At 44.2% G+C, this 137,953-nt stretch overlaps 1 protein-coding gene across 4 annotated transcripts; it reads left to right on the forward strand.

Annotated features, from left to right (window-relative positions):
* The first annotated feature begins 12,316 nt into the window (after positions 1-12,316).
* micu1 (mitochondrial calcium uptake 1) lies at positions 12,317-119,128 on the forward strand. 4 transcript variants are annotated; one of them, XM_085970642.1, is made up of 15 exons: positions 12,317-12,434; positions 16,486-16,577; positions 27,525-27,607; positions 36,829-36,981; positions 56,873-57,032; positions 62,365-62,527; positions 66,697-66,740; positions 71,395-71,433; positions 80,181-80,295; positions 93,865-93,947; positions 97,435-97,632; positions 103,473-103,610; positions 109,340-109,448; positions 110,904-110,993; positions 117,114-119,128. In XM_085970642.1, the coding sequence occupies exons 4-15, from the start codon at positions 36,830-36,832 to the stop codon at positions 117,272-117,274; spliced, it is 1,452 nt and encodes a 483-aa protein (XP_085826768.1). In that variant the 5' UTR covers positions 12,317-12,434; positions 16,486-16,577; positions 27,525-27,607; position 36,829; the 3' UTR covers positions 117,275-119,128. The 4 variants fall into 4 exon arrangements, with proteins under 4 accessions (XP_085826768.1, XP_085826766.1, XP_085826769.1 ...); XM_085970640.1 differs by lacking the exon at positions 16,486-16,577; XM_085970643.1 differs by lacking the exons at positions 16,486-16,577; positions 71,395-71,433 and adding an exon at positions 79,823-79,852.
* Positions 119,129-137,953: the final 18,825 nt, after the last annotated feature.

Below are 137,953 nucleotides of genomic sequence, written 5' to 3' on the forward strand. Positions count from 1 at the left end.
TGACCACCGGTATATAAGTACCGTGTAGTGATATTGCTGTTAGTATAGCCCTGACCTCCAACTAGTAAAGACCTGTTGAAACGTTATTCTTGTAGTCTGTGTCAGTAATTAATCTTAAATACAACTAGAACACACAGACTTAACAGTGGCGACGAGTCCGATTCTTACCCTGCGGCAGTTTATATCCACGGCGGCTTCGTCCACAGAACGGGCGTCGAAGAGAGGCATCCACCCTCATCACCCTGCTGGAAGACACGTCGCGCGGCAGGCATCGAGAACCCGGAGTGCAGAAGATATCCTGAACTCGAAGCCTCCATCAGCGGCAGTCAGCTATCTTCCTTCTACCTCGGTGGTGGGTAAGCCGGTCAGCGACGCGAGCAGAAAGTCGGCCGCGTTGGCTGTACAGACGGGGAGGGAAGACGGAGGAATAAGGGCGGTGAGATCGATCGCGACCGGAGATAAGGGCCGGGCCGCATTCGGGCCAAAAGGCGCAGCGCGGGGACATCGATCGCGGCTGGTGATAAGGGCTGGGCTGCATTCGGGCCAAAAAGGCGCAGCGTCTGGGGCGACTGAAGGCGCGAGAGCCGCGGTGAAGGCGAACGCAGCCGGTGCTAATAACCGGGCTGCAAGAAGGGCTGCGAGGCGCGACATCGGGGAAGCGCGAATGCCCGAGGGAGCCGCGGTGAAGCGGAGACAGCGTCGGGGGAGTTACTAACCGCTGGGAAAGGGAAACGCCATTGCAGCCAGCGGGTGAAGATGGCGAGCGCGGGAAAGACCGCCAAGCGCGGGAAACCGCCATTTTGTAGGCGGAGGACGAAGACAAGAGCGGGAAGCCGCCATCTTGGAAAAAGGGAAATTACTAAAAAAAAAAAAAAAATTGCAACGATGCCTAAACATGGGAACATTAATACCTTTGATAGCGACATCGAAGATTGGGCCACGTATGTAGAACGCATACAAAATGATTGTAAAGCAAATAAAATCCCAGATGATGAGAAAGCACTAACTTTATTAAACTTAATGGGTGCGAAGACATACGGGCAATTGAAACACCTTTTATCACCAGATGAACCGGTGGAGAAGACGTTCGAGGAGATTGTTACTGTCCTGAGAAATCATCTAAACCCCACGCCGCTGATGCTAGCGGAACAATTTAAATTTTACAGCAGAAAGCAGCTGAAAGATGAAAGCAATGCTGAATATTTAATGGAATTGCGTAAGCTAGCAAAGTACTGTCAGTTTGGAACGGGACTAACAGATGCTCTAAGAGATAAATTTGTGTGTGGATTATTAGAAGAAGATACACAAAAGCGACTGCTCGAGGAGAATGAGCTGACGCTTGAGAAAGCGGTCACTATGGCAGCATCACACGAAGCCGCAGCGAGAGGCACGGCAGTAATGCAGCTACGGTCACCGGAACTCAGTACAAATCAATTGGTTTTGAGTACTGTAAAATGTTATCGTTGTGGAAAGACAACGCACGATCAGAACCAGTGTTGGTTTAAAAACCAAGAATGCAAAACGTGTGGCAGGCTTGGCCACATAGCTAAAGTATGCCGGTCAGGAAAGAAGACCAGCAACAAAAAGTCACCGCAAGGAAAATACATAAAGGTACACAAGGTGACAAAGAACAGTTCGAACGAACAGAAGTCAGATTCAGACGCCAGCAGTAATGAACTGGGTAGCTTAAGAGTACACAACGTTGGTAAGGATGCAGATCTCCAGACAATTTGGGTCACTCTTCAGATAGCAGGAGTCCAAGTAAAGATGGAATTGGACACTGGATCGGCATTGACGGTCATGAATAAGAAAGATTACAAAAGGTTATTCCAACATATTCCCCTACGGGATACGGAGATTATATTGAAAACATACACGGGGCAAAGAGTGTGCCCCATCGGAAAGATAGAGGTAAAAGTGGTCCACAAGGGCAAAGAAAGCCAAGTAATGGACTTATATGTGCTACCTGAAGGAGGTCCACCACTACTGGGACAGGAGTGGATTAGGAAAATGAATATGGACTGGCACTCCTTAAAGGCACTAACGGTAGATTCCGGGGAAACAGATGTCAAACCTAAACAATTGTCCAGAATATTGGATGATGCTAAAGAGGTGTTCCAGCAGGTACTGGGAACACTGAGAGGAATTACGGCAAACATCAAGATTGATGAACATGCACACCCAACATTTTTCAAAGCCAGACTGGTACCCTATGCAATACGACCTGCTGTAGAAGCGGAACTGGAAGCGCTAGAACGTTCAGGTGTACTGTCTAAGGTAGATTGGAGTGAGTGGGCTACGCCCATTGTTCCCGTTATGAAACGTCCTTCGAGCAACAAGCCAGGAGAACCAGGGAAGGTTCGCATCTGTGGAGACTTCAAGATCACCGTTAATCCGGTGCTTCACACGGTGCAGTATCCGCTTCCGCGGATTGAGGATATTTTTGCTTCGTTGTCTGGTGGGAAACACTTCACCAAGATAGACCTGGCGCAGGCGTACTTGCAGATGGAGGTTGAAGAAGAGTCACGCCAGTACCTCACGATCAACACGCATAGAGGTTTGTACCGGTATAATAGGCTGGTTTTTGGAGTGGCATCGGCTCCAGCAATTTGGCAGAGGGCCATGGAGCAGGTATTACAGGGAATTCCAGGCACACAATGTTACCTGGACGATATTCTGATTACAGGAGATGGTGATGAAGAACACCTCGCAAACTTGGAACTGGTGCTCAACAGACTGAAAGAGTATGGACTTCGAGTTAATCGGCAGAAATGTGAGTTCTTTCAGAAGCGGATCTCGTACTGTGGTCATGTCATTGACCGGGAGGGGCTTCATAAGTCTCCTGACAAGATAGAGGCAGTTGTAAAGGCTCCCGCTCCGGATAATGTCTCTCAGTTGAGGTCGTTTCTAGGATTGATTAACTATTACCATAAGTTTCTACCGAATCTATCCACGGTACTGCACCCGCTGAACGCTCTTTTACAGAAGGGGGTACCATGGGAATGGAGCGAAAACTGTAAGAAGGCATTTCGCAAAAGCAAAGAATTGATCACCTCAGAGGAAGTGTTGGCTCACTTCAACCCGACACTGCCTATTCGGTTGGCTTGTGATGCTTCTCCATATGGTATTGGGGCAGTACTCTCACACAAGTTGCCAAATGGCACGGAAAGGCCAGTCGCATTTGCATCCAGATCATTGACCTCCGCTGAGCGCAACTATGCGCAGATCGATAGGGAGGCTCTCAGCCTTGTATGGGGAGTGAAGAAGTTTAATCATTACCTGCAGGGCCAAAAATTCATGCTTCTGACAGACCATCAGCCGTTGGTATCCATTTTTAACCCTAAGAAGGGTGTTTCGGTGATGACAGCACAGAGACTCCAGAGATGGTCCCTTTTCCTAGGGGCACATCAATATCAGATGGAATTCAAAGGTACAAAGCAGCATGGCAATGCTGATGGGCTGTCGCGCCTGCCACTACCTGAAGAAGAAGAGACGACGAAAGTTGACCCTGTTGAGTTATTTCATTCGACCATCATCGAGTGTTTACCAGTCACCAATGCAAGTATTGAAAGAGAAACCAGGAACGACCCGACACTGTCCCGAGTCTACGAGGTGACAGTGAAGGGATGGCCAACACATGGTGATCCTCTGTTACCGGCATTCTCGGCAAGGCGAGACCAGCTGTCCGTCTGCCATGGTACTTTGATGTACGGGACAAGAGTGATTATTCCTCCCAAGTTAAGGGAAAGAGTTCTAAAGGAACTGCATGAAGGTCATCTGGGGGGAGTTAAGATGAAAAGTCTTGCTAGGGCTTATGTATGGTGGCCGGGTATTGACCAACAGATAGAGGAGTTGACGAAAAGCTGCGCTGGGTGCCAAAAAGTGCAAAATGCACCTCCGATCGCACCGCTACACCCATGGGAATGGCCTTCAGCCCCATGGCAGCGCGTACATATTGACTTTGCTGGTCCATTCATGGACTCCATGTTCCTAATTGCGGTGGACGCACATTCCAAATGGCCAGAAGTGATCAAGATGAATACCGCTACTTCAGAAAAGACAATTGCGGTGTTAAGAACAATATTCGCAAGGAACGGATTGCCAGAACAGATATGTTCGGACAACGGACCACAGTTCGTGTCGGAAGAATTCCAAAAATTCTTAAAGAAGAATGGGGTGAAACATTATACCTCTGCCCCATATCATCCGGCGACAAACGGGTTGGCCGAGAGATTTGTCCAAACATTCAAAAAGGCAATAAAGACCATGAACGATGATCAGATTCCGCTACAACACAAGGTGGACAATTTCCTAATGGCATATCGAAACGCCGCTCATGCAGTGACTAACCAAAGTCCTGCCATGATGTTTTATAACAGGAGGTTGCGGTCCAGGTTGGACTTGTTAAAACCAAATGTGCGGAGGGAAGTGGAAAACAAACAGTTCCGGCATATTAATAACAAGACCACTCGAAGTTTCGACGTAGGACAACCAGTGTTGGCAAGGGACTATGGAAACGAAAAATGGCAGTCCGGAACAATTCGGGCCAGACAAGGACCTCTGATGTACACAGTAGATATTGGTAACAATGTGATAAGGCGTCATGCGGATCAACTGGTAGAATCAAGAGCAAGGGTCGAACCCATGGTTGCGACAGAGACAACTGTGGAAGACGTTAATGAACCTGAAGCATCTACCTCGGCAGGGAATGTACCTGATGATGACGTCCAAAACATAGGAAACCAACTAGAGGAGTCACCTCAGCAACAAGAATCAGAGACCACTGAAAGGCGTTATCCAACCCGAATCAGAAGGCCTCCTGAGAGACTGAACCTTTGAACTGTTTATACCTGAAGTTATATATATTATATGTATATATGTTATTATGTTATGTTAAATGGGGATATGACTGTTAAGCTAAAAAGGGAGGATTGTAGTGTATGTAACCTGTTCCACCTTAAGAGAACTTAAGCCTGTTCCACCTTAAGAGATGTACTACTTTCTCTGGCTGCTGTATACGTAATACCGGTGGTGACCACCGGTATATAAGTACCATGTAGTGATATTGCTGTTAGTATAGCCCTGACCTCCAACTAGTAAAGACCTGTTGAAACGTTATTCTTGTAGTCTGTGTCAGTAATTAATCTTAAATACAACTAGAACACACAGACTTAACAGAAGGAGTGCAGCGAAGATTCACCAGGCTGATACCTGGGATGGCAGGAATGACGTATGAGGAGAGATTGGGTCGATTGGGCTTATACTCGCTGGAGTTTAGAAGAATGAGAGGGGATCTCATTTAAACTTACAAAATTCTGACAGGACTGGACAGACTAGATGCAGGAAGGATGTTCCCGATGGTCGGGGAGTCCAGAACCAGGGGTCACCGTCTAAGGATAAGGGGTAAGCCATTTAGGACAGAAATGAGGAGGAATTTCTTCACCCAGAGAGTGGTGAACCTGTGGAATTCTCTACCACAGAAAGCAGTAGAGGCCAATTCATTAAATATATTCAAGAAGGAGTTGGATATATTTCTTAAAGGCTAAAGGGATCAAGGGGTAGGGGGAGAAAGCAGGGACCGGGTACTGAATTTGGATGGTCAGCCATGATCGCATCAAATGGGAGCAGGCTAGAGGGGCCGAATGGCCTACTCCTGCTCCTATCTTCTATGTTTCTATAATATTTTTTGCCATACTTGAATATAAGTTTTTAAATAAGCATGTGCATACTATAAATAAACAGGCTGGTTTCTAATAAGTGCCGAGTATTTAGAAATATTAAATCACTAGAACCAAATAACACTGTCTGTTGGAGTTAAGGGCTTGGATGTCTCAGCTTTTATAAAACTCAATATTGCAACAAGCGTGCAACAATGTAGCGAAATACTTTTCATGTTTTCCGAAAGGGCTTGGCAGAGACTTTTGGAAAGTTGAAACCCAATGCCGTTGTATTAAACACGAGCAAGTCTACCAACTTCACCCACTTGCACGTAGTTTTAATTCTACCTTTTGGAATGATTAACTCCAACCCCTTTCCACATTTGCCTCTTGCTCCAGATGTCTGATTCTTCTTGTCTGCTTTTGAAGATTTTCCTTCGTCGTGTGTGTCCGTGGCATATTCTACAGTAATACTGTGGATTAATTGGATGCTATTACAATTCCTGTTTCCGCTTTTCATCATATTTGTAAGACCTTTGTGTTATTTTTTCTCGACAATTCTTCCCTCCTCGGCCTTGATTCCTTTATTGTTCACACGTGAGCTTCGGTTAAGAGTGCTGGCAGATTATTGAATCATGGGAGCTTTCAAAGCCAAGCCTGTGTGCTGTTCGAAAGCATACTTCGAGCTAGGGTCACTGGATACTGATCAGGAATGGGAATTCTGATTGATTGTACCCCTCCCTGATCCAAATGATACTATTGCTATGATTCTATGAAATGCACCGAGGTCAGTTGTAGCTCTACTACCACCCAGCTGGAACCAGTAGAGGAAGGATCAAACCTGGGGCCTTCTTTATCTGCCTTGCACAACTAAGCGCTCTCCTAAAGAATATTTGCATGTTGTCTCTCAGTTACCACTGCTGTGGGTTAGCATTCTGGAATAACCAAGCAGCATTTATTTACCACAAAAGCGAAATACTGTGGGTGCTGGAAATCTGAAATGAAAACAGAAAATGCTGGAAATACTCATACAGATGCTGCCTGACTGGTTGAGTATTTCCAGCATTTTCTGTTATTAATTAATCTATGACAGTTTAAGACAGTTCTTATAAGAACATAAGAAATAGGAGCAGGAGTCGGCCATACGGCCCTTCGAGCCTGCTCCGCCATTCAATAGGATTACATAGAATATACGGCACAGAAACAGGCCATTTGGCCCAACCAGTCCATGCCCGTGTTTATGCTCCACTCGAGCCTCCTCCCGTATTTCTATAGCTAACTCTATCAGCATAGCCCTCTATTCCCTTCTCCCTCATATGCATATCTAGCCTCTCCTTAAATGCATCTATACTATTTGCCTCAACCACTCCCTGTGGGAGCAAGTTCCACATTCTCACCACTCTCTGGGTAAAGAAGTTTCTTCTGAATTCCCTATTTGATTTCTTGGTGACTATCTTATATTGATGGCCTCCAGTTATGCTCTTCCCCACAAGTGGAAACACTCTCTCTGTGTCCACTCTATCAAAATCTTTCATAGAAACATAGAAGATAGGAGCAGGAGTAGGCCATTCGGCCCCTCGAGCCTGCTCCGCCATTCAATGAGATCATGGCTGATCATCCAAATTCAGTACCCTGTCCCTGCTTTCTCCCCATATCCCTTGATCCCTTTAACCTTAAGAAATATATCTAACACCTTCTTGAATATATTTAATGAATTGGCCTCAACTGCCTTCTGTGGTAAAGAATTCCACAGGTTCACCACTCTCTGGGTGAAGAAATTCTTCCTCATCTCTGTCCTAAATGGCTTCATAATTTTAAATACCTCTATTCGGTCACCCCTCAGCCTTCTCTTTTCAAGAAAAAAGAGACCCAGCCTGTTCATCCTTTCCTGATATGTATACCCTCACATTTCTGGTATCATCCTTGTAAATTCTCTCTGCACCCTCTCCAGTGCCTCTATATCCTTTTTATAATATGGCGACCAGAACTGTACGCAGTACTCCAAATGTGGTCTAACCAAGGTTCGATACAGGTTTAGCATAACTTCACTACTTTTCAATTCTATCCCTCTAGAAATAAAACATAGTGCCTGGTTTGCTTTTTTTTATGGTCTTGTTAACCCATGTCGCTACCTTTACTGATTTGTGTATTTGTACTCCGAGATCCCTTTGTTCCTCTACCCCACCTAGGCTCGCACGCTCCAAGTGATAAGTGACCTCCCTATTCTTCCTACCAAAATGTGATACCTCACATTTATCTGTGTTGAAATTCATTTGCCAATTATTTGCCCGTTCTGCAAGTTTATTAATGTCCTCCTGTGATTTGTTGCAGTCCTCCTCAGTATTGACTATCCCCCCAAATTTGGTGTCATCCGCAAATTTAGAAATTGTGTTTTCAATAAGATCATGGCTGTCCTTTATCACCGGAGGGTGGGAGTCACCAGCAAAAGAAAGAGCTGTCTTTGGCATTAAACCCAAGGGTGCAAACAGCCTAAATATAACACATAATTCTAAAATTGGTCACTCGGAAGTTTGAGAAAGACTTTATGTGACTCGTTCTGGGATTTTCCCTCCCTCTCTGCAATGAATTCTCAAGTTTCCACTTTGAATATCTATACAAGAGCGAGGCTCAGATTGCAAATCAGTGTGCTTGCATAAATTAATCATCTTAGTTCATCCAGAAAGGCCCTACAGTTTTGAAAAATATCAGTTTGGTTCAGTTAGTGGCACTCCCACTTAAAGAAGGAAAATAAAGACACTGGGCTGGATTTTATCAATGGAGGCGTGTAGGAGGCGGGACTACAACTTTTGGGGTTGTAGTCCCGCCTCCATCGAGTTGTGGCCAACCCACGCGATTTTGACTTGATTGACCTTGTTGAGCCTGCCCAGCAGTCTCAGCAGGCCAATTAAGGGCCACCCGGCAACAGGTGACGTCGCAGATTGGCATTTCATCTGTCAAGAGCTTTTGACAGATGAAATATCAGCTTTTGACAGCTCTTTGAAGCTGTCAAACACTGACAATCTGTACTCCAAGTTAATTCCTTCCTCTCAGGATGATTTAGAGATCTCTCCAGAACAGAAAGCTGAATGCTGCAACTTTTGGCAGCTCGCGGCCATTCTGCTTTCTGTGCCGGTGAGATGAGGGACTCCCGAGACCTGAAGGAAGCCTGTAAAGGGAAGTAAAGTTAAGTAAAACTTCTTTAAACACTTTACACACACCAAACACACTTACCTCTGCACTCATGCACCCATCACTCACCTGAACACTGGACATCTCGAACCCTCCAAGCCCTTCAGCCCGACGGTCTGTCTCGCTAACTTGGCGTGGTTTGGAGCTGTCGGGAATCCCACACTTCAGGAATAAAAATAGGGATTAGGCTAAAAACTGCCTGTTAACTACCAGCACAGGTCGGGTATCCGCCTCCTTTGAAACTGGCATGGAGGCGGGCTGGGTTCGTGCCCCCCGATTTCGCGATTTTAACCCCCCACACGCCTCCAATCCCGCCTCCACGGCCCAATGAAAATCCTGCCCTTGGAATTTCTATAGCGCCTTTCACAATCTCAGGATGTCCCAAAGCACTTTACAGCCAATGAAGTACTTTTTAAGTGCAGTCACTGTTGTAATGTAGGAAATGCAGCAGCCAATTTGCACACAGCAAGCTCCCACAAACAGCAATGAGATAATGACCAAATTATCTGTTTTTTCGGTGATGTTTATTGAAGGATAAATATCGGCCAGGACACCAGGAAAAAATCTACTGCTCTTCTTTGAATAGTGCCAGGAGATATTTTACGCCAATCTGAAAGAGCAAATGGGGCCTCAGTTTAACATTTCATCCAAAAGATGACACCTCCAACAGTCATTACTGCACTGGGAGTGTCAGCCTAGATTATGTGAGCAAGTTTTTGGAGTGGGGCTTGAACCTATGACCTTCTGGACTTAGAGGTGAGAGTGCTACCATTGAGCCAAGGCTGACACCAGAAGGTTGCGAGTCAGCTCTTGAACACATAATCTGGGCTGACAGTTCAATGCAGTACCGAGGAAATGCTACACTGTGTGATGACATTAAACCAAAGCCACGTCGGCCAGTTTAGGGGGAAAGAAAGAAATCTCATAGCACTATTCGAAGAACAGCAGTAAGTTCTCCAGGTGTCCTGGCCAACATTCCTCCCTCACCAAGAACCACCAAAATAGATCAACTGGTTATTCATCTAATTTGATTTTGTAGGACCTTTGTAGCAAGCTGGCTGCTAATAATTGAGACTAAACTTCAAAAGTAATCAATTTGCTCTGAAGCACCTTGGGACATCCCAAGGACATGATAAGACAATATATAAATACAAAAAGGGACTATGCTGAAGAAACATAGAAGATAGGAGCAGGAGTAGGCCATTCGGCCCCTCGAGCCTGCTCCGCCATTCAATGTGATCATGGCTGATCATCCAAATTCAGTACCCGATCCCTGCTTTCTCCCCATACCCCTTGAGCCCTTTAGCCTTAAGAAATATATCCAACTCCTTCTTGAATATATTTAATGAATTGGCCTCAACTGTCTTCTGTGGTAGAGAATTCCACAGGTTCACCACTCTCTGGCTGAAGAAATTCCTCCTCGTCTCTGTCCTAAATGGCCTACCCCTTATCCTTAGACTGTGACCCCTGGTTCTGGACTCCCCGACCATCAGGAACATCCTTCCTGCATCTAGTCTGTCCAGTCCTGTCAGAATTTTGTAAGTTTCAATGAGATCCCCTCTCATTCTTCTAAACTCCAGCGAGTACAAGCCCAATCGACCCAATCTCTCCTCATACGTCATCCCTGCCATCCCAGGTATCAGCCTGGTGAATCTTTGCTGAACTCCTTCCATGGCAAGAACATCCTTCCTCAGATAAGGCGACCAAAACTGCACACAATACTCAAGATGTGGTCTCACCAAGGCCCTGTACAACTGCAGCAAAACATCCTTGTTCCTGTACTCAAACCCTCTCGCTACGAAGGCCAACATACCATTTGCCTTCTTAACCGCCTGCTGCACCTGCATGCTTCCCTTCAGTGACTGGTGCACAAGGACACCCAGGTCTCATTGCAATTCTCCTTCTCCCAATCTATTGCCATTCAGATAATAATCTGCCTTCCTGTTTTTGCCACCAAAGTGGATAACCTCACATTTATCCACGTTATATTGCATCTGCCATGCTTCTGCCCAATCACCCAACCTGTCCAAATCATCCTGGAGTTTCTCGGCATCCTCCTCACAGCACACACGCCCACCCAGCTTTGGGCACTCCGCACCCGAAACATTAACTGGTCTGTTCTCTCTCCAGATGTTAAAGGACATGCTGTGTGTTTCTAGAAGTTTATGTTTTAAGAACATAAGAATTAGAAGCAGGAGTCGGCCATTCAGCCCCTCGAGCCTGCTCCGCCATTCAATAAAATCATGGCTGATCTTCGACCTCAACTCCACTTTCCCGTCCCATATCTCTGATTCCCTTAGAGTCCAAAAATCTATCGATCACCATCTTGAATATACTCAATGACTGAGCATCCACAGCCCCCTGGGGTAGAGGATTTCAAATTTGGATTTCCAGCATCTGCAGTATTTTGCTCTTTATCACGATAAATGCAAATTGTTTCTTTTGTCTCCCCATCAGAATATCTATCTTTCTTAAATTCCAGGTGGTTTCTCTCCACTACCCCATCCAGAAGTCTTTAATTTACCTTTCACTCCATTTGAACCCTGCCCATTTCTCCTACTGTAATTAGTTTAGTGTGTTCTGGATTTAACTCACCATTTACTATTTTATGTATCTATGTAAGGTCATCTCTTGGTTGTCTCTTTTTAATGTTGAGAAGCCCGAGTTTCTTTTGTCTTTCCTCTTCCCTACCATTGTTTAGCACAATGCATTAAAGCTCCAAAATTGTGCACCACCACACAGCATTCTGCAACAATTTGACACAACCATTAATTGTTTCTTCAAATAACCTCTCCCAAACAAGAAGGTCACATTAGTAAAACCAATGAATCCTGAAAGAACAATGAAAAAGAAAGACTTGCATTTATATAGCGCCTTTCAGGACCACCGGATGTCCCAAAGTGCTTTACAGCCAATGAAGTACTTTTGAAGTATAGACAATGTTGTAATGCAGGAAACGCGGCAGCCAATATACAGACAGCAAGCTCCCACAAACAGCAATGTGGTAATGACCAGATAATCTGTTTTAGTGATGTTGATTGTGGAATAAATATTGGCCCAGGATACCAGGGATAACTCCCCTGCTCTTCTTCGAAATAGTGCCATGGGATCTTTTACCACCTGAGAGAGCAGACAGGGCCTCGGTTTAACATCTCATCCAAAAGACGGCACCTCCGACAGTGCAGCACTCCCTCAGCACTGCGCTGGGACTGTCAGCCTAGATAGTGCTCAAGTCGCTGGAGTGGGACTTGAACCCAAAACCTCTGACTCAGAGGAGAAGATGCTACAATTCTATAATAACTTGAAATAATTTTTTTTTTAATGAACAACAGGTACATTTTCACACTTCGGAGGGTGAGGGCAGCAGTAAGTGAAGCGCCCCGGCCTCTGCCCACCTGGTATCAGTGCGCGATGCGGACAGAGCATGCGCATTGCAGCCCGCTATCCCGGTTGCGTGACGTTTACGCGATGACGTAGAGGGAGGGGGTGGAGTCAGGGCGTCGGCAACGCTGCGCGGAGTGGAGCGGGGCCCTGGTTACTGGCGTTGCCGAGAGGGACTGGCAATGGATCGCTGCCGCTGAGTCCGCGGTGAGTAAGGGCATGGTTCGCAGTGTGTTGTCGGTGTCGCAGCTTCCCCCGCTAGCCCCTTTTGGCCCTCGGGTGCCGGGCCAGGCCGGGCGCTGTGGGTCGCGGTGTTGTCAGCGAGGCCCGGGGGGCTGTTGCCAGGCGTTGGGCTCGCGGCCAGTGTGCAGCCCAGCTGACGTGCACAGCAAAGGGCGGGGTACCATGCACACTGCAGGGTGCTCCCCCTGACTGCACCTGCTAAATATTACTGGGGCTCATCGTGCAACACACTTTACAGACTTAAAAATACAGCCACAGGGATGGAGTGAACTTTAATGGGGTCATATGCCGCAGAAATGGTGCAAACTTTCAGGGGTCATATGCCACAGAAATGGTGCAAACTTTAATGGGTTCAATATAAAGCCATGGAGATGGTGCAAACTTTAATGGGTTCATAAGCTGCAGAAATGGTACAAACTTTCAAGGGTCATATGCCACAGAAATGGTGCAAACTTTAATGGGTTCAATATAAAGCCATGGAGATGGTGCAAACTTTAATGGGTTCATAAGCCATAGCGATGGAGCAAAGTTGAAAGGGTTCATAAGCCATAGAAATGTAACAAACCTTAAAGGGTTCATAAGCCATAGAGATGGAGCAAATTAAAAAGAAAGTAAAGACTTGCATTTATATAGCACCTTTCACGACCACAGGATGTAAGGCTAGTGTAAAGTGTTCCAGTGGAGCCTCCAATCTTCATTGTAATATCTGTAATGGATAATGGAAATTAGCAATGATTTTGTATCAGTGAGCCTGACTGAAAAGGAGTTAGATATATTTCTTAAGGATCAAGGGATATGGGGAGAAGGCAGGGACAGGGTACTGAGTTTGGACGATCAGCCATGATCTCATTGAATGGCGGAGCAGGCTCGAGGGGCCGAATGGCCTACTCCTGCTCCTATCTTCTGTTTCTGTTTCAAAGTGCTTTACAGCCAGTGAAACACTTTTTGAAGTGTAGTCACTGTTGTAATGTAGGAAACGCAGCGGCCAATTTGTGCACAGCAAGCTCCCACAAACAGCAATGTGATAATGACCAGACAATCTGTTTTAGTGATGTTGATTGAGGGATAATTATTGGTCAGGGCACCAGGGGTAATTCCCTGGCTCCTCTTTGAAATAGTGGCTGTGGGATCTTTTACGTTCACCTGAGGGGGCAGACGGGGCTTTGGTTTAATATCTCATCCTAACGACGGCACCTCTGACAGTGCAGCGCAGCCTCTGGAGTGGGACATGAACCCACAACCTTCTGATTCAGGTGAGAGTGCTGTGCACTGAGCCACAGCGGACACATAAAGGGTTCATAAGCCATAGAGATGGAGCAAACTTTAAAGTGTTCATAAGAAACCCATAGAGTGTGTGTACAGTATAAATTTAGCAGGATGGCAAACTGTAATTGTGAGGACAGACTTAAGGCACTGGAACTACGTCCACTGGAGTAGAGAAGGCCAAGGGGAAATTTAAGAGTTTTACAAGTATGAAGGGTTTTGCTAGTGAACAGGGAAAGGCTATTTCCTCTAGTTTGGACGCCAGTGATGCGAATTATCAATTTAAAATTACTCCTGAGAATGAAGGCAGGAGAATTATAGGGTTGTTGGAGCATGGAATGCTTTGTCACGGGGACTGGTTGAGACAGAGACTATTGCATATTTTGAAGGAATATTGAATAAATATTTGAAGCAGAGAAAAATATAGGATGATGGGGCAAGTGCACGAGAGTGGGATGTGTTCTGGATTGCTTTAGCTAAGAGCTGGTATAGCCATGATGGGCAGAACAGCCTCCTTCTGTGCTGTACAATGGAGAAGTCTCATAGCTTCGAGTTTCAGTAAATGGAGGCGTTTACAAATCGGTAGCTGAGGGTAAATTTATAGGATGAGGATTGATGCGCTGTGGTGGAGCCTGGTAAATTGTAAAAGAGTGGAATAGCTTTGTGTTTTCCTTGGGTGTTAATATTTTAAAATATACTGGTCGTCCTCTTGTATGTTGCCAATACAGTGGGTTGCTATGCACCAAGAAATATCCCTGTTTGGGTAAGTTAATTATCGGAGTAACTGATCAGAGAAGAGATCTGTGAAGCCCTTATATAATCATTGAGGGAAACTGGCTGGAAAATAGGAATGATGTGTGCTCCTTCGAGGAATTATGTCAGAGTGGGATGAAAAACTGAGTGGGATATCTCTGGTCTCAGATTTTGAAGCTCAATGAAAAGTGGTCACATTTACAGATGATAACCAAACAAGGAGGGGAAGTGAAATTGGAGGGGGCAACTCAAACTACTGAAGGATTTGGAGAAGATATCTAAGTGGCAGTACAATGGATGATGAAATGTGATACAAATACATGTAAAGTGCTGCACATGGGAAGAAAAGTTGACAACACGTGTACTCCATGAACAGTATCGAAATAGCTTCAGGATGAAGCTGGAAGAGACCCATGAGTTTTAGCAGACTCAATGCTACGCAAGCCCAGCCAATACAGAACAGCAATCAACAAAGCCAATCGAATGTTGAGCGACTGAACAAAACAGTAGAATACAAGTCAGAAGAGGTAACGATCTAGCAGACTGCATCTTCAATACTGCTTTGAGTTCTTCTTCGACAGCACCTCCCAAACCCGCGACCTCTACCACCTAGAAAGACAAGGGCAGCAGGCGCATGGGAACACCACCACCTCCAAGTTGCCTCCAAGTCACACGCCATCCTGACTTGGAAATATATCGGCTGTTCCTTCATCGTCGCTGGGTCAAAATCCTGGAACTCCCTCCCTAACAGCACTGTGGGAGCACCTTCACCACACGGGCTGCAGCGGTTCAAGAAGGCGGCTCACCACCACCTTCTCAAGGGCAACTAGGGATGGGCAATAAATGCTGGCTTTGCCAGCGACGCCCACATCCCGTGAATTAATTAAAAAAAAAAAAAAAAAAAGTTCTGCTCACTCAGAAGCGAGAGCCATTGAAATGTTTGAGGCAGTGCAGAGAAAAACCACAAGGCTAATATCCAGTGTCCGTGTCGGAGTTAGGAGAAAAGACCAACGCAACTTGGACTTTTCAGTCTGGGAGGTGATCTATTGGAGGTATATAAGTTTGTTAAGGGTAGTGAAGAATTTAAAACAAACTATTACTTTAAATTGAACTGTGGGAGTATAACTAAGGGACACTGGTTCGAACTAGAGAACGGTACTTGTCAGACAGATATCAGGAATTCCTTCTTCATGCGAAGAGTAATCAACATGTGAAATAATTAAGAGTAGCGGAGAAAGACTCTGGAATCATTTAAGAAGCACTTGGATGTTATAATGGAAGGGGGACTGTTGGAATCTCCCTGGATGGATGAATCCAATGGGCCGAGTGGCCATCCTTTCCATCCATCATTATCTTGTGATCTTTAGAGCAAGTGATTTTGTGTGGTGCCCCATCCCATAACAAATCTGGTAAATTTCTACGGTTACCTCAGTGGAGTGCTGTTTGATGCTGTGTACAGCACATTTACATCTCAAGTTCTGGAGCTCGTGTAAATGTCAGTTTCTGTCTAGATTTCAGCCTGAACAAATTGTCCTGCTGATCACGTTGCTATTGTATATTAAATATCAAGTCGCTATATTTTGTACAATAATATTTTTTATAAATGAATGGTATTTTGGGCTGTTGGTTTGTTTGCTTGGCTGATCACTTCAGATGAGTGGTATTTGGATGGATGGTGAATCAGTGTAAACTATTTATAGTGGTTACGCATTATCATTGCCCCCTATCTTGTCTAATCTATTTTTTTGGGTGGGTGTTGCTCGTGTTTTTAATTTGTAAATAAATGTTGCCAGTGGGCGTTGCAGTAGACATGCTTAAAAAGGATGAAAATTGTTTAAAGTTGGACAGTTTGTCCAGAAAACGAAGCATTGCTGCAGGGTTGGTGTAATGCAACTAGTTCATTTAGTAACTGCTGTATTATACATTATATTTAAAAGTTGAGTTGGCTAGATTGGTTTCTGCACTTATTCATTTTTTCCTTTTGCTTGTCTGAATCTAGTGTTGGACGACTGAAAATCTGATGAAGGAGTTTGTGAAATCCCAGCTATATAAGGGTCCTTTTACCTTGAAAGGAGGCAACTGAGAGAGAACGTAAGAAATGTATAACATATTAAACAGAATAGGAAAGGTAAATCTGGAGCATTGTTTTGCTAAACTGTGACTGCAGGACAATGGAATGTTGGTGTAAGCTGGTGAAAGCCAGTTCTGGACTAATGTCAGGAAACACTACTTCACACTTCTAGTTAGGGTAGTGAAGGCTGAAATTGTGGAATCATTTGGGAGACACTTGGGACCCATTCTTCTGTTGCCTTTTAGTATATTATGTACCTCTAAGGTCCCCTCTCATTTGCCTCCTCCTAAGGCTAAAAGAGGACTATAATGGCGAGCATTTTCAGATGTCCAATGCTAGATTCAGGTAATCAAAAATCTAGAGACATCCATATTTATCTTGTGAATTTACTTGTTGTTGAAGTACATAGGAAGCAGTTGAATGTTGTTAAACCTGCTCAGAAAACAAACACGGACGTCTCCCACCTTACACTATGCCCTGGGAGGAAAATGTTTCAAGTGAAACGTTAATCTTCCAATTCTGGTTGATTAACTTTTACATCTCACATCATTTAATTTTTTTTGAAGAAAATGAGTTGCTGCTAAACTTGTTAACTTGTGTTAAATTAGTCTTGATAAAACTATTGTGCCATCTGGATCTGTTTCCACATTCCATCTGGTGTGGGTCAATCACATCTATTATGATTCGGGCACTCTCCAGACAATCTTTCTCGTGCCTTGTGTAACCAACTGCTTCGACAGGCAGGCAAGCAAGCCTGTGGTTCCTATGAAATGAAACATGCAAAGTAATCTGGAAGGTGGTGTGCTTAGGGTGAGCAATACACCCTTTATGCTGCTGATAAGCTCACAGGAAACAGTAACTGCAAATCACTCCCAACCATGGATAAATCGAATTCTGCCAAACAGTATTTCACGTGCTATAAACTAGGAATCAGTTTTATTATTGAGTAATGTTTAAACAGAAGAAAGAACAAACGCAACAGATTTCGCGAGATGTAAGTGATAGAATACTTAATTTCATATCGGTACTTCCATCAAAGTTTCTGAAATCCAATATTAGAATTGCCTGGATGAGTGCAGCTCCAACAACACTCAAGAAGCTCAACACCATCCAGGACAAAGCAGCCCGCTTGATTGGCACCCCATCCACCACCTTAAACATTCAGTCCCTTCACCACCGGCGTACCGTGGCTGCAGTGTGTACCATCTACAAGATGCACTGCAGCAACTTGCCAAGGCTTCTTCGGCAGCACCAACTAAACCCGTGACCTCTTCCACCTCGAAGGACAAGGGCAGCAGGCACATGGGAACACCACCACCTCCAAGTTCCCCTCCAAGTCACACACCATCCCGACTTAGAAGTATATCGGCCGATCCTTCATCGTCGCTGGGTCAAAATCCTGCAACTCTCCCCCCCCCCCCCCCCCCGCTAACTGCACTGTGGGAGCACCTTCACCACACAGACTGCAGCGGTTCAAGAAGGAGGCTCACCACCACCTTCTCGAGGGCAATTAGGGATGGGCAATAAATGCTGGCCATCCCAGAGATGCCCACATCCCATGAACGAATATTAAAAAAAAAAAAAAAATCGGAAGGTAGACAAACTGGCTTCAGAAGCAATCTGCCCAACAGTTTTAAATAACATTGAGCCATAGCCCAATTTTTAAGTTGCTGGAATGCTGTAATGAAGTTTAATTTGGAACAGGTCTCTGACCTGCCACATCTTTTTCCCAGGGTCACTCATGCCTGCTCGGTGTTTCTAGTAAATATTTGCAGGTATATTCTTTGCGGAGTTGAGCTTGGCCAAGAATCAGATTGCTTGCAGGGGTGGGAGGTCTGGGTTTGCCTTCGTACTTAAAATAATACTGGATATTCCAAGCAGTATCTTCTGGGATTTCTGGTGCAATTCTGCTCGGTAGGGACCTCAGTTGGCTCAGTGTGACTGAGCAAGCACAGCAAACGAATCACATATCTGAATGCTGATCCTGCATTTTTAAAATGACTGGAGTACCCGTGTGGCTGTGAAGCAGATCCATTATATAGAGCAACTTCTCAGTCTCCTGGGGAATAAAGTGCTGTCTAAGATCAAACAATGTCTAAAGTCAAGTTGTGATTTATCTGTGTGTGCTAATGGGAGAGAGATGTGTGGCTTATTGATGAGCTCGTGTTCGAGCTGGTCTCCTGTTAAGAGCATTAAAACAGAACATTCTGCAAAAAGCATGGTAGTTCTGCTAGCATCTGAAGAGAAAAGACTGGTTATCATTCATTCTGATGGATTCATGTCTGAAACATTAACCTGTCAAATCTCTTCACAGAATCTGATAGGTGTGCTATGTATTTCCAGCACTTTGTTTTTATTTCAGATTGTCATTTTTTTTAAATTTCAGAGTCATTTTTTTTCTCCTTTCTTAGCTGTCTGGTTAAATGGGACTCATCAGGCAGTAATTTGACAACTGCATTAACAAGCAAGGTGAGGAGTTTCCTGTAATGGAGACAATGCAATGTCTGGTATTTATAAATTTGAGTGAAAAGAAAGACTTGCATTTCTATAGCACCTTTCACGACCACTGGACGTCCCAAAGTGTTTTACAGCCAATGAAGTACTTTTTGAAGCGTCTTCTCCTTCTTGGGCAGTCCCTGGGAACCGAGGATGACTTGCTTCCACACTGAAAATGAGTTCTCAGGTGACTGATGAGTCCAATGTGGGACCTACAGTCTCTGTCACAGGTGGGGCAGACGGTGGTTGAAGGGGCGGGTGGGTGGGGTGCTTGGGTTGACGTGCGCTGCCTGCGCTTGGCTTCCGCTTGCTCCCGGCGAAGAGACTTGAGGTGTTCGGCGCCTTCCCGGATGCTTCTCCTCCACTTTGTGCGGTCTTGGGCCAGGGATTCCCAGGTGTCGGTGGGGATGTTACACTTTTTCAAGGAGACTTTGAGGGTGTCCTTGAAGCGTTTCCTCTGCCCACCTGGGGCTCTCTTGCCGTGCCAGAGCTCAGAGTAGAGCGCTTGTTTTGGGAGTCTCGTATCGGGCATGCGAACAATGTGACCCGTCCATCGGAGCTGATCGAGCGTGGTCAAAGCTTTGATGCTGGGGATGTTGGCCTGAGCCTATCCTTTTTGAAGTGTAGTCACTGTTGTAATGTAGGAAACATGGCAGCCAATTTGTGCACAGCAAGTTCCCACAAACAGCAACGTGATCATGACCAGATTTTCGGACTCAAGTCTCTGGAGTGGGACTTGAACCCACAACCTTCTGACTCAGGCGAGGGTGCTACCAACTGAACCACAGCTGACACTAAATGTAACTTTATGCATTAGGACACAAAGACAAATTAGATGTTTAGCTTTACAAAGTAAGACTACTTCTCAGCAATGGAAAGGATTATTACACTTGGCTTTAGTTTCCAAACCTCATCTATAATGGCTAACAGTATGTGGGACGCTAAGGCTGTGAGGGAAGAAACCTGTTATTGCTCCTTTTTCAAAAAGGGGTTCACCTGATATACTGGTGTGGAAAGCATTGCACACTTACTTCCCCAAATAATCAACCATCTTCAACCCTTTCTATTCAGGTGCCTGAATGGAAAACAGACAGATATTCCTTTCCATTCCTGCATTTATAAAAAAAAAAAAAAAAAAATTAAAAAAAATTCTAACTTGAAAAGATCAATTTGTCTGTTTGCCATGACGTAGTAAAAGTTCGTCTTGCATATTTTTTCTTGGAATTTGCTAAATTCAGAGAAGTGTGGGTGAAGGTGCAACTTGCGCACCTTAAACGTTTGTAAACCTTGATGAGGCATTCAGCAAAAAAAATGTTCCTGTTCTGCCCTTGGCTCAGGGTACCATTTCTCGAATACTAATGAACTATCTGGCCAGCATAAGATGGAAGCAGACGGAATTGTTGCGGTGTTTTCAGCAGCCATATTTTAAACCAACAAAAAATGCTTACTACAGAAAACTTTTTTATACGGGACCGGCGTGGTGCCGGTTTATCAAAAAGTCCGGATTACAGAGAGGTATAGTAAAAGGTACGAGAGCCCTGTACACGGCCGCAGATCCAGGCGTCCCTGTTGCATAGCAACAGGTGCAGGAACCCCTGTTACACGGCCACAAATCCAGGAACGGCCACTAATATGAAGTAAAACTTACCTGAACCTACTCCTGAATTTTGCCGGTTAAGAGATTTCCGGTTATTTAGGTGCCGGTAAATCGAGAGTTTCCTGTACATTGTTCAAGCAAACTGCTGAAAAGATGGCAGCACTCTGTGGTCTGTTTGGGTGCTTTTCAATAACTAAACTGGTTCTACGTTATTGCCAACCCTCCTTAACTCAACGATGACAATGAATGCTCACTTGCCAACAAAAATAGGTCATTGGCAACTAACATCTGTTGTCCGTAAATGCCAGACTTTGGGTATTCAAGGACCTCACCTGCAAAGCAAAGTGTGGTAGCGCTATACTCCCAAACACATTGAAATTATTTTAGTTTGACCTGTATGGAATCTTGCAGCGCAGAAGGAGGCCATTCAGCCCGTCGTGCCTGAGCTAGCTCTTTGAAAGAGCAGTCGTGCTTAGTCCCACTTCCCCGCCTTTTGTCCGTAACCTTTTAAGTTGTTCATCCTCCAGTACCTGTCCAACTCCATTTTAAAAATTATTTATGGAATCGGCTTCCACCACTTTTTCAGGTGAAGTGTTCCAGATCCCGACCACACTCGAGTGTAAAAATTTCTCCTCTTCTCCCCTCTGGATCTTTTCCCACTGATTTTGAATCTATGACCTCTGGCTATTGACCCACTCGCCAGAGGGAATATTTTTTCCCTATTTACTTTCGCAAACCGCTTGTCATCTTGAAAACCTCTATTAGGTCACCTCTTAACCTTCTCTGTTCCGAGGAGAACAGTCCCAACTTTTCCAACCTCCTCTTATTGTGTTGCAAATTATAGAAGTGTGGCGGAACCACCAGAGGATTACGGACAATTGTATATAATTCCTTTTACAGCAATGTAGTACAGCTGGGGGCTGCACCTTTAATGTATCTGTTAACTGTGCTAGGGCTTCTTTCCTGTACTCCGCGTGATGACGTCATGCCGTCCGTCACGTGATCTCTCAACGGCGGGAAGAACGCCATGACGTCAGAGCTCGGAACCTTCTAGCAGTTGAGCTCGGAACCTGGTAGCAGTTGAGCTCGGAACCCTCTAGCAGTTTCCAGAGAGGCTTTCAAGCAGACCAAACCTATTTGCATTGTATCCTACAGTTTCCTGTGCAGCTTCGTTTGTTCATTAAATTTTATTGTTTTTGATTTTGAGTCAATCTCAATTTTTCGGCTAGGAACCCCAGTTCCTACAGAAGTATCAGTACAAGCCAGTCCTTTTGAAAGCCATAAAAATTGTCAAAAAGGATTGCTCCTTTTTTTTATATAACCAAAATGAAAACCATTTGGCACACTAGACACTGACACCTCTTGGAATTGCAGTTTAGAGAGATAACTATTCATATCTTTTAGTATACCATCTGCTCCAGCAGGTTCTTGATTTATAGGAGAGATGCCGAGTAATTATCCTTTTCATTGGTTGCTAATTTGCAGAAAAATTGCTTTTTCCCTGACAAAAGTGCTGCCATTTCCTAATAAGCTGGAACATTTTCAGTTCAGCGTCACAAAATTTTCCCCCTCTAGAAAAAGAGAACCGAATTATCTGGAAAAAGTTGTTGTTAAGGAGACCAGAACATGTGACAGTTAACCATGCACATAAGTCTTGCGTTGCAATTACCCTTCAACTGTGGTGTAAAGGCTCAAGACTGATAGTTTAAACGAGAGAGTAATGAACCGGGCTGACAACGCTGCCCTTGACTTCATACACGAGGGAAATGTTTGAGCAGTCCAACCCAATTACTTTGTGGGGTGCCTGAGATTCATGATCTATCTGGATGTGCCCCACTCCTTGAACCAAAATATTTTTCAAATACCCAGTCCTGTTGTTTGCCCACTTTCTTCCCTGCCACTAATTCTGTGTGTCAATAGTGGTTGTCCACTGCAAGTCCTGATCTCCGCTTCACTGCGTTAAAGCTGCTGTAGAAATTCGAGTTGTCGCAGTTACAAAAGATGGCCGTACAAAAGGGATTCCTAGTTTTTGGTAGCGGTAAGGCGGTCAATGTGGTTAGGTCAAAAGGTAGTGAAGGGGAGATTAGAAACAATGTGCAGTGGGCATTAGCAGGGAACAAACAGCGTTTGCTGTCATTACCTCTCTCAAACTGACCGCAGCATGTAGCGCATGTGCTCAGTCGTTCACTGCTCCGACACTGGCTGGACTGTGGCCACCCCCACCCCAACCCCCGCCATACCTGGTAATCCGTGTAATCGGGGAAACTGACGAAAACTTGTGCTTTTCCGCGCTAATAGCGCTGTTAAATACCCCATTAAATGTTAAACCTTGTTGGGATAGGTATAACTGGGATTTTAACAGCGCATTGACTGCTAACCATATGTTCTGGCCCCGAAAAACACTTTTTTTATATTTGTGGAATGTCAAATTTATTCATTATGATAATTACAATTTAATAAAAAAAGTTTAAAAAAAATTAATTTGTATATATTTTAGCTTCTACCGTATCCCCATGTGAAAGTCCCAATCTTTATTTTGCTCTCAACATTTTTAAAAAGTCTGGATAAAAGCAGCTTCTCATTTCCTGCTTTGCTGTTTGTGAGAATTCTTTAGCTTATTGATGTCATAGCAGCTCTTTGCTGGGAATCCCCATGACACAGCGCTTAAATTAATTGAACGCCGAAAAGGGCAAACTTCTTGCCCCAGATCTTCGGGTCAGCGGCGAGCGCCCTTGCTTTGCTGCTGACCACAAATTACGGGCCAACATATCAGGGCTGCATCAGAACTTGAGAGATCAAGCATCAGTCTTAGCTGCAATAGATAACTAGCCTGTATTCTCCAGTACTTAAAATACTGAGTGAAGTGCTTTTTTTCAGGCCATTGTGAAAGTTCCAAGTGTTTTGGTTGCAGCATTATAATCATTGCACTGGATTTCCTCCCTCCCTTTTGTTGATTATGCCTCAACTGAGGTTAAACCTCTAATCTTAGGTGGTGAAATCCTGGCAGTGAAAACACTTTAATCGACTGTTTCACCCATCCGTCTATAAAATTTTAATGTGTATGACTTTCAGAATTCCATTTAGCTTGTGACGTGATTGTGTTCAGAGTCCTCTTGGATTTGGCAGTTTATATCTGTCCCACATCTGGCTTTGTTTACTTGTTAGGAATTCAATAATTGCTATTTTATAATTATATTCGGCATGCTGAGAGTTGGTATTAGCAGTCAGAAACTATAATGGAAGGGGGAGAAAAGGTTTTGTAACAGGACCATCTATATAAAGGGTATAAATTAATTACTGTAAAATCCAGTGTCACTATAGCACTGCTATAAAGACACTTGAGATATTACACTGGTCTGAAAGACACCACTTCACTCGCAGTTGGATTTAAAAGTGACTTATGGATCATATTTTTTGCTTTATGTATCGTGGGGCAGTAAAGGTGTGAATGACTTAAGGAAGTGGGGGACGTGTATACAAAACCAAGCAACAACAAAAGTGGGGTATTGTATTGAGTATAATGGACCTGAAGCAGAACATGAGCATGTTCATAGAGACTAAACATTAAAAGTAAAGACCCAGGCCGCCTTTGATGACTCGAAGCTTATCCAATGAGTAGCTGAGAAATGAAGATGAGGAAGGTCCTGGGTTTGTTCCGCATTCTCTGCTGAGCTAGCTGATCTTACCTGGAGCAGCAATAGTGGTGCTATAGTTGGCTCAGTGCCCTTGGGTTGGCGAGGGGAAAATTGGCCAGGGTTTCTGCTCTTGCTCACTATCCATTGACCCCTTTCTAAAAGTTCAAATGTGTGGATGTCCTGTGAGAACACGATCGGGTTTGGTCCTGATGGTCCCTTGTAGTTGAATAGCCTGTCAACACTCGCTATTGCTTCACACATGAATAATGGTCAATTGGTCAAGTAACTGAAGAGTGGCCTTTGTCCATGAAACTGTATTACAAGAAGGAGTGGACATCTTTGAGGAGGGGGAAAATTGGCTCCCTTAATGGGCTTCTGGACAGAAACATTGCCTGGTGTAGCAATAAATCATGCATGGGAGGAAGCCCTATGTTTCAATTCCTGGTATTTTTCTGGATGTTGTGCACTGAGTTGGGTCAGCAGTTGGAGTACAAAAATATAATATTGAATAGTCAACATGGATTTCAAAAGGGAAAGTCTTGCTTGACCAACCTTATTGAATTCTTTGAAGATGTAACAGAGGGAGTCCACAATGGTAATGCAGTAGATGTAATTTATCTGGATTTTCAAAAGGCCTTCGATAAGGCACCCCATAAGGGAAGGGTGAAGAAAGCGAGGGGGGTCAAAAGACCACCTTTGAGATTGGTGAGGGGAAGCGTTGGAAGAAAGTGCAATGGCTGAACTCGTCAGTATTGCAATGGAAGAAGCAGTGCTATCCCCATCTATTAATAAAGATGTGAATGGATAAGAGAAATTAGCAGAACTGGAAATTAACAAATATCTGAAAACTGAGCAATTGAAATTTCATGATGTGACTAGCCTCAGAGAATACATGGACGAGTGTTTAAAGAATTGACAGGACTTGGAAGAAGCTCTAACAAAACTTCTCTCGAGAAAACTTCAGAAACTGGAAAATAGTTAATGTGAGTCCAACCTTTAAAATTGAAATGTGAACTTGTATTTTATAGCTTGATGTCGATAGGATAACACAGTTCTGTTGAAGCGTGAATTCAGGATTATCTGGGGAGCTTAAACTAATAAACGAGAATCCGAATCGATCCATGCAAATTTGATGATCCTGAGATAGTGGTTGAAAGATTAGAAGGGAATTGACGTATTTACTTAATGAAAAAATTCCAGCAAAGGTGACGGCCATGAAATCAATGTTCTTTAGTATTGAAAGACCCAAATGGTGGGCCAAGGCTTGGCACAGGACACCACCAAGGTTGAGAATAGTACAAGATGATGCAAATTGAGAGATTGTAGATTAGGTGATATCAGGCTTGGGTTTCCAAGTTTTTTACCCTTGGGTGTCTAAATAATGGCCTGTGGTCCCTGGCAATCCAGCCTTGCAAGTCCTGGGAATGTACTTCCATTTGCTTCCTGGTTTGTCCTGTTTGAATTTTCTGGGCCTGATGGTGAGGAAAAGGCTGTTTTTGAACCATTTTGCCTCACTGCTAACTCTGAACACAAAGATGTGTAATTATCAGTACTTTTGGATACGTCCAATTAGTGGAAGCATTGATTTAAACTTTACATTTGGCCTGTGGGTCTCTGATACACACCTTAGCAGTCCACTTGGGCATAAAGCTTGAACACACGTAATGGGGATTGTAGGAAGTGGTAAATTGGCTTGATGATTTAAATTGAGCTCAGTCATGAATGACAACAGAGTGGTAGCAGTGACTGGTTTAAGGACTCGGTCTTGGAACTTTGGCCAATTGCTCAGTCTAATTAGACTCCTCGGTTGCTTTACTGGTAGCTAATGTGTCTCATTTCCCACCCAATTTAGGAACAAGGCAGCACCATATTGCCCACAGGCAGATGGGTGGCAGATGGCTTTCAGTATTTGCTGTTGCCTAATTGAGAAATAAAAAAAATACCTGAGCATGATTTCTATTTTGAGGTTAAAATGACAGCTTACAGAGTTATCCGAGCCCCCTTTGAAATTATTGTTGTAATCATTGCTATGAGGCAGCATGGACTTGGTACTCTTCTGACTGTCTACCCCTCCGTTCTTTGTCGATGGCAAAACTTTCAGCTACCATGCCCCTGCACTGTGGAATTCCCTCCATAAAGCCTCTTTCCTTGCCACCTCTCTCCCCACCATCAAAAGCTTCGACAAAGCCGATCTCGTCGCCAAGCCTTTAGCCATTATCTGTAACTTTCACTCATACTTCTTTCTGTCTTCTCCGTTATCCTGCGAAGTGCCTTGGATGTTTCCAAGAAGAGCGCCGTGTAAGTTGTAACGGTTGAGCAGAATGGGAGTTTTTCTGTGTTTCACTGAAAGGGGAAAAATTGAAACCGAACTCGATTTCCATGTGTCTCGGCAAACAGCACCATGTTGTCACAATTTAGTAACAGAAGGATGCGCCGATACAATGAATGCTACTCTGAGGAATTGCAAAGTGGAGAATATCCATTTTGTAACCTGTTAATGTGCAAAAGAAACAATTAAAATTAATTTATGTTATGAACAAGTATTAGAAGACTGCACTTGTTTTGCCATTTATGGTTTTTAATGAGTACATTATTGCAGCTTTAAATCTCTGCTTTTTAAATAAAATTGCCTGAAAATTGATTTACCTGCCGACATCAATGTCGTGTCTTGTGCCAGTCACATTTCATATACCAAGTATGTTGCACCTGATGGACTCATATTTCATTCATTAAAGTGCAACAAACCACATCTGGGAGGGAATGTGCCAAAAGCTGGCAAAGCAGGTACGTGCATTTCAAATGAAAAATGACTAAGGACGTACGGAAAACGAGCAATCAACAGTCAACAAACAGCTGCCAATTAAAAAGATGTTCCAATTTTTATTGAAAATCCTTTTGGCGACTCGCGTTTTCTCCACTGTTCAGTACTCGTGGTGACATTTGGTCTTTGCACCAGACCATTACAGGCTGGAAAGCACCCCACAGGATTTTGTTTTATTCTCCTCTTCCCCAACACTTAAAATGTGGCTTGTGGATTCCCACTATCAATGCTTCCAAATGCCACAGTCTGATCAGCCCAGTCTTTTTTTAAAATCATTTTGTTATGCCATTAACAAACTGTCAAACGTTCTGAAGAGCCTGGCGTGAAATGATTTATTTTCAAACATATTAGCTGACTTGCTGTATACTTCCAATATTTTCTGTTTTCTGTTAAAATTCAGTCTATTTTCTGTTTACAGATTGTGATCTGAATGGTGGCGGCATCATTTCAAGTGTAACCAGAAGCTTGACATCCACTAGGAAGCATAAGGTAGTGCCCGAGGTACGTGCCATGCATTTTACTGTATATTCAGTCAACCTATGTCAGTGCAAGCACGGAATTCCATTGTGTCACCTAGTGGAGGCTGGTATGGTGGACAAATTCAGGAGTGAACTGGCAAGTTTTTTGGCAAAAGGAGTGATTGAGCGGGGTAGGAGATATAGTACAATGTGATTTTCAAATTTTGGGACTGGCCATATGGAGCAGCCATTCTTTTGTTGCTCACTGTTGAATACATAAGAACATAAGATTTGGGAGCAGGAGAAGGCTATACGGCCCCTCGAGCCTGCTCTGCCGTTCAATAAGATCATGGCTGATCTTCGACCTCAACTCCACATGTCCGCTTGATCTCCATATCCCTTGATTCCCTTAGAGTCCAAGAATCTATCAATCTCTGTCTTGAATCTGCTCAGCAACTCAGCATCCACAGCCCACTAGGGTAGAGAATTCAAAAGATTCACAACCCTCTGAGTGAAGAAATTCCTCATCTCAGTCATAAAAGGCCGACCCCTTATCCTGAGACTGTGCCCCCCTAGTTCTAGACTCTCCAGCCAGGGGAAACAACCTGTCAGCATCTACCCTGTCAATCCCCCTCAGAATCTTATATGTTTCAATGAGATCACATCTCATTCTTCTAAACTCCAGAGAGTATAGACCCATTCTACTCAATGCACCAGGTGGCACGTCAATTGATTCAAGTAATACATGAGATACTAGTTTGGTGTACAACTTTATTAGTCCCAAGTCCACTTGAACTTAACCAAACGTTATATTCACAGCTGGTTATTAATACTATGACACCTATTTTGTTACAAGCCCTTAAGTAAGTACATACCCATGACTTGGAGCACCTTGACTGGGTCCTGTCCTTCCGGTGATCGATAACTAATGTTCTCTCTCCTTTATATAATCATTCTTGTTTCTAACTTTTTCAATCAACAGTGGCACGCACTACGTAGGAGTAGAACCATAGCTGCTGCGGAGGCCCCACTCTTAGTCTGCAACCGTGAGAAAGTAGATACAAGTCCAATCCTTTCTTTGTTTAGCATTTCTATTGCTCCTCTGCTTCTACTTTCTTAACCTTATCTTCCTGTTTTGGCTGGTTTGCTCAAGAACAAGTTTTTCAGTGGCTTTATGTTAGCAAAAGTCTGTTAGTACATGTAGACAGTTATGTAGCCTAACTCTGTCTAACTTTGCTTTACCCATGGTGGCTGTGTTATCTATTTTGTCATTGTTTAATGCTAAACTCTATATAGAAGTGCATTGATTCTCCAACACTTGTTTATGCAGAATTGCTCATCCAGCCATTCCAGTAACAATATCATCAGTCCCCTGGTAAATGTTGCCCAGAGACAGTGTCATATTTTAGGAGTCCAACTTAAATATTAATTAGGATTCAATCGTAATTGTAATCCTCTGAACGAGCTGAGGGAATGTCAAGCAATCTGCACCCAAGCTTCTGCAAAATGCTGGTCAGTAGATTGTGACTAATGTTGAAGGTAGCTTGAGTTTGTTCCTTCACAGATCAGAACTGAGATGGAGAACTCACAGCAGGGGTTTTTTTTTAGTGCAGAATAATTCCCTAGTTTTCTCTCCTGTTAACCGTGTGATGTGATTCTACAATGATGACATGACGATCACATCTCTCATCATAACTTGTACTGTTCTTTTTGTCTTAGTCTGTAATCTCAAGGTTCCTTTGTACCCTCCTGTAAGGCAGTAAAAATTTAGTTTCTTTCAATTCCTGAAAGATACAATTACTTCTTGGCTCTTGCAAATCTAATTAACAGCCCCTTTTTCTTCCTTTTCTATCAAGCTTCTTGGTCTCACGATCTCCTCTGACCTTAATTGGAATTTCCACATCTCCTTTGCTAAAGTTGCCTTCAAGAAACTTAATTTCCTTATTCATACCAGACACCATTTCTAACCTCAAAGACTCTTAACTCTCAAGGCTAAATCCATCTAATAATACTCAGATGCTGCTTTGTTGCCAAGAGAGACCCTTAGTAACACTCTCACACTGCTGGACAGTACACAAGAAGAAAGCACATCACATGATCACACAATGCCTCTGACCTCTCTCTGCCACTCTGGTTCAGACTTTTATATGTCTCACTATTTTATTGATATTATTACTAGTGTCAGTGATCCTACAAACTTTTGTCTTATTCCTTCTAAGCTCCTTTGGTGCAAATGCATTTACCCAAGTTGGAATAGAGACTCATCACGTTGTCTTCTACTTTCAGCTAGGTCTTTGAGGGGATGAAAATTACAACTTCCTCCCTCCCTCCCTCCCTCCCTCCCTCATCCTTGCTCCTGCAATTTTAAAACCCACACTCAGCAACAGCTTACGACGACTTCCTGATTTACCTCGTATCTTTTTGTTTGTTCAACTTCAGTGACCTGGACTTACGGGCCTTTTACCCATCACCTTGGTTGGTAGTTTTGCACAATGAGAAGATAATATTGTGGAATTTAAAGAAATGGCGCCAATGTTATCCTAGGCTCAGTATTGCTAAACTAAGAATTCTACAATATTACATCGTAGCTTTGCAATACCAGCACTGAGGTGATCTCGTAGTTGTACAATGCCTGCATTCAAAATTGCTTTTTCCATGCATATATTATCCTTCTCCTTAAGTTGAGCAACAGTACTTCTATTCAAAAACACCAGGAAATTACTTCCACTAGATTTAGAGTTCATTATAACCAGCAGCCTTTCACTAAAGAATGTCCTTTTTCAGTGTGTGAGATTTAGATCACAGTTCTCACACAGATTACCCAAAGGGTCTTGGGAGTTGTAAGAGCTACAGTTTAAAGCATCATCAGATATTACCACATGCGATTGAAATAGATACAGTAGACATACAACTCGTGACACAGAAGGGCGATCTACGGCCCTGGAATGGACCAAAACAACCGGATGGATGGTGAGGCAGTACGGTGGTCTCTGATCGGGTGGATTCCTGCAGTCTGCTGCAACGGTCACTTCTGTTGGGACATCCCTCGAGCTGTTGGAGGTGTTCGGCCGTCAGCCACCTCGGAGGCTAAACTTGACCAAGGTGTTAGGCCGTAGCCACCTCGGGCAAGCCTTCGCCCCTAACTGCCTGATTTCCCCTCTCACCTATATGGTTATTTCAGTGGGCTAGTGATTACCTGGTGTCAATCATTTGTTCCCCATCCTATTGTCCAATTGTGAAGCAGGAGGGCACCCCTCGCAGTCCCTTTCTGCATGGCTGACGAGGCCTCCCTCTTACTTTTCTGAGGAATGTTTTGTTTCTTTAAGGACATTTTATGACTTTTCGGCTCCATTTTGTCTATTATCCCACCACCGTGTTTAGCATTTTACGATTCCCTTATCGCTTCTATTTGTCATTTGGTGCTTGTTATTCGATCTCGCTGGCATTTCTGCCATCTGTTCCCGGCTGCATGTTGTCAGTCTCTGTTCTACGAATTAAAACCTCACCTTTGAATCTAACCGCTATCAATTACAAGTGTTTGAGATGTTGTGAAGACCCGTGCACAACATTGAACAAAAACTGACTCCAGACATTTAAAACAGGGCTGTGTTTGGAGCTCTCTCAGACAGCATGACTGAGGTTGGGAACTCAAGTCTGGAGAATTGCAGGCAAAATGCTACCTTGTACCACTCTCTCCTAACGCTTTGCAATGCCAGTGCACTATGGTCACCTTTCCTGCAGATATTAATGGAAATGGAATTTGAGAAGAATAGCATACATAGAAAATGTCTGAATTTGCAGTATTGTTTGAATAAACACCAACCTTGTCCGAATACATGTCTAAACATTGTATGTCTTTTTAGGTTAGCATGCACTGTAAATGCAACATATTTGGGAAAAATTGAAGCCTATCCACCTCCTGTATGCACAAATAATCCTTAGTTAATCTTTGTAAATCCGATTATTGTCAGTAGATAGGGAGATCTGAATTCCTCTGAATAAAATGCAATATTTAGTTCACATAATTTAGGACCTGCTGTGTTTTCTGCCATGTGTTTTGTTTGCATCATTAAGTCCCAATTAGCTTTTTTGTTTAACTTGCTTTCTCTGAGTGGTGCCATACATTCTCCTGTTTAATAATGTACCGAATTAAAGCTGTTCTTTTTAATAAAAAAATAAATAAATTCTGAAACTTGCACTTGACATTTTGAGCAATTTTTGGCCACATGCTGCAGTAATTCAGTTCCTCGTGCTGTTAAATACTGTGGTGAGTCCTTTTTGTTACTGATCTTGGTATGAAACCCTTATTGAGGCCATAAATGTGGTACTGTCGTGTACATCAGCAACTTTATTTTATCTAGCACCTTTTAATCTAGTAAAATGTGCCACGGTGCTTTGTAGTTGGGGGTCAGACCGAAGCAGGAACCAAAGGGAACATAAATAAGAGCAGGAGTCGGCCACACGGCCCCTCGAGCCTGCTCCGCCACACGGCCCCTCGAGCGTGCTCCGCCACACGGCCCCTCGAGCCTGCTCCGCCATTCAATAAGATCATGGCTGATCATCGATCTCAACTCCACTTTCCCGCCCATCTCCATATCCCTTGATTCCCCTCGAGTCCAAAAATCTATCGATCTCAGCCTTGAATATACTCAAAGACTCAGCATTCACAGCCCTCTGGGGCAGAGAATTCCAAAGATTCACAACCCTCTAAGTGAAGAAATTCTTCCTCATCTCAGCCCTAAATGGCCTAGCCCTTATCCTGAGAACCCCCTAGTTCTTGACACTCCAGCCAGGGGAAACAACCTCTCGGCCTCTACCCTGTCAATCCCCTTCAGAATCTTGTATGTTTCAATGAGATCACCTCTCATTCTTCTAAACTCCTGAGCGTATAGGCCCATTCTACACAATCTCTCCTCATAGGACAGCCCTCTCATCCCAGGAATCAATCTAGTGAACCTTTGTTGCACCGCCTCCAAGGCAAGTATATCCTTCCTTAGATAAGGAGACCAAAACTGTGCACAGTACTCCAGGTGTGGCCTCACCAAGGCCCTGTACAAGTGTAGCAAGACTTCCTTATTCTTGTACTCCAACATAAGAACATAGGAAGGAGGTCAAAGAGGTAGGTTGGAAGGAGGCCTTTGCAGGTGGAGAGAGAGATAGATAGCAAGGCGGGGAAGAGATCCAGAGTTATATGGTTTTCTGCTCAGAGAGTCGCTCGTTGTAGTGAGGTGGAAGTTAGGTGCATCCCTCAGGGAGGTAAATTGGAGGGTAGGATGCTCTTGTGCGCACGAGGACATCTCATTGCAGCATTGGGTGTTGGATTGGCCCAAGCCTGGGAGAAAATGACTTTTTTGTGCTCTCACAGCAGTGGCACAGGAACCTTAAAGCCACTTTTGTATTGCACCAATGCTATGGTAATGCTACTAGCACCCGACACATGGGTCCCATGCAGCTCATGGCAACAGAGATAAACGTGCCTGATTGGCTGGGACAGGCAGTTGGGAAGATGTGTGGGGCTCCTCAGTCATTGGCCTTAACACATTCTGCAAGTTAATTTGGTGATGGTGGTGAAACATGAGCAAATCCTGTGTGTCAGGAGGCAAATGGATCACTGCAGTATAAATGTACCTGCAGGATTTGTGTTTTTGACCTCGCTCTCAGCTCATAAAATGCCTTCCTTGACTTGTCTCGGTAAATACAGCAGTTTTGTCATTTCCAACTTCCCAGTGAGAGAAGCTGACAGTTACTGTGAAATAACATTGGCTATACTTTACTTCAGTATCTGGCAGTCTTCCTCGCAAAACATTTGACAAGCCATTTAAAAATGAAACTTTGTTTTAATACAGTGACTTTCACTGCATTTTAGTGCAAAGGTTTGATTGCTTTTTCCATTTGGAGAACAATTTGCAATTGACCAGTGTTAATGTGTAAATGGAAACTGTGTGTATATATGAAAATGTTACGTGTTTTTTATTTAAAAAGGGGCATGAGCAGGAATTCAGCAATAAACTGCAAGAGCGACTGAGGATCACACTTGCTGGAGACTGATTGATTGATTATTTTCTTCTTCCTGCCACCCTCCCCTTTCCAGATTACATTGAATATTTTGAAACCTGCCAGTTTTATGGTAGCTGAATAAATCAAAATCTGTTAGAGGTTCTTGGCTTTTTCCAGTGTTCTGGGCCATCGTATTCCATGATTCTATCCTGTGAAAACTGCCAAACTGTAGCTTTGACCGTTTCCTTTCTTGGTTTAAAAAAATAAAAAAAATAAACGTGCATGTCACCTCGGAACAGTTGTTTGAAAGAAATGTGCTGCCAGATTCCCTTTCCCGAGACCTGGCCCGATTGTCCATTTTGACCCCAGGGTGAAGCCAGAGGCTGTATACAGGGCGCCAGAGAAGCATATGAACGAGTGCATTTCAAAAGCAAAATTTTTTTAAAATCAAAGTAAAATTCAGCATTCATCAAGATTTACAGATTCACAGTAAATCAAATGGAATTATGGAAAATGACTGCCAAAATTCTAGAATTGCATGTATTTATAATGGAATTTCATTTACTTCACCATTAGAGAGCAGAGGCTCTGATAATGCTTAGGACTTTAAACTAGCCAATAAATCAGAACCGTTGCAAAGATTTTCGAAGAAGCTAATTCGCTAACATTCGCACACCCTATCATTTCAAACATTATTTCTTTTTGGCACCACGGCATTGTATGGTTCACATGCGCGCTGTAGTACAACATGGATTCTTGCATGTAATTCCTCACGGGAAGGTTTCTTCATTACGCTAGATGTAGGAAAAACACACACGCAGCACATGCATCTTGCACGCAGAGGAATTCTTAACCTGCAGGAAACTCTTAAGTCTCGGTGGGTCCATGCGGGGAGGTGAAGGAATGACCGTGATGTGATGGGATAAGCTCTCTCGCAAGGAGAGAGGAGGAATCGGCCAGTGGCACAACTCGCACGCATCCAAGCCACTAGTTCTGCGTTACGTTGGTAGAATGTCCTGCAAATTAATAATCTTCAGGAAAGTTCTGTGTTTCAAGGAAGGCAGGAAAAGATAAAAAAATACCATGGTGAAGGAAACTGGGAGGGAAAAACAGAAGCCTGAGATTGTTGCTGCACTGCTTCTAAGAACATAAAAAATAGGAGCAGGAGTCGGCTATTTGGTCCTTCGAGCTTGCTCCGCCATTCAATAAGATCATGGCTGATCTTCTACCTCATCTCCACTTTCCTGCACTATCCCCACATCCCTTGATTCCCTTAATATTCAAAAATCTATCGATCTGTCTTGAATATACTCAACGACTGAGCCTCCGCAGCCCTGTGGGGTAGAGAATTCCAAAGATTCACCACCCTCTGAGTGAAGAAATGTCTCCTCATCTCAGTCCTAAATGGCCGACCCCATATTCTGAGACTGTGACCCCTGGTTCTAGACTCCCCAGCCAATGGAAACTTCCTCCCTGCATCTACCCTGTCATGTCTTGAAAGAATTTTGTATGTTTCAATGAGATCACGTCTCATTCTTTTAAACTCTAGAGAATATAGGCCTAGTCTACTCAATCTCTCCTCATAGGACAATCCCCCCATCCCAGGAATCAGTCTGGTGAACCTTTGTTGCACTCCCTCTATGGCAAGTATATCCTTCCTTAGGTAAGGAGACCAAAACTGTACACAATACTCCAGGTGTGGTCTCACCAAGGCCCTATATAATTGCAGTAAGATGTCTTTATTCTTACACTCAAATCCTCTTGAAATAAAGGCCAACATACCATTTGCTTTCCTAATTGCTTGTTATATCTGCATGTTAACTTTCAGTGATTCTTGTACAAGGACATACAGGTCCCTCTGAACACCAACATTTTCCAATCTCCCTTCATTTAAAAAATACTCTGCTTTTCTATTTTTCCTACCAAAGTGGATAACTTCACACTTCTCCACATTATATTCCATTTGCCATGTTCTTGCCCACTCGCTTAGCCTGTCTATATCCCCTTGAAGCCTCCTTGTATCCTCCTCACAACGTACATTCCTGGCCAGCAAATTTGGAGCATGTACTTGAGCAGCCAGAAAAACCATTAACTTGAGTGTCGAATCTGCTATAAAATCAGCGCAGTGCCTCTGCATCAGTGATGATTATTTGTCTGAATTATGGCCTGTTGCCACATGCAGCCCGTAAACCCTGGCAATCCAGATCATGAAGCTCTGAGTTTTATTTACACTTGTACTTCTTATTCGCTGTGTTTGAATTTTGTGGCTCTGGAGGCTTGGAATGTTCAAATTTCCAGAATTCCCTCACCAAACAATTAAACTCTGACCTCAACTGTTTAGGCAACAATTAGCCTCAGCGCCCTTAAAGGGACACAGCTCCACCTTAACATCAAGAAGGGAGCCAACACACTGATTATCCTTTGTTTTACACACTGGTTGCTAATAAATCCAACATTTGTTAAGATCTCTTTTTTCACGGATTCTCATCAGTCAATACTTCTAAAGGTCCCGCTTTATCCTTATTTAAGTCAATTTAAAAAGAGGCTTTTAAGTAGTTGAGATAATTAGCCAGGCCTGTGGAACAGTACAAACACAACTAATGGTTACATTTACATATCAAAGGTTGCTAACTTAGTGCATTATATGGTATAAACTTTAGTCCCTATGAAGTGATGTATCTGAATTAGCACGAGGAGTTGTGTTTACAAGTATTCTGTGAGTAAATCCCTACAACTGCCTACGTAGAAGAGAAAAAGCAGATGATAACATAGCAGTGGAAAGAAGTGCCCCAAAGCACTATGCAATTAATTAATTTGTTTTTGACGTTCATTCACTGTTGTTGTGTAGGCAAACATGAAAGCTAATCTGCACACAGCAGGGTCTCAAACAGTAAATGCGATGAATGACTAGTCAATCTATTTCTCTTGGTGTTTGTTGAGGTAGGAACTCCTTGCTCCTCTTCGAATAGTGCCTTGGGGTCTCTTTTGCATCCATATGACTAGACACATGGGGCCTCTGGTTAGTTTCTCCTTTGAAAGATGGTGCCTCCAACAATACAACACTCGCTCAGGACCATACTGAAGCTTCCGTCTACATTATGTGTTCAAATTCTGTAATAGGGTTTCAACCCACAACCTTCTGATTCAGAGGCAGGAATGCCACCAATGCAGCCAAACTAACATTAGAAACCATGTGCCAAGCAGCCCTGCGAAGGGCAACTGTACAGTGTTGGGCATTAATGTCGTTCCTTTGGTTCCACTTAACAGGATGTTTCACTTCAGAATGCTACCTGCCCTGGCAGTGCTTGGCAACTTCTCCAGACAATACTACAGGGCAGCAGCCCCAAGGCGCAAATTGATGATGGCAACATTTGTTGGAGTAACAGCTGTTTCGGCGACAACAGGTTTATTATGGGAAAGGTAAGGGGACATCTATTATTTCTGCTTATGGTTAGGTCAGGAGGGCACAGAGTAGAAGGAATGTGATTTTTCATGCAGTTAATTATCAATCTCATAAGAGACTTTGGGAGGAGGACAAATCTCAGTGGTGGTTAGAGGGATATGGGGGGGGGGCGAAATTGCAGTGCCAACTTGGTGGCCTGATAGAGTGGTATTGATAGCAGGCTGAGAGCAAGCCACCCTGGTAACCACCACCCAGCATTTGCACAAGGGAATTGAAACTTTTCTGCTGAAAATGTTCTGTCTGCTCTCCCACAACAGGCCCCCCCCCCCCCAACAATGATTCTTAAGTGTCTTGATTGTAAGAAAAATACTGAATGTTGACGATGTTAATTCTATGATTTGTAACTATCATTTCAATCGCATTTCTTCACAATTGTTTTAAACCCATCATTCTCCATTAACTTGTACAACAAGGTAAGTGTGCTTGAATTTTTTTCTTTTATAATTGTTGAGGTTTGTAGTTACTGAGGCTCAGATAGAAGAAAGGAGCCAACACTGTGATTATCCTCTGTTTTACACAACTGTGGTTGCTGATAAATCCAACATCTCTCTTTTCACGGATTCTCATCAGTCAGTACTTTTAAAGGTCCCACTTTATCCTCATTTAAGTCAATTTGAAAAGAGGCTTTTAAGTAGTTGAGATAATTAGCCAGGCCTGTGGGACAGTACAAACGCAACTAATGGTTATATTTACATATCAAAGGTTGCTAACTTAGTGCCTATATGGAGCTGAATGGTTTGAGTGTCACAGCAGTAGATTATCGAGGTGTGGTAGTGCACTTGGCTCAAGAAACAATTACAGGAAACTCTTTGGTATCCGGGACCAGCGTGTTGCTGGTTGATTAACAATTCCGGATGACGGAGAGGGTTATCTACCGAGGCTATTTTTAACAAAGAAAACTAAAAAAAATCAAGAAATGTGCAGTATACAGTAATTGGGTACTCACCTACAGAATGTTGTGTTAAATGGATGGTGGAAGATGCTTGATTAAGTACAGTACTGCCAGTTGAGGGTAATGCAATGCAATGACTACCAGCAGCGTGGGAGACACACACTACCCCTGTAAAATGGCGGATCAGAAGAGACTACCGGCAGCGCGGGGGAGTCAGACTCCTGTTACAGGGGTATTGAGGTGTTCTGACTTCTGACAGCGCCAAGAAGCAGAGTAGTGGCAGTTTGGAGAACAACCCCCACTGACTAACTCGGCCACCGCGGGAGACTCGGACTCTGCAACATTGCCGGTTATTGAGGTGTTGTTTTCGGAGTGAGAATTTTGCCGGTTAATAGAGAATTCCGGATATGCAGGTGCCGTTTAAACGAGAGTTTCCTGTACTACTAGAAATCTCCTTAAGGATGCCGCAAAGTGCTTCACAATCAATAGATTACTTTTTAAGTGCAGTCACTATAGTTATGTAGGCAACTGCGGTAATCAATTTATGCAGAGCCCTCAAACTGCAAATGAACTGAAGATCAGTTTATCTTCCTTCGGTGGTGGTCTTTGATGGGCGACTGTTGGCCAAGTCACGGCGAGATCTTCCTTCCCTTCAGATAGTGGCATTGCATCTTATACATTCATCTAAACAGCTCGACAGAGCCTCGGCTTAATGTCTCATCCAAAAGACAGCACCTCTGGCGATGCAGCACTCCATCAGCACTGCTTTGCTTGGGTGTCTCACATATCTGGCCATAAACCGACAGCAATCTAATGAGCTTGTAGGCTCCTTGGGATCCCACCTCTGTGAACTCCACTTTGGAACTGAAAGCTCGACATGGTGCTGCCTGTTTAAAAACTTGAGAGACCTCTGCTTCTGTCCTATTTTTGAAGTTTATTTTGTAATTTGTCTGATGTGATTTTGTCCCTTTTGTGGATTTATTCATAATGTAGTTATGACAGACGCTTGAATGTTATGTATTTAGCATTTGGCCGGAAGAAAATGCTTCAAACCAGTACTTTTAAACCAATATCCTGTTCAGTAAAAAGAATATAGTATAGGATTTTATAAGCACAAATTGTCAGTGAATTTCACAGTTCAACAGGCCTTTTATAGATGTGTATTTAAGTCTAATCACACGAGACCCACAAGCGAGCGAAGACATTCTTCTTCTTCAGCTGTGTGTTTTTTTTGCTATACCACATGGAATACCAGCTGAGTTATTTGATGCACCACAGTTTAAGTGTGGTGCTCACAATTTCTGGCAGGTTGGTACATTGGAGGCCAGAAATGGTTGCAATCTCCAGAAATATCAATTGGAAGAATTTCCATGAAGTGTTGTGATTTCATTATCTCCCGGAGATGCGCACGTCTGACATGCATGTCCATTTGAGACAGGTTCGGGGCACTAAAGAGACTGGAAGAACTGTAACTTTACAGAGTATATGTACTTACATTATATCTTATCACTTGGCATTCTTTTCTCACTCTCTAAACAGAAGTGTTTATACTGTTTACAGTTAGTGTGCTTGTGTTTTCCTGCTTCAATTTTCACAGGAAGTTGGATTATGGTTTTGGTCACTTTCTGCAGTTCATTACATCTGTAAGTGAAGTTCTGGGATTTTCACTGCACTGAGCTGCAACTGCATACATCGAGCAGGAGTAGGCACACCTAATGTTGGAGCAAATTCTTAAGCCCTCTCGTGTGCTGTCTCTCCCTCTCGTGTGCTGTCTCTCCCTCTCGTGTGCTGCCTCTCTCCCTCTCGTGTGCTGCCTCTCTCCCTCTCGTGTGCTGCCTCTCTCCCTCTCGTGTGCCGTCTCTCTCTCCCTCTCGTGTGCCGTCTCTCTCTCCCTCTCGTGTGCCGTCTCTCTCCCTCTCGTGTGCCGTCTCTCTCTCCCTCTCGTGTGCCGTCTCTCTCTCCCTCTCGTGTGCCGTCTCTCTCTCCCTCTCGTGTGCCGTCTCTCTCTCCCTCTCGTGTGCCGTCTCTCTCTCCCTCTCGTGTGCCGTCTCTCTCTCCCTCTCGTGTGCCGTCTCTCTCTCCCTCTCGTGTGCCGTCTCTCTCTCCCTCTCGTGTGCCGTCTCTCTCTCCCTCTCGTGTGCCGTCTCTCTCTCCCTCTCGTGTGCCGTCTCTCTCTCCCTCTCGTGTGCCGTCTCTCTCTCCCTCTCGTGTGCCGTCTCTCTCTCCCTCTCGTGTGCCGTCTCTCTCTCCCTCTCGTGTGCCGTCTCTCTCTCCCTCTCGTGTGCCGTCTCTCTCTCCCTCTCGTGTGCCGTCTCTCTCTCCCTCTCGTGTGCCGTCTCTCTCTCCCTCTCGTGTGCCGTCTCTCTCTCCCTCTCGTGTGCCGTCTCTCTCTCCCTCTCGTGTGCCGTCTCTCTCTCCCTCTCGTGTGCCGTCTCTCTCTCCCTCTCGTGTGCCGTCTCTCTCTCCCTCTCGTGTGCCGTCTCTCTCTCCCTCTCGTGTGCCGTCTCTCTCTCCCTCTCGTGTGCCGTCTCTCTCTCCCTCTCGTGTGCCGTCTCTCTCTCCCTCTCGTGTGCCGTCTCTCTCTCCCTCTCGTGTGCCGTCTCTCTCTCCCTCTCGTGTGCCGTCTCTCCCTCGTGTGCCGTCTCTCTCTCCCTCTCGTGTGCCGTCTCTCTCTCCCTCTCGTGTGCTGCCTCTCTCCCTCTCGTGTGCTGCCTCTCTCCCTCTCGTGTGCTGCCTCTCTCCCTCTCGTGTGCTGCCTCTCTCCCTCTCGTGTGCTGCCTCTCTCCCTCTCGTGTGCTGCCTCTCTCCCTCTCGTGTGCTGCCTCTCTCCCTCTCGTGTGCTGCCTCTCTCCCTCTCGTGTGCTGCCTCTCTCCCTCTCGTGTGCTGCCTCTCTCCCTCTCGTGTGCTGCCTCTCTCCCTCTCGTGTGCCGTCTCTCTCTCTCTCTCTCTGTCTCTCTCTCTCTCTCTCTGTCTCTCTCTCAGTTCAGTTCAGTTCAGTTCAGTTCAAATGCTTTATTGGCATGAAAGTTTACAGAGAACCATATTGCCAAAGCTTACATAGCAAAAAGGTACAGTTTTCCAACATTCTGTAGGTGTCAATCGATTTGACATTTGTTGGGTACATACAATATTACTTTTAAACATTATTAATTTTAAACAGTCTTTGTACTTCATTTGGTACGTTCAATATTAATTTTAAACAGTCTTAATTTTAAACAGTCCTCAGGTTGTGACATGTTGTTACATATTTGGCCCCTAGGTATGGTCTGTCTCCTTCTCCTAGGACTAATCTCAATTTTGACAGGTCATCCAATTCCTTGAAATCTGGGGTTGTTTGGCTTAGCTTGTTGAATAATATGTTTCTTGATGTGTTGAATTTTTCGCATTTTAGGAGGAAATGCATCTCTGTTTCAACCTTGCCGGCCAGACATTGATCGCATATTCTATTCTCTCTAGGCTGCCAGGATTTCTTGTATCTGCCTTTTTCAATTTCCAGTTGGTGGTCGCTTAGTCTGTACCTGGTGAGGGTCTGTCTCTGTTTTGTGTCTCTGATGGTCGTGAGGTAGTCTGCCAGTTTATATTCTCTTTTTAGGGCCCGGTAACATTCTAATCTGCTTTGGCTTTCGGTTATTTTGTTCCAATGTTCCAGGTAGGTTTCTTTGCATTTTTTAATGATTTGGTTCACTCGGATTGGTGTTTGGACGGCTGTGTTGGTCTGGGGCTGGTCAGGGTCCGGCTGAGTACTTAGTTTCAGTAGCAGCTGACTCAGGGGACTTTTTTCTGGGTTTAGCTCTTGGGTCTGAAAGGCTTTGAAATGAAGGGTGTCTGGGGAGCTAGATTTGAGGTGATTTAGGAAGTTTAGTGCTCGTTTTTGGATGTTTATTATCAGTGGGTATCTGCCTAGTTCGGCTCTGCATGCATTTGTTGGCGTTTTTCTTTGGGTGCGAAGGATGCTTCGGCAGAATTCTGCATGTAGGGCTTCTATTGTGTGTTTTTCCCATTTAGTGTAGCTTTGGTGATTTAGTGGGCCCCATACTTCACTACCGTACAGTGCAATGGGCAGGATTATGCTGTCAAATATTTTGAGCCAGATTTTGATTGGGATTTGGATGTTGTAGAATTTTCTTTTTATTGCATATAGGGCTCTTCGTGCTTTTTCTTTTAGTGCATTCACTGCTATGCTGAAGCTCCCTGATGCTGTAATAGTTAGACCAAGGTAGGTGTAGCTCATAGTGTGTCCTATAGTGGTATCACTGAGGGTAAACTGGTATTTGTTTTCCTGACATCTGGGCCTTTTTTGAAAAATCATGATGTTGGTTTTCTTTAGATTTACTGTTAGAGCCCAATTTTGGCAGTATTTGTCGAGTAGGTTTAGTTGTTGCTGTAATCCCTGTTCTGTGGGAGACAGCAGAACCAGGTCATCCGCATAGAACAGGGATTTCACTTCTCCATCCAGGAGACGGAGACCTGGTGACTCGCTTTGCTCCAGCATGTCTGCTAATTCATTTATGTATATGTTGAACAGGGTCGGGCTCAAATTGCAGCCCTGCCGGACGCCTCTTCTCTGGGTGAAGAGATCGGTGCGTTTGTCTCCAATTTTGACCCCGCATTTGTTTTTCAGATACATTGATTTAATAAGGTCATAGACTTTGCCCCCTATTCCACACTGAAAAAGTTTATAATAGAGCCCTTCGTGCCATATAGAGTCAAAGGCTTTCTTGAAGTCGATGAAACAGGCGAATATTTTCCCATTTTTTGTTTGGTGTATATGTTTTTCAATGAGGGTGTGAAGGGTATAGATATGGTCGGCGGTGCGGTGTTTTGGAAGAAAGCCTATTTGGTTTTTTCTGAGGATATTATGTTTGTTAAGAAAATCAAGTAATCTACTATTTAGAATACTGCAGAATAACTTCCCTAGACAACTGTTGACACAGATGCCGCGGTAGTTATTTGGGTCTGATTTGTTTCCACTTTTATATATGGGGGAGATTAGTCCTTGGCACCAGATATCGGGAAAACAGCCTGAACGTAATATGATGTTGAATAATTTGAGTACCGCACCCTGCATCTCCATATTGCTGAACTTGAGCATTTCATTTTTGATGTTGTCTGGGCCACAGGCTTTCTTTAGGTGGAGAGATTTTGTTTTTGTGGCCAGTTCTTTCCATGTGATTGGGGAGTCTAGAGGGTTTTGGTTGTCTTTAATTGTTGCTTCTAATGTGTGGAGTTTTTCTGTGACCTGATGTTGACTTGGGTTTGTTTCGTTTATTGGGATGTCTTTGTAGAGGTTTTCAAAATGTGTTCTCCAGATGTCGCCATCTTGGATTGGTAATGCTTGCAATTGTGTTGTACTCAGGTTATTCCACATTTCCCAGAATTGTTTTGGATTGGTGGAGTTTTCAATTTCTTCGAGTATTTTGTGGGTATAGTTTTGTGTTTTGTTCCTAATGGTGTGTTTATATCTTTTGAGGGTTTCATTGTATCTAGTACGTAGGTCCGGATTGTTTGGTTGGCGATGCTTTTGGTTTGATATTTTTCTCAGGTCTTTTCTGGCATTTTTGCATTCGTGGTCAAACCATTTCTTATTTTTATTTTGTCTTTTGTGACGCTTCCTCTTCTGTTTCACAAGGTCGGCTTTTACAGCTGCCTCATGGAAGATCATATTTATATCCTCTATGGCCATGTTTACACCATCTCTGGTGATCTCGTATGGTGATCTCTCTCTCTGTCTCTCTCTCTCTCTCTCTCTCTCTCTCTCTCTCTCTCTCTCTCGTGCCCTCTCTCTCTCTCTGTCTCTCTCTCTCTCTCTCTCTCTCTCTGTCTCTCTCTCTCTGTCTCTCTCTCTCTACCTCTCTCTCTCTCTCTCTCTCTCTCGTGCCCTCTCTGTCTCTCTCTCTCTGTCTCTCTCTCTCTCTGTCTCTCTCTCTCTCTGTCTCTCTCTCTCTCTCTGTGTCTCTCTCTCTCTGTCTCTCTCTGTCTCTCTCTCTCTGTCCAATGGATTGAGATAGCCCAACATGTTTCTCGTAGGTCAGCCAGCAGACAGAGGAGACGCGTCCCATTAGTCTGGGCTTATCATGAACCCAGAGACAAAGGAACTGTAACCCAACCCAATGCACCACCAGGCCTCATAGAAGCAGTGTTCGTGTGTTGAAAGCTGCAGAGGTCTTGCTGAAAAGGAATTTAATCTTGCTTCCTTTATGAAGATGGTTAATATCTGAGATGGTGACATGTGTATTTTGAAATGGGTTTGGATAACAGTGAGGGAATTGCGATTTGAATTGTTGTCCATTGAGTGTAGTTTCAATATCATTTCAGCTGTATTTTATTTGAACACTGTAGTGTGACAGATGCAGATGCTGATTGCTTTTGAAGCAACTTGATGACATTGTATGTCGCAGCATTATATTTTTTAATATTCATCTATGTTAAATTGCTATGAAGCGTATTCTTGTGCAAGCAAATATTGAAATGGCACATTATATTGATTTGTTCCATCAGGATTCTAATTCAGATTCATTCACTGATTATTATGTTCAAAATACCTTGAAATTTCCATGACGCCTGTTTAATATTTCACAACTAATCTGTGTTTGGAACATTACGTTAAATTGTCAGTGCTGCTGCAAAGACTTTTAATGATTTAATGAATTATCACTTGGTTCATTTCTTCAAAAGCTGCTTCTTCATGTACATGTTCAGCAACCTTGTTGAAGGTTAGCAGTTTTTGTAACGGGAACAGTTTCACTGTGTATAATCTATGTCTATATAAATAATTACATGACAAAAATTCTCCTCCTCTTAGCAATTCGTTTTAACCACTGGCTTTCAAACTTTTGTCTGTGGGACTCATTGCACCTATTGGCACATTCTCAAGAGCCCCCTGTCCTAACTTTGGAAAATGGACTCTGCATTTTTGAACAGAAATAATGCCGTTTTTATGTTCATTCTCTGGATGTGGGTCTCATTGGCAAGGCTGGAATTTATTGCCCTTGAGAAGGCGGTGGTGGGCCGCCGTCTTGAACCGCTGCAGTCCTTGTGAGGAAGGTGCTCCTACAGTGCTTTTAGATAGGGAGTGCCAGGATTTTGACCCAGTGACGATGAAGGAATGGCGATGTATATCCGAGTCGGGATAGTGTGCGACTTGGACGGGAACTTGAAGGTGATGATGTTCCCATGTCCTTCTAGGCGGCGGAGGCCATGGGTTTTGTAGGTGCTATTGTGTTTATAGAGCAGTAGAAATAATATGCTAGTAACTCAGTTATTTTATTTTATTATTCATTCTCGGGATCTGGGCATTGCTGGCAAGGCTGTCATTTATTGCCCATCCTTAGTTGCCCTGAAGCAGTTTGATACAACTTAAGTGGCTCGCTAGGCCATGTCAGATGGCAGTTAAGAGTCAACCACATTGATGTGGGACTGGAATCACATATAGACCAGACCAGGTAAGGACGGCAGATTTCCTTTCCTAAGTGAACCAGTTGGACTTTTACGACAATCCGACAGCTTTTACTGATTCCAGCTTTTTATTTCCAGATTTTTTTTTAACTAAATTCAAATTCTCAAACTGCCACAGTGGCATTTGAACACTCAATCATTAGATTATTAGTCCAGTCCTTTGACTTGCTTGTCCAGTATCATAACCGCTACACTACCGTCTGTGGAATCCAATTTGAAAACTGATGTTTTAAAGAGTCTACAAAAGCGAATACGGTGGCCTTGGTAGATCGGACATTAGCTGATTTAGTGCCATTGAAACAAAGCAGAACGAACAAGTAAGAAATGCGGCACTGTAAAAGTCAGGCCCCAGTGTGCAGATCAAAGGAAATAGTGACGCACCGTTGATTTTTTGATAATCATCTCAACTTGACATTTGTCTGCCAGCATGTTGGACCCAACCAGTGACTGTGGTGAAGGGATGTGCAGAAGGATTAAGCCTTAAACAACTTTCTCTGGTTACTGAAGCGTCCGTACTGCACTGATGTGTCACCCCATATTATGTGGTCAGGGCCTGGAGTGGGGTTTGAACTCGCAACCTTTCGTCCCGGAGACACAAACTTAGCAATGCAGACAGCCACACTGTGAGACTGCGAGCCTGTGCAAAGACACTCCCTATGGAAAAGTGACTTCGCAGTGCGTGGGCTGAAAGCAAATAGCATCTGGCTTTGGAACCATGTGTCCAGGTGTTTCTGCAGCTGGATTGAAGGGTAATTCTGAGTTGTGTGATTTGTATGTTACACAAAAACATCTCGAGTTTTAATAATTTGGAAAACCTCATTCGATTTGGATGTTTGCAATCTTGTCGTTTTTATACAACCGGGGGAGTGGGACTAAGTGAAGTGCTCTTGCAGAGAGCTGGCACGGGCTCGACGGGCCAAATGGCCGCCTTCCGTGCTGTAACCATTCCATGATTCTATCAACCTGGAAACTTCACATTGTCTTTGGAGAAATTTAACAGCTCCCTGTTTGCCTGCAAACTATTACTCCAGCTTCTTGTAGGAAACAGTCGGCAGTCACTCTTGCAAATTATCTTGATATTTTACCAAAGATTTATCTCTTTTTTAAAAAACTATAGTTAAGAGCTGGAGGTTCTGTTACTGGCCAAGCTGTTGTGTAACTGCGACAGTAAAGTAGTCGCGACCTATCGTGCCCCCTTTGAAGATTGTTGGTTTCTAGTTTTTTTCTGGGATATGTCCATCAAGTAATTGATATATCACAGATCTGCCTGCATTTCCCACTCCTTTCCTGTATCCAGTCAGCAAGTAAGCCTGCTTAGATGCCAAACACCACTTTTCCTTGTGGAAATATTCCTCTGATGGCATCCTGTTATGACTGGGGCACCTACTTATTCTTTCAAATAGGGTACAAATGGCACAGTGTGGTAGTAACTGAGCACACAAACACATTGAGATGTTAGTTGATTTATTTTAACTGGAATAATACCCTTTGTTAAAGTAGCAGGATAGAGGAATTTCGTATGAATGTGTCCATTATCAGTGCCACGCACAGCAATTGCAACCTTAGAATGTCAGTTTACGAGCAGCTGCAAAGCAGTTAATTAGCAAAAAAAAAAATGAAGACACAAAAGCTCCAGCAGATCTTGGTCTTTCTCCGCCTCCTCCCCTTCGATGGGGTGCTGTTTCACGGCAGGTGGGTGTATTAGTAGGTTGTGCCTTTGAAAGATAGGCTACAGACTTAGTCCTGCAGTGCTCCCATATAGCACCCACTGTTGAGATGCAGATAGGTGGTACTCCACAGGAATAAAGGAAAATGAAAGTAAAAAAAAAAAACCTACTTTTTTGCATAGAATTTTACAGCACGGAAACGGGCAATTCGGCCGAATAAGTCTATGTTTATGCTCCACACGAGCTTCATCTCACCCTATCAACATAGTCTTCTATTCCTTTCCCCCATCATGTATTTATCTAGCTTTCCCTTAAAGCATCTATGCTATTCGCCTCAACCACTCCACGTACAGGAAACTTTGGTTTATCCGGAGGTTATATGTCCGGAATACTCGGTCTAACGGCAAAAATCAGGAGCCGTTTTCTACAAGTTTTTTTAGTTCTCGTTGCTTTTTTTTCCCCAGTCAGGCACTGCAAGGTCTGTAGCTATAGCAACAGCTTCAGCTAGAGACGCTTGCAGCTGCAGCCGACTGTTTTGAAGCTGTTGCTAAGCAACAGGGTTTGTTGATTCACACGGAGCTTTTCAGTTCCGTATCTCTCAACATTAACGCTGGTATGTCCGGCACTTTTGATGGTACGGCACCAGCTCGGTCCCGTCAGTGCCGGATATCAGAAAGTTTCCTGTAGTAGCAAATTCCATATTCTCACCACTCTGGGTAAAGAAGTTTCTCCTGAATTCATTAATGGATTTGATAGTGACTATCTTATAATCATAGCCCCTAGTTTTCGACTCCCCCACAAGTGGAAATATCTTTTCTACTTTCTACCCCATCAAATAATTTTAAAGACTATCGGGTCACCTCTCGGTCTTCTCCTTGCCGCTGCTAATTGTTGCACATCTTGGCAGTGTCCTGGGAACCATTTGGGAGGATTTGGCTGCCAGATCAACAATTGGCAAAGCTAAATTTGAGGGATATGCAAGTTGAAATAACTTGAGGCTAGATTCTATTAGATCATAATGCTTCACAATTAGAAATGTAGGGACTAGAGAATGTTTACCTCCTATCCTCACCCATGTGCCCTTTTTCTCCAGTTTCTCATGTTTTCCTGTTTGTTCTCAGAACCTGTCCACAAAAAATATTTGTTGCAGACTCTCTTTTTGTTTTGTTAATTTTCTAAGTGCATTTCTAAAGTGGAGAAACCCAGTACAATTTGCATTTTGTTTAGAAAGAGCAGCTTGGATGTTTATGGCTCGACTTTTGGAGCTGCTGGGTCCTCAATGTCGACTAGGTGTGCTGAGGGTGGAAGAGGACAGCAGTTTAAGGAAATGCAGATTTTCCAGAAACATTTACTGTTTGCATTTGCCCAGACTGTCCGAGATTGATTCCTTCCAGTGCAATGAGATTCATTCATTTTCGGAAAATATGACCTTGTGCAGAAGGCATCCGTTCACAGAGACTGATCTTCCTCAGCTGATGATACATTTCCAGAGCAGTATTGGTGTTCCTGTGAATAAATAGTAGCTTGAACAGAAGTGTTGAAAACCAAAGCAGAAGGTTACTTGGAGGCATTTTGTGTAGGCTTAACAGTTTTTTTCCAACTGACTACACCCCTTCCCCAAGCAGCAGGAGATTCATGAAGGGATTTTGTTGCTGACAAATATTTAAAAAAAATAAAGATAAAATTTCATGCATTTGGCTACCCAAAATAGGATTTCCCACATCTGTTGAATGCCAGAGGAAACCCTATACAAGATAGCAGCCCTACAGTTCCCTAAGACTCAGGCACACTGTGGCAAAACAGCTGATCAAAAAAAAATCCTCTAAACCAACACCACCAGAAGCGCACAAACTGATCATTCAAGAACAACAACAACTTGCATTTATATAATGCCTTTAACGTTGTAAAACAACCAAGGCATTTCACAGGAGTATTATAAGACAAAAATTAGGGCAAATGACCAAAAGCTTGGTGAAAGAGGTAGGTTTTAAGGAGCATCTTAAAGGAGGAAAGAGAGGCGGAGAGGTTAAGGCAGGGAATTCCAGAGCTTAGGGCCGAGACAGCTGAAGGCACGGCCACCAGTGGTGGAGCGATTTATAATCAGGGATGCTCCAGAGGGCAGAGTTAGAGGAGCTCAGATATCTTGGCAAGGGCGGGGGGGCGTTGTTGTAGGGCTGAAGGAGATTAGAGATGGGGAGGGGCGAGGTCATGGAGGGATTTGAAAACAAGGATGAGAATTTTGAAATCAAGGTGTTGCTTAACCGGGAGCCAATGTAGGTCAGTGAGCACAGGGGTGATGGGTGAACGGGACTTGGTGCGAGTTAGGACACGGGGCAGCCGAGTTTTGGATGACCTCAAGTTTACGTAGGGTGGAATGTGGGAGGCCAGCCAGGAGTGCGTTGGAATAGTCAAGTCTAGAGGTAGCAAAGGCATGGATGAGGGTTTCAGCAGCGGATGAGCTGAGGCAAGGGCGGAGACGGACGATGTTACAGAGGTGGAAATAGGAGGTCTTAGTTATGGTGTGGATATGTGGTTGGAAGCTCATTTCGGGATCAAATTTGACACCAAGGTTGTGAACAGTGTTGTTCAGCCTCAGACAGATGTTAGGGAGAGGGATGGAGTCAGTGGCTAGGGAACAGAGCTTGTGGTGGGAACCGAAAACAATAGCTTTGGTTTTCCCAATATTTAATTGGAGAAAACTCCTGCTCCTCCAGAACTGTATGCCTGGCAAGCAGTCTGACAATTTAGAGACTGTGGCGGGGTCGTGAGAAATGGTGGTGAGGTAGAGCTGGGTGTCGTCAACGTACATGTGGAAACTGACGCTGTGTTTTCGGATGATGTCGCCAAGGGGCAGCATGTTGATGAGAAATAGGAGGGGGGGCAAAGGATAGATCCTTGGGGGACACCAGAGGTAACAATGCAGGAGCGGGAAGAGAAGTCATTGCAGGTGATTCTCTGGCTACAATTAGATAGATAAGAATGGAACCAGGCGAGTGCAGTCCCACCCAGCTGAATGACAGTGGGGAGGCGTTGGAGAAGGATGGAGTCAACCGTGTCAAAGGCTGCAGATAAATCGAGAAGGATGAAGAGGGATAGTTTACCTTTGTCGCAGTCACAAAGGATGTTACTTGTGACTTTGATGAGAGCCGTTTTGGTACTGTGGCAGGGACGGAAACCTGATTGGAGGGATTCAAACATGGAGTTGCGGTAAAGATGAGCACTGATTTGGGTGGTGACAACACGTTCCAGGACTTTGGAGAGGAACGGGAGGTTGGAGATGGGGCAGTAGTTTGCAAGGACGGTAAAGGGATTTTTTTGAGGCGACGGGGACAGTACCTGAGGAGAGAGAACCGTTAACCATGTCATTCATCTCATTGTTGTCCCAAACCTGCGGCCTCTTCCACCTGGAAGGACAAGGGCAGCAGGCGCATGGGAACACCACCACCTCCAAGTTCCTCTCCTTGTCACACACCATCCCGACTCTCAAGTAAATCACCGATCCTTCATCGTCGCTGGGTCAAAATCCTGGAACTCCCTCCCTAACAGCACTGTGGGAGTACCTTCACCACACGGACTGCAGCGGTTCAAGAAGGCGGCTCACCACCACCTTCACGAGGGCAGTTAGGGATGGGCAATAAATGCTGGCCTTGCCAGTGACGCCCACATCCCATAAACAAATTTAAAAAAAAAAGGAATAGCTGCTGCATTTATCCACAGAATAACCGTGGCAATATTTCAAAGTATTTCCAGGACTAGTGTGAAGTAAGAAATGTTCTGCTGTTCGCTGAACTTCTCTAAGTTTGCATGTTCTTTTAAGCTGCAAGATAAAACTACATTTAGTGTAGCTTAAACTCCCACTTGACATGACCCAGCAGTTTAAAAAAAAACTTCAAATTCTGTGCTTACTGCCATTTATTCTAACCGAATTCTAAAAAAAAATTGTTCTGTATTCAGTTTTTTAGGGAGTTATGAACGAAACTGCCTCATTATACAAATATTGACGCCTTCCCCATCAGTTTATATTGCTGCACCAACAAAAAAACTATAAGTCTTTTAGTAAAGAGCTGTTGCTATTTCAAATCATTATGATCTAGAATGCACTGCCTGAAAGGGTGGTGAAAGCAGATTCAATAATAACTTACAAAAGGGAATTAGATAAATACTTAAAGAGGAAAAAATTGCAGGGCTGTGTGCCAAGAAATGGGCAAATTGAATAGCTCTTTCAAAGAGCTGGCACAGGCACGATGGGCCCAACGGCCTCTTTGTGTTGTATCACTCTTTGACTTTACGAATGGCTTCTTTGAAATCCAGGTTTTCCTTTGCTAACTGGAAGTGAGGTGGGGATGCTCACTAGCCCCGCGGCACTGCACCTATGTCACTTAAAAGTTCAGCGGGGACATAATCGTTGACAGTAAATAAAGATAACCTTTAGTTGAAAGCAACTCGCTTCTAGTTGTGATCCAGTAGAAGTGTTAGTGAACTTAGTGGCGGTAAATCTAAAACAAAAGCAAAATGCTGTGGATGCTGAAAATTTAAATAAAATCAGAAAGGCTATCGACCTGAAACGTTAACTCTTTCTCTCTCCACAGACGCTGCCTGACCCACTGAGTGTTTTCCAGTATTTTCTGTTTCTGTGGCAATAAATCTAATTTTTTGGGATCTAACGCTCATGTTTTCAATTCACAATTAATATTTGATTTTTTTTTAAACTGCACTTTCAAATTGCCCGTTTATCACCGAAATGTGTATATTTTCATTATGTTTTTTGACCGGGGTTCCAACAATGGCTTCTGGTAGGGAGCTCCACATTGTAATCAGCCTCCGTGATTGACTTGGCTTCCATATGGAGTAATTTGATAGGGTTGTCTAAAATTATGAAGGGATGGGACAGAGCGGAGAGAAACAGACGGTTTCCAGTGATTGTGGGGTCTGCAATAAGGAGACGTAGATGTAAGATTAAATGCAAGAGATTTAGGACAGAGGGCAGGAGTAAGTTTTACACACAGCGTTGCGGTTGTGGAATACATCAGTTAATGAAGAAGAGACCATGTTGGTCTTCATCAATAAGTTAGGTAGTTGATGAAAGGGGGAACAAAGTGAGATGAGAATAGTCTGGGGGAGTGGCATTAGGACTTGTGGAGGATAAACACCAACATGGACTAGTTGGATTGAATGGACTGTTGGGAGTTGTGACTTCTATGTAATGCCCACATAAAAAGAAAGACTTGCATTTATATAGCGCTTTTTACTGGACATCCCAAAGCATTTCACAGCTAGTGAAGTTCTTTTTGAAGTGTGAATGTGGGCAATGCGGCAGGCAATTTATGTACAGCAAGCTCCCACAAACGGCAATGTGATGACGACCAGATAATCTGTTATTAGTGATGTTGATTGAGGGATAAATATCGGCCAGAACACATGGGATAACTCCCTTGCTCTTCTTCGAAATAGTGCCGTAGAATCTTTTACGTCCACCCGAGAGAGCTGATGGGGCCTTGGTTTAACGTCTTATCTGAAAGACGGCACCTCCAACAGTGCAGCGCTCCTTCGGTACTGCACTGGGAGTGTCAGCCGAGATTCTTGTGCCCAAGTCTCTGGAGTGGAACTTGAACCCACGACCTTCTGACTCGGACGCGAGAGCGCTACCAACTGAGCCACAGCTGGACATCATAAAGTAACGCACTCTATATCCAGAGATTTAGTTTTTGTATTTTGTGGCAAAATGTAATGGAGAAAACAGTGACTCGGTTCAGAAGTGAGGGGTGGTGCTAAGTATGGTTGAGATTGGGTTGTGGAGGAGCTCTGGCAAAAACACAAGTCCCAGCGCAGAGCTATTGCCGCTTTGTGAGGCTCCTGTGTGCTGGCCCACCTTGGGGGAGAGAGACTTTTGTCCAGTGTATTCAGAAGGTGGGGTTGAAGTGGGGCTGACCTTGTGTAATGTAATCAATCATATTTAAATTCTTGCTTCTGCTTCACATATCGTGGAACCCTTTTGTTGCACAAATGTTTTCTTTGCATAACAAAGCACTGAATCTAACCGCCACGGCATCTAACACAAGCAATTTCAGCCTCAACACAATTTCCCAGATATGAACCAAGTGTAAATGTGCTTTGTTTCTACAAGCAGCTTTGGCATTCCTGCTCTGTCCACATTACAGTTTAAAGCTGCCTTTATATTGCTCTAAGGCCATGCTATTGCCATTGACTCATGACGTGCAGGTCTCGCACAGCAGGCATCAACACCAACTATAAACTTTGCTAAGCCTGGCATCCAGGAAGTGCCAAGTATCTTCTTGGCTGTCAGCTGCAGCGATTCTGACCAGATTGGCTCTGGTGTTGCCACCAGCTGCGTGTCAGGGAACAGGACCCCTGGCGCCCCACTCGTCAGTGCAAAAGTGGCTTCAAATGCATGATTCAAATCTGTGTTCATTTTTTTGCGTATCACATTTGGTTTGTCCTTGCGTTCGAACTTGGGTTTCCTGGCTGTTGATCCTCGGCATTCTCCAGATGGAGCCCAATTGTCTTTTTCAGGCCCTGTGCATTTTCCATGTTATGATTTACAGTAACTCTCCACTAAATACTGCCCATGTATTTCCCATAGTGTCGTTCATTTCAGTTGTAAAACTTGCTGCATCTGTGTTGATTATTATTTTATACTTAACTCCCTTATGTACTTGTACCTAATTACCGTCGAATTACCGTACGCCTTGGTGTTCAGGTTCGATAGACAAACACAGAATCGTGAGGAGCAATGATTTAATAAATAAGACTTGTCCCTTAGCTAATTACAGGAGGGAAATGCGTACTGTTGTTAATTTTTTGAAATAGCTTCTCTTTGATTTCACTAATAAAGAACTCGTGAGGAGTTTGAGAAGGAACTGCATGTTCTGTACAGTATTTTGAGTCATAGCTGTAAAATAGAAAGGGGAAATTTGTTGCTTAGCTTATGAAAGGAGTTTTATTTTTACATTAGTGAACACAGTAATTCTAATACCTTGAAAGAGCCAATGAGAGACAAGAAGTAATGAGTTTCTGAACAGCTTTTTTTATGCCGTCTCTTAATTTTCATTTTTCAATCTCTTATTCAACATTTGTTTTCCACTGCTCTCCCAGCACGGCTTGCTGCTGGGTTTGAGGTTGCATTTACACTACATCTGTAGCCCCAGTGTGGAGCAGGGTGAGACACCTTCCTCCAGAGGCTAAGTTTGTAGTGAAACTAGACCTTGAGTGTGAAGCATATTACAGAATGGAAGCATTTCCTGTACCACTTGTCACAATCTCCAAGTGGCAGGGGTTTCTTCTGGACGAGTTCAGCAGTCACTGGGCTGCTGCAAGCAGAGAGTGCACGGGCAATGTGCAGTGATCACTGCTGTCGCCTTCCCTTTGGTTTGTCTGATTATCTGTCAGAGAATCTTGCAGCACAAAGGCGGCCATTCACCCATTGTGCCTGTCTTGGCTCTCTGAAAGAGCTATCCACTTAGTCCTATCTCACTGCCCCTCTGCAGACTGCCTTTGACTATCCACTTCCCTTTTAAGAGCTATCATGGATTTTGCTTCCACCTCTATTTATGGTAGATCATCCATGTTATAACAAACCTCTGTTTAAAAGAAAATTCTTCTAATGCATCACTTTTTTCTTTTGGTGATCAATTTATGCCCTCTATTTACCAAATTACTGATAAATACAAATAGTTTTTCCCTATTTACCTTATCAAAACTCGTGATTATTTGAAACACCTTTATTGGATCTCCTCTTAACCCCTCTGTTGCAATGGAAAGAGCCCAGTGTCTCTGATCTCTTATGGGATGGTGCACATCTTGGAATACTGTAGTGCGTATTATGTATTGGGCTCAGAGGTGACTGAATGCACAATTGGTGACGGTAGCCTTTTGTTTTCTCCCATACTTGAGGATATGCAGAAAATATAATTGGTTCCTTCACTGGGGAGCAGAGGCAGGTGGGTTTGGCGTGCAAATCTGAAGCCTGCACTTGGTCCTAGAGACAAGAAATATGAAGGTAAATGCACCAATTCCACCTTCCCAGTAGGGAGCAAGGCTTTAAGGGAGAACAAGTTGGCGATAGGCTCAGTATGCGACGCAGTAGCCCCAGCTCTCTGGCCTATGCTGCCCCACTCTGTGGTTTTTCAATTAAAAAAAAAGTATTTTGCACAAATTCATGCATCTACAAGTACAGAGCTTGAACTGTATAAAATACTAGTTAGGCCACAGCTAGAATACTGCTTGCAGTTCTGGTCGCCACATTACAGGAAGGATGTGACTGCACTAGAGAGGGTGCAGAGGAGATTTACGAGGATGTTGCCTGGGCTGGGGAATTTTAGCTATGAGGAAAGATTGGAGAGGCTGGGGTTGTTTTCTTTGGAACAGAGGAGGCTGAGGGGAGACCTAATTGAGGTGTATAAAATTATGAGGGGCCTAGATAGAGTGGATAGGAAGGACCTATTTCCCTTAGCAGAAGAGTCAATAACCAGGGGGCATATATTTAAAGTAATTGGTTGGAGGTTGAGAGGGAAGTTGAGGAGAAATCTTTGCACCCAGAGGGTGGTGGGGGTCTGGAAATCACTGCCTGAAAGGGTGGTGGAGGCAGAGACCCTTATCACATTTACAAAGTACTTGGATATTCACTTGAAGTGCCGTAACCTTCAGGGCTACGGACCAAGAGCTGGAAAGTGAGATTAGGCTGGACGGCTCTTTGTCGGCTGGCGCGGACAAGATGGGCCGAATGGCCTCCTGTGCTGTAAATTTCTGTGATTCTATGATTGTGATCTAATGAAAAATGGTAGAGTCCAGAACCAGGGGTCACAGTCTAAGGATAAGGGGTAAGCCATTTAAGACAGAGATGAGGAGGAATTTCTTCAGCCAGAGAGTGGTGAACCTGTGGAATTCTCTACCACAGAAGGCAGTTGAGGCCAATTCATTAAATATATTCAAGAAGGAGTTAGATATATTTCTTAAGGCTAAAGGGATCAAGGGATATGGAGAGAAGGCAGGGACAGGGTACTGAATTTGGATGATCAGCCATGATCTCATTGAATGGCGGAGCAGGCTCGAGGGGCCGAATGGCCTACTCCTGCTCCTATCTTCTATGTCTATGTTTCTATGTTTAGAACAACAAATTGCTTCATGGGCTTTAACGTAGAGAAACGTTCCAAGACTTATTACAAAGAGGGAAAAAATAAAATGGAATAGATGTTATGCAATGGTGGGAGAGATAGGAGAGGTGACTAATACCTTAGGTTGAAAATAGGCGTTTTAAAAAGGAGTGGGGCTGGGGCAGCTGAAGGCTCTGCCAACACTGGTGGAGCAAAGGGAGGGAGGCATGCAGAAGGCCAGAGTCAGAGGGTCGAAGGTTGTGGAAGGGAGTGTTGGAGGAAGGAAGGATGGAGGCTGAGGAGGGCTTTGAATTTGAGCAGATTCACCAATACAGGTCTGCCGGAATCCAGACAGCGCCAATATGAAAAACGCTCTTGTCCACAGCTTTCAAAAGCAACTCGACTCCTGTTAAAATAATACGAGTGTGTAAAAAGGCTCTTGTCCTTTACAGCTGACAAGGTTGATGTGGACGTGGGAATTTGTAGACCGAAATCTAGTATTTTGATATCAGGGCAATGTCCACATGGGCACCTTTCCAAGAGTGATGATAGGGTTGTTGTGCTGGTCCAGTACTGGAAGTGCTTGCATGAAAGTTTAAAGATGAGACAACCTTTTATTTGACGTACTTCCCCCATTGTGTCTCCAAAAAATAAGCTGATAAAATTATAATTGCATGCCAGACAAAAATGCTTTAGCATTTTCTTTTTGCCTTTCTTTGACAGAGCACATGCAGAGGCAGCTACCTCAGTGAAGCACACACCCAGAACTGACTCCTCTGGGGTAGAGGAGGAACAGGATGGTGGAAAGGCTGTGAAGTCGCAGGAAGAAGAGGCACAGACAGAAAAGAAGAAGAAACAGCGGAGAGGATTCCGAGATCGGAAGGTATATCTATCTGGTGGGATCAACGCAGTAAACCTGGAACATGAGAATTAGCAGTAACCCAGATACTCCCCAGCACCCCTCCCCTGAGGGCACTGGTTTATCCTGGGTTATGGGTAGAGTTCCGTAAATGCCAAGTATCTGTTCTTTGCCTAAGTGGCCATTCCTCGTGTATGAGTCAAGACAGTCAGTGTCAGTATTACAGAGACTTCACAACTGAACCTGATCCTATCTTCACCCAATATCCACACACATACTTTGCAGCACAGATCACTGTACAGTGATCAGGAAAATGAACACTGGCTCATTTCCCCTACCCTTCAGCTCAGGGGTGCAGTATTCTCTCCTTTATTTAAGTTTTTGTTTCATACCCCCGAAGATAACACTTTCCCTACATATTAGCAAGCAACGATCAAACTGTCCTCCATTAAAAGGTCGGGATTGACCACTTCACATGTACTTTCATTAATGCCATTAATGATTATAATGCACATAAAAGCACAGTTGACAAGGAAAGGGACCTATAGCTGCCATTGACCTGGATGACAGTGAAACAAGTCTCCTCCTAGAAAACTATGCACACGGATTTGCTTAAATTGGGATTAAAATTGGGCTTCCCATTCAAACGTTAGCTGCTGTCTTTTTGCTTGCTGTATATTTTAGAAGTGAATTATTGCGAGTGTCCTCTCCAGTGATGGCGCTAGTTAATTTATTAAGATCTAAAATTTCATTGTGGTATCACCATCACATTTGTAAAATTGTTTCTGCGACTTAACATGCTGCAAACGTAGCAATCTCTTCCAAGCCACCTTCCACCGTGAAGGTTTGTGCCAAGGTAGGCTACATTTAAGTTAAAGTCAGGTGGCATTCAGTTCCTAAACTAACCAGGTGCAGAAAATGGAAATATAGCAGTTGGGCATTTTTATATTGCAGCTATATATTGGCAGCCAGTTCACTAAATCATATTCTATATTTTTGTCACCTGACAATGCAGTAGAGGTATTGCATTTCAAGGTTTAGGCATTGGCTTTTTCAATAGGATTCCTTCCTGTTCAAGAAAGAGTTAGATATATTTCTTACGGCTAAAGGGATCAAGGGATATGGGGAGAAGGCAGGGACAGGGTACTGAATTTGGATGATCAGCCATGATCTCATTGAATGGCGGAACAGGCTCGAGGGGCCGAATGGCCGACTCCTGTTCCTTTTTTTTACATTTTTCTCTTTATTCTAACCTGTTGTAATGTAGGAAATGTGGCGGCCAATTTGTGCACAGCAAGCTCCCACAAACAGCAATGTGATAATGACCAGATAACCTGTTCGTGATGTTGGTTGAGGGATAAATAATGGCATGGGCACCAGGGATAACTCCCCTGCTCCTCTTCGAAATAGTGCCATGGCATCTTTTACGTCCACTTGAGAGAGCAGACGGGGCCTCGGTTTAACGTCTCACCCGAAAGACAGCACCTCCGACAGTGCAGCGCTCCCTCAGCACTGCACTGGAGTGTCGGCCTAGATTTTTGTGCTCAAAGTCCCTGGAGTGGGACTTGAACCCACAACCTTCTGACTCAGAGGCGAGCGTGCTACCCACCGAGCCACAGCTGACACTTAAAACAGGTGCTATGAGGAATTTAACTTCTGTTACACAAAGCCAAATTGCAGATTTAAAGCTCAACCCATCACTTGAGACACGATTATGGAGAATAAATCTCTAATTTTTTAAGGCCTATTGGGTGCGTTCCGTGAGCCACATATCGTTTCAATAAAATTTGCATTCATTTGCATTCATCTCGAGCTGCCAATGCCAACAGAATGTGCTGTTCAGATTTTTAGGCTTTATCAACCCATGAGTGAGCAGTACTCAGAACAGATGTTTCCAAGTGTCCAGGCCCACAAAATTTAAACAGGAGAAACCGGAGGAGTAAGAAATATAAGCGAAAATAAGCTGGACTTCATGGGTTGGATAGAATCATGGAATGATGCAGCACAGAATGGCCCACAGTGCCTGTGCCGGCTCTTTGGTTGAGCTATCCAATTAATCCCACTTCCCTGCTCTTTCCCCATAGTCCTGTAAATCTTATCCCTTCAAGTATTTATCCAATTCTCTTTTGAATATTACTAGTGAATCTGCTTCCACCACCTTTTACGGTAGTGCATTCCACATCACAACAACTTGCTATATTTAAAAAAAAAAAGTTTCCTCATGTCGCCTCTGGTTCTTTTGCCAATTACCTTAACTCTGCGTCCTCTGGTTACCGACCCTTCTGGCACTGGAAACAGTTTCTCCTTATTTACTCTATCAAAACGATTTGTGATTTTGAACACTTCTATCAAATTTCCTGCTTAACCTTCTCTGCTCAAAGGAGAACAACCCCAGCTTCTCCAGTCTCTCCACATAACTGAAGTCTCTCATCCCTGGTACCATTCTGGTCAATCTCCCCTTAACCTTCTCTGCTCAAAGGAGAACAACCCCAGCTTCTCCAGTCTCTCCACATAACTGAAGTCCCTGATCCCTGGTACCATTCTAGTAAATCTCTTCTGCACCCTTTCCAAGGCCTTAACTTCCTTCCTAAAGTGCGGTGCCCAGAATTGAACACAATACTCCAGCTGCGGCCTAACCAGTGTTTTGTAAAAGTTTAGCATGACTTCCTTGCTTTTGTGTACTCTTTGTCTATTAATAAAGCCAAAGATCCCACATGCTTTTTTAACAGCCTTATCAACTTAACCTGCCAGCTTCAGACGGGATAGACGAGACTTGCAAGCAGTGTATGGACTGTGGCCTTGGAAGCCCCAGTTTTAAGGGCTCACTGTGGTGTGAGGGCGTGGAGTTAAAAGACATATTAATGGGAGCTTATCATCGAGGTGGGTTTTAAGGGGGAGAGGGAGTTGGAGGGGTTTTGGCAGGGAATTGCAGAGCCTTGGCAGCTGAAGGAACAGCCAGGAGTGGTGGGGTGAAGGGAGTGATGGAGCTGTTCCACAGATATCCCAGCAACCACACCAGCTCCGCATCAGTTCGACCACATATTTGATTTTCTTCGGCAACTGTCTTAATGGCTACCTGTTCCATCTCATGACTATGTACGTATTTGTAATTTTGGTGGGAATCTTGAAATTGCTCCTTCAATCCCACTTATTGCCCGAGGATACTTGTACATTACTGATTCTCATCGTCCTCATCTTGCACTGCTGCCTTCTTCCTTCTCCTTGTCCATCTTGTCGCTGGCCACCATTGTCTCCTCATCCTAGTTCTCCTCCACCTGCTCCTCCTTTTCCTTGCTTGGCCGAATGGTCCGCCTTTTCCTTCAACTATTCTTGTTGCAGTATCTTTGCTTGAATATTTTACTTTTTGGGTGTTGGGAAAGTTTATTGCAGGAACCTGAAGATAATTTGAAAAAAAGCATGCCCAGGGGTGGATCTTAGTGGCCTCAGAGATGATGATTTCTTGTAAAATTCAGCTTCCTTTTTCTGCAGTTAATAACTCATTTTTACATACTTCAACACTGCACTGTGACTGCAAATCCCCAGAGACTTATCATTTGCACGTTATTCTTCCTATTATTATTCCCTTTTTGGTGCCATTGCAGATCTGCAGCGAGAGTTCAGTGGCCTTCCATAACTATCCTTTGTGAGGTGTGGATGCATCGTGTTACCTGACGTGCGAACTGTTTTTCTTGCTATAACATGATATAATATAGTGAAATCCTGTTGTGTAATTGGCCAGGAGGGACTAAAGTTTGCATATAATCTAACCAGTCTGATGTAGAATGGGAGCAACAATGTCATTATCGACTATATATGAATATAAGAGATACCTGGCTGGACTTGGTGTTGTGCCAAGTAATAGCCATCAAGGCACATTTAATAGTTAACTAATGAGGCCAAAGAGTGAGTTGTGCAGTTGAGCTTGCTTATGGCCTTTTCTTTCTTTGTAAACCACCATCCCCTAAATCGTGTATTGATTAATTTTATGAAGATTTTTTTTCCAACAGATTGAGACAGCGTGGTGTGGTTATTTATCATGTGTGTTATGTGCCATCAAAGAGTTGTTATAATGTGATTGTCATGTGACAGCACATAAGATCATATAAGTTTTTTTTTTCTTCCCCACCCCGCCTCACGTGTATCATGCCTTGGAATTTTATCTGCATTAAAGTCTCTATATAAATGTTTCAAGATAAGGGGCAGGAGGTTTAGAGGGGATTTGAGGAAAAACTTTTTCACCCAGAGGGTGGTTGGAATCTGGAACTCACTGCCTGAAAGGGTGGTAGAGGCAGGAACCCTCACAACATTCAAGAAGCATTTAGATCAGCACTTGAAACGCCATAGCATACAAGGCTACGGACCAAGTGCTGGAAAATAGGATTAGAATCGACGGGGCTTGATGGCCGGTGTAGAATAAGGAATAGTATTGAAACTGCATTGTCATCTGCAGGATGTTTCGAGAATTCCCTTGCAACAGGATTGCATTGTATTCGTGGATTTCCCATGGCATTGCTCACAAGTCAGAGAGTGTTACACCATGTAGCGCACAATGTCTCATTCTGCTGCTCAGCTGGCGTTCCAGTCAACGTTGCCAGGCTCTTTAAAGCCACAAAGACTATTCGCTTTAAGTGATCCGAGGCCAGTTACAGATGAATTGTTGTTGCCGATAGAAGTTTGCAGATTGGTGGGCGTTTGTAAATTTATGGCTCCAGGTTGCAAGAAATCAGCATGAAATTCTTTTTCTTTAAACTTAACATTTGGAAGTGCGACGGACCCATTGGGGTAGATGTTACAGTTATCTCTGTTCCCGTACATATATACTGAATTCCTCTTTGTACTATTTTAGTGCAGGAATTAACCTACTTATTTAAAATAATTGGGTTAATACCTGCATTAAGCTCGCACAGAGAGGAATTTAGTACAAGCATTTGTATGGCAGCAGTGCCAACTGAAAAATCTACCCCATTAGTATAAAATCATACGCATATTTTTTGTCATTTGGGATTCACGATATTGGATATTTACCTTCTGTATGGACCTGCATTAGAACCAGGGATGAAATGTTTTGTACTGAGGAATTGCTGGAATAGGAGCAGGAGTAGGCCATATGGCCCGTCGAGCCTGCTCCGCCATTCAATAAGATTGTGGCTGATCATCCACCTCAACTCCACTTTCCCGCCTGATCCCCATATTCCTTGATTCTTTGAGTCCAAAAATCTAGCGATCTCAATCTTGAATATACTCAATGACTGAGCGCACACACACAAGGAGTGCTGTGCCTTCATGTACTACAGTGAATGTTCCCCTCCCATGACAGATAAGAGGAGCTCTTGATTACAAGCCATCTCTTTTTCAGGTAATGGAATATGAGAACCGAATTCGGGCTTACTCCACCCCAGACAAAATCTTCCGATACTTCGCAACATTGAAGATCATCAATGAGAATGGAGATTCTGAAGTGTTCATGACCCCTCAAGATTTTGTTCGGTCCATTACGCCAAATGAAAAGCAGCCAGAGAGTGAGTGAATTAACATTCAATTCAGTTAATTAACTTTTAGTTAAATGATCCCATGGTTCTAAAGGTTCTACGATGCTCTGCAGTCCAGTCTGAAGAGACACAAGTTTGAAGTCTAATCTTGAGATTCGCACTCAGGCTAACCCAAGATGCTGTGCCTGAGTGGACCATCTGTGGGAATGGGGGGGAAACTGCCGACTCTGTCAGTGTGGTCATGGGGAGAAGGTAGAAATATCTCTCCCTGCGCTGAATCCGTGATCAGATTCAAAGTATTGGCAGTTTTTTTTAATTGTTTCTATTTTACCAGGTGCACCAACTGGAACATTAAGCACATCACAAGCAATGTTCCCCCTCATTTTTTTTGGGTGCACGGCCCATTCACAGTTTCGTGCATGCACGAAATTTAGCGTTGGACAAGCTGGTCCCGGGCTGCACGTGACTGGCAGAGTTGCGCGGCCACGCAGCTTCGAGGGAACGTTGATCACAAGTAGTTAAACATAAGGCTATATGTGTCATTCACTTTCTAAAAGGCAAAACTTAATTTATGTGCCCTCTGTACTTTTGGTACTTTGGACCCCTGGGGGAGTGTAAGGGGGGGTGGTGGATAGATGGCCCTCCTCTGCAGAGCAATGAGTTACTCAAAATTGCAACAACATCCTGGGTTTAAAAAAAAAAAAATCTCTTTTTAAACCTTTGTCCTTGGTCACCAGAGAGTAAGATTCAAATTCTTCAGTCGAGTATACTGAAATGGAAATTTTTTGCCTAGCAATCAAAAATCCAATTTAACGTGATGTGCTCAGGTACTTTCATGCGAATAGCCCGGGGAGTTGCAGGTTAGTGATGTTTTATGTTTGCTGCAGCAGGAGATATGTTGGGCTGCTTTTAATTCTGGCAGAGGAGCACCGACTATTCAAGAGTATATTCATAGCCTTTTTTAAGTAATGAACCGTAAGGCAAAATAAATTTTGTTTGAAAGCGTACTGGTAATCATCAAAGAGGCTTCTGTTCTTCAATAACACGTCTTGGATTTTTGCCATTTGTTTGATTCCCAAGACTGGGATATTGAGGAATCATGGGTTGATTTCAACTTCTTTTGGTTTAAATTCTGCTTGCAGTCACTGTTAGATATTACAAGAGCAGTTCTTAGTTGAATATGTATTATACCAGTTGATCTCCTGTTAAATTGCCAATGGCTAGCCTGGGGTCTGGAGCACAGTTTTGATAGTCAGCTGCTGAGGTGGAGCTGTGTTTACCCTGACATGTCCCTTTAAGGGCACTGCATTAGGTATTCCCCATGAGGTTGGAGATTAATTGCGTCGGGATGATTTTGAAGACTTGCAGCTGCTTATAAATCCTGGATTCCTGCTCATGGTGGAGGCCAGGTTATCAGAAACAGAACTACCAGCAGGAAATTACTGTCTTTCTTTCTGCAGTTTAAAAAAAAATACCCACCTAAGAATGCCAGACAGAGCCTCAGTTTAACATCTCTTCCGAAAGATGACCCCTCCGACAATGCACTGTCATGGAACTGCACAAGTGCTGGTCTAGATTACGTGCTCGAGTCTTGGAGTGTTGTGTGAACCCAGTGCCTTCGGACTCTGAGGCAAGAATGCTCCCAACTGAGCGAGTTGACACTATTTATTAGAAACTCTGCATTTAGAAATGTACTGAGCTCATTCCCTTCCCCCATTATTGTGCTTGAAATGATTAATTCCCAGAGACACGCAATTCTGAAAAAACCATGCAAGTAAAATAGACAAACTGATGTGTGAATTTCCTGCCTCTGCATTATTAGTGTAGCCTTGAGATTCCTTTCACAATACTTAATCATCTGACATGGTGCAGTACTACAGCTTGAGAGTGTCTCCAATCTGCTTCAACAGCACTAAGAATTTCCATCTGTTCTTATGGACCTGTAATTGTGGTTGGATTATGTTGCTTTTCTGCAACTCTGGGATATCGGAGGTATGCTATTACTCCCTTTGTCACATCACTCTATTATGGTATTAGCATGTAACAAAAATATGATTGGAACAGTTTCATTGCCGGTTTTATGAGCTTTGCTTTTTTATGCATCGTTGATAGTCTGGTTAGCTTTACAGGAAATGTGACTTTGGCATGGGAGGGGCAGTGTGTATTTAGGTTTAGCTAAATCAACAGCTGCCTGACTGGTGTAGCTGCATCATTAAGGGTTCGCAAGCACCCACTCGATGTGACCTTTTAAAGTAAGACTCTCAGTAAATCAGTGCTGATATCTGCTTAATTCCTTAGATGGTGCAGAAATTGCATTTGTACTAATGTAAGTTACCAGCCCTAATTGCCGGTGGAAAAGCACTGGCCAGGACACAATCTCTAGTTGTTGTGTACAGGAAACTTTTTTTTATCTGGCACCGACTGGACCGACGTGATGCCGGTTCATCAAAAATTCCAGATAACTGAAAGCTATAGTAAAAGATACGGAACTGAGAGCTCCGTATAAAGCAACAAACCCTGTTGCTTAGCAACAGGTTCAGAACAATGGCCACAAGTTCCAAGCGTTTCTGTAGCTTAGCAACAGCTGCAGCCACACCCTTGCACAGCAATAGATCGAGGAAGGCAAGTAATAATACTTACCTGAACCTGCTCCTGAATTTTGCCGGTTAACCGAGATTTCCGGTTTTCCGGTAAATCGAAAGTTTCCTGTAGTTATATTCAAACATGCCTAGCTTTTATTATTGAATATTATTCCTTACAACTTCTGCAAACATTTTATTGTTTCTGCAACTCATCCAGGACTTAACTGCCCACATCCTGTCCCATACTTAGTCTCTGACCCCCATTGACAGTCCATCCCCCAGCACATTGATTTCAAAACCCTTGTCCTTATTTACAATCCCACTATGGCTTTACTCCACTCTGCCTCTGCAGTCTCCTGCAGCCTTGTGTCCCACTTCTCAAACTTCACTCTTTTGAGTCTGGCCTGCTGTTTGTTATCACTGCCCTAAACGACAATTAAACTCTGAGCCTTTGTTTGCTTAACAACGTTGAAAGTTTGTAGTTTTAAAGCACACAGCTCCACCTCAGTGGTAGAAGACATTGTGCATTACATGACAGAACACTTCTATCCTCAAAACAGTGCCTCATCTAACATACCATGAGCAATACCATGGGAGATCTTCCAGTAGTATATATTCTGACAAAAATATTGGCCTTGAATTTCCGATCGGAGGCTTCCTGCAGGCAGATGCCTCCAATCAGAAAAAATTCTACGAACCTACCTGCTGGTTCCGTCGATACCGAGGCTTGCAATCCTGAGCGCCTCCTCTTTGAAATGCACAGAGGCCCTTGTATCCCAGGGGCGCAGGTGGTTCGCAAGCTCCCCCGGGATCACGTGGGCCAGCACAATCAATGGAAGAAGGGAATCCCCCTTCATACTTTTGACAGTTCTGTACGCACAGAACTGTCAAAAGTATGAATGGGGATGACTGCAAAAATGCTTCAACACACTGAAATAAATAAATAAAAACCATTACATATATAAAATTAATTAAAATGGTATTTAATTAAATATGTTAAACAAAAATTTAATTTTTAAACAATTTTTAATGTTTTAACGGGGCTTAATATCTTACATTATTGGACAGGGTTTTTAATTTATATAAGTGAATGATAAAATCTTATTTTTCTGTTTTTCTAAACTCTTATGCTGGTAAAAGCAGGCCTTACGCCAGCTTTTACTGGGCGTAAGAATTCTATGGCCTTTCAGCAGGCGGAAGTTGAGCAAATAGCGCAACTCTCCACCTGCGGAGGCCCTTTTCCTCAGGATGCGGAGGATCTGTCGAGAGGATTCTTGACAGATCGCAAGTTCCAGGTTTCAGCGCAGGCGCTTCGCACGCCTAAACCCGGAACTTGCGCGGCCCCGATGAGTGCGTATGCACCCGTGGGGGCCGGAAATTCAGGGCCATTATAGCTTGACAAACATGCCAAGTTAGAACTTGTTGCAGATTTTACTTTTTGAAAAGATTTGTTGAAAAGTGAAACCTTTTGAAATGGAGGTTCAATCAGGACTAAAATATCTCCAGGGCTGTCAATGGGAGTATGATTAGCCTAGCATCTGAATGAATAAATCAACACCAAGCTGTTAGAAGATTGCAATGTGATGTTTAATCATAAACCTGTCTCTCTCTCTTCAGATCAAGGTCTGGACCAGTTCATAGTGAAGCGATACGATGGGAAGGTTAGTAACACCATTCTGCCTTGTACATTAGGTAGCTGTCACTAGGTAGTTGGCTATAGGTTCTTTAAAAATAAAAAGCTGCTGTGGCACCACACTTACCTAATACACATGTTATTTTGTGTAGGGAAAAACAAATGGTAGTGAATTATGTTGAGCTTTATTTGCAATACATTGTACAAGATCTGTGTATAATATATACTGGATGAAATCTCCCAGTGATCAACTGAAGTTCATTTCTTGATAAACTTGTAGTAATCGTAATGCCTCTATTTTATGTAACTGATGTTTTACTCTGTGGGTGAAGTCCCTCAACACATTACCTGATGCATGTGTTAGCAGGCATTACCAACAACCTTTCAAACTCAGGGTTGGGCAGTACAGTAACACATAATTCAAGCCCCCACTCTACTGCGTTCATGATCTCAGCTGTTGTGCATTGGGAGGTGTCCGAACAAACAGCTAGGAGCAAGCCTGATGGCAGGAATGACGTATGAGGAGAGATTGGGTCGATTGGGCTTATACTCGCTGGAGTTTAGAAGAATGAGAGGGGATCTCATTGAAACTTATAAAATTCTAACAGGACTAGACAGACTAGATGCAGGAAGGATGTTCCTGAGGGCGGGGGAGTCCAGAACCAGGGGTCACAGTCTAAAGATAAGGGGTAAGCCATTTAGGACAGTGATGAGGAGGAATTTCTTCACCCAGAGAGTGGTGAACCTGTGGAATTCTCTACCACAGAAGGCAGTTGAGGCCAATTCATTAAATATATTCAAGAAGGAGTTAGATATATTTCGTAAGGCTAAAGGGATCAAGGGATATGGGGAGAAGGCAGGGACAGGGTACTTAATTTGGATGATCAGCCATGATCTCATTGAATGGCGGAGTAGACTCGAGGGGCCGAATGGCCTACTCCTACTCCTGCTCCTATCTTCTATGTTTCTAAGTTGTCCACCCCATGTTCCCTTCTTGGGCCCCAAGTGCTTGACTGAGGGAGACCACCAAAAAGCAGAATATGGGTGGAGAAAAGAGCGCATGACCTCATTGCAGGACAATATAACCTCATGAAGAATAAAAGCAAACTTGCCTCCCTTCAGTGTCTCATCTTCATCAATAATCAAGTAGATGTTCTCAAAAATGCTGACATAATTTCATTTGCTGATGATAAGAGGTTCGACAAAGTCTCTAAACAAATGACTAAAACACTGCAGAGGACAGAGTAGGACGGTGGATGGATTGGTGGGGTGTCACTTTCAGTGCTGAGATCAAATCAACAAGGTGGTGAGATGTTCCCCACCCACCTCTACTCCGAGGTTGCAGACTCTTGTCCATTACAAGCAGTGAGCTCTTAGACTTGTTAATGTCACAGAGGCTGGATAAGCTCATAGAAATTCTTTTTTTTTTTCCCTGTATCTTTTTCTTGCCAGTTTTTTATTCCCAACAATTCTTTCTCTCCCTCTCCTGAGGGCATTGACTCCTTGCTGGAATGTGGTTTTCTGTGTACCTGCTGCCATCTAAATGGCCAATATTAGAGCATAGAAACTTGTAGTACAGCAGGAGACAGTTTAGCCCTCGTTGCCGGCATTGAATTTATGCCCCTCTCGATGGCGGATTATTCATGTGTGGACCAGCAGTTCAACCATAGAAAAAAAAAAATAGGAGGAGTAGGCCATTCGACCCTATGAGCCTGCTCCGCCATTCAATATGATCATGGCTGATCCTCTATCTCAATACCATATTCCCTCTCTCTCCCCATACCCCTTGATGCCTTTTGTGTCTAGAAATCTATCTACAGGAAACTCTTTTTATCCGGGACTGGCGTGGTGCCGGTTTATCAAAAAGTCCGTATTACAGAGAGGTACAGTTAAAAGGTACGAGAACTCCGTACACAGCAACAAATCCAGGCTTCCCTGTTGCTTAGCAACAGGTGCAGGAACCCCAGCCACAAGATCCAAGCGTCCCTGTTGCTCAGCAACAGGTGCAGGAATCCCGGCCACATGATGCAAACGTCCCTGTTGCTTAGCAACAGGTGCAGGAACCCTAGTTACACAGCCATAGACCCAGGAACGGCCACTAATATGAAGTAAAACTTCCCTGAACCTACTCCTGAATTTTGCCGGTTAACAGAGATTTCCGGTTATTTAGGTGCCGGTAAATCGAGAGTTTCCTGTACCTCCTTCTTAAATATATTCAGTGACTTGGCCTCCACAGCCTTCTGTGGTAGAGAATTCCACAGGTTCACCACCCTCTGAGTGAAGAAATTTCTCCTCATCTCAGTCCTAAATGTCCTACCCCGTATCCTGAGACTGTGACCCCTCGTTCTAGACCCCCAGCCAGGGGAAACATCCTCCCTGCATCCAGTCTGTCTAGCCCTGTCAGAATTTTATACGTTTCAATGAGATCCCCTCTCATTCTTCTAAACCCCAGTGAATACAGGCCTAGTCGACCCAATCTCTCCTCATACGACAGTCCTGCCATCCCAGGAATCAGTCTGGTGAACCTTCGTTGTACTCCCTCTATGGCAAGTATATCCTTTCTTAGGTAAGGAGACCAAAACTGCACAAAACCATGAGGACATCAAGTCCAAGAACAATCCTGTTCTCGCACAGCGGCCGTAAGAGTCCATACATCCAGCAAAGGCCACTGGATAGCGATCTGGAGCAGGAACCCTGGACAAATTTTCCCTTCCGTAACTCGTGCGAGCCGAGTCCAGCCGTAGCATCCATACCATCCACGCAGCAGGAGATCAGCCAACTCGAAACAGAGTGGCGATGGAGCGGAGGTTCCTGGTCTGTACAGTCAACTCATTGGATAAGCACACTAAGCCATCAAAGGACCGATGAATCATCTGGTTTTCTCCCTGTAATAACTGTGGCATTTGATGATAACCGATTGGAAATGGAGAAACATGTTGCCCTGAAACTTAATATTTTTAAAAAATTATTTGGAAATAGGATGTGCAACCACTGGATATTACCGACACATTTAAAAAAAAAAGAGTTGACTTTTCCTCCATTGCAAAATGCAACGTCACCTATCCTGACACTTTTGAGGTACATTTCCTGACTGGCATTATTCACTTAATGTGCTCGTGCTGAACTCCGTGGCGGATTTTTAAACAGACTTTTTAACGCATTTGTTTTAAATTAATTGTTGAGCGTTCTTGCAAAAACATCATCAGTTAGGAAGTATATCCCCTTAAGGTTTTTCCCGTGGGTACTGTTGCTTGTCTGTGTATATTGTTATTGTGTACATCATAAATTAATTTCTCTTCCACCACCCCCCCCCAGCGCGTTCTTGTATTCTTTTGCTCCTAGCATTACTGTATTTGTACGACTCAGTGGTGGTTGTAATGTAACTGACTACTGTTTCATCCCTTACATTCCGATGAACTGCCGTGTGCAGTATTAACGTGATGCTTTGGTTATTTCTCCTGCAGGTGCTGCCAGTCACTCGGTGTGTTGATTCACTTTCTAAGCTTCCAAAATGTGCTTGTGTAACCTCTCTGAGAATAATTTTCTGCAGTTTTTTAGTGCTGAACACTTTAAACGTAGAATTAGCAAAATCCAATATTTCACTGTTCGCAGGATTTTTTAACTAATGGTACAAAAATGCCACTGTCATTCTTAAAAGATTGAATTTAGAGATCTGTAGCTACATGGTAGTATAATTTCCTCCATTTGGGAATGTTAACAATACAAAGAAAATGCAAGTATAAAGCGGGAAACTTGCTTTATTCTGAAGCCAACCTTTTAGCCAACAGCGATAGAAAAAACCCTTTGGTTTTGGTTTGCCCTCACCAGCTGGGTCCAGTAAAGGACACAAGTTCTGGAAGTGAATTCGATAAATCTGGTATATTGTGGGCTGGAACTATAAAAATGAAAGCTGCCGGATTGTCATAAAAACCCAAGTGGGTCAATAATGTCCTTCAGGGAAAGCAATGTGCCACCCCTACTTGATAAAGGGTTTTGACCCGAAACGTTGACTCCAATTTCTCTCCACGGATGTTGCCTGGCCTGCTGAGTTTTTCCAGCATTTTCTGGTGCCACCCCTACAGTCTGGTCTAAATGTGACTCCCAACAGCTACGACCTCTTGCCTTTGGCTGCATCCTGAGTCCATCTCTTGACCTTGGCCTCACTATCTCCTCTGGCTTCAAATGGAACTCCAGATTTGCTCTAATAATGCTGCCTCCTGGAAGCTCAGTTTCCTCTTTCATGCCAAGCTCTCTTTCTCCTCAGTAACTCTTTCATTCTCTGTAAAGCCTAAGTCAATCTAAGACTTGAATTCTGCTCTCATTGCTAGGGGAAGCTTTTCTAACCTCGGTCTCGCCCCCCCCCCCCCGAACAGGATAAAAGAAACCCTTCTAATGGTGTCTATTTCACTTCCATCCACACCTTTTCTCTCTAGCGTAACCTTTGTCTCTCACCATCTTATCGCCAGCTACAACGATCAGTGCTCCTCTGAACTTTCTCCTCTTGCTCCTTGTATAGTCCAAATACCCTGTCCATCATGCTCTTCCTGCACCCGACATCCTCACTGCTGAAATCAAGACTCATTGCGCACTCTCTTATTCTAATCCATTCTTCCCAGAATCACGAAACAATGGAACTCCTTCCCGCCATCATGTAACTGTGGCTGTTTTTTTTTCTTCTACAGATGTGCTGCAGTCTCCGTATGGCTGTTGTTTCCCTACAGGTATACTGCAGTTTTTTTGCTGTTTCTCTGCAGGTGTATTGCAGTCTATTAGACTGTACAGCACTTAATAGAGAACTGTCAGAATAGGAATAGATCTGAAATAAAGCACACTGTGCATGTCACTGGGTCATTTCTGCAGGTGTATATTTTCTAATTGTGGATGGTTCTCTGTACAGGAATATTGCGGGTGACACATTTTAATGAAGAAGCATCTTGGCTGTACTCCAATACTAAAATGTTTTGACTGTATTGTCATGTTTTTAACATTCCGTGAGTCCTTGTATGTTTAGTCTGCTAAAGTAATGTCAGCTTACCAGGGCTGGAAGCCTAACCGTCCAGGCCGCTGCTGTTGGCTTAGTGCTGATGTAGCCATTAACTGTTCTTATTGTCTGTCTGCTGTGTTGCTTGTAACCATTGAATGTAGCCTACTGTATTTTGTGATGTAACCAGACCCCCATTTTCTTCCCTTCTCACCACATTGTGAACCACACTCGCACTCGTCAGGATTTCTGGCAGGTATGAGGCGTGTGAGCATGTGCATTAACCAGTATGCACTAAAGCCTTTACCACATTCACCTCTCTAGGACTTCCCCTGTTTCCCTGACTGGACTATCCCAGCATGCTCTGTTGCAAGTGCCTGAGACGCCAGGAAAGACTGATCTGTTAAACCAAAATTATTTTTATTTTCATGCTGCTCTTCATCTTAATGAATGTGTATTATTCTGCGGGAATCGTAATTGCCACTGTTCTTGGCACCATGGCCCAGTACTTCCAAAGTGTATCTGCACAATGGTGAATGTTAGTGCACTTTTTAAAAAAAATGTAAAAGTGGGAGTGTTGGATGAATGTGACAAATGCACTAATTATAGAGAAGAGGAATAACTTGCATTTATATAGCACCTTATCACATTGCTTGGAAACTTCCCAAAGAATGAATTATTTTGTGCAGTTCCTTTCATTATGCAGGTAATCACAGGAGCTATTTTAAGCACAGCAAACCCCCACAAACTGCAATGAGGTAACTCATCAGTTAATCTGTTTTTGGTTGGTTGAGGGAGTATTGTTGGCCAGGACCCTGAGTGAACTCTGTGCTGTTCAGGGTCTTGTGTAGGGTGGAGCTCCAAGCCGGTGGGAAGAGTATTGGAGCAGTCGAGTGTTATGGGCTGCAAACCACTTTTTACTATGAGCTGTTCAGCTTAAATTGTGCATTTAATTTATTTGAAGCATTTGCCATTAATTTTTCTGCAATTCAGGAACCAAATATTGGTGCGTCTGCAGTTGCTGGAGTGCAAGAAAATGTTGTTGCTGTAAAATTATTTTTCCAGATATACATCCTGTTGTGTTAGTTGATGTTAGAGGCTCTGTCTGTATTTGGTTTTTGTGCCATTCCCATCAAGCTTTTTATTCAATTTACCTTTGAGATTTAACTAAAGAATTTCACAACAAATTGTACTTCAGAGTAATGCCAGATATAGAGAGGATGAAGGGAACAATGGATTCTATTTTATGTAGAAGGATCCATAGGAATCAGGACTAGCAAGGCGGTCCTGAAAGCCCTGGTCCCAGTTATCAAGCACCCTGTTCTCAGAGTAGCAGAGAGACAGCAGAAATTTGCTGGCATATGTTCTTTGAGTGAGGGCAACTAGTAATTGACCATTTTGGAGAACCAAAACACTAACGGGAGAGGAAACTGCCAAAGTCTTATCCGGCAGTGGTAAAAATATTGGCCGCAGGCCTTGTTCTAAGTGACTCCTAAACTCTTAACAGGAGCTACTTGGGAGGACGTGCAGCAATCCACTGTTGAAACTTCTTCAAGAGAGCTCAGAGTTTTGAAAAATTGTTCAGACTCCCAGCAAAAGACAGTTAATGCATCTGCAACAATTAACTCCTTCAAAAAATATCTGGTTAAGAAAGGGTTAAGTGTGGACTGAGATTACCAAATATTTCATGATACAGGTAGACTATCCTTTATCTGAAAACCTCGGGACCAGCCGTGTTTCGGTTTTCGGAGAATTTCAGATTTCGGAAGGTGGGTCGGCGGGGTTCGTGCGCACGACCCCCTGCGGACCCCCGCCGGCGCCCAGACCCCCGCCGGCCCCGACCCCCCCGCCGGCCCCGACCCACCCGCGGGGCCCCGACCCCCGCCGGCCCCGACACCTGCCGACTTATGGTCGGGGTCGGCGCCGGCAGGGGTCCGCGGGGGGGTCGGCGGGGGGTTGTGCGCACGACTTACGCTGACGCTCAGCGTAAGTCGGCGGGGGTCCGCGGGGGGTCGTGCGCACGACTTACGCTGACCGAAGAAACCTTCAGTTTTTAGAGGGTTTCGGTTTTCGGAAGTCCAGATAAAGGGTAGCCTACCTGTACCATGCCTCTGGGGAAGGTGAGAGATGCTGGATGTGGAGGGTAATTGGCCTTGGCTCAGTCATGGAGATGTGTGGTTTGATATTTTAATTTGCTTTGATTACCTTTGGGGATGAGGGAATATTTATGCAGTACTTTACCTCAAGAGCTTAAATACGATGTTCGAAGCTATGATGGGGTAGATTGCACGGGAAGTATGGAAAGGTTCTTGCACTCCACGCTCCGTCAAACTTAAGTGGTACGAGTCTGCCTCCTCCAGGGGAATCTCGCATTGTTCCCACCCAGCTGGCCTGTAGGACAGAAATGGCTTTTCTTCCAAGTTCTTTTTCTTTCTCTGTTAAGAGTTTAGGAGTCACTTAGAACAAGGACTGTGGCCAATCCAGATCCAAGATTCAGCAGGCAAACTGCTCAAGGGTGTCATTGAAACCTTTTCATTTGAAGGCTAACATGTAAATTCCCTCCCAGTACCCTCTTCAATCCAGTAAAAGGTTGCTATAAAATCATACCCTGCAGGAATAATATTTCCTAGAGGCCTCAAGATTTAATTAGTGGCCTTCTGCCCCCCCCCTATTATTTGTAATAATTATAAATACAGCAGCAGTCAACCCTTCGATAACTGAAGCAATTTTTATGCCTGTGAAATCCGTGCAATTCAACAATGGAAAACCGTCGTAGATAAAAGCTCATAAAACAGAATAAAGATGCCCCTGGAGAATTGGAGGGAAATGCATGGAATTCAAGGGAGACCATTTAAAATTGGAAGGTTCCTTGGAAAGAGCCAGCAGGAGCAGCAAAACAGAATATTTTATCAGTCAAATTGGAAAGATTAATGACACCGGAAGAAGGATATTATCGTCCAGGGTGATGCATGGCCTGAAAAATCGTGCAGTAATTTCGCTTTCTCCCTCTGCATAAAATAACGAGCACCACCGTAATCCAGCTTCTGTTTGGGTGACGTCTACAATGGTATTAAAGTTGTTCGGCACTGGCTTTAGGTTGCATTCTCGTACATATATATAGTTCGTAGGAATCGAAACCGTTCAAACCTGGAGTCGTTTGGAGATGAACCTGAGTGACCATCATCTTCGAGCCATCAGATTTGTAGCTGTAATAATCCACTGTATTCAGGATTTATGACCCAGTGCTAAAGTTGACGAGGGTGCAAGCACGTTCGTTGGCTGGGGCGCAAAAAACGTTAACCACCATGAAAGTGGTCACCCTGTTGCATCCCTTATAACCACTTGTAAAGGATCACTTTCAACGTTACGATGCAGTTGAGGGTGTGTAGATTAGTCAAATCTACTCTTTGCCTTGTATTTTGCATGCCCACTATGAACTTTTGGGTTTCGCAATGGAGTGCCAAAGGGAAGGAGCTGGCACTTAAGCTTTAGTGTTCAAATACTTGAGAGCTATAATTAATTTTTGGAGTTTTCATTCATGAAACTGGAAGACCTTTGTATGGTTTTGGAAATCAGAATATAGAAGGCACAGCTTCCATGGATAATAAGTTGAAGATAAAAATTATATTTTAACGAACTGCTATGCTAAATTATCTTTGGAAAATGTAGCTCAGTATAAAGCTGTTCATAATATGTAGTTAATAGAGCAATTCAGCCAACCCACTTCACTACCCTCATTTGGCTGTAATGGGACCAAATCATCTTACAGTATATGTCCTGTGTCCTACAGCGTAACCTATATTCATAGCGTGAACGATAACCATTGGGGCTGTGCAATATGGTTTGTGCAAAATGTTTTAACAGTCAGTAACTTCACTCTCAACACTAGACGCCTAAACAACAACAACAACTTGTATTTATATAGCACCTTTAACATAGTGAAACGTCCCAAGGCGCTGCACAGGAGTGTTATAAGACAACAAAATTTGACACCGAGCCACATAAGGAGAAATTAGGGCAGGTGACCAAAAGCTTGGTCAAAGAGGTAGGTTTTAAGGAGCGTCTTAAAGGAGGAAAGAGAGGTAGCGAGGTGGAGGTGTTTAGGCAGGGAAGTCGAGTTTAGGGCCCAGGCAACAGAAAGCATGGCCACCAATGGAGAAGCGATTATGATCAGGGATGCTCAAGAGGGCAGAATTAGAGGAGCGCAGATATCTTGGGGGGGCGGCGTTTGTGGGGCTGGAGATTACAGAGATGGGGAGGGGCGAGGCCATGGAGGGATTTGAAAACAAGGATGAGAATTTTGAAATCGAGGTGCTGCTTAACCGGGAGCCATTGTAGGTCAGCGAGCACAGGGGTGATGGGTGAACGGGACTTGGTGTGAGTTAGGACACAGGCAGCCGAGTTTTGGATGACCTCAAGTTTACGTAGGGTAGAACGCGGGAGGCCGGCCAGGAGTGCGTTGGAATAGTCAAGTCTAGAGGTAACAAAGGCATGGATGAGGGTTTCAGCAGCAACAACTTATATTTATGTAGTACCTTTAATGCCTAAACTAGCCCCAGAACACTGGCAATTACTAATCCAAGTATTTGCTTAAAAGTGGAAAAAAATATTTTAAATGCAAATGATCAAAATATAATTAAGGAATCAATGCAGTTAAAATCTCCAATAGGAAATCATTCAAAAAAGGTTAAACCTTTAATTGTACCTTGAATACCAATGTCATCCTTTTTCAATGATATAATTTGTCGGCTATGATGGGGTCATTTGCTGAATTTTTTTTTAGTACATCTGTTTCTTGCATGGTAATGCCCCGTGTATCTATATGCAGTGTAGTTTGTTTTGAAGTGAACGCCTTGCATTCACTTTGTGTAAAACTCCAGAATCCATTATTAAGTTTTCCACTGGATAGGTAGCTAATGAATGAGACTGGGGCTGGGGGGTAAAAGAGGAATAACATAACTCAATCCCCCTGGCATGAAGGTATTTAATGGCTCAGATTTTGCTGCTGTTGCGAGTTTAATGCGCACACCATTATTAACGTGTAAGTCGCCCAGCAACATGTGGTAAGGAAGATATACCCCGTGAACTATGAATCGCGACAAGTTGCTGGACGATTTACACCTCACGAAAACAGCAACTCGCCCTCAACCTCCCCATGAGTTTCAAGAAAATGCTGCATTTACTCATTAATTGCCAATTAAACTCGCCACAGAAATTTAGGACTCGTACTTAAGAGTAAGTACCTTTTGTAATGATGAGTTTTATGTTCTTGCAATGCCATTCAAACTCTCTGGCCCAGAAATGAGCAAATGAAGCTGTGGAGTCTCATTCCTGCAGGTTATAAATTGTTGTTGGAGATGTAAAAAATGTTAAATTAAAAAAAAAAAAATTCTTGCTTTTCATTTCTGTCTCTTTTTTCTCTCTATCTTAATCCAATCTTTCTTTCCCTCTCCTTAGTTCTCTTTCTGTACCTGACTTAACTCTAATTCACTCTATTTCCTTCTCTGCCGCTCCTCTCTTTCTTTTTCAAACCTTAAATCTCATTGGTTAAGGAGATGGACTGTTGGTCCCATTGTTCACCAAGGTCCCACATGACCCCGTTGCCCTCAACTTGTATTTCTAGCAACTCGCAGAGCAAAAATCTTTCAAACTGCAGGGAGAATGTCTAACTAACAGAGCACACCGCGAGATGTCCCGCTCCAGCAAATTCTGGGCCCAGTGTTTTTTGTAGTGGAGGTCAGTAGCAGTCTCTCATGGTTCGCCTACACCTGCAGCTCACCTGTGTCATTCCTTCCTGATTCCTGCCAATCTTGGGCCAAAGTCTCTGACTACATGTTCTCACCCTGGGCTCCTGCTAGTTTTAGAACCAAAACGTTGGAGTGCAGGGCGGGGTTATCAGTGTGCAAAAGGTGTGTTCAGTTGCTATCTTATCAGCACTGCAAAAAGTTGACCATCTTCAGAGCAGCCCTTTCCTTCCCTCTTTGCCTCCCCCACTTTTCCTCCCTCCCTCCCCTGTTTTTTCCCCTTCACTTTGTTTTCCTCCATCCAGCCGCTCTAAGTCATGCATCTTCCGTGCTCATTTCCAGACAACTGCCAGTGTTGCTCACAACCAGCCAAACCTGGAGATGCAGAGGAATGGCCCAGAATAACTTGCCCTCTTTTTTAAAATTTCTTTCTCTCCTCCACTATGAAAACATATTGATTATTTACTCGGCGCTTGCCGTTTCTTTGTAATAGACTGACCAAGATCAGGGATCATTGCTGTGAATCAACACCCTGTCACTGTGTGCTGCAATGTATTGATTGGTGTTGCAGTGTTAACTGTCTCCATTTCTCTTTGTTCGAGATAGCTTTCTCCAGCTCTAATGTACTTATGTGAAAAAACTGGAATTATGAGTCTTTACAGTTTTAAATGTATTGAGGAAAAGATTTCACCTTCATCAGTGAAGTATCTATTAGTGGTTGCTTCTTGTCACAAATTGTAGTATTTTACATGTTTCATTTTAGGGTATAAAATGGCAGCAGTATTTTTTCCAAGCCAAGATTTCAAAGTAAGGGGAACTGTTCTTTCCTTACCTTCAAGAGAGTTACTTGGCTTTGTTCCTCATGTGGAATTACCTCACATTGCTCAATAGTGTTGTATGAAATGTTCATTCCTGAGGCCATCTATTTCCATTCAATTGTCTGGCAGCAGTATATAGTGTGTAACTGTTTGTGTGACATTGAGCCATCAAATGCATTTTGTAGTTTGTTTATGGTTTGATGTCCAGTTGTTCGTTAAAATAGCAGGCTGTTACGCATGAAAGAGCTGTGTGGTTTTACAGAAAAATGTCTCCATTTGTATTATTCCTGAGTTATTGGTACAGGCTGTGTCTGGGTTTATACAAAAGTTGTATCTTCAAAGAAATTAAGGTGGATAAAGTCCGGGCCTTTTGGTAGTTCCCTAGTTTTGTTGCTGTATTCCTGAAGACGGCTCTATTTATTTGTTCGGTTTGTGTGTTTTGCATGAAACTTCTTACCTGAGGATAGTGCTCATGTGGGTTTAATGTTTACTGCACAGTATTGTGTTCCAAGTTTTTGTTTCATTCCAAGAGACTTTGAAAAGGACCTGTGAGAGCAAATGGTTGCAATAGATACTCTGCAGTATGTGTAGTTTAAAATGCTGCTTTTACTTCGTGATATATGCTTAGTATTTTTTCTTCTGCATATTATATTTAAGTTTGAATACATTGGATTAGTTGTTTTAACTTGTACAGATCTGACCTAGTGGCATTATCCAACATCTGTAATTTGAACCCTACGCAAGTTGCAGTAAAGGGTTAATTGTTAAACCCCAGTTATATTATCTTTGTATAGGCAGAAAGCGGAAGACACAGATTTACAAGTTGTAAGGGATATAGTTCACTTATGGAAACTGTTCTCAGGCTTTGGACACAAAGTAATCAGAGACTAATGGAATGTTTGCCTTTATCGCAAGGGGGCTGAAATATGAAGGAGAGAATGTTGTGTTTCAGTTGTACAGAGCCTTGGTCAGACCCCATGTGGAGTACTGCATTCAGTTTTGGGCACCGAACCTTGGGAAGGATATGTTGGTTTTGGAGAAGGTACAGCACAGCGTCACCAGAATAATACCAGGGTCTAAAGGATCAAATTATGAGGACGGCTTGCATCAACTTGACTTCTATTCCCTTGGGTTCAGGAGGTTGAGGGGTGATAGAATTGAAGGATAAAATCATAAAGGGATTCAGTAGGGTAGATACAGAAACTATTTCCTCTGGTGGGGAGATCTAGAACAAGGGGGCATAATCTTAAAATTAGAACTAGGACATTTAGAAATGAAATCAGGAAGCACTTTTTTCCCCACACAGGGTAGTGGATATCTGGAATTCTCACCCCCAGAAGGCTGTGAATGCTAGATCAGTTGACATTTTTAAGACTGGTTTTTGTTATGTAAGAGTAGTTGGTTAAGTGGAGTTCAGGTACAGATTAGCTATGATCTGATTGAATGGCAAAACAATCTTTAAGAGTTGAATGGTCTACCCCTATTCCTATGACTACGGTGTTTTAAATCTCAATTTGTAACGGGGTTTCCTTTTTTTTCCTCCCTCAATGTTATGATTCCTTGATAGACAGAGATAACTGATACCCGTATGGAAGTGGTCAGTAGGACTTTGGCATGACATTTTGCTGAGTTATGTATGTGAATCTGTCTGCATCAGTCTTTCCTGTTTTAAACATTGTGTTTATTGTGTGTCCAATACTGTGGCTCTTGCATGGTTCTCCCCTCAACCCTACCCCTTAACTTCAGCTTGTGCACTACTTTATAATGACATATGGTCAATTTTGCAATCTACTTAATCGCCATTTCTTAGTTTCTTGGCTTATGCTGTGCACCTCCTACAGTTTGATACCAGGCCTGTATTTGACAGCCCAATCATCTCGGAGTTGGTGTCACCATTCTGACTTTTTTTCTGTCTTCTTTGGCAGAAGCTTTCCCATGGGCGGGAGAAGTTTGCCGACGAGGGCAGCATATTTTACACACTGGGCGAGTGCGGACTGATTTCCTTCTCCGATTACATTTTTCTCACCACCGTTCTGTCCAGTGAGTATTTATTGATGCATTGTGACACACAACTCTCCTAAGAACAGTCTGTAAACTGAAGAAATAGATCAATAAAGTGTATTTCACAACTGAAGCATCAGAACAGAACATGGCTCATAAAACTGCCTTTTATTCATATTGCAAGATTGCATGAACTTGGTTAGCTTTTCTGTAAGCATTCCTTAAACAAGTGGAAATGTTTTGTGATCTTAACTTTTGAATTATTGGCTTGTAGTGATTAACTTGTATTTTGGTTTATAGGGACATGGGGAGGGAGAGGAGGACGGGTGGGGATTGATGCTGGCCTTGTAACTCACGGGCACCACACAGTGTGTATAAGAACTCGAGCAAAGACCAGTCAACCCATCAAGCCCATTCCATTCAAGAATCCATTATGGACTTTTGCCTCTCTCACCCCCTCCCACCACCTATTGATTCCTGACTTTAAGAAACATAGTTTCTTCTCCTACTACTCCTGGGATAATAAAGTCAACTGGTGCTGTTAGTATTTCTATATCCTCCTCTCAATGGATATTTATCTTGCTCCCTTTTAAAGTTTTAAGCTTAGTCCCAAATTAACAACCTTCTGTGGCAGTCTGTTCCACATATCCACCTGTCTTTAGAGAAAACATTACTTATTTCTAAAGCCTGAAGTAGCAATCTTTAATGTTGACCATAATACAAGTAGTTTGTTTTCAACTTGTCCCATACATGCATTCTTATTATACAGTAATAGTAGATGCATTGCTGATCATCTTCCAACATTCAATGGAATCTGGAACAGTACCCATGGATTGGAGGGTAGCTAATGTTACCCCACTATTCAAAAAAGGTAGTACAGGTAGACTATCCTTTATCCGCACTTCCGAAAACCGAATACCTCTAAAAACCGAAAGTTTTTTCATGGAGCATAAGTCGTGCGCACAACATGACCCGAGTGGCGCCAAACATGACAGGAGTGGTCCGGGAGCTCTGCCTTTCCCTGTGAGCAGGGCAGAGGGTCACAGAGTTCCCTCCTGGGTAGGAGATTGCAGGCCGAGCCGGGCAGTGTGAAGGAGGTACCGGGAGAGTGAACCCAACAATACAGCGGCCTGTCCGATAGCTGCAGCGGCCTGTCCGATAGTCTTTTCTTCCCCCCCCCCCCCCCCCGACCTGATTTGCGGGCCAGCTTAGTGTAGGAGTCAGCCGATATCCGGCTTTCCCACAACCGGGGGCGGCAGTCGAGCCCCAGACCCTCGCTAAGTCAAGGAATTCAGATACGGAGCAGGGGGAGCCGGAAACCTCGATCTAACGGCAGAAATCAGCAGCCGTTTTGTTAGGTTTTTTTTTCTTCCCCGAGCATTTTTTTAAACAGTCAGGCTGTGGAAAGAGTCTCTGTAGCTTAGCAACAGCTTCAGAGACGCTTCCAAGGCAGGGCCCGAGTGTTTACAAGCTGTTGCTAAGCAACAGTGTTGTCAAAATCTTCTGAAATCCGAAAAATTCCGAAAACCGAAACACAGCTGGTCCCAAGGTTTTCGGATAAAGGATAGTCTACCTGTAGAGAGAAAACGGGGAATTACAGACCGGTAAGCCTGACATCGGTAGTGGGGAAAATGCTAGAGTCCATTATAAAAGATGTAATAGCACAGCACTTGGAAAGCAGTGACAGGATCGGACAAAGCCAACATAGATTTACAAAAGGTAAATCATGCTTGACTAATCTACTGGAATTTTTTGAGGATGTAACTGGTAAAATGGATAAGGGAGAACCAATGGATGTGCTGTATTTGGACTTTCAGAAGGCTTTCGATAAGGTCCCGCATAAGAGATTAGCATGTAAAGTTAAGGCACATGGGATTGGGGGCAAGGTATTGACTTGGATAGAGAACTGGTTGGCAGACAGAAAGCAAAGAGTTGGAATAAACGGGTCTTTTTCCGAGTGGCAGGCAGTGACTAGTGGGGTACCGCAGGGATCGGTCCTTGGACCCCAACTAGTCACAATATATATAAATGATCTAGACAAGGGAACTAGATGTAATATCTCCAAGTTTACAGACGACACAAAGCTGGGTGGGCGTGTGTGCTGTGAGGAGGATGCCGAGAAACTCCAGGATGATTTGGACAGGTTGGGTGATTGGGCAGAAACATGGCAGATGCAATATAACGTGGATAAATGCGAGGTTATCCACTTCGGTGGCAAAAACAGGAAGACAGATTATTATCTGAATGGCAATAGATTGGGAGAAGGGGAAGTGCAACGAGACCTGGGTGTCCTTGTTCACCAGTCGCTGAAGGTAAGCATGCAGGTGCAGCAGGTGGTTAAGAAGGCAAATGGTATGTTGGCCTTTGTAGCAAGAGGGTTTGAGTACAGGAACAAGGATGTCTTGCTGCAGTTGTACAGGGCCTTGGTGAGACCACATCTTGAGTATTGTGTGCAATTTTGGTCGCCTTATTTGAGGAAGGATGTTCTTGCCATGGAAGGAGTTCAGCGAAGATTCACCAGGCTGATACCTGGGATGGCAGGAATGACGTATGAGGAGAGATTGGGTCGATTGGGCTTATACTCGCTGGAGTTTAGAAGAATGAGAGGGGAGCTCATTGAAACTTATAAAATTCTGACAGGATTGGACAGACTAGATGCAGGAAGGATGTTCCCGATGGTCGGGGAGTCCAGAACCAGGGGTCACAGTCTAAGGATAATGGGTAAGCCATTTAGGACAGAAATGAGGAGGAATTTCTTCACCCAGAGAGTGGTGAACCTGTGGAATTCTCTACCACAGAAGGCAGTAGAGGCCAATTTATTAAATATATTCAAGAAGGAGTTAGATACATTTCTTAAGGCTAAAGGGATCAAGGGGTATGGGGAGAAAGCAGGGACAGAGTACTGAATTTGGATGATCAGCCATGATCGCATTGAATGGCGGAGCAGGCTCGAGGGGCCGAATGGCCTACTCCTGCTCCTATCTTCTATGTTTCTAGTACAAAATTAGCATGTCTGTAGGATCACGCTTCCAAAAGCATCACAATTGAAAGTGTGGTCTCCAGAAGTGACACGCTTCAGGGCATCTTATCTACCAAGTGCATCAAGCAAAAAATTATAATTGGCTGAAATAATCACTAACCTGTTAAGTTACCAATCAAATATTCAATTACCAATCAAATATTCAATTGACTAAATAAGAAGAATCAAAATTCCCACTGGCAAATGAGCAACAGAAAACCAAACAATCAAATTCCTCATTTATGAATTAAGTAACATTAAACCCACCAGTCAAATTGCTCAATTATTTCCAAATTCTTTCAGTGGCCACATTGTTTCCTGCACCAGAGATTACATAAAACTAAAAAAAAAACAAGCTATAACAAAAGAAACACATGAAAAACTGAAATAGTTCACACAAAAACACTTTCAACTGTCCCATAAGATTGCCCATTTCATATTGAAATCCATCCTTTAAGTTTTGCCCCTCTTGTGTGCTGGGGCTTTCAGTCCTGCTCTCTTCCCACAGCTTCTGAACTTTCCCTGTCCACTTCATCAAAATATTTCCTGGGATTCATAGGGTCTGTATCCTTCACTGCTTCTCTGGGGCCTCCGCGACTTCACAATGAAAATCCAACTCCCAGCGTTGCCTCCCTCTGAGTAACACCTCAGGACATTCACGTGTAAACCATCATTTTTTTTTTGAAAAAAGTTTAATTTTTCTTTTTCAAATGTGTGTTTTCAGACACGCCATTTTTATTGTGGTGATAGATGAGTTGGATGTTCAGTGAAGATGCAGCGCTGCATGTTCCTTATTTTGGAGCCAGAGTTTGACTAATAACGTTGCATAGGAAGCAGAAAAGAATATGTTCAGGGTTTTCTTCTGTAAATGAAAATACTAATCTGCCCATGTGGATTTAATTTTGTCAAGTGTTTTTATTTGAAATATTCAACTTTTTTAATGGCCCAGAAATTCTGGTCTCCACGGGTGAGTACGCACGGGGTACTCACCCGTAAGCCCAATGGAAGTGCCGGTTTCATGCATGCGCGGGAAACCGGAACTTCCATTCCCCTGAAAGAAGGGGTTCAGAGGTGGAACGCGTGCGCCTGGAACTTACGTTTTTTTCCCAGGTTTTTCCAGGAGGATAAGTCTCCAGGAGTTACACATATAAAAAGCAGGCGCAAGGCCTGCTTTTAAAAAGGTAAGTGGTGAATTAATTAAAATTAAAACATTTTTTCCACAGGTTTATTATTTTTAAATACTTTAAAGAAAGGTAAGTTTATTTTTAGCCCCGTTAGAAAATGTCATTAATTTTTTCAAAAATTTAAATTGTTTAAAATAGTTATTTTATATAATTTATAGTTATTTTAAAAATGTGATTTAAAAAAAAATGTATTTGAAGTTTTAGTGATGTTTTGGGGCTTATAGTGTTTATGGTTTTGACAGCTCTTCTTGTCAATTTTATGAATGGGCATTTCCCTGCTACCATTGGCTCCCCATGGCCCACGTGATCCCAGGGGATGCATCGAACTAACTGTGCCCCTGGGATACGCAAGCACTGCGCACCGGCAGTTGGAGCAGGCCCAGGGTCGGAATCCCACGCGGGCCCACAGCACGACGGCCGGCGCGCTAGGTAAGTGCAGGTCTGAGGCTTGCACCCGCGGGAAGCCCCCGACCCGAATTTCTGGGCCATTGTGTGTGGGGAAAAAAGAAATGCAGTTGGTGTCCTATCACATCTCAAAGAATTTCACTTACAATGAATTATGAAGTCCAGTGACTATTGTATAGGCAATATGCAGTTCCCAATTTACACACACAGCAAGATTCCACATGCAGCAGTGAGATGCATCACTAGTATCTAATCAATATTTGGTGGTGGTGTTTGAGGGAGGGATGTTGGCCAGGATACTGGAAGAAACCAAGTTCTCCCAAGTAATCCCCGGGATCTTTTATATCCACCTGAACTACTCGAACAGGTCAACAAGCCCTTGGTTCAGTGTCTCATCAGGAGGCTGACACCTCCAAGAATACAGCACTCCCGCAGTGTCGCACTAGAGTGCCAGCTTAGATTATGTACTCCAGTCCTGAATTGCAATTTTTTTCCCACTACCTTCAGGGCCGAGAGTGCTGCCGTCTAAACTAAGATGATACATTATGCATTTTTGAATCAGCACAACATTTCATTCTGGTTGGGTGAGAACTGAGTCACTGTTCATAAAGTCAGGTGTAACTCTCAACCTCGAAAGTTAGCAAAAGCTGTCGACTAAAAAGCAGCTCTGATTATATACCTCGCCTGTACAAACAAGCAGTTACACGGGCCTTGTAACTGAAGCTGTAGATATACCTAGCATTTCTTCAGTCGCGTTGAAGGAAAAGTAAATGCAAGAACGCGAACGCCTGAAAAGGAAAATCCAAATGTTGAAGTTGTGAAATTGGTGGTATATGACTAGGTGGGGGCAAGTCTGAAGCCATGATGAAATCCCGGAAAATTTGGAATTCTTGCATTAAAAATGGTACATTATGGCAGTTTTTAAGCAATATAATTCATAGATTTTTAAAAAATCAACAAACCAGTCATCTTCCGATTAGGCACTTTACAGCCTTTATCGAGTTCAACAATTTCAGATCATAACCTCGGCCCCTATTATATTTTTATATTTTTTATCCACACTTTTGGTTTGTGCCTTTTCCTTTTTTTTTCTCTCCCACATGGCAGCTGTCTCTCACTCTGCCAGCGCATTTCACACTTCATCTAGAGCCATTGTTTGTTTCTTTACCTGTCCTATTACCATCTCGTCTCACCTTGAATATCTCTTAATGTCTCTTCACCTCTTAGACCTTCCCTTTTGTTCTTTCATCCCCTCCCCCATTTCCCAGCTTCCAAACCCGCTTTTCAATCTGTCTCATTTCCTGCTTTTTTTTTCTCAGTTCTGAAGAAGGGTTTCGACCTGAAACGTTAACTCTGTTTCTCTCTCCACGGATGTTGCCTGGCCTGCTGAGTTTTTCCAGTGTTTTCTGTTGTTAAACCAATCACATCATCACTTCCCCAAAATTTACCTCAATAGTCACTCTCACATGTCCACCACCCCTCCATAACCTAGCCTACAGAAGCACCCTACACCCTCTGGAACCAATTCACACCACCACTACCCCATCTAACTCCCCTCCCTTTGACAGTAACCCTCTCTCTTCCTCCAGTACCCCCAGTTTGCACTCCAGACTCTCTGATGTTTTGTCACTTAAGCAGGTGCATTTTTCTGGGAGTGGCTAACTCAATTTTGGCAGGATTTTATTTTTTCACCAATAGCAGTTGTCGCGTTGGTCAGTGAGAGATTTATTTATTACATTACGTGTTTCAGGAAAATGATGGCACGACATATTGTAGAGGGAACTGCTGGTAAAAATGGAGTCAAAGTTTTCATTGTGTTTTGACCTGGAAAGTAGGAAACTGCAGCCTTTGGGAAATTTCTACAGATACAACCGATCCTGTTATCCAGTTAAATCATAAAATCATAGAAATTTACTGCACAGATGGAGGCCATTCGGTCCATTGTGTCTGTGCCGGCTGAAAAAGCGCTCTCCAGCCTAATCCCACTTTCCAGCTCTTGGTCCGTAGCCCTGGAGGTTATGGCACTTCAAGTGCATATCCAAGTACTTTTTAAATGTGGTGAGGGTTTCTGCCTCTCCCACCCTTTCAGGCAGTGAGTTCCAGACCCCCACCACCCTCTGGGTGATAAAAGTTCTCAACTCCCCTCTAATCCTTCTACCAATTTAAGTCTACGCCCCTTGATTATTGACCTCTCTGGGCTAAGGGAAATAGGTCCTTCCTATCCACTCTATCTAGGCCCCTCATAATTTTATACACCTCAATTAAATCTCCCCTCAGCCTCCTCTGTTCCAAAGAAAACAACCCCAGCCTATCCAATCTTTCCTCACAGCTAAAATTTTCCAGTCCTGGCAGCATCCTCACAAATCTCCTCTGTACCCTCTAGTTAAATCTCCAAGAGGAATGGTTGAGTGATGGAGGCACAGACATGTGCATGTAAGTGTGTATCCACACACACACACACACACCCCAGTTTTCCTTCCCTCTCGCAGATGATGTGGCTGAGGCTGATAAAATCTTGACCTCCAATGGAAATCGTATTTGAATTGTCTGTGGAGAGAGGGTGTTGTGTTCACTGGGCTTACCGTCACAATGTTTGGTTCACTCCAAGTATTTGCAGTTGCAGCATTAGAGGAGGAAAATTGTAGAGGTGCAATTTAAACAAGATTACGTGAGAAAGGGTTTTCGAAACTAATAAGTTACTTGCTTAGAATAATGGTACCGTCCTTTCTTAATTATACAGATCTGAGTTTTAGAACCACATCTGCATGTTGCTGGTCTGTCTGAAACAATGAGTTCTCGGTTATTGTGATGCAAGTGCACAGCAAGATAATCCACATACTTATGAGGGGTTAGTCATGAGGTGCCTTTAATAGTCACATTGCAATGCATAACAGAGACTATGGGTGTTCTCATCCATCAGCTGTCATTATCACTGTAAATTAACAATGGCAGTGACTGAATTTAATGTCAATACATAGTATTAGTTTTCCTGTTGTCCTCTAGTCTACAGGCAGTGCAGCTTAAGAATCTCAGAACAGCCTGGAATTGATGTAGTGGCAGCTTTGCAATACAGGATGGGAAGCCATGTTCTGCCAAACTAACGCTTGAATCCACTAGTCAGTGTGCGTGGCTGAGTCTATTGGGGTTTATCAGACCCTAATTGGTTAGGTTAAGTTGACCGAGTTGAGTGTCTCATCAAGGAGAAGCAGCTACAGTTTTTAGTTTGGTTAACGGTTGGTTGCAGCACATAGGGGATACGGTGGAAAATCGCAGAATGGGGCTTATTCTACCAGTGAGGAGCAGAACGTTTTGTGACTTTATTTCTCAGAATTTTTGAAGTTCTTTGAAAATGTCCACAGTCCCTGGATGTGTGTTCTGTTTATTCTATTTGTAGTAAAAAAAAAGCTTGAAACCATTCATACTGAAAATCAGGATCAAGCATGCTTTTGCCCTTCTGTGCCACGGGAGGTTCCTGTCCTCCCTGAGCTCGCCTTAGGACACCTGCGTTACAGTGTGACATAAGAACATAAGAAATAGGAGCAGGAGTAGGCCAATCGGCCCCTCGAGCCTGCTCCGCCATTCAATAAGATCATGGCTGATCTGATCCTAACCGCCAATCCACAATCACAGAACCATCTCCTGAATCTAACAGAATAAGACACACGAAATAGGAGCAGGATCAGGCTACATGGCCCCTGGGCCCGCTCCGCTACCCACAGGGCCATGACCGATCCGAACCTAGACTCGTGTCCAAATTCCTGCCCGCTCCCCGTAACCCTTAATTCCCTTTACTTCTAGGAAACTGTCTATTTCTGTTTTAAATTTATGTAATGATGTAGCTTCTACAGTTTTTTGGGGCAGCATATTCCATGGACCTACCACCCTCTGAGTGAAGTAGTTCCTCCTCATCTCAGTTTTGAAAGAGCAGCCCCTTATTCTAAGACTATGCCCCCTAGTTCTAGTTTCACCCATCATCGGGAACATCTTCCCCGCATCCACCCGATCCAACCCCTTCGCAATCTTATATGTTTCAATAAGATCGCCTCTCATTCTTCTGAACTCCAATGAGTAGAGTCCCAATCTACTCAACCTCTCCTCATATGTCCATCCCCTCATCCCCGGGATTAACCGAGTGAACCTTCTTTGTACTGACTCGAGAGCAAGTATGTCCTTTCACGTCGAGTTTGCTAAAATAATTTTTTCCTGAAGAATTTTATGTAGGTATGGAGGAGAAATCGGATATTTCGCAGGATGTCACTCCGAGCAACCTGCCTTATGCTGGGAATCTAGAAAAACTTGAGCTCTTCTGCCTTGAGAAGGGGCCTTATGGACTTAAGTGGAATGGAAAACATTCATCCTGAGCAGTATTTTAAGTGGAGGTGCAATTGGAAAACATGGTAAAATACAAGTTCCGGCACAGACACGATGTGCTGAATGGCCTCCTTCTGTGCCGTAAATTCCTAGGATTCTATAATTCTATGCAATGTCAGGAAGCACTACATTCAGTGTCTGAAATGGTTGTCCGGGTGAGATGGTCAAAGCAAAAGCTGTGGAATTATTCAAGAGGCAAATAGGTGCTGTGTTGGAAATCTGTAAGTTACCATAGAAGGATGAGCTAGATGGGCTGAATGGCTTCCCACCATCTATACCTATCCTAGCAGCTCCCATTTAACAGCTGTCATGGAGACACGGTGCAGCCAGTTGGAAGAGATCATGGTTTGGCTCCAGAGATACTGTTTTCTTGCCTTTCTTACAATGACCTGGTTCAATATATCTGCTCTACACATGTCCTCCCCCAAACTATGACTACAACCTCTGTGTTGCTGCACGTGGACTCGGTCATTCTCTACAATGATGTAAAGTCGGGGACAGGAATCACCGATTCGGAAGTGGTTAGGATGAGCGAAGCTGAGTTTAAAGTTGCATTTGAAGGATATTTAATCATTCTTTTAACAATTATACAGTCCAGTTTTTAAACTTAACCAAAAGTATTGAGGACGAAAACAGAAAGACTGATTGCTTGTGCTTGTGTAGTCTTGTGTTTAGAGTTTATTCATAGTTTATGTAATCTGATTCGACAAGCAGCTTTTATATTCAACATAATGAATACTGTTTCCAGCTAGTTTCACAGCAGAGCTGTTTAAGAACTAAGCTGGGAATTAATGGAGAGATGCAGTACAGAATTCCTGATGGCACTGCTGTAAAGGAAAAGCTTATTCTCCGCTGACTGCTTACTGCAATTTCTGATAATTATTTATTAGGATGCTAATGTATGGCCTGATTCAGCATATGCTCTTCGTAGAACTCTGATTGCAAAGAAGCAATCAGTAAAGCATGTCATTTTTTCAAATATATTACTGACATTTTCATAATTCTTCGTTATTTTTGCCGCTTTTTAAAAAATCTAATTAGATCGCCACATGAAAATGTATTTTGGTTGCTGCATCTTCAGAGTTGGGCAGGCCACCAACGTGACTCGAGTTGTGTAACCCCTTCTTAGCCATTGTAATTAGTGACAGCGGTTACTGCGCTCATTTTCAAACACCTGCAAATATTAACCCTCTCCTGGAGATTCCCTGTCCTAACTTCCAAAAGACAATGCCAGTTATCCACAGGGAAACAGTACTATCATTGCATAAGATTTTTTATTCTTCTACCATGGGAATAACACCTAGTAAGCCAGCAGATATTTGATAACCGATTAACAGAAATGTTAGATCAGACATGTGAGGACCCCATTGGGTTCAGAAATACCCAGTTGGATGACCTGAGATTTACTGTAGCCAGGTTGTTCCTGCATTTAACCCTTTCAGTCTGTGGTTTCACAAGAAGTGAAACCCTAGTAAGCCCAGCAGCCACCAAGGAATTTCGCTGCTACCGCTAGCTCTTAATTTGGTTCTTTGGATTGTCGTGTCACATATTACTAGTGCTCGGTGCTGAAAAGCCCGACAGTTGCAGCTGGTTTAATCTGCAGCAGTAGTCTGGATTTAGATAAGTTGGGTGTGTCTTTGAGGAGGGAGAGTGCGAGCTCCATATCAGAAATTCTGCAGGCCAAGATTTCCCAGTACTTTCGTTCAGAGGCTCTTAAACAGGATAGGTTCCCAAAAAACTCAAAGTCATAGTAAATTGATACTAATTAAGGAAATGCAGATTGACAGCCCTGGGAGGATATCTTGATCTTTCTTCCACTATCAAAATGCTGCCAGTTGTATTATTCCGACAGCCGGAGAGCGCCCACCTGCTTATGATGGCATTTGCATTCCACAACCACATTATATGATTCAGGTTATACCACAGAGTAATCAGTTTTGGATTGTACACAAGCACATCCAAATAAGCCAGGGCACCTGAATCCTAGAGGCTTGTTTCAAGTTTAACTTTCTCAGCTGCGTATGTTCAACCATCCATGCCAGTCTGTTGCAGAAGTCTCTCACTTGAGTAGATACTTGTATTAGAGATGTCAGCCTGTAAATGACTTGTGTCTGAAGTGGCTACAGTGTTGTTCGTGCAGAAAGTTGTCCTCTTCGTGCAGCAGCTATTTTGGTAATTATTTGTCATAACTCTATGTGGCTTTTCTGGTGCATCCCACATTGTGGTGCAGCAAAATGAACTCAAAAGCTGTACAACATAGGGAAAGGCAGCAGCACATAAGAATTAGGAGCAAGAGTAGGCCATATGGCTCCTTCGAGCCTGCTCCGCCATTCAATAAGATCATGGCCAATCTTCAACTTCAACTCCATTTTCCCGCTCGATCTCCATATCCCTTGATTCCCCTAGAGTCCAGAGCTTTGGGCTTTGTCAGAAGATGCTGGTTTGTGCCCACGATCTCCTACAGTGAGTTCCCAATCTCGGCCATGCTGCAGTGGGCGAGGTGCCGAGTATTTTCCCACAAGAAGGGAGAGGAATCACGCCGGCCAACACTCTCATGCACCTCCTTATGGTTGATTACAGGTCCATAGATGTAAAGGCTGAGGGCAGATTACCTTCCCATACTGTGGTTGTGGCTATGGTGCGGAGGGGTTGAGAAAAATGGATCTTACTAAAAAAAAAAACGCTGCTAAATGTACAATGTCCCTGGGACATTTGGATTGCACACAATTAGGAAGCAATGTAAATCAAGCAGGATTCAATTAAAATGCATTCAACTCTGCAGAGATGAATTGTGGATATTTGCATTTTTATCAGCTATTAAGATTAAAAATGAGCACAATTGGTGAGTTATTAATGGGAGAATCAGTGAGTCAGAATCACTCGCGTATGAGAGTAGAGCAGCATAAATGAAGGCATGGCAATTGGAGTGTAACATTTTAAAGAGGGGTTGTCACTGTACAGAGACTCTCTTCCCCTTCCCGTCCTGTGATATCTGAGCCTCTTGAGAAGTAAAATCCTAATAACCCTGCCCAAGAGATGTAAGGTTATATAGGAGTCTCAACTTTAACTTATTCTGTAACCTACAAAGCAGCATGTACTCTTGTTCTGTATTCTACCATGAACTGAGAATGTATGTATACAGCTTAATAATAGAAAAATGGTTATTTGGTGAATTAAGAATAACTTTAAAGTCCTTTTACAGTAATCTTTCCAAAACAGTGAGCATGTGCCTCCGTTAGGGCATCCCAAAGGACATTCTGGAATCCTACTCTTTTGCATGGTCAGTGACTGGCTTTAGATACAAGTGCCGTCCTTCAGTAGGCTCAATGTGTGACAGCTTGGCTCAATTAGTCTTGTTCGATCTGAGTTAGAAGGTTGTTTGTGGGATTCAGTGTTCAACATAAGTGTTTAATTTTATGGTGTGTGTGGCCTCTGGAGCAATGTGGTAATGTCAGATAAGATTAGTGTAACTGCAAAAAAAAATTAGGAACATTAAGCACAGGACCGGAAAAAACGCTGCAGTCCATCTGGTTGGTACAGTAAACTAATAACCCTCAATCCACCACTCCCTCAACTATCTCCCCAAAGGATATTCTGGAATCCTGCTCTTTTGCATGGTCAGTGACTGGCTTTAGATACAAGTGCAGTCCTTCAGTAGGCTCAATGTCCGATAGCTTGGTTCAGTTAGTACTGTTGGATCTGAGTCGGAAGGTTGTCAGTGACATTTAGGACTGAGAGGAGGAGAAATTTCTTCACTCAGAGGGTAGTGAACCTGTGGAATTCTCTACCACAGAAGGCTGTGGAGGCCAAGTCACTGAATATATTTAAGAAGGAGATAGATAGATTTCTAAACACAAAAGGCATCAAGGGGTATGGGGAGAGAGCGGGAATATGGTATTGAGATAGAGGATCAGCCATGATCATATTGAATGGCAGAGCAGGCGCGAAGGGCCGAATGGCCTACTCCTGCTCCTATGTTCTATTCCAGTGCATCACTGAGGGAGTGCTGCATTGTTGGAGATACCGTCCTTCTGATGAGATGTTAAGCTGCTGCCCACCTGCCAGTTCAGATGAATGTTTAAGATCATATGGTGCCTTTAGAGTCGGCCGTGTCTTGGCTAGCATTCCTCCTTTAACCAATATAGCCTAAGTCCGATTGCTTGTTTGTGGGATTCTGATGTCCACAAAGTGTTTGCTTGCAAAATGCACCACTGAACCTCAAATTTATTCATTGTATGTAAAGAGCATTGGAATGTTTCCGAGATTTACCAAAGTGCAAGTCTTCGATACTTCCACTGCTGGAATTAATTTTCTGCAACCATAACTGCAGTTTAAATTCTAAGCACTCAAAGATATTCAGGCTTTGCCATTTGGGAGAAGTTAAAAATTTCTTGATGTTCTTGGGTTTAAAAACACATTTTTTATAACAGCCAGTAGGAACCATAAAAAACATGTATTAGTGAGTTTGGTCTTTTATAACTCTTACTGTATATAGTTTCTCTATTAGTATGGAAGCCATAAACAATATATGCTATAATGAAGGCTGTAGTTTACCCGATACTGCTATGTTGAAAGGTTCTGTATATTTGTCATAGTAACTGTGCAATTAATTATTTCTTCTCTAATTAGCTCCACACAGGAATTTTGAAATCGCCTTCAAAATGTTTGACCTGAATGGTGATGGTGAGGTTGATCTGGAGGAGTTTGAACAGGTAATGATTAGTGAAGCATTAGCGCGTAGGATGGCTCTGTCAGCAACGGTAATAGTTAGGGGTAGAATTTCCGCGGGAATTAACCCGATCGCCTGTCGTAACTTGGGCGAAACCTCAGAGAACTGTCGCGCAGTTTCTCCAGGAATTCTGCCTAAGTTACGGCAGGACATGCATGAGGAGAACCCCCATGGAAATTCTATTATTATTGGATGCCATGTTTTCATTATTCAGTTTCTATATGTTCAGTGTAACTGTTTAATTTTATGGTGTGTGTGGCCTCTGGAGCAATGTGGTAACGTCAGATAAGATTATTGTAACTGTTCAAAAAAAAATTAGGTACATAAAGTACAGGACCAGAAAAAACACTGCAGTCCATCTGGTTGACATGAAAAAGAAATAATCCTCCAATCCCTCAACTATCTCTCATGAATTTTTACACACTAACTGACTTCACACCCTAACAGGGCATTCTGATCAACATGTTCACCACTGTGCGTAATATAGTTGAAGCTAAGCTGTCGGTGCACTTTCCCTCTTCTGAGCTTCATCAGTGTCACCGATCTCTTGAGTTTGTGGCAATTCCAAGCATTATTTGATTGTCAGCTGTGGCTCAGTGGGTTGCACTCTTTCGTCTGAGTCAGAAGGTTGTGGGTTCAAGTCCCACTCCAGAGACTTGAGCACAGAAATCTAGTCTGACATTCCAGTGTAGTACTGAGGGAGCGCTGCACTGTCGGAGGTGACATCTTTTGGATGAGATGTTAAACCGAGGCCCCGTCTGCTCTCACAGGTGGACATAAAAGATCCCATGACACTATTTCGAAGAGCAGGGGAGTTATCCCTGGTGTCCTGGCCAATATTTATCCCTCAATAAACATCATTAAAACAGATTATCAGATCATTATCACATTGCTGTTTGTGGGAGCTTGCTATGCACAAATTGGCTGCCGCGTTTCCTACATTACAAGTGACTACACTTCAAAAAGTACTTCATTGGCTGTAAAGTGCTTTGGGATATCCTGAGGCCATGAAAGGTGCTATATAAATGCAAGTTTTTATATTATCAGGGTTCAATTTATTCCTTAATGATCTTGAATATTTGAATTCTATCTCTAATCCTTCCTCTAAGGGAATTAAGGGTTACGGGGAGCGGGCAGGGAAGTGGACATGAGTCTAGGTTCGGATCAGCCATGATCCTATTGAATGGCGGAGCAGGCCCGAGGGGCTGTATGGCCTACTCCTGCTCCTACTTCTTCTGTTCTCTTCTTCAGAGTAAACATTCCAAACTTTCAACCTCTCCTCATAACTTGTATGCCTTATGCTAGGTTTCACTTTTACACTGGTTTCCATGTCAACAACAACAACAACAACTTGTATTTATATAGCGCCTTTAACGTAGTAAAACGTCCCAAGGCGCTGCACTTTTTTTAAGACAAAAAATTTGACACCGAGCCACGTAAGGATAAATTAGGGCAGGTGACCAAAAGCTTGGTCAATGAGGTAGGTTTTAAGGAGCGTCTTAAAGGAGGAAAGAGTGGTAGAGAGGCGGAGAGGTTTAGGGAGGGAATTCCAGAGCTTAGGGCCCAGGCAACAGAAGGCACGGCCGCCAGTGGTGGAGCGATTATAATCAGGGATGCTCAAGAGAGCAGAATTAGAGGAGCGCAGATATCTCGGGGTGGGGTGGGGGGGGGGTTTGTGGGGCTGAAAGAGATTACAGAGATAGGAAGGGGTGAGGCCATGAAGGGATTTGAAAACCAGGATGAGAATTATGAAATTAAGGCGCTGCTTAACCGGGAGCCAATGTAGGTCAGCGAGCACAGGGGAAATGGGCGAACAGGACTTGGTGCGAGTTAGGACACGGGCAGCTGAGTTTTGGATGACCCCAAGTTTACGTAGGGTGGAATGTGGGAGGCCAGCCAGGAGTGTGTTGGAATAGTCAAGTCTAGAGGTAACAAAGGCATGGATGAGGGTTTCAGCAGCGGATGAGCTGAGGCAAGGGTGGAGATGGGCGATGTTACGGAGGTGGAAGTAGGCGGTCTTAATGATGCCGTGGATATGTGGTCGGAAGCTCATTTCAGGGTCGAATATGACACCAAGGTTGCGAACAGTGTGGTTCAGCCTCAGACAGATGTTAGGGAGAGGGATGGAGTCAGTGGCTAGGGAACGGAGTTTGTGGCGGGGACCGAAAACAATGGCTTCGGTCTTCCCAATATTTAATTGGAGAAAATTTTTGCTCATCCAGAACTGGATGTCGGACAAGCAGTCTGACAATTTAGAGACCATGGAGGTGGTGAGGTAAAGCTGGGTGTCGTCAGAGTACATGTGGAAACTGATGCTGTGTTATTCGTCAGTTATTTGTGCCATTTTATAGTCATATAAGGGTGGTTGAGGCCAGAATGGGAATGGTTGAAGCCAGGGCACTGGATTCATTTAAAAAAAATAGATGCTGTCATGGGAAGATGCTAGCTATCTTATTCTCAAAGGCTGAAATAAAACAGGCTGAAGAGGCTCCGTCATTGTGGCTCTCTTGTGTAACATTAAACGTTTCAGTATTGCTGTGTTTTGGCCGAGGTGACAAAGAAGTAGCGGCACAGGGGCAACTCTGCCTTGTCTAGGGGTGCTGTTGGGTTTAGTTACCATTCTTGTAGAGCCACCTTCCCCTTGTATCAGTCAGCGTGCTGCAGTCAGCAAGGAAGTCTTGTGTATATACTGCCAGGAAACTATAGACTGGTGTTTTTCCAGCCTTGGTCAGAAAATGTAATCTGGTCCCTTTCTTATATTACAATGGAGGAGCGCTGAGTGAACTGATAGTGTTGGCACCATAATCTCAGAATTTGGATATATCAAAATACTGCTTTTATACTGATCGAATCCTTTGCCACAAGTGTCAATTTCTTATGCCCTCACGTAACCTGTTTCGGATTTGGAATCTGGCATCCTTTTATACGTGTACTATTTGCACTATACAAGTCAGCTACCAGTACTCTTAATTGCTGCTACAGTGCCAGTACTTTTACTATAACCAGGACCAATCTGGCACTGGCATCCGTTATGTTTTCCTTCGGGTCATGCACCACTTGCAGCCTGGAGGATAGTGTGACAGCTAGCAGCCAGCGGGTGCACAAAAGACTTTTGTGTTCAATTTCTGTTCCTCCCGTGCCGTTTTTTTTACTTGCAGCGCTACTCCAGTCCTCTGCTTTCTGCCCACCCCTTACTCCATGCAGCTTGGCTGAGATCAAGATCTCTGTGGGGTGGGATGGTGAACCTGCAGCCCTTTGTGTTTTAAAAAGGAAACGGATGCTGTAATGGGAAGATTGGAGCGATCTTATTCTCGACGGCTCCAATAAAACCGGCTGAAAGGCCTCCATCATTGAAGCTCTCTTGTGCAGCATTAAGCGTTTCAGTATTACTGTGTTTTGCTGATGACCAACATGACCAAGACGTTGTGGTCAACACACCTGCTTGACTTATTTCTCCTTGCACTTGGCAGGTTCAGAGTATTATTCGATCGCAGACCAGTATAGGCATGCGTCACCGAGATCGCTCCACAACAGGGAACACGCTGAAATCTGGCGTCAGCTCAGCGCTCACCACTTATTTCTTTGGTGCGGATCTCAAGGGAAAACTGACTATTAAACAGTTCCTAGAGTTTCAGCGTAAACTGCAACAGGATGTTCTCAAACTGGAGGTAAGAACTATGCAGGGGATTTGTTTATTGGCAGTGTCATTAAATGAAATAGATGCAGGAAGGATGTTCCTGATGGTCGGGGGAGTCCAGACCCAGGGGTCACAGTCTAAGGATAAGGGGTAAGCCATTTAGGACTGAGATGAGGAGGAATTTCTTCACCCAGAGAGTGGTGAACCTGTGGAATTCTCTACCACAGAAGGCAGTGGAGGCCAATTCATTAAATATATTCAAGAAGGAGTTAGATATATTTCTTAAGGCTGAAGGGATCAAGGGATATGGGGCGAAGGCAGGGACAGGGTACTGAATTTGGATGATCAGCCATGATCTCATTGAATGGCGGAGCAGGCTCGAGGGGCCGAATGGCCTACTCCTGCTCCTACCTTCTATGTTTTTATGAAAAGAATCTGCTCCTAAACATCCTGAATATTATAAATTAATCACCCAAAGGGTTGGGGGTGGAGGGGGAATATTTAGCTTGAAGTTATGGTAAATGAGAATATGAAAACCCAGTACAATATACTTTGGACAAACCCAGAACAGCGCTTCATTTGACTGACATGACACCAAAGAAAGGCAGTAGTGGGAATGAGCATTGATTTTATTTGATGCTATCTTGTCTCCATGTTACTCTGCTACAGAACTGCCAGTCTGATGAATCCCAGAAGTGGGTATTTAATAGTAAATGTTGTGATTCTCTGCTCCCGGGTCAGAGCCTTGCTCTCCGGTCAGAGAATTAGGAACAGAGCTCATTTGGTATTATTGGTGCTCCCGGTTTTTTGGTCACCACTGGGAAATCAGGAGCACCAGGAAGCAGGTATATGGACATCTCTGCCCAGTTCACTGCTCTGTGTTCCAGTCAACAAAGGCTACGTGACGCCAGCGGAACCTTACAAAATTTACTGTTGACTGTAAAGCAAACTAGCTAAGCAATGCCCCGATTTCAAAATTCTCATCCTTGTTTTCAAAACCCTCCATAGCCTCGCCCCTCCCTATCTCTAATCTCCTCCAGCCCCACAACCCCCCGAGATATCTGCGCTCCTCTAATTCTGCCCTCTTAAGCATCCCTGATTTATAATCGCTCCACCATTGGTGGCCGTGCCGTCTGTTGCCTGGGCCCTGAGCTCTGGAATTCCCTCCCTAAACCTCTCCGCCTTGCTACCTCTCTTTCCTCCTTTAAGACGCTGCTTAAAACTTACCTCTTTGACCAAGCTTTTGGTCACCTGCCCTAATTTCTCCTTATGTGGCTCGGTGTCAAATTTTTTGTCTTTTAATACCCTTGTGAAGCGCCTTGTGGCATTTTACTACGTTAAAGGCGCTATATAAATACAAGTTGTTGTTGTTGTTGTTGTACAACTCCTTTACGTGACATTGCAGGATTCTGCTCTGCTGCCTGCATGAATGAAATGGAGAAAATGCCACGGCTGAATGAAGCAGTCGGTCCATCGAATCCACCTTCCTGCTGTCCTAGCAGGGAATTGGCCACAGAATGAGCTAGGTCTGCTCTGTGGGAATAAAATCGGAAGATTTCTGTAATACTTTGAGGAATATCTTTTCATTTGTGAAAAAGGCAGCAGACAAATAAATCACTCTGGTATTGCATGTCTACGAAGTGTGGAAATTGGATTTCTGCTGAGGCTGAAGTGCAGTTTTTTTATTTAGTATCTGCGTACCCACTTTTCATGTGATTTATGCTGCTGGAATTGATGCTGTCTTTGAACATGTGGGCAATTTGTCTAAAAGGTGTACTAGTTTTAAAAAAAACAAACAATCCCTTACATTAGCTTTGAACTTCAATAATATTAGTGGTTATTTTGGCAGGCTCTTCACTGTAATTCAATCGGTGCCAGGTACAAGTTATCTCTCATCTGCAAAATAAAGTCGCAGCTGTTCTCAACTGAATGTAGGTTAAGCAGAAATGGAAAAATCGCATTGATGTGCTTACAGCTGAGTACCTAATTCCAGTGATGGCACAGAAGCAAAAACTGAGATTTTTCTTTTATAATTTCTGCTGTTTTTAGGGAACAAAATGACTTTGAAATTCTTTTCTCTCCGAAATGCGTACAAGGAAAAACTCTGCCGGTGGAAACGGTTTATGTTTCAGGATTACTGGCTGAAGCTCATTGTCCTTGGATCATTGCAGTTGTGTGTGTGTGTTTTAAAAGACCCATCTCTCGAGAGATTCCCCTGCTGCGTGACTGTTTTGTAATGACGAGCATTTCTGAGCACTTCTTTGCTGCTTTACGCCAAAAGGGATTCCTTCTCTTCCCCAGCCCCCCTGCCCTCCTCCCGCCACCTGGAGTATACTTGGTTCTAAGTTTCTTTCAAGGAAGGAGATTCATTTGATGATTTTAAACTTGTTCCGGTATGTGGCATGGTTACGAGGGATGATGAAGGGCTCTGAGAACAAAGGCGGTCAGTCTAAGTGCAACCTGTCACTTTGTGTTGTCAGGGTTCATTACAAAATACAGACGAGACTGTGGAACATGGAAAATAAATTGTGGCCCATGCCAAGATTCTTGTGCATCTATGCTTAAACTTATTGAATCTGTTCCTGATGATATGTTGTCATCAGAATGTTCAGATTAGTACTTGAGTTTATGTTTAATTGCACTAGTATTTTGAGAGACGTTGATTGACACATGGGTAGTTAGTTAACACTGGTTTTGCTGGGGCACTTCCACATATCCACCACTGTAGGAGAGGACTTTTTTAAATCTTTTATCTTGCATGAGGCTTTTGAATTTTGTGTTTGTATCCTCAAATGCCCAGTGGCTATTCAGTCCAAGTTAGTTACAGCTGACTTGCACCTACATCTACATCAGTATTTCAAGGACCTCTTAATCGTTCCTTTTCCGATATTCATTTCTGCATGTCTCTTATAGCTTAGAGGCATTAGTCACAAAAACATAGTTAATATTGCCCTTTGAATCCATTCCATTGCATTTTTATAAGGTGCTTAAACTGTGTACACTATTTCTAATATGGCCTCACCACTGATCTTAAGTTTAATTTATTGTGACTTCGAGTCAAATGCCCTCGAGCCATTCATTGACTGGAAGCTTTCACTGCAAATTGAGAACAGGAGAATTCTGCAGTCCTTTAACCCTATGTATCTTTGCTGGGACCTGTCCGATAGATCGCAGTCCTTTATAGTCCTGTACTTCATAGTCCAAAGGCATCCATGCCTTTGTAACCTCTAGACTTGACTATTCCAACGCACTCCTGGCTGGCCTCTCACATTCTACCCTACGTAAACTTGAGGTCATCCAAAACTCTGCTGCCCGTGTCCTAACTCGCACCAAGTCCCGTTCGCCCATCACCCCTGTGCTCGCTGCCCTACATTGGCTCCTGGTTAAGCAATGCCTCGATTTCAAAATTCTCATCCTTGTTTTCAAATTCCTCCATGCCCTCACCCCTCCCTATCTCTGTAATCTCCTCCAGCTCCACAACCCCCCGAGATATCTGCGCTCCTCTAATTCTGCCCTCTTGAGCATCCCTGATTATAATCGCTCCACCATTGGTGGCCATGCCTTCTGCTGCCTAGGCCCTAAGCTCTGGAATTCCCTGCCTAAACCTCTCCGCCTCTCTTTCCTCCTTTAAGACGCTCCTTAAAACCTACCCCTTTGACCAAGCATTTGGTCACCTGCCCTAATTTCTCCTTATGTGGTTCGGTGTCAAATTCTTTGCCTTGTATTACTCCTGTGAAGCGTCTTGGGACGTTTTCCTACGTTAAAGGCGCTATATAAATACTTGTTGTTGTACGTTCCTAAATACCTTGCAAAATCCTGTCCCTACCTTTTCTTGTTGCATTCAGGAGAGAGAAAGGAAATGTAAAAAAAAACTTAATCTATAAATGTAGTTTCAAACTAGTAAAAGACAAAATTGGTATCCATATCATGAAGTAGTTCTTTGTACAAAGACTGATCAGCATGTAGAATAGGCTTCCAGCTTGGGAACAATTTAATCAACAGTTGGATCTCATGTAGGGTCCCTCTAAATGGGTCACAAGACCTTCCTGATCTGTAGTTATCCCGCGATATAATAAAAGTCTTGTGTATAATGCGTCCATCACACCTGAAAGTATCACTTGAAAGTGTCTCGTGAACCTTGTTGGCTCAAATATATTCACAAAACAGCAACAAATGAAAACTAAACAACAAGAAAGCCCATAGTTTCTTGCTGTTTTCTGTGAGCTTGATGATTTGACTACTCATTTTCCCCCCACCCCCCCAGCAACCCAAGGAAAGAGCCATGGATTTACAAGCAACTGTTAATAAATTCACTCAGCAACAGCAATTGCCATAAGAACATAAGAAATAGGAGCAGGAGTAGGCCAATCGGCCCCTCGAGCCTGCTCCACCATTCAATAAGATCATGGCTGATCTGATCCTAACCTCAAATCTACTATCACTCTCCATCCCACCCGAACCCATGTGATCTCCCGGGAGAGGCAAAAAACCAGATTTTAAAAAAACCAATGGCCAATGTGGGAGAAAAAATCTGGGAAATTCCTCTCCGACCCATCTAGGCGATCGACACTCGTCCAGGAGATCACTCTGTCCCTATATTCTCTACAGTACTTACCTTCTGTAAAGGCGATCTCCACCCCAGCCAGGAACAGTAATAAAACCATCTCCTGAAATCTAACAGAATTAGAACACAAGAAGTAGGAGCAGAACCAGGCTACATGGCCCCTGGGCCCGCTCCGCTGCCCACAGGGCCACGACCATTCCGAACCTAGACTCATGTCCAATTTCCTGCCCGCTCCCCGTAACCCTTAATTCCCTTTACTTCTAGGAAACTATCTATTTCTGTTTTAAATTTATTTAATGATGTAGCTTCCACAGCTTTCTGGGGCAGCAAATTCCACAAACCTACCACCCTCTGAGTGACCTCAGAAAATGCCTGTTTACAACACTCCCACACCTTTTGACTTTAAAGGGACAGGCTTGGTTAAAGATAGCTCCATCTTGGCAGCTAAATATTGCGGGGGAGAAATTGGGTGAGTAGCGCCACCTGTTAGCGCCTAAAGAGGCAGTCAGTGGCTGTAGCGCCACTGGCTGCGTCTCCCGCGATATTCAGTAGGGGCGCTAATGGTGGCGTTAGGCATTTGCGCTGCACCGCCACCGATGACATCATCGGTGTGCGCAGCGCCCCATTCGTGCCCCGTTCACGATATTTGGTAGCGAACGCCACAGTTGCACCGCTCAAGATCCCAGGCTACCTATAAGCAATGCCACGGGATGTCCGCTAGTAAGCCAAAACTACAAGAAATGAGCTTAATTGATTGTTTCGACTGGTTTGGTGGGGTAGGAAAGAGGGATGGTAAGGTGATGAAATTACTTAATTACCGTTGGGGTAAGTATAATAGTGCAATAGTACAGTGCTTAACAGGTAAATGATCTCTATTTAAAACATCAGAAACATAGAAGATAGGAGCAGGAGTAGGCCATTCGGCCCCTCGAACCCGCTCCGCCATTCAATGAGATCATGGCTGATCATCCAAATTCAGTACCCTGTCCCTGCTTTCTCCCCATATCCCTTGATCCCTTTAGCCTCAAGAAATATATCCAACTCCTTCTTGAATATATTTAATGAATTGGCCTCAACTGCCTTGTGTGGTAGAGAATTCCACAGGTTCACCACTCTCTGGGTGAAGAAATTCCTCCTCATCTCAGTCCTAAATAGCTTACCCCTTATCCTTAGACTGTGACCCCTGGTTCTGGACTCCCCCGCCATCAGGAACATCCTTCCTGCGTCTAGTCTGTCTAGTCCTGTTAGAATTTTATAAGTTTCAATGAGGTTGTTCACACATCTTTTCTCTCCCCTCCTCCCTTCAGTTTGATAGACATGACCCAGTAAATGGACGAATCACGGAGCGTCAGTTTGGCAGTATGCTGTTGGCGTACAGTGGGGTCCAGTCCAAGAAGCTCATAGCAATGTTGAAAAGTATCAAAAAGCAATTCAAGGATGCAGAGGTAAGAACCCGGCAGTACTGGCCTGTGTGGTGATGCAACAGAGCGGAACACCCAGCAAAATACTGTGTGCTTATTTTCTTCGTACTGTAGGTGTCCCAGTACACCCACCATTCCAAAGGGTAAAAAAAAAATCACCAACTACTGTGGGCTTTGTTGAGATTTGTACATTAGTGGCTCAGTTGGTAATACTCCCTCTTCTGAGTCAGAAAGGTGTGTGGGATCATATTCTATTCCAGAACATAATCTTGGTTGAGACGGTCTACTCATTGTCAGAAGTGCTGCCCTTGACAGATGAGTCAAACTGGCCACTACAAGGTGCTATATAAATGCAAAATAACAGCAGAAAACGCTGGAAAAACTCAGCAGGCCCGGCAACATCCGTGGAGAGAGAAACAGAGTCAACGTTTCAGGTCGAAACCCTTCGTCAGGACTGAGAAAAAAGCAGGAAATGAAACCGATTAAAACAGATCATTTCCTGCTTTTTTTCTCAGTTCTGAAGAAGGGTTTCGACCTGAAACGTTGACTCTATTTCTCTCTCCACGGATGTTGCCTGGCCTGCTGAGTTTTTCCAGCCTTTTCTGTTGTTATTTCGGATTTCCAGCATCCGCCGTATTTTTGCTATCTACATAAATGCAAGTTGTTCTTCTGTAGAATTTTGCCCGAGATAGTGGCACTGCCATGGTCACATCATTTAATTTTCCCAGTGAAGTATCAGTGAAGCGAGGTTGTGTTTGTTGATGTGTAGCCCTACAGGAATGCAGAGCTTCAATCAGTGATGCAGCAGATATTGTCAGTACAGCTAATGACTGCAGAATTAAGCCAGATCCATTGAGACCCGCCAGGAGGTGCAAGTTGCCATTTATTAAACTTTCCCCAGGTACCGAAGAGCAGGTTCACTTTTCTCTCACTGCAATCATGAATTAAAATGCAGTTTTAAAATTGGGAGCTGAGTATTGTGACTGGTAATTGCACAGAACAGACTGCAATAGTTGCTGCTGCTCTTCCTGCTCAATTATTGAATGAGGCTTAATTGGCCTGCTCATCATCAGTTTTTTATATTACAGGAGTGCAGCTTTAATGACCTCCTTATCGGCACACCAGAGCTTGCCTGATCCTCTCTTCCATTTAAACTCTTGCTATTTAAGGTGTATTTCCTTTCCCTATTCCTACTTCCAAAATGTCTGATTTTAACATTTCATATTTTGTGTAATAACTTACAAAATGTCTCTACAAACAAATGTAGTGCCAGAATAAATGTAAAACTCTGAACTTCAGCTTATTAAATTGTCAACACTGAAGCATTTATCAGATTTTGGTCAGTGTTTACGAATAGGGCGAGTGATTTATCGCTCAGAAATGGCATTTTTACTGCTGCTGGGAGTTTTTATTGTGCGCGGGCAATAAGTAAAGAAATCTGCAGGGTTTGTCACAGTGGATCACTTGCCCCAGTTAAAAGATGTTTCTCACTTATGAATCTCTGGATTCCAATACAGGCATGCTGCAAATGTTCTGTGCTTTTTCACTGAGATTCAAAAGCCCAACCTTCTCAGTTAAGTAAATTGAAAAAGGTTTATTGGGTTTCCTCAAGTGTGACTGCCTATCACTGCACTCTGGATTGAGCAGAGAAGTAGGCAAAATAAGAGCTATCCCTGTACCACCATGTCATTCAGACCAATACCAGTTCTTTCCTAGCAACAGATTTGTGCATATAGGGTCGAACCACCAGTTAACACGCTTGTAAATACGTACATAAAGTGTGCGTTTCAGCAGTAATCCGAAAAGAAAGTAAATGTAATTCTTCCTGACTGTACATGCAGTAGTACATGATGTACATCACTCAGATATGTAGGGGCCGAAATCCGTCCCATTTCTGAGCAGGAATGGGACTGTGGCAAGCCAAAAATCACAACGCACTACTGAGTGCCCCGTTCCTGCTGCGATTTTGACGCCGGGCTAGTAAACAGGCCGGCATCGCTCTTGACACTTGGCGAAAATACAGACCTATATTGTTTTATTTTTATGTGCTTGAGTTTTTGTGTGTGTGTTTCTAACTGTCAAGAGAATTAACCTAACATATAGAATTTTAATGGAGCACGAGAGGTAAGCAAACCTCTGCTATTACAATGGTTTTGTCTGAAAACACTCCTGTGCAGCGCCTTGGGATGTTTCACTACGTTAAAGGCGCTATATAAATACAAGATGTTGTTACATGAGGCATTTTACTGCCTATTTTATGCTATAATTAAGTTATGGAGAAGCACTTTATCACCACTTCCTATTTTTGCTTGGAGTCCACCTTTCTTTACTGAATTGCATTCTGACATTGAAGAAAGACTGCACCGTGATCATTGATATGCAGTTTGATTATGAAAATCTGCTGCAATTACTCAATTACCCCCCCCCCCCCCCCCAGCCCTTCCAAAAAAAACATCTCGCAGATCAAAGGGGTCAGCAGTGCTGAATCTGAAACTCCAGGTAGCCTAACTAAGTCTGTCTCTGTCTCTCTTGCTCTATATATCTTTTTCCCTCTTTTCCACATGCTCAGAATTTGTCTATCTGTGTCTGTTTGTCTTTCTCTCTCTCTCCCTCTCTCATTTCTGTAATCTTTCCTCATCCTTTTTTTTTTACTATTTAAATAGTGCAAAGTGGAACCATTTTAGCACCCAGTACATACAGCAATCTATTGACTTTGTTTCTTGACAGTTGTATGGCTTGCTGTCTTGACTTTAATCTCTGTTATGTGTTCAAACTTGGCTCTTCCCATTGTTTGTACAATTAATGCTGAGCTGGAAAATGTTGGTAGATACTCATTTTGCTGTTTGTTATAGTTGCGTCAGGGATTTCCTTGCATAGAACTTGTAGTACACTGCTCCTCTCGTCTGAGGCGCGTACTAACCAGTTTGAAACAATGACGAAGATTAGTACAGAGGCAGGAAAGTAAAATGTCAGATTTGGACAGAAAGCCTTGCACCATCTTAAGTACCACTGTTGCATCTCCTGCAAATTCCTACCACCATTCCATAAAACTAGTGGCACTGCTTGCGGTAAGTCAAATAATCCACTGTATTAAGGACAGTAATGCTCGACCATGTGTTGCACCATGTAAGGCTACAGTGGAGGTCTGTCCCATAAGGCCACAAGATCTACTTGACCAGTGACAGAAATTCAGATAAAATGTATGTAAAAATTGAAACTACTTGTTCAGTGATACAGTCTCGGGTCAATCAGAGTTTGCTTGTTTGGTTGGGGAACCTTGCAGATTAGAATCCGTGTGTCAGTTTCAGGCTGCAGCCCAGTCGCGTCCAGCATTGTAACATTGTTTTACATACGCACTAATAATTTTAATATATTAATTATGTAGAATAACAATTGGACACTAATTGAACTGATTACTTTTTATTTCAATACACACTATGTTTCAATTTTTGTATACATTTTATCTGAATTTCTGTCACTGATCAAGTACCAATGTGGCCCCATCTCCTGAGAACCTCTTTTCTGAATATCCTTCACTAATGACTGCCTCATTGCACAGAGTTTCTTTTGTGAGCTTTCAATGTTAATGGGCCAGAACTTCGGGTCCCCACGGGTGAGTACGCGCTGAGTACTCACGCGTAGGCCCAACGAAAGTGCCGGTTTCGTGCATGCACTGCGCATGCACGGGAAACCGGAACTTCCGTTCCCTTAAAGGAAGGGGTTCACAGGTCGAACGCGTGCGCCGGAGAGGCAGCGCGTACACCTGGAACTTCCAGTTTTTTTTGCAGGTTTCTCCGGGAGGGTAAGTCTCCAGGAGCTACGCTTTTAACAAGCAGTCGCAAGGCCTGCTTTTAACAAGGTAAGTGGTGAATTAAGTTAAATTAAAACATTTTTTCCACAGGTTTATTATTTTTAAATACTTTAAAGAAAGCTAAGTTTATTTTTAGCCTCGTTAGAAACTGTAATTTTTTTCAAAAATTTAAATTATTGTTTAAAAGTTATTTTATGTAATTTATAGTTATTTTAAAAATGTGTTTTTTTTTATTTATTTGAAGTTTTAGTGATGTTTTGGGGCTGAATTGTATTCATAGGTTTGACAGCTCTTCCTGTCAAATCTATGAATACAGATTCCCTGCTACCATTGGCTCTCCATGGCCCACGTGATCCCAGGGGACGCTTCGAACTAACTGCGCCCCTGGGATACGCAAGCACTGCGCGCCGGCAGTTGGAGCAGGTCCAGGATCGGAATCCCACGCGGGCCCACAGCACAACGGCTGGCGCGCTAGGTGAGTGCAGGTCGGAGGCTTGCACCCGCGGGAAGCCCCCAACCCGAATTCCTGGGCCAATGTATTCTGTGAAGCTGCATTATGTCTCTTGAATGGCCTGTAACCATCTCAGAAACAGCAGCCCTTTCTACCCACAATTTTGTTTTCTCCCTCCCTAAAGGCAATGATAGCCTCTGGTACCTCATCCAAGTGGCCCTTATTCACATTGAAGCTTTGACACTAATTGCCAGTGGGCAGTCTGACTTTGGAGAACGGCTCACTCGTACATTCCCAGTAGGTGTTGATATATAACAATCGGGAGCCTGATTTTTCCCACCCCAAATCCACGGGTGCTGTGAGCAACTTCAGTGGTGCTACCACCGCACAGACTGAGATTTACAACAACTGCGTGCATTTATATAGTGCCTTTAACGCAGAGAAATGTCGCCAGATGCTTCACAGGGGGCATAAGTCAAGAAATGCACGCCGAGATATTGGGAGAGGTGACCAAATGCTTGGTCAAAAAGGTGGGTTGTAAGAAGGATCTTAAAGGAGGTGGGGGGGGGGGGTGGTGGGCGGGGGAGGTTTGAGCAGAGGAGGGGCTTGGGGCTGTGGCAGCAGAAGGCACGGCCACTAATGCACAGTAGTGCTCAAATCAAAGCTGGAGAGCTCCTGTAACTACTGTGTGCCTTTCTGTCTGCTCCAAGTCCTGAACAGCACGATATATATGTCAGTATTATATAAATGCAAGTCTTTCTTTCTTATTAAGATTGATAACAGCTGGAAAGTTTGAGTAGTATCAATGTGTGGAATAAATTGGTACAAAACATACACACAAGTGCAAAACACTACCGGCCTCGAGTGAGGTTAGAGATTAGGAAAAAAGTTCCTCACATAGGATTGTGGCAAATAGAGAAGGGAGTTGGGGTAATTTGGATCCTTTAAAGGGAGCTGGCTTGAATTCCATTGAGTGGGATTGAGGGTTATAGAGCTATTAACAGCATTGTTTGATTTTGTTTCTGGGGGGTTGGGGGAGGGAAGCCAATCATCCTTAAAGTAGGTGCTCAATAGGGGGAGAGAGAAGTCCCATGGTAGAATAATCATACAATGGACCCTGGACAAGGGCAGCAGGCGCATGGGAACACCACCACCTCCAAGTTCCCCTCCAAGTCACACACCATCCTGACTTGGAAGTACATCGCCGATCCTTCATCGTCGCTGGGTCAAAATCCTGGAACTCCCTCCCTAACAGCACTGTGGGAGCACCTTCACCACACGGACTGCAGCGGTTCAAGAAGGCGGCTCACCACCACCTTCTCGAGGGCAACTAGGGATGGGCAATAAATGCTGGCATTGCCAGCGACGCCCAGATCCCATAAAAAACAAATAAAAAAAATATATATAGTGCGCTTGATGGGTCAAATGGCCTTTTCCCACCCCAGACTTTATGGAATCCCTTCATTTCACTTTGTTTCTTTTTTTCTACAGGGCATCACATTTCAGGAAGTGGAAAATTTCTTCACTTTTCTGAAGAACATCAATGATGTGGACACGGCACTGAGCTTCTATCACATGGCAGGGGCCTCCATTGATAAAGGTACAATGAGCTAATAGAATATGGTGTTAACGCATTCTAGTCTCTGTGCATTTGAGTCCGTGCAAATGTGGAAAACATCCCTCCGTATATACTGGTGAGGATTTCATTTGCTTTCTTTTTGTTGACTTGGTTGCTAGAGTTTGTTTCTATTTTCCAATCTATAACCCCCCACTAAATAGACCTTGATACAATTGAAAACATTTTCTACGCCTTTGGTTTTGCAGTGCGCAAAGATGACCATCCATGTACTTAACGTGTTTGTATTACGTCCCTTAGTCTATCCAATAGAGGTGTTAACTCCATTAAATAAAATTAGCATTTGATTACAAAAACAGAAGAAAGGAACTTTATTACAAACTCATTTGTATACCCATTTTTGCAAAGCATAGCTTCAAGGCCGTGTCCCTTTCTGACGACCACCTTGTCTAAACATCTTGCATTTATCTGCTTTTTACCAAGGAGTCACTGATTACAGTAAAGTTATTGCATAAAATGTTATATTTATCTAGATAATTTTTTTCCCCGTACTGCCACCATTGATTAGGTTGTGAAGCCAACAGTAAAAGCTCTGAACTTCCAGTCCAACCAACGTAGAGGAACAATCAGCAAAGCCAATAGAATATTGAACTGTAGAATACAAGTCAGGGAAGTCCCGATCAAATTGTATAGTGCTGGGATTAGATCACACCTCGAGTGCTGTGTCCAGTTCTGGTCACAGGGACACAGTTCTCGAGCACTAGACCAGAGTGCACAGAAAAGCCACAAGTCTGATCCCCAATGTCAGAGGCTTGTGTAACGAGGAAGGACTGGAGAAGCTTGGGTTTTTCAGCCTTGGCAAGAGGAAATCAGGAGTGTGATGTTATAGAGGCGTGTGAGGTGGTAAACAGCGTGGAAAGTTATAGAGGCGTGTGAGATCGTAGAGTGGAAAGTTAAATCCTGAAAATTACTTCAAATTTGCGAGAGTAGGATGTGGGGGACACAGATTCAAACTAGCACAAGACAAACTGAGGACTAATATCAGGAAGTGATCAACATGTGAATTGGACATCCAGATAGAGTACTGGAGGCAAGAAACCCTCGCAACGGATGTACATTTTAAAGAACACTTTGCTGTTTCCTAGCACTTGGGATTGAGCAGAATAAATACATGTTGTGAAATGAAGCCCGACAGAGTTTGTATTGAAACTTTGCAGGTCTTTTTTTGAAATAAAAAAGGCCTTGATTGGGTCCATCTTTGCCCCTTGTGAAGCTAAACTAACAGGCCAAATTTAGAATCTTGAAGTCTCTGCGTCCTCTTGCTCATTCCCTTTTAAGCAGGCTCTGAGCAGTTTCTGTTGAAGGATAAACATTTGCACTGTCTGTATGCTGTAGGAGAATCCCGCTAGCAGGCCTACAGTCACGGCCACAGAATACATTGTCAAAAAATTTTAACAGATCTTTTTTTTTCCTCAACAGCAACCATGAAGCAGGTCGCCAGGACGGTGGCACGAGTGGAACTTTCTGATCACGTTTGTGATGTCGTCTTTGCTTTGTTCGATTCTGATGGTGAGTGAACCCAAAGAATTCCTGAATATCTCACTCCACCCTAGCTCCCACTCTTCGACTCTGGTTCTGTGCCAAACGTGAAATATGTTATAAATGCAAGTCTTTATATATCCAATTATGGGCTCGACCCTTTCCTAATGAGGGGTACGGTAGCATAGTGGTTATGTTACTGGACTGGTAATCCAGAGGTCTGCACTAATAATCCGGAGACCCAAGTTCAAATCCCATCACAGCAGCTGAGGAATTTAAATTTAATTCAATAAATCTGGCTTAAAAAGCTAGCATCAGTAATGGCGACCATGAAACTAGTGGATTGTCATTAAAAACCCATCCGGTTCACTAATGTCCTTTGCCGCCCTTACCCGGTCTGGCCTATATGTGACTCCAGCCCCACAACAATGTGGTTGATTTTTAACTGAATGGCCTAACAAGTCACTTATTCAAGAAGGCGGCTCACCACCACCTTCTCGAGGGCAAGTAGGGACGGGCAATAAATGCTGGCCTTGCTGGCGACGCCCACATCCTGTGAATGAATAAAAAAAATAATGTTCCCCCTTCTACTTGTTTTGGTATACTAATACGCCTGGTGTCTGAGCCCAGTTGTGTACGGTGACTGTAGTCCCCATTGATTTGCAGCTCATCAAGCCCCATGAATTTCACAACCTCCGTGCTTCTTCTGTACGTTATTTGTCCAACTCCATCAATCTCGGCCCCATTACCAGAGCTTTGCTGAAACTCCGAGGCCAATTTAGCAGCTGACGTTTGCAAGGTTTTAAATGCATGGGGATTAGAAGATTGCCTTCATCTGACATTCGGATTTTGACCCACGAGGCTCTGGTTCGCCCGCAACGCGTGGAACTTAACCGAACCCGACTGTTCTCGGCTCCTTAATGAGCTGGTTTTGCAAAAGCACGAGAATTCCGAGTCTTTGATGCTCCGCTAAGTCCAGCCTCTGTGCTCTAAAGTATAGGTATTGACACAGTGCATCTCCTACTATGGTGAACACAGCCTTGACACTAAGTATTCCTGCTTAAAGTTACAACAGTGTGTGACGTGAATCAGTCATTCATGAAAGAAAGACTTATGAAATAATACTGAGCGGCCTGCGGGTGGCGCTGTCCAGGGAGAGTATAAATACTCAGGCACGGGCCCAGCTTGCGCAGGACATTCTTAACAGGAACTAGTGAAGGCCACAACTAGACCTCCATGTTGTACAGCAGTTGATTAAAGCTTTGTTTAACGCTTAGACCAAGTGCCTAGTAGTTTTCTTATGTCAGTGTGTCTCTTAATGTGCCAGTGGGCTGACTGCATGTTGAAGGTAACAGCAGCTGGTTACTGTATCTGTTTGTCAGCGACAGGCACTGAGCTCACTGGCACGTCAAAAGCACGAGGAATTACAATATTGACATTATTCAGTTCTAATTTGAAATGAGAAAGTTCTGTGTGATTTTTAATGCTTAGGCTCTGTCTCACCATACGGGGAAATATATTAAACCAAAATACTGCGGATGCTGGGAATCTGAAATAGAAGCAGAAAATACTCAGCAGGTCAGGCAGCAGCTATGGAGAGAGAAACAGAGTTAACTTTCAGGTCGATGACCTTTCGTCAGAACTGGAACGTTAACTCTGTTTCTATCGCCACAGATACTGTCTTATCCGCTGAGTGTCTCCAGCATTTTGTGTTTTTTTTTAAATTTCTTGGAAATACATCATTATAAATACCATCACTTTAAACAAAAAGGCCATCCGTTAAACTAGCTGACACCACGTGCCTGCCCAACCTAGCTAGGTGCACAGTCAGTTGGGACAGCTAGGGGTACACAGCAGCAGCAATGGGAGTGAACATCCGAGCCTAGCCCAGTAAAGTCACTTTTAAACACTTTATGCGCCTGGTTTTTCTAAAAAGCCACAAATGTATGACTGTTTTATGCAATATTTTTTTTTAATGTAATTATACGAAGGGCGTATCATAAGAACATTCAGCACATTAAGATACTCTCATCCACTGGACAGACTTGCCACAGAATTTGGCCTTGAGATACGGCGGAATTGTAGAGGCCCTGGTGGTATGTGAAGAATTGCATCATATAATGTACTTAATAGTTATTTTAAAATCTTTGGAAAGAGTCTGGTTGGTGTACTAGGTAGTTTTTTTTTATTCGTTTATGGGATCAGGGCGTCGCTGGCAAGGCCAGCATTTATTGCCCATCCCTAGTTGCCCTTGAGAAGGTGGTGGTGAGCCGCCGCCTTGAACCGCTGCAGTCCATGTGGTGATGGTACTCCCACAGTGCTGTTAGGTAGGGAGTTCCAGGATTTTGACCCAGCGACGATGAAGGATCGGCGATATACTTCTAAATCAGGATGGTGTGTGACTTGGAGGTGGTGGTGTTCCCATGCGCCTGCTGCCCTTGTCATTCTAGGTGGAAGAGGTCGTGGGTTTGGGAGGTGCTGCCGAAGAAGCCTTGGCGAGTTGCTGCAGTGCAGCTTGTAGATGGTACACACTGCAGTCACAGTACACCGGTGGTGGTGGAGGGAGTGAATGTTTAAGGTGATGGATGGGGTGCCAATCAAGCGGGCTGCTTTATCCTGAATGGTGTCGAGCTTCTTGAGTGTTGTTGGAGCTGCACTCATCCAGGCAAGTGAGAGTATTCCATCACACTCCTTACTTGTGCCTTGTAGATGGTGGAAAGGCTTTGGGGAGTCAGGAGGTGAGACACTCGCCACAGAATACCTAGCCTCTAACCTGCTCTTGTTGCCACAGTATTTATGTGGCTGGTCCAGTTAAGTTTCTGGTTAATGGTGACCCCCAGGATGTTGATAGTGGGAGATTAGGCGATGGTAATGCCATTGAATGTCATGGGGAGGTGGTTAGACTCTCGCTTGTTGGAGATAGTCATTGCCTGGCACTTCTGTGGCGCGAATGTTACCTGCCACTTATCAGCCCAAGCCTGAACGTCGTCCAGTCTTGTTGCATGTGGGCATGGACTGCTTCATTATCTGTGGAGTTGCGAATGGCGCAGAACACTGTGCAGTCATCAGCGAACATCCCCATTTCTGACATTATGTTGGAGGGAAGGTCATTGATGAAGCAGCTGAAGATGGTTGGGCCTAGGATACTGCCCTGAAGAACTCCTGCAGCGATGTCCTGAGGCTGTGATGATTGACCTTCAACCACCACAACCATCTTCCTTTGTGCTAGGTATGACTCCAGCCAGTGGAGCATTTTCCCCCTGATTCCCATTGACTTCAGTTTTACTAGGGATCCTTGATGCCAGACTCGGTCAAATGCTGCCTTGATGTCAAAGGCAGTCACTCTCACCTCACCTCTGGAATTCAGCTCCTTTGTCCATGTTTGGACCAAGGCTGTAATGAGGTCGGGAGCCGAGTGGTCTTGGCAAAACCCAAACTGGGCATCAGTGAGCAGGTTATTGGTGAGTAAGTGCCGCTTGATAGCACTGTCGATGACACCTTCCATCACTTTGCTGATGATTGAGAGTAGACTGATGGGCCTTTACCTTGGGGAGGCCTGATTTGAGTCCAATGCCTTCAACCAGCCTTCCTGGCTGATGATTGCAACTGTTAATCACCCTCTGTGTCAAGAAAGACTCCTTGACCTCTGTTCTAAACTTGCCGTTCACAATCCTGATCCAGTACCCTCTCATCCGGCTGCCCTGTTGTGTCTGAAAGTATTGCTCCAGACTTACTTTATCTGATCTGCCATTATATTGTACGTCTCCTTCGGAGGTCGAAGAGCCCAGCTCATCAATTTGTTCCCAATGCCTCATCTATCTGTAATGGGGAGCAGTTTTGTTGATCGCCTCTGTACAGCCTTTCGGGCCTGGATGGGCCCATTGTATTGCAGAAACCCAAACTGTTTCTCTAACTAATTCCCAGCAAACCTCGAGCCATCCTCTTTGGCTCCTGCAAACACACATTCGCCAGCAGCCTCTACTCCATCAGCATCCCTGGCTACCACCTCAAGCTAAGCCAGAGGTTTGGAAAATTGGTGTACTGCTTGATCCCAAGCTAAGTTTCCACTAATGTGTTGTGTTTGTCCGTATTAAACTTCATTTGCCATTGATCAGCACATGTGCAAATCCTGTCTATCTCTATAGGGTCTTAGTTGTCACCTCTTAGTCAGTAGTCCCCCCACCCCCTTTATACTAGGAACGGGATGTTCCAGCATTGCTCTTAGCACTCTCCTCTGCTTCCTTCCTTTTGGCTAGTTACCAATCCACATTCACGTCGTACTCACTTTTGTTTGTAAAGAAATATTTCATGCAGTACTCTTATCAAAGGTTTTTTGGAAGTCAAGGTGCAATATATCGTGGCTTCCTCCTGACAATTTGAGATGTCCGCTCAGACGAGATCTGCCCCTTTTACAGAATATTGGCCTTCATTTATTGGGTGATTTTCATGCAGCTCTTCTCCCATTCTGTTCCTGATGTTTGATTCCATTAATCTTCTGATTATTGATGTAGACCACTGTGGAATCATTTCATCCCATTCCTTTTCTATTCCTGCATGAATATGTTTGGCTCACTTGCAGTGCATGTTTAAGTTCCTTCACCAGTAAGAACCACAGGTGAGTAATGAGAGCTGTACAACGCAATTAAAATTTGCAATAATAATAAACAGCACTAAGATAAAATCTTGATTTTAAATGCATTGACAGGACCACTAGTTGTCAGAATGTGCTGGTCTCTTTTTAATTGGTGATATGTATATAAGAAAAAAAAGGTCCCAGGTTTTTTTTGTAGGACAGGTTCTGTGCAGTACACACAGTGTCTGAAAAGATTAATGATCAAGGAGAAATTCTCCGCAGAAATCAAGTCTACATTTAGCTGAGCCAGCTTGGAAGTTCTGCGAGCGTGCCACAGCTGCTTGTTTAGCAATGAGAAAACCCTGCGCTCACATCAGTGAGAATTTTTAACTAGTAAAGCTGGCAGCAGCTATCAACGAGTAAATTAGTTCTGTGTGCCTCGTGTGTTCACTGGACGAGGCCTTAAACCACCGCCGCTTACAAACTAATGGGGCCCCGAGTAAACGGGCCAGACACAACAACACTGAGCTTTTGTGCCTGGTTTACATTGAACATTTGAAAAAATGAATGGACAGTCTGTTCAGAAAATAGCCTGATGGCTATAAAATGGATAGATGGCAGTCCTAATCACCATAATGAAGGGCTCCAATGCCAGAAGACACAAGTTACAAGTGAGGAATTGAAGAGTAAGAAAGGGAGTCAAGTGGAACTACTTTAATGTGTAATAGACTTGTGGAATAAACTACCTGGAAATGTCACTGAAGCAGACAGTATAAAGTAAATTCTAGGAGCAGTTAAATATAGCGATGGGAGCTGCAGGAGGAGGGTGAACTGGCTGTGTCCTATTTACTTCACTGAGACTCCCCTAATCTGATTTGTAGACCTTATGGTGCCACTGGTTTCCTGAGTGTGGGGTGGTTATAGCAGGGAGAAAGACCCCCCCCCGCCCCCACCATCAGCTCCAATCCTGTAATATAAAAACACCTTACAGCTTTAGTGGCCACGTTACAAAGGGAACCAAAAAGTAAAAAGAGTGTGCTTTGAGATTTTAAAAAACGAACGTTTTTCCCCAGACCAGTTTCGCAGCTGGCTGCAGTGTGCTAACACAGCACCTCCAGCAATGCAGCAACCCGAGTACTGCACTGAATTGTCAGTCTAGATTATTGGCTCAACGTCTGGAGTGGGGCTTAACACCAGAGTTGACAGCGCTATCAGCTGAGGCGAGCTGACACTCGAGATAAGCACCGTGCCTGGTAATGCATATTTTTAGCATTGTTTTTGATACTGTGAAGCTATGTCGACTACAAGTGTTTCACCCAAATCAGTGCTCAGTAAATCTCTGCTTCATCTGCTTTTCATCGCAACTCACCCAATTACTTGGATCGTGTTGACCATTAGATCCTGTTGAACCAGCAAACATTACAGAAAATAATGTTCCAATCCTGCTCACAGTGCATCCGAACATTCCCACTGCGACCACGGGACCATTTTGATTTCCTGTTGCATGTATTCTGCAGGTCCAAGGACCTGTGGGCAGCCGTGCAGGTTATTGATCGAGGTTTGAAATTGTCTTTCAGGAAACGGAGAGCTGAGCAACAGGGAGTTCATCTCTATCATGAAACAACGGCTGATGCGCGGACTGGAGAAGCCCAAGGACACCGGCTTCACACGGCTCATGCGTGCAATGTGGAAATGCACACAGGAGACTGCCTGGGACTTGCCATATCTATCCAAGTAAAGAGGAATAGAAATGGCTCAGTTACACAGCAGCCTTGAGCAGCTTTAGCACAAGCTCCCTAAGGAATGTCAGGACTGAACTGGGATGGATTGATGCCTTTACTCCTGGGGTGTTTAAGAGACAGGGTTTCTTTTTCAATTGTGTTATGATTTTTTTTTTTAAACAGAATTTTGCATGTTGGATACAATTACACAAAAGTGTTGCTCAGTAGGTTTCAGATGAGCAATCCACTCTGAAGCTTTGATGGGCTGAAGAAGTTTTTTATTAATCTGGTCAGTTTGTTTCTAGCTGTATGCAACCAGTACTGGAGACGGATAACTCGATCATTCATTTATTAAGCTTAAACACCATCTAAATTGCCAGTTTCTTCCTGGGACACTGTTGTCAGATTGTTGGGAGTCATGGTAAGTGGGCTTAATAACTGAGGAGGCTCACAGACCCACCTGTATGGTGAGAGTGACCACAGTGGCGATTGTACAGTTTGTGTTCCACTGTGAGCCTTTCACATGCAGATTGCATTCTGTGATCCGAACACCTGCAGTGTGCCTCAGCACTTGTTACGTACAAGGCCGTGCTGAACTCGCTCCACATCACTTCACTCCCAATGAGGGGGAAGAACTGCCGCCATCCTATTTACTTCACTCCGACTCCCCTAATCTGATTTTTAGACCCTAGGATGTCACCGGTTTCCCGAGTGTGGGGTGTTTTTAGCAGGGAGAAAGCACCCCCTCCCCAATCAGCTCCAATCCTGAAATATAAGAACACCTTGCAGCTTTAGTGGCCATGTTACAAAGGGAACCAAAAAGTAAAAAGAGAGGGCTTTGTGAGATTAAAAAGAACGTTTTTCCCCAGACCAGTTTCACAGCTGGCTGCAGTGTGCTAACACAGCACCTCCAGGAGTGCAGCAACCCCCGAGTACTGCACTGAATTCTCAGTCTAGATTATCAGCTCAATGTCTGGAGTGGGGCTTGAGATCAGAGTTGACAGCGCTATCAGCTGGGGCGAACTGACACTCGAGAGAAGCACCGTGCCTGGTAATGCATATTTTTTGCTTGTTTTTGATACTGTGAAGTTGTGTAGACTTCAACAGTGTTTCACCCAAATCAGTGCTCAGTAAATCTCTGCTTCCTCTGCTTTTCATAGTCACTCATCCAATTACTTGGATCATGCTGACCATTAGATCAACTGTCTCAAATATGATAATGTAAGAATAGACAGGAACTTCCTGCTGTGATTACTTGTACACAGGAGTTTCCTTTCGAAACCATTTTCTTTTTTCAGCGGGCTGCCTATCTAAGATTTGCTGTATTCTGGGGCTGCTTTTCCTTAAGGCACTGATGTAAAAAAAGAATGATAATTGTATAATGTTATTGTATAATGTTTTAAATCTTCAGCTATGATTTGAAACGGCACTTTCTATTTATTCGATTGTGTGTCTGGTGTCTGCTGAGGAGTCTGTCATCATCGCCGTCTCTTCCTTCTCGGTCCCTAGAAGCCAGAGGCTGAAATTTCTCATTCCAATTCCAATTTGATGCTGATTATGGATTTGAGTGTTTGTCATTACTGTTCAAGCGGTGTCTTTAAACTTCTCCCTGCTCCTGTCGATTATGGAAGTGTATAAATTACTGGTGATGTCAGCGGGCAAACCTTTAACGCATTTGCATGACACTCTGTGCGCTGTTTACTGGATGTATTGATCCATATTTCATACAAGCTCAGAGCGTCCAGCGCTAATATCCAGTGTCCTTTCAAGGTTTGCTCTTGGCCTAGGCGTGAGTCCTTTTCAGACGGATCTTTAGTAAATATGAATGTAGAAACCAAAAAATCAAAGCCTGCAATAAATGTTTTCCTGTAGCTACTGTCTCTTTAGTTTGAGGTGTGTTTCACTTTTTGTATCTCACCCGCCATGGTTTACAGATTTGATTCTAACTTTTACCAACCCCAAGCAGTCACTATGAAATTCAGCTACTTGCTAGAAAGTGCTGAAGATCCCTGTTTTTCTCTATGTACAATTGTTTGCTGAAGTGACAAATGTTGCTTATAAGGTGGACTGAGGGATCAGCCTCCTGCCCTGTACATGCCTAAACCAGCTGGCAGTGGAGCATTCAGGATCTGTCGTAGGGAGACCAGGTGTTGCGCCATGCAGAAGTTCTTGCAGCATGGTAGGTAGAGCTGAATTGTTGCACAGTTCATAATACATGCGAGAAAGTCTTGCATTTGTTTAGTGCCTGATGCGCCATCAATTACTCAAAAGACTGAGGTTGAGCGAGTAACAATCAGGCTTTTATTAACTAAAGAATGAAGGTCTTGTCTCGAGTGGTCGACCCGTCCAGAATACTAAGGGACTGGGAGGTAGTCACTTATATACCTGGAATAGTGGGAGGAGTCAGCCGAGGCATGTCCAGACCTGTACCTAGTGGAATACACATACAGACACAGACAGGTATGACAGTGGTTTACCACAGTGCCTTATCGTGTATCTCAAACACCTCAACCAGCTTCACATACGGTGAATTGCGTCGAAGTGCAGTGACTGCTATTTATGCAGGCAAGTGTGGCTGTCGGTTTGCCACAGCAAGATCCCACACCCAGCAATGAGATGAATGATCAGCTTTTGGTGGTGGTGGTTGAGGGAGGAATGTTGGCCTGGACACAAGGAGAGCTCCCTGCTCTTTGTTGAATAGTGCCATGGGATCTTTAACATCCACCTGAATGGCACAGCAGGCAAAAAGGACCACAGCTTAAGATCAACAGTGGCCTCTGACAAGATACTGCACTGAAGTGTCAACTTAGTTTGTGTTGAAGTACTGCAGTGGAGCTTGAACCCATGACCTCCTGACTCAGCGGTGAGAGTGCTATTGGTTGTTAATACACATATACAGCTTTCGAAACTGCAATACCAACAAGCTAAGCACCTTGGGACGTTTTACTACGTTAAAGGCACTATACAAATGCAAGTTGGTGTTGTCCACTCCTGATACTTAATAGAGTCAAATTGAACTCATGAAATGTGAGAGGCACTAAAAGACATTTTTCACATGGTTTTGCTGAGCAAACCTTTAAATTGTGATGTTTTTAGTATGGGGGAAGGTGGAATTAATAATGCACTGTCATCCTCAAATGGATCATCCGTCGAACTCTTGAGCATTAATGACCATCACTGTACAGCTCAGCATTTTCCGTGCAGGTAAGGATCAATGTTGTATCTTTATGGGCTGGTTTTGAGCCCCTTTCATGTATTTATCCAATTCCCTTTTGAAGGCTGCTATTTAATCTGTTTCCACCACCCTATCAGGCAGTGCATTCCAAATTCTAACTACTAGTTGCGTTAAAAAAAAGTTTTCCTCCTGTCGCATCTGGTTCTTTTTGCCAATCACCTTAAATCTGGGCCCTCTGGTTATCGACCCTTCTGCCACTGGAAACAGTTTCTCCTTATTTACGCTATCTAAACCCTTCATGGTTTTAAACACCTCTATCAAATCTCCTCTTGGCCTTCTCTGCTCTAAGAACAATCTCAGCTTCTCCAGTCTATCCACGTAACTGTAATCCCTCATTAAGTGCGAGTTTTAAAAAAAATAAGGGGCAGTGACAGCCCCATAAAACAATATGTACTTTAACAATTTGTCGTAGAACTACTTATCTTGCAAATGTTAAAAATATAAATATAATTGGAATGCCTATGCCTTAAGTGTTAGAAACAGTGCATCATTCCTTGCTTTAGTTCTGCATTCAGCTGTCTGTACTGATCTCTCTTCCTGTCAGGCCACAGTGCAAATGTGTATGTATTTGTATTCATTGGAGGTGCAGTGCTTTGCTGCACTTGCACAATGCACCACTCAACCCTTGTTATATGGAGAACACTTTCTCCTCCTCTGGGTTGGATTCATACCTAGGTCCCAGAGTTGAAGGTTAGCTGCTCAAATTGCCTTCCTGCGGTACTAATTCCCTGTCCACGAGAGATTTTCCTCCCCTCTGCGTGGGTTGCATTCGTGTTCAGGTCTCACTGGTTAGTAGAAATGCTGCATCAACCCAGTTCACATTAGTAAAAGCTGAATTGATACCCAGGTCTCTGAGATGAAAGGTCAGTGTTGCAACAGTCTCTAGCCAGAGAGCGAAGACCAATCTTGCTTTCAATCTGCTCTAGGTTTCAGCCTGAACTTTAAATGGTAAGTAATTGTGAATTTTGCATATGCTTTTCTCACAGTTCGTTGTACAACTGACTTTCAACACAGCCCTCGAGCGGGGCAAAAGTACAATAATTTTTATGGAGACCACCACAACATGATTCGTCAACAAAGCCCTAAATGACAAACGTTCTTCTACAAGTCATAAACACAGCAGGTATATGTGCCCATGAACTTGCATGGTTTCCAGGACACTTAATCACAAAGTATCATCTGGTGGTTTTATTTCTGGTGAGTTGCAGGTACAGATGTAGCTCTATAACCATCAGTGATGCAAAACAGGGCTGCTCTCTCTGTGTGTTGTTGACCTGCATTGACTCCCAGTTAAGCAACACCTCGATTTTTAAAATTCTCATCCTCATTTTCAAATCCCTCCATGGCTTTGCCCCTCCTTTCCTCTGTAATCTCCTCCAGCCCTATAATCCCCCTAGATCTCTGCGCTCCGCCTATTCTGGCATTTTGAAAATCCCCAATTTTAAATGCTCCACCATTGGCGGCCGTGCCTTCAGCTGCCCGGGGTCCTAAGCTCTGGAATTCCCTCCCTAAACCTCTCCGCCTCTCTCTTCTCCTTTAAGATGCTCCTTAAAACCGACCTCTTTGACCAAGCTTTTGGTCGCCTGTCCTGATATCTCCTTATGTGGTGCGGTGTCTTTTTATTACACCTGTGAAGCCCTTGGGACGTTTTATTAAAGGCGCTATATAAATATATAAGTTGTGTTAATGATACTCTGGCACATTAGTAGAGAAGGCTTGCTAAGTACCTCGTACTGATTAGAGGAAACAGCTTGGGTTTTAAAAGTCTAAAAGCTGTCTGCAATGTGGAAGATTGAAGGAGGTGAGAAGATCACTGGGAAAAGAATGAGCTCAAGTAGGAGACTACAATGAGTCTTCATTTCAATACACAGGATGTATAGAGGAGGAGGAGGAATGAGTAGCATAGCTATTTGAAGTGTAGGAACAAGGAAGAGAAGTTCAGAGGAGTATTGAGTATCGTGGCTATCAATAAAATAGGGAATGATGTGGAAGCTTATGATGGAGAGGGAGGTTGAAGGCCAGTAATGAGAGAGGGATCCACCTGTCGGAGGACCAGTTTTAAAAAATCTTGTCTAGGAATGCGAGAGATCCTCCCCAGAAATAGGAGCAGGATTTAAGTCATGGGCTGATGGGAGTAAGATATTGTTGGTGTAAATCGAGTACAGATTGCTCCCTGCAGTGCCAACTCTCGCTTACTTCGCTATTGTGAATCTGAACACTGGTGAAGACTGGCAGGGGAGTGTTTTTAAGCCAGAGTTCTGTGGAAGAGCCCTGTAAATAACATTCCTGTTCCTATGCAGACATCAGTATTGACCTGTTAAGCATTCCTGACCGTTATTGTAAAAACTGATTTGAGGTTTACAAAGGCCAGTGATTCTGGCTAGATGAAATATTTATAAAAATACAATAACTTTACAAATTTCCCTACACTTTTAAGTCAACTGGTATTTGTGGGGAGAACAGATAAGTTTCACGTTTATCAAAACCGAAAAATTACACCGGATATACAGCACAGAAACAGGCCATTCGGCCCAACCAGTCCATGCCGGCGCTTATGCTCCACTAGAGCCTCCTCATCTAACTCTCAGCATAACCCTCTATTCCCTTCTCCCCCATATGCTCATCCAGCTTCCCCTTAAATGCATCTATACTATTCGCCTCAACCACTCCCTGTGGTAGCGAGTTCCACATTCTCACCACTCTCTGGGTAAAGAAGTTTCTTCTGAATTCCCTATTGGATTTATTGGTGACTATCTTATATTGATGGCCTCCAGTTTTGCTCTTCCCCCACAAGTGGAAAGATTCTGTATCTACATAATTTTAAAGACTTCTATTAGGTCAGCCTTCCCTTTTCAAGAGAAAAATGTACAAGCGTTTTAATTGAATGGGGGCGGGGGTGGATATAAGTACGGGAGTATGGGTGGAAGGAGCCAGAACCTGCTTAAAAGACAAGCAGGAGATGGGCAGAAGACTTGAAATCCTTACATCAGGCAATGAAAAGATGTCCAATGAACGATCATTTCAGTCATTGTCCAACTCCCCTGTAGAGGTGAGCGTGCTACTCAATGAACCAAGGTGAAACCTAGAAAAACCTGCAGGTAATGACGATGCTGGTTTCTAGTGAGATAGCAAAATACTGCAGATGTTGGAAATCCAAAATAACAACAGAAAATGCTGGAAAAACTCAGCAGGTCAGGCAACATCCGTGGAGAGAAATTTGAGTTGACGTTTCAGGTCGAACCCTTCTTCAAAACTGGCAACTCAAATTTCTCTCCACGGATGTTGCCTGACCTGCTGAGTTTTTCCAGCATTTTCTGTTGTTATTTCTGGTTTCTAGTGACCTGCTCAGAGAGTACAGCCTCTTTTTTTTTTAATTGCAATTCTATGGCATGTGGTGCTCCACCATTTCTCTGGAGAGCGAGTTCCAAATTTAGCACACATCAGCAGGAGAAGGTATCGAGCTGTTTCAGACAGAGAATGGGGCGGGTTACCCTACATCCAGAGGTTTCTTCAGCAGCCTCGATTCCCTCCTGCCCTGCCAATCTGTTCCTCACAACCCAGGCAGCTCACTCCTATTTGCCGTTGTATATCCTATTCACTGCTTTGACCCGGTTGAATTATGTGGAGCTGGAGGTTTGTAAAGGCTGTTTTTAGTGCTGTTGCGTCGCTAATCCTAAATAAGAGCACCAAGATCTGTCATTATCAGCAGCTTGAGGTATATTGGGAATTAATGGGAACAGAGAATGGGTCCATAAAGGTAAAAGGTTTGGACACCCCAGTCCCACACCTCAGAGCAGGTTTACTAGCAACAGTGTGCAGAAATTGGGACCGTAGCATCTTTCAGCTGTGTTGTATATCTGATCTGAGGAGGAGGAAATAAAATAATTGACAGAAAATCTGAAGGGAGATGAATCAGTGCTGGTGTGAACTATCGATGTTGTGTCTACTTAGCTCACTGGAGTATCCATCGCGGTTGCTAAGCTACTTTTAAAATCAACTCTCCGGAAGAATTTTACAAAACGGAGAGTTGATTTAAAGGGTAGTACTGTATCTGCTTCTTTCAATGTGATCCTGGGCTCGGTGTTGACTGCAGTGGGAATGTGCCACCTGCTGTCTGAAGGACAATGAACCCCTAGAATGACTATCGTTGCTGAGGTTAGCGTTTCATTGCAGCTTGTCTGCAGGGATGCAGTAAATTCTGCTCCCTGTGATGGTGGGAGGAGGAAGGAAGAGAAAGATTGCGTGCAGAACAAAACAAAAACTAAGTTGGGATGATGGGTTATACTTAATCTGTCTTTTCTGTCCGTAGATTCTGCCTGATCTGTTAGAAAGAACGACTTGCATTTATATAGCGCCTTTCACGACCTCAGGACATCTCAAAGCGTTTTATAGAATAAAAATCATAGAAATTTACAGCAAGGAAGGTGGCCATTTCGGCCCATCATGTCTGCGCCAGCCAACAAAGAGCTCTCCAGTCTAATCCCACTTTCCAGCTCTTGGTCCGCAGCCTTGTAGTTTAAGGCACTTCAAGTGAATATCCAAGTACTTTTTAAATGTGGTGAGGGTTCTTGCCTCTACCACCCTTTCAGGCAGTGAATTCCAGACCCCCACCACCCTCTGGGTGAAAAAATTCCCCTCAAATCCCCTCTAAACCTCCGACCAATTACTTTAAATCTATGCCCCCTGGTTGTTAAACCTTTGCTAAGGGAAATAGGTCCTTCCTATCCACTCTATCTAGGCCCCTCATAATTGTATACACCTCAATAAGGTCTCCCTTCTGCCTCCTCTGTTCCAAAGAAAACAAACCCAGCCTATCCAAAATAACAACAGAAGACGCTGGAAAAACTCAGCAGGTCAGGCAACATCCATGGAGAGAGAAATAGAGTCAACGTTTCAGGTCGAAACCCTTCTTCAGAACTGAGAAAAAAAGGCAGGAAATGAAACAGATTAAAAGGCAGTTTGGGGGCTGGGAAATGGGGGAGGGGAGGAAAGAAGAGACATTGAGAGATATTCAAGGGGAGACGAGATGGTAATAGGACAGGTAAAGAGACAAACAGCCTATCCAATCTTTCCTCGTAGCTAAAATTCTCCAGTCCAGGCTTTACAACCAATTAAGTACTTTTCAAGTGTAGTCACTGTTGCAATGTAGGAAACGCGGCAGCCAATTTACGCACCTCAAGCTCCCACAAACAGTAACGTGATAATGAGCAGATCATTTTATTTTTTAAGTGATGTTGGTTGAGGGATAAATACTGGCCCAGGACACCGGGGATAACTCCCCTGCTCTTCTTCGAAATAGTGCCACGGGATCTTTTACGTACTCAGAGGGCAGACGGTGCCTCAGTTTAACGTCTCATCCGAAAGACGGCACCTCCGACAGTGCAGCACTCCCTCAGCAGTGCACTGGAGTGTCAGCCTAAATTTTTGTGCTCAAGTCTCTGGAGTGGGATTTATAGCATTTGCTGGTTTCCCCTCCCCCCCCCCCCCCCCTCCCTTTTACTTCTACAATTAGAACTGAACAAACTAGATTGGCTTTGCTGCTCATGACTTTATCACTGAGGAATCTTGTCAGTTTTGTAACAGTCACAAAAAAGAATCTGGCCATGGAGCAAGCATCAGACGGCAATTTGTGATATTGCTGGACTTTGAAGTAAGGCTAACTGGGGGCTTCAAGCCTGTCTACAGGAATTCCCTCAAATAGTCCTGGTTAATATTTTGTAACACGTTGTATGTAACGCTTCAGCAGAACACCCCCATGAGTTCCAGGTGGGACATTCTTCTTGCATAAAAGATGACTTTGCCGCTGTGATTTCCCAAATGCCTTGCTTGGATCGACCCTCTTTAAGTGGGACAGGTGTAAGGGGTTTTCCTCGAGAGGTTTCCCTGAGGTTTCTCTCTCTAGAGGCCTCTCTCTCTTGGTTCGACCCACTCACCCCTTAGATTCTATAATCTGGACTTAGGTGCAGGAACTGCAATGCAGAGAAGACTCTTGTAGACCAAGTTTGATGAATAAAAATGAAATTTTATTGCAAATGGAAAAATATCAAATCAAATGCAACAAAGACAAGAGTACGGTACATGGGAGGGAAAAACAAATACAAACAAATCATAACGACATTATACTAACTAAGGCAAATATAGGCATCTTACACTCTACAAAGATCATCATGAAATAAAGAAACACATGGAACATCGAGGGACAACAACTCATGTTAATTGTACCCTTAAATCCACCCCCTTATTAAACCTAACTAGATCTGATTGTGAAGGGCCAGAAACATGCTCACCAATCCCACTAGGAAGTGCAAGGTTTTGAAAACGAGGCTGCTGGGGCTGCAACGACTGTCCGATTTTAAACTGTCCTTTTTCTCCGCTCTCTTTGTGACTGTCCGAGCTTGTTGATTCAAGCTTCCTCCAACGTCTTCTCCCAAGCTGTGTCTTCCTCCTCAAGCTGCGTTCCGGGGTGCTGCGTCCTGGTCCTGTGTCTCAACTCGTCCAAGCTGTCCCTGGGGTCGTTGCCCCTGTCAAGTCGTGTCCCACTGCCGTGTCCTCCAAGCTGCTTGTTCAGCTTGCCTCGAGTGTCGCTTCCAACCCGGTGCTTCTGCTTGTCTCAACTGCTGAAAAGTCTCTTCAGTTATACCTTTCTTCCTGAGGCTTCACTTCCCGCCCAAAATCAGGTGAGTCTTTGTTTTAACTTTTGGTGGGCTTTGAGCACAGCGGGGCAGTTATTATATTTAAAATCATTTTAAGCGGCTGGTAACAGGCCCATCTCTGGTTTGAAATGGCTTTCATTGTTAATTTCGTGCTGATCCTGTTACCGAGCCCTTGGTGTTGTCCTCATGAATATGTTATTGTCTCTTTCGTCTGGGTCAACATTTAGATGGCCTCTGTCTCCAAGCATCTAATCCATATGCATGCCTGTGGGTCTGGCTTTTTTTTTCCTCTCAGAAAACAGCTTCCAGAACTTGCTATGGGTTCAATCCACATAGTTGTCTGAGGTTGTGCAGGAACCATTTTAAAGTGTCCCAATAAGCTGGTCACATGATACGGCGGCCATTTTGTATGCCCCCCCTTTTCTGGGCTTCTTTTAAAACAGTCTTTAAAATCATGGCCTCTTCTGCCCATTGATCCTTATTAATATGAAATCCAATTTTGCAAATCCTACACAGGCCAGGACAGTGGCTGGGTAAAGGCCAAATTCTACCCCCCTCACGTCAGACAGGGACATATTGAAAGGCAAATCTGCATTGATATCCAACTGGCCTGGAGTGGCCCTTGCAGAGAGGCCTGGAAATAAACTAGAAGGATCTGACTTGCCATTTGCAGCCACAAGAACAAACAACAAGAGACAATTGGTTGGTGCACACAGCAGAAAGCAGACAGGAGTGCAAATGAATGGTGAGAGGAAACATAGAAGATAGGAGCAGGAGTCGGCCATTCGGCCCCTCGAGCCTGCTCCGCCATTTAATGAGATCATGGCTGATCATCCAAACTCAGTACCCTGTCCCTGCTTTCTCCCCATACCCTTTGATCCCTTTAACCTTAAGAAATATATCCAACTCCTTCTTGAATATATTTAATGAACTGGCCTCAACTGCCTTCTGTGGTAGAGAATTCCACAGGTTCACCAAATCAAATCAAATCAAATCAAATCAAATCAACTTTTATTGTCATTGTTAGTGCACAAGTGCAGTACAACGAAATGTCGGCTTGCGGCTCCCGAGAGTGTACATTTGGATTAAGACATTTAAACATTCAACATACATTTGGCTTGTAGTATATTAACATAAATATAACCATAATAAAGTGCATTGGCAGATGTGCAGGCTTTAGAGTTTATTTGTGGAGTTCAGTAGGATGACAGCCCTGGGAAAGAAGCTGTTCCTAAATCTGGTCGTACGGGTGCGAATGCATCTGTAGCGTCTCCCAGATGGCAGGAGGGCGAACAGACTGTGGCTGGGGTGGGTAGGGTCTTTGATGATGGACCGTGACCTCCGTAGACAACATTTCTGGTATATGTGCTCTATGGTCGGTAGCCAGGTGCCGGTAATGCGTTGGGCAGTTTTGACTACCCACTGCAGTGCTTTCCGGTCATAGTAGCTACAGCTGCCATACCATACTGTGATACAGTTTGTCAGGGTGCTCTCTATAGTGCAGCGGTAAAAGTTAGAGAGGATCAGAGGTGACAGGTTACATCCCTTCAGCCTCCTTAGGAAATATAGGCGCTGCTGGGCCTTCTTCACCAGAGAGGAGGTGTTGAGGGACCAGGAGAGGTCTTCCGTGATGTGGACTCCGAGGAACTTAAAGCTGTCCACCCTTTCCACCACAGCCCCATTGATGTGGATGGGGGTGTGACTTCCGCCTTTGGACTTCCTGAAGTCCACAATGATTTCTTTGGTTTTCTTGGTGTTAAGGGCCAGGTTGTTATCGGCGCACCACTTCACGAGATGCTGGACCTCCTCCCTGTAGGCTGACTCATCGTTGTTGGTGATCTGGCCTACTACCGTGGTATCATCCGCAAACTTGATGATGGTGTTGGAACCATTAACAGCCACACTCTCTGGGTGAAGAAATTCCTCCTCATCTCTGTCCTAAATGCTTACCCCTTATCTTTAGACTATGACCCCTGGTTCTGGACACCCCCGCCCTCGGGAACATCCTTCCTGCATCTAGTCTGTCTAGTCCTGTTAGAATTTTATAAGTTTCAATGAGATCCCCTCTCATTCTTCTAAACTCCAGTGAGTATAAGCCCAATCGACCCAATCTCTCCTCATACGTCATTCCTGCCATCCCAGGTATCAGTCTGGTGAATCTTCGCTGCACTCCCTCTATGGCAAGAACATCCTTCCTCAGATAAGGCGACCAAAACTGCACACAATAGGAAGAAAGAAAGAAAGACTTGCATTTATATAGCGTCTTTCACAACCTCAGGACATCCCAAAGCGCTTTACAGCCAATGAAGTACTTTTTGAAGTGTAATCGTTGTTGTAATGTAGGAAATGCGGCAACCAATTTGCGCACAGCAAGCTCCCACAAACAGTAATGTGATAATGACCAAGTAATCTGATTTTAGTGATATTGGTTGAGGGATAAATATTGGCCCAGGACACTGGGGAGAACTCCCCTGCTCTTCTTCGAAATAGCGGCCATGGGATCTTTTACGCCTGCCTGAGAGGTTTAACGTATCATCTGAAAGACGGCGCCTCCGACAGTGCGGCGCTCCCTCAGCACTGTCCCCTCCGACAGTGCAGCGCTCCCTCAGTACCGCCCCTCCGGCAGTGCGGCACTCCCTCAGTACTGCCCCTCCGACAGTGCCGTGCTCCCTCAGTACTGCCCCTCCGACAGTGCAGCACTCCCTCAGTACTGCTCCTCCGACAGTGCGGCACACCCTCAGTACTGCCCCTCCGACAGTGCGGCACTCCCTCAGTGCTGCCCCTCCGACAGTGCGGCACTCCCTCAGTGCTGCCCCTCCGACAGTGCGGCACTCCCTCAGTGCTGCCCCTCCGACAGTGCGGCACTCCCTCAGTGCTGCCCCTCCGACAGTGCGGCACTCCCTCAGTGCTGCCCCTCCGACAGTGCGGCACTCCCTCAGTACTGCCCCTCCGACAGTGCGGCACTCCCTCAGTACTGCCCCTCCGACAGTGAGGCGCTCCCTCAGCACTGCACTGGGAGTGTCAGCCTAGCTTTTGCGTTCAAGTCTCTGGAGTCAAATTGCAGAGACGGAAAAGGGAAAATAAAACACAGGGAAATGAGAATTGTCAGTTACCAATTGATTAGCTTATCACAGATCCAAGACAACCACTGATCGTGAGTGGAGAGAACAGTCTGCAGCCAGGGAATCCCAGCTGAAACAGGAAGTGCGCGGGTTGAAAGCCAGGAGCAGTAATGTATAAATGTTAGAATGCAACCTTGAGTCAAAATAACTTAACTCTTTCATGGCCTCTAAATGTTTTTGGTGTCCTTTAGAAAAATCTCAGAGAAACGTCTTAATTTTAGCTTATGATCTGACAGCACTATGTTTTGAAGGAGCTACCGTATATACTCATGTATAAGATGACCACCCCAGCCCCCACCAGGCTTTCCAGTCAGAAAAGAACAAAAATCAATGGCTGAACAATCACCACACCTCCCTAGAGAGTGGGAAATGTGATTTTAATGCACCGCATTCGGAAAGAGAGAGGCGCCCGAGAGGGAGGGTTGGGAGCCCAGGAGCCTGACGGGGGCGAGTGATGCTGGAGCATTCAGCGTAGACTGACCAGTTGGAGTGAGCCAGAAGCAGGTGAGTGTGCCCCATGGTGAGATCGGGTACCATCCATCACAGTGACTCGTGTATCGCCCGCCACCTGCTCTACTTTCAACCCTCGAAACAATGAGCTACGTTCTGGCTGCATATGTAGGTGTATATAGTCGTGTTACATGCGCGCAATGATATACAGGAAAATTCCCTCCGGTCCATCCACTTGTCCCACACAATTATCATAGGTTGTGCATCACAATATATACTCTTCCCCACCCCACCCAAAACCAAGTGATCTCCCGGGAGAGACAAATAAACAGATAAAAACCCAAGCCAATTTGGAGGAAGAAATCTGGGAAATTCCTCTCTGACCCATCTAGGTGATCAAAACCAGTCCAGGTGATCACACTGGCCCTAAATTCCCTGCAGTACCTATCTTCTGTTAGAGGTGATCTCCACCCTGGCCAGAAACAGGTCCAGCTCTCGCTTGAAGGAATTCAGCAAATCGGCGTCCATCGCATGAGACGGCAGCCTGTTCCAGAGGGCCACGATTCTCCGGGAAAAGAATCAACTCCTGCCATCTAACCCAGATCCAGCCTTATACAACTTAACATTGTGACCCCCCTGGTCCTCCCTAACCTATTTAGTTGAAACAAACTGTCTACAAACACCATCTATTCCCATCATCATCTTATAAACGTTGATCAGATCACTCCCCTTAGTCTACGCTTCTCTAAAGTGTAGAGTCCCAGCTCTTTTTGGCTTATCTTGATAACTAAGATGCTTCAAACTGGGAATTAATCTTGTGGCTCCTGCTCTGCACCCTTTCCAAAGCTTCAATATCAGCTGACGTAAGAAAACTACTAGGCACTTGGTCTAAGCGTTAAACAAAGCTTTAATCAACTGTTTTACAACATGGAGGTCTAGTTGTGTCCTTCACTAGTTCCTGTTAAGAATGTCCTGCGCAAGCTGGGCCCGTGCCCGAGTATTTATACTCTCCCTGGACAGCGCCACCCGTAGGCTGCTCAGTATTATTTCATAAGTCTTTCTTTCATGAATGACTGATTCATGTCATCACCCACCACGCGAGGAGACCAAAACTGGACACGATATTCTAACTGAGGCCTAACTCTGTCTCAGTTGTTCCTTTTCCTCTTTCATAGATAGGTTAATGAAGTTAACCAAAGGCAAGGAAGTTAAACTAAACCTTTATAAAACAGTTAGGCCCCAGCTGGAGTAATGTGGCCAATTCTGGGCACCACACTTTAGGAAGGATGTCAAAGCCTTGGCGAGGGTGCAGAGATTTACTAAAATGGTTCCAGGGATGAGGGACTTCAGTTATGTGGAGAGACTGGAAAAGCTGGGGTTCTTCTCCTTAGAGCAGAGAAGGTTAAGGTGAGATTTGATCGAGGTGTTCAAAATCTTGAAGGGTTTTGATAGAGTAAATAAGGAGAATCTGTTTCCAGTGGTGGAAGGGTCGGTAACCAGAGGGCACAGATTTAAGGTGATTGGCAAAAGAACCAAAGGCGACATGAGGAAAAAAAAATTACGCAGCGAGTTGTTGTGATCTGGCATGCACTGCCTGAAAGCAAACTTTAATAACTTTCTCAAGGGAATTGGATAAATACTTGAAGGGGAAAATTTTGCAGGGATACGGGGAAAGAGCAAGGAGTGGGACCAATTGGAGAGCTCTTTCAAAGAGCCGGCACAGGCACGATGGGCCGAATAGCCTCATTCTGTGCGGTATTATTCTATGATTAGTGAATTCTGAATATCTGTTGGTTCTTTGCACTGGTTTGGCTTGTTTCATATTTTAAAAGAAACTAGACTTAATTTAAAAGATCCCAATCCTGGTTCAGCTATTGGGAATGGCAGCGGACTGCAATGGGGAGAAAGGAGGAAACCAATCAAGATGGGCTCCATCTCCTACCCTTTCACACAACTTCTACCTGGGTGGGTTAAGAGAGGAGGCTGTCGGCCGGCAGGAGAAATGTACGATGAAAGAGGGGGGGGGGGGGAAGAGACCCTAAGAGGCAGGAGCACAATGATGCCCAAGAACATGGGAGGAATTAGTTGGGGTGGGGGCGGGGGCAATAAATTAGATTTATTTCATAATATGCAAAAATTCTCCCAGCACTCAGAACTTGGTGCACTAGTCAGCTGTTTAGCAAGTGCTAACAATCTGCTGCAAACGACAGCTTGCTCATCCCAGAGAGACCAGAGTTCTTATTTTTTCCAAACATAATGAGGGACGAATGACATTTGCATTTCTTAATAGGAACCATCACGTGGGCCGTCGATCAGAGAATATTAGCGGTACCTCGAGTTACATGTTCCCATGGCAGCAGTGCTCACTGGTTTACTTCTGCCTCCTGCACTGTTGCTTGTCAGTGCTTTGCCCCCTTGTGCAGTCATCAAGGAACGTCGGGGTCCCTTCTCGTTCATTAGCAGCCTGACTTGGTAAAGTGGAGCAGCAGCAGAACCATAATTGGCGGGGGGAAGAGGGACTTATAGCTGCAAAAACATTGGAGATAATAAGAACAAACACTAGAAATCTGAAACAGGAAATGGCAGAAATACACAGCCAGCCCAATGCTCCTGATCATTGGCCACCGAGTACAGAGTGGGTGGGGGGGGGGAGTATTTTTAGGGGATCCCCAGGAGCATGTCTGTATTTACAGGGGGGTCCTCAGGAGTGTGTCTGTATTTACAGGGGGTCCCCGGGAACGTGTCAATATTTACAGGGGTTCCCGGGAGTGTGTCAGTATTTACAGGAGGTCCCCGGGAGTGTGTCAGTGTTTACAGGAGGTCCCCGGGAGTGTGTCAGTATTTACAGGGGGTCCCCGGGAGTGTGTCAGTATTTACAGGGGGTCCCCGGGAGTGTGTCAGTATTTACAGGGGGTCCCCGGGAGTGTGTCAGTATTTACAGGGGGGGTCCCCGGGAGTGTGTCAGTATTTACAGGGGGTCCCCGGGAGTGTGTCAGTATTTACAGGGAGTCCCCGGGAGTGTGTCAGTATTTACAGGGGGTCCCCAGAGTGTGTCAGTATTTACAGGGGGTCCCCGGGAGTGTGTCAGTATTTACAGGGGGTCCCCGGGAGCGTGTCAGTATTTACAGGGGGTCCCCGGGAGCATGTCAGTATTTACAGGGGGGCTCCCCGGGAGCGTGTCAGTATTTTTAGGGGGTCCCTGGGAGCGTGTCAGTATTTTTAGGGGGTCCCTGGGAGTGTGTCAGTATTTACAGGGGGTCCCCGGGAGCGTGTCAGTATTTACAGGGGGTCCCCGGGAGCGTGTCAGTATTTACAGGGGATCCCCGTGAGTGTGTCAGTATTTACAGGGGTGTCCCCCGGAGTGTGTTAGTATTTACAGGGAGTCCCCGGGAGTGTGTCAGTATTTACAGGGGGGGGTCCCCGGGTGCGCGTCAGTATTTACAGGGGGTTCCTCGGGAGCGTGTCAATATTTACAGGGGTGTCCCCGGGAGTGTGTTAGTATTTACAGGGAGTCCCCGGGAGCGTGTCAGTATTTACAGGGGGGGTCCTCGGGAGTGTGTCAGTATTTACAGGGGGTCTCTCACAAGGAAATTTGAAAACCAATACTTAAATCCTGGCGGACCTAGTTCTTGCTACCTGCCTCCCTGACTGTCTTAGCCTGTATATATTCTGCTTGTTTAGCGTCGACCTTTGCCGACAAATTAAAACACTCTGTCAAATCTATCTGTCACTCCTCGCTAGCAATTGAAGCGACTTAGTGTTTTTAATCAAATCTCTGACTTGCTTGTTGTGCCTGAATATGTTGCTGCCAGTCAAAGAACATTGTGTTTCAGGGGATAACTGCAGCTGCAATTCAATACGTGAGAGAACATGTTCCGCGTGGCAGATTGTTTTTATGGGTTTCTCTGGCACAGATTAAATGTATTGTCTTGTAGAATAACTACTAACACATTTGATTTGAAAAACCAGCTGCTAAACAGAGTTATTGGTGAACTAGAGCGGTGGGCTCGCCCGAGGTGGATGAAGCTATCACGGGAGCCATGCTGGATTCACTGTCAGCTTGGCTCAGTGGCCGGTAGCACTCAGCAGGTCATGTGTTCAAGCCCCACTCCAGACTTTGAGCACATAATCAGAACTGGTGCTTCAACAACAACCTGCATTTATATAGCGCCTTTAACGTAATAAAGCCTCCCAAAGCGCTGCACAGGAGCCTAAGAAGAAGAAGAAGAAGACAGGAGCGATTATCAAACAAAATTTGACACCGAGCCACATGAGGAGATTTTAGGGCAGGTGACCAAAAGCTTGGTCAAAGAGGTTGGTTTTAAGGAGCATCTTAAAGGAGGAAAGGGAGGTAGAGAGGTGGAGTTTAGGGAGGGTAGAACATAGGAGGCCGGCCAGGGGTGCGTTGGAATAGTCAAGTCTAAAGGTAACAAAAGCATTGATGTGCCTCAATAAATCCGAGACTCAATGTTAGCGGAACAAAACAAGGCTTTTATTAACTTAGAAGGTAACACACAGTGGAGAGGTGTCTTCCATCCAGAGGTCTGCAGTACTGGATGTGAGGCACGCTGAGCCTGCTTACATAGGGGCCAGGTATGGGCGGAGCCCTACACACAATACAATACAAGGTGAGGAAACGGAACTGAGGTAAGGGAAATGAAACTGAAACTAAACCACAGTCACAGGCACAATCACACAGAGAATACAGATGAGTGATGAATGGCATATTTCATCACATTCACCCCTTCTATAGATTTAGTCTGTTCGGGGGTTTGATAGTCCTCTGTGACCGACGTGGCTGTTGTGGTGTCGGCTGGGTGTCCCCGGTGGCCTCCTGGGTCTCTGCCGGGGGCGCCGCCAGGGTTATTGAAGGGGTAGTTGGTGGGGGTACCATTGGTCGATGTTCTTCCGGGGGTGATGAAAGAGTAGTGGGTGGGTAAGAGTTGCTGTGATTGTTGTCGCTGCTGTTGTCGTGGTTGTTGTCGTTACCGGCTGGGGCGACGTCTTTTATGGACACGGTGTCCTCCCTTCCGTCGGCGCGCCGGACATACGCGTATTGGGGGTTGGCGTGGAGTAGGTGCACTGACTCCACGAGAGGGTCCGTCTTGTGGCCCCTCACATGCCTTCGCACGAATACCGGACCTGGGGTGGAGAGCCATGACGGCATGGATACGCCTGAGGTGGATTTCCGGGGAAAGACAAACATTCGTTCATGAGGCGTGGCATTAGTGGCAGTACACAATAGCGACCGTATCGAATGGAACACATCTGAGAGGATTTCCTGCCAGCGGGAGATAGGGAGGCCCTTGGTCCTTAGAGCTAGAGTGACTGCTTTCCATACTGTCCCGTTCTCTTGCTCCACTTGACCGTTACCCCGGGGGTTGTAGCTGGTGGTACGGCTCGTGGCGATCCCCCTGGACAGCATGTACTGGCGTAGCTCTTCACTCATGAAGGACGCCCCCCTATCCGTATGGATGTAGCTCGGCATACCGAACAGGCAGAACAGGCTGTTGAGGCATTTAATGACCGTGGCGCTGTTCATGTCTGGGCAGGGGAAGGCGAATGGGAAACGGGAGTATTCGTCCACAATGTTCAGGAAGTAAACATTGCGGTCGACGGACGGGAGGGGGCCCTTGAAGTCTAAGCTGAGCCACTCAAAGGGCCGTGTAGCTTTGATTAAGTGGGCCCTATCTGGGCGGTAGAACCGAGGCTTGCACTCAGCGCAAGTGCGGCAGTTCCTGGTCAGAGACCGAACTTCCTCAATCGAGTAGGGTAAGTTACGGGACTTTATGAAGTGGAACAGCCGCGTGACCCCTGGGTGGCAGAGGTCGTTGTGGAGGGTCTGTAGCTGATCCCCGGTGGCGCTGGCACACATCCCTCGTGAGAGGGCGTCGGGGGATTCGTTAAGGGCCCCTGGCCGGTAAATGATGTCATAATCGAAGGTGGAGAGCTCGATCCGCCACCTAAGAATCTTATCATTTTTAATCTTCCCCCTCTGTTTATTATTGAACATAAACGCTACCGACCGCTGGTCAGTAAGTAGGGTGAAGCGTTTGCCGGCTAGGTAGTGGCGCCAGTGGCGCACTGCCTCCACGATGGCTTGGGCCTCCTTTTCCACGGAGGAGTGTCTGATCTCGGGCTCTTGGAGGGTCCTCGAGAAGAAAGCTATGGGCCGCCCCGCCTGGTTGAGGGTGGCCGCCAAGGCAAAGTCAGACGCATCACTTTCCACTTGAAAGGGAGTGTTCTCGTCCACTGCCTGTAGCGTGGCCCGCTCAATATCCCGCTTAATGCTTTTGAAGGCGGTGTGGGCCTCAGCAGAGAGCGGAAAAGAGGATGCTTTCAAGAGGGGGTGGGCTTTGTCGGAGTAGTTGGGGACCCATTGGGAATAATAAGAAAATAACCCCAGGCACCTTTTCAGGGCTTTGGGAGTGTTGGGCAGGGGCAGCTCCCGTAGGGGGCTCAATCGGTCGGGGTCTGGTCCGATTTCCCCATTCTCCACCACGCTGCCTAGTATGCAGAGGCGCGTGGTGTTGTAAACGCACTTGTCCTCGTTGTGAGGTTGAGTTTTTGTGCGGTTTTCAGGAACCTCTCGAGGTTCGAGTCGTGATCCTGCTGGTTGTGACCGCAGATGGTGACGTTGTCGAGGTAGGGGAAGGTTGCCTGCAAGTGGTGGTCATCGACCATGCGGTCCATCTCCCTCTGGAAGACCGAGACCCCATTCGTCACCCCAAAGGGGACTCTGAGGAATTGGTAGAGGCGTCCGTTCGCCTCGAAGGCGGTGTACGGGCGGTCCTCTGGTCTGATAGGGAGCTGGTGGTACGCTGACTTGAGGTCGATGGTGGAGATCACCCGGTATTGGGCGATTTGGTTCACCATTTCTGATATGCGGGGTAGCGGGTAGGCGTCTAGTTGGGTGTACCTGTTGATCGTTTGGCTATAGTCGATCACCATCCGTTTCTTCTCGCTACCCCTTACCACCACCGCTTGGGCGCGCCACGGGCTGTTGCTACGTTCAATAATGCGCTCCTTCAGGAGCCTGTCTACCTTGGTCGCGATAAACCACCTGTCCTCCCAGCTGTACCTCCTGCTTTTGGTCGCTATTGGCCGGCAGTTAGGGGTAAGGTTCACGAATAGCGAAGGCGGCTTTACCTTCAGGGTAGCCAGACCGCACACTGTGAGGGGCGGCTGGGACCCACCGTAATTGAGCATGATGCTTTGGTGGTGGCACTGGAAATC

Source organism: Somniosus microcephalus, chromosome 29 (genome assembly GCF_052327205.1).
Source record: "Somniosus microcephalus isolate GS21.2 chromosome 29, FLI_Smic_1.0, whole genome shotgun sequence".
NCBI classification, from domain to species: domain Eukaryota; kingdom Metazoa; phylum Chordata; class Chondrichthyes; order Squaliformes; family Somniosidae; genus Somniosus; species Somniosus microcephalus.

What these genes read in the sequence shown, in the direction of transcription:
- micu1 (XM_085970642.1), top strand. Translation starts at nt 36,830, where the DNA reads ATGTTTCACTTCAGAATGCTACCTGCCCTGGCAGTGCTTGGCAACTTC. An exon ending in ACAGGTTTATTATGGGAAAG is followed by an intron (nt 36,982 to 56,872) that starts GTAAGGGGACAT and finishes TTTCTTTGACAG; the next exon opens with AGCACATGCAGAGGCAGCTA. An exon ending in AAATGAAAAGCAGCCAGAGA is followed by an intron (nt 62,528 to 66,696) that starts GTGAGTGAATTA and finishes CTCTCTCTTCAG; the next exon opens with ATCAAGGTCTGGACCAGTTC.